This window comes from Chiroxiphia lanceolata, chromosome 5, assembly GCF_009829145.1.
Source record: "Chiroxiphia lanceolata isolate bChiLan1 chromosome 5, bChiLan1.pri, whole genome shotgun sequence".
NCBI classification, from domain to species: domain Eukaryota; kingdom Metazoa; phylum Chordata; class Aves; order Passeriformes; family Pipridae; genus Chiroxiphia; species Chiroxiphia lanceolata.
In genome coordinates, this window is record NC_045641.1 from 10,440,936 (window position 1) to 10,585,114 (window position 144,179).

General features: G+C 36.4%; 1 protein-coding gene and 1 long non-coding RNA gene across 3 annotated transcripts in view; one reads left to right on the plus strand and one right to left on the minus strand.

Annotated features, from left to right (window-relative positions):
• Positions 1–7,071, minus strand: part of LOC116787781 — an 11,433-nt gene extending 4,362 nt beyond the window's left edge. Inside the window, exons 1-2 of the long non-coding RNA XR_004357448.1 lie at positions 6,985–7,071; positions 5,806–5,857 (exon numbers count right to left, since the gene is read on the minus strand). This is a non-coding gene — a long non-coding RNA (uncharacterized LOC116787781). The remainder of the gene's footprint in view (positions 1–5,805; positions 5,858–6,984) is intronic.
• Positions 7,072–10,729: 3,658 nt separating this feature from the next.
• Positions 10,730–69,317, plus strand: HGF (hepatocyte growth factor). Of its 2 annotated transcripts, XM_032689426.1 has the most exons (18): positions 10,730–10,978; positions 23,042–23,207; positions 27,885–27,997; positions 28,642–28,756; positions 32,767–32,909; positions 34,577–34,697; positions 39,140–39,258; positions 48,809–48,983; positions 50,414–50,541; positions 51,963–52,065; positions 53,920–54,059; positions 56,197–56,235; positions 56,711–56,807; positions 59,502–59,576; positions 60,175–60,321; positions 60,994–61,100; positions 62,949–63,094; positions 65,296–69,317. In XM_032689426.1, exons 1-18 carry the CDS (start codon positions 10,900–10,902, stop codon positions 65,464–65,466), a joined length of 2,184 nt encoding a protein of 727 aa, XP_032545317.1. In that variant the 5' UTR covers positions 10,730–10,899; the 3' UTR covers positions 65,467–69,317. The 2 variants fall into 2 exon arrangements, with proteins under 2 accessions (XP_032545317.1, XP_032545318.1); XM_032689427.1 differs by lacking the exon at positions 65,296–69,317 and having other exon boundaries at positions 60,994–61,164; positions 62,952–63,040.
• The last annotated feature ends 74,862 nt before the right edge of the window (positions 69,318–144,179 follow it).

The window sequence follows — 144,179 nt, forward strand, 5'->3', positions numbered from 1 at the left end:
CTTTGGTGAGGCTGGAGGTCTACCAGGCAGAAATATGTAGGAAATATGGGGTATAACATGGCAGAAATACAATGTGGCAAGCAGAAATACATGTTTTCCCATCTATTTGTGATAGAATCATAGGTATAACGATTTGCTTCTCTTCTAGTAATATTTTTATAGGCTTCCTAGAATATATCTGGAAGTGTTCTTATGCTCCTTATATTCACTTCTGGTTCCCTGGTGCATACATAAAAACGCCTTTTAAAATGTGGTTGTGGGTAGGCAACCTTCCATTCCAAACACAGATGGTACATCTGCATTTATTATTTAGACATGCTAACTGGAACATTTTTAAAGCCTATTGTGACTATCCTTTTTTTTCCCACCAACTTAATAAATTTGGGTATGACGCAGTGACTCTTTTAGTTAAAACAGAACACTTATACTCTATTTCCTATTTAAAAAAAAATGAATAAACAAACTGCTTTATCCCATCATTACAGCTGCTGTTCCACAACCTGCTTGCCTGCAGGGATTTTTACCTACTGAGTAGGTTGTCTCATTGTCTTGATGTTCATCAAGTCTTGGCTTAAACAGTGTGAGGCACCACTGAAAAATGAATTTCCTTCCTGTTTCAGTTATGGCATATTTGATTGAATACTGATTTCACCATGGTTGCTACTTCACTGGAATTTTTGCTGGCCGGATGACCTATGATTCTCAGTTCAAATGTGTGTTTTTCTGTCCTGACATTCTCCTTTTCAAATTACATCACAAAAGCTAGCTGTTCATTCAGACTGGATTTTACGAGACAGATATTTATATTTTATCAATTTTATTATGTTTTGACTCAGAATAAAGCTTAATGAGTTTTTTATCAATAGTTTTAAAGTTATTTTTGAGTCAACATACTTTGAAGAATCCTCTCCCTTTCCATAAAAATAGTCCCGTACGCCTAGAGCCAAATAAAGTTCTTTTGAACATATCTAAAAACATGAGTAGTCCCATAGATATAAATGGGAGATAAGTAAATTTGTGAGCATGCTTTATTATCTCTTTAAATGTCACACAGAAAAACAACTAGTTTATGCTATTCAGATGTGATCTTTGTGATCAGTATAAAAGCTGATCTCTGCTCTTAATCTCCATCTTCAGACAGGCTGCTGTTTATAGTGCTGGCACTTTATCTGTGTTAGATGGATACATTGATGTGATAGAACCATTTCAAGCTGTTACTGTTCTTCTACCTCCTTAAAAAGTTTCTTTGAAAATCTATTGCAGAGAGGTATCTTTGGTTTTATTGTAACATTGTATTTCAGCAGGCATTCTGGTATCAGCAGTCAGGAAAGAAGACCATGGGAAGTATGGCACTTAGAATACCTTAGTTCGCCACCTAAAATGCACTCTATCTGGAATTGTAGCAGCTAAATTTTGCCCTCAGAGTCATGATACTTTGTTAACTTTTCTTCTAGTGTTTGTTTCAAAGGCCAAAATTGAATTAATAAATCTTAGCCCACATAACTGTATTTTTTAATTGACAATACACAGGAAGACTGTTGGAGCTTTAATACAACTTTTAAAAGAGAGGAAAAGACGGAAAGAAAAACAGAAAAGCAGAGAGAAAGTTAAAGGAAGAAGCTGATGGAGAGAAAAGGATAAAAAGAGAGGAAGAAAGAGATAGAGAAATATAGATGAAGTGAGAGAGAGAGAAAAGGAGAGTGAGGGACAGAGAGAGAAGAGAAAGATAAAAAAAAAAAAAAAAGAAAGAAAAGGATATGACTCATTGCTGCTGCCAATGAGACATATAAGTTGTTTACAAGACTAATTAGCATTTGAAGTTTTTTAAAAATGTGATACAGTATTCAACACTTTGGTTAAATATACCTCCTTAAAAACTGGAAGATTATTTCCAGATACAGAGCCAGGTTTCTACACCAGTCTTTTCAATGGGACCATATCAAACATCCTTGTCATAAAACACAGATTAATTTTCAGTAGTGTACTTGCCATTTTAATCTTGGGAAACAAATATCAGATTTATTTTTTTCTTTCCTTTCCCCAAAGAACCTATAAGAAAAATAGTTTGAATGTTGTTCATCTCAAGCTGAGTGATATAGCCCTGTATTTCCTGTGGGTGCTCAATGCGCATTATCAGTGGGTTATCTGAAGTATTTCCATAGCTGAAGGACATGTGCATAAAATAATCTCAGGCAAAAATAAAGACTGTTGCCTTTACTCCTTAATATATGAATTGAAACCACATTGGTTTATCTACTGGGAATAAATGATGAAATACACTGAAATGGTAAAAAAATAGCTGATATGTGGCATGTAAATCTACATATTTTCTGTATTGATGATTTTACTCCCTTATCAAAAATTGTTTATTCAAGGGTTTATATGAAAATTAAGTAAAGGACAATGGAGTTGTTGAGGTTCAGTTTGGGTTTGGGGTTTTTTCTCCTTAAGGGAAAGTAATTAAATTTTAACACGGAATATTTATTGTTCCATAGTATATGAAAAAAGCTATTACTTTTCAGTGTTTTATATGTGAAACATTTTGTACCAGAAGTAAAAAGCAACTCACAAAATTGTAAATCTGATAATTCCTTGCCCAGATGATTCATCCCATGTTTGGGTGTTTACACAGGAACTTCAGTAGGTTGCATAGAGAGGGAAAAAAGTTATGAATCACTAGGAAGTTAATTAATTTTATAGCACCAAAAGTTGGATGACCATAAAACACTGGCAGGTTGCAAAACATTCTAAGGAAATATCCCTGCAAACTTACTCTGTTTTTATACTTTTCCCTAGACAATACTCATTGATTACTGTCAGATAGAATTTCTTGTCTATGTGGACTTGTCCTTGAACCTAATCTGCAGATTTTTTGATTAAAATCCAGGGTTACTGATCTGGGGAGTTAGATATACAGTGAGTATTAATCTGTATACCACTATTATAAGAAAGACTTAAAAAAAAAAGCATTCTAGTAATAGTACAAAGTCAGAAATTATGTGTTTCAGGTTGGGGTAGACCACACCTGCTATTCAGCAGGAAAAAAAAAAAAAAACCACAAAACTTTTCCATAGTTTTTTTCTATGCCACTACTGTAGTGCATTTTTGGCTAAATGTTTATTTATATCAGTATGATTTTATTAATAAGAAAATCTTATTTAATAATTTGATAAAAAAAATGAAATAGGCTTAGCAGTAGTGTTCCAAATTAAAAAACTTATTCTTTAATTGGTAAGTTTAATTTTTGGTGTCAAGAATGGGATCAAAACTCCATGAAAGTTGAGCAAAGCTGCAGACAGTTTTAGAACAGCCCCTAGATATCTAAATTATGCTTCAATCTCATCTTTGCTGCAGAAGTTGGTAGTAAAATCCTCAGCAGTAGAGTATGCTGAGGCAAGAATATACTCTATCCCTGTTTGATGTGCAATGAAGTCTAATTATCCATGCTCATATTTCACCTATAACAAAAAAGATTGGTAACAATTAATCTCTATGAAAAGTGGGGATTAGGTACTTTTTAAAAACAGATACCATAGTGTTGAGGTATAGAATACTAAAAATAGCGCAGAAAAGTGCATATGCTTTATTGGCACAGCAAATGTAGAGCAATCACACTGTTACCAGCATAATTTCAGTGCCAACATCACCTGTGGTCAGAACTTAAGGGAGAAAGCTATGCTGAAAAAAAAGGTTTTTCCTTAGGATATAAAGAAATGACACAGCAAAGAAATGTAAGTTTGCCCTACTCTTCCTTTGACAGTTCCTGTCTTGATTCTGCAGCCACACGCCCCTTTTCCCTGCCTGACTATTTTCCAGTAGCTGCATTACAAAGCTCATATCCCAAACAAGGAGACTTTGATTCAAATAAAGTACCCAAAGCTTCTTCTTGAAAAGAATTCAAGCTGAGATTCCTCCTCTGATAACATCTTTTCTGATAACTTGGCAAGCTTTCTGTCTCTGGAGTTACAAACCTTAAAGCAGGAAAGATCAGTACTTTATGGCCATGAATTGTGAGCTCTTTTTTGTTGTTTGTGTTTTCTCTGAGCTGCTGTTAATATGTCCTTGTGTCTGAGAGATTGCTAGGAAACCGATGAATTCCCATTTAGGTTTCTTCTTAAAATCTTTAACAGCACCCTAGATAGAAATTCTCCTCTTTGATATGAAATCCTAGAGAATTTACTCTTGACAGCAAGTTCTGGAAGTCTTCAGTCTCTGGAATTCAAAGAGCTAATGCTTTTGTCTCTGGGTTTTTGAAATGCTGAAGTTATTCCACAACATATAGTCCACAGTCAAAGATCAGTTTAATTTTATTCTTTGGTACTCTAAATATATTGAAAATATTTTTTAAAAATTATATTAATCTGTGATATATGAATAGTATCTTTATATCTCATTTTTATTAAACCACTGTATGTTGCCTTTTCTTTTTTTTGGTAAATGATCTCACCATCAATTTTGGTCGTGTTTTCTCAGCTTACCTTACAATAACATTTCCAATAACATTGGAAGATAAAGACTCTTTGTTGTTTGCCAACCATTTTACCTCTTCTATATACTATGTGTATCCTATAGAGAACCTGTTTTAAACTTTTCCAATTTAGAAGCAAACTTTTCCAATTTAAGAGCATTTAAGTTGAACAAACTAATACATAGGCTTGCATCTCTACATTGCTTTTGTCAAATTTTTTCTAGAAATCCTTTTTGTTAGTTTGGATTTTTTTTCTTGTAAATGATATATTTTTTAATTTCAAAGTCAAAACCTATGTCATGATTTAAAATCCATCAAAAGTTTATTATATTTTTTAAATAAGAGCAATTATTGAAAATAAAAAATGCTCTAGGAAATCCAAAAATTATTCTCCAGTTTGGAATTTAACATATAAAGATATCTTAGAAAAACTACCCTCAATTTTATGATTTAACCAGTTAAATGGAAAAAAATATTCAACTAGAGATGTTCAGTGGTTTCGCTTAAGTACACTCTTGGTTTTCTCTGATTTAAAAAATACAGATGGAAGGGTGAATTATCTGTACATATAAAAGTTTCACAGTAAACATTACTGTATGGTCCAAATGACATATATACACACCTTACCTCAGAAACTGCTTTAAAAGATGGATAATTCTAAAGATAATATGATCTGGAGATTTTCTTAGAGGCTTAATATTTTGGGTTGATATTTTCAAGCTTTTCAACAATAAAGAAGTTTAAGTGTATTTAAAAGTACTTATATAAATGTAGATTTCCTTGATCATGGCTAAACTTTGTATTTTACCTAAATATTCGAAGGAATGAAGACCTTCTGAACCAAAAAAAAAACTCAGTAGCTGGAAAAAGGGAGATCTGAAGACTGAGTGATTACCACAGACTAATTTGGTCAAAGCTTTGATTTTCAGACTATTTTGTCCTAGAGGATATATCTTTTAATAAGCATGAAAAAAAATGCTTCTTTATTTGCTAAAAATGATACACTTATGGAGAAGCACAAGTGGATACATATTTGAATGGTTAAATAGTATAGAGACCAACTATCCTCAGAGAAGTAACTCTTAACTATGGTATGTAAATTAAGGGTTTCTGGGGCCATTGCTTCATATCAAATGTATTCAGCTTCTGGTTTTTTTCCAAAGGCCAGTACCACTTCTTAATTCTAGTAGACCAAGGTCAAAGAGAAGTTCATTTTTTCTTACATTGTTGCACACACACACACAAAAAAATAAATAAGCTTAAAGCTTATTTGCTGTAAAGCTTTTGCAGATCAAGTGAGGCCTTGAGTAATACAAAGTACATTAGAATCTACTTACCAGTACTACCAATGAAGTTTATTCTTTGCAGACTTTCTTCACACTGCAGAGACTAATAGCAGAGGAAAGAAACAAATATATTCACAAAGTTTAACATGCTCAGTCAATATACCTAAACTCAGAGCACATACAAGGAATAAAATTCTTCTGAGGGATTTTTTGCTTTTCCAAAAGCACATAAACATAATGCAGCACATTCCCCAAAACTTCAAATGGATATTGCTGCAAATTTTTGTGAAAATAATAATTTTGCATGCACATTTGTTTGCAAAATTGATTTTGTAGATGAAGAATTTAGGTGTGGAAATATATAAATTTTGATCAGATAAAATTTGGACAGATATTTCCTACTAATAACAATGTGCTGTATATAGATATTGCCTTGTGTATGGGAGGTTTTATTGTTGTTGTTGTTGTTTGGGTTTTTTTGGTGTCGTTTTGTGGGGTTTTTTTTGTTCCAGACTATTGGAAATAGTAATTTCTGAACTGGTCTTGAAGAACTGTATCTGCTGCCATTGGGTACCATTCCATAAATTACTTCAATGACTTTCATACTAGAAGTTAAAAATTGTTTTGTTATTCATCCTAATTCTTCTTAGTTAGCATAAAACATATATGTGAAAACCAGTTACAATATGTCTCATATAGGAAATCCATAAGGATTTATGCTATTAACTGTCTGTATGAATGAATGCTGGATTACCTGGCTAGGGTTTAGGAATCAAACCTGAACACCTGGGAGTCTGGCTGCAGGAAGAGTTGTGAGTTATGTGTGTTTGAATATTATGAAATATAATGGGGGAAACCAAGTACATCCAAGTCATTTTGGAGCTCGTGTTCCTTTTTAACCTCAGCAACTTCAAATCCATATTTTCCATTCCCCAGGAGCATGCATCTGTGTATAACATGATAACCAAGGATGTTTCATATTTTGCATATGCACTGCGTTATTTTGCATGTTTGTGCCATGAGCATGTTTCATCAAGGTGTGACGCTGCTTGCACCAGTTTGTTTTGGGGTAGAGGAAATTGCAGCTGTATAGTTTCAAGCCAAGTTGTATCAAAGGTGGGTAATAGCCCCTGAATAATTTTATTATTTTGTAAGCTCTGACATGGGCCGAAGGACTACGAGGTGTTTTAAAGCTAGACAGTTGTTTAGTAAATACACTTGGAATGTTACCTGTAAATGCCACATTTGGTGTCTGCTTCATGTCTGCAGGTTAGAGCCCACAGTGCAGAGTGAGGCATGGCTTGTCTTCATTCTTGGGTTTCCCTGGTGGGTGATCAACAAGGAGCCTCACCTGAGGAGTCACTTTCCTGCTTCCCTGCACTTGACTGGTGTGGTGAATCTGCCCTTTGGGATTGCAGTTCAGATCTGCAACATTTAGTATGATGACACGCTAAGTCCTTTTGACTGAATCTAAAATAGTAGCCTATGAAGTTTCTGAGCCTTCCCTTTCAACTGGACATTAATCCCTGTGCATGGATCTTGTTATCCCCTTCTTCCTGTTCTTCCTCTCAGCTTTTACACCCTATTCCCCTTTTTCTTTCCACATGAAGAAGGTGTGGGGATTAGTTTGGAAAGTACCACACGTCTCCAGAGCTGGGGCTCTGGCTGAGGTACCTCAGCAAGTATTGATACCTGGCATGTGCTGTAGTTCTGCTTAAACTCTGCCTTTCCCAGCAGACTCAAATCTTGCAGTATATACCTCAGTCTTTTCTCTTCCTAGTCTAAAGACCAGTTTGTAAAAAAAGACAATAAAATTTTATCCTGCTTGAAATGGGAAGCACAACTGCTTGGCTTAAACTACTCAGGCAGCCTGAGACTTTTTCATCAACCAACTCTATGTTAAACAATAATTACCGCAAGCACTTGCTCATTTTATTAGTCTTATTATCCAGTAGGACTTTAACAGATTGATACCTATACCAGATAAATCAAAAATTAAAAAGGGTTATTATCACCTCAAAAGAGGTGATTTATATGACAGATACTTTTTCATTTAGAAAATCTTTCTTTAAAGCTGATTGTGACTTAGTATTACTCACTATACATGTAAAGACTCCTGCCCAAACTGTGAATATCTAGCATTTCTGAGTAGATCTGAAAAACAGACCTAACTGTGGTTATGGTCAGAAAAGAGAATATAAAAATAGCAGTTTGTACATATTTGGTCATGTCTGCTTACTTTTCCAACCAAAATAAAGGTTTTCAATCTTTTTTGCCATGTAGGCAGTCCAGAGAAAACACATCTTTGGTAAAGTGTGCAGTAACTGTTTTCTCTTTAGATAACTCCTACAGAAATGTTATGCTGCTTTTCTAATACAGAGCTACACTGATTTGAAAGTCAGGTTATCAGGGCAAGTTTGCAAAGCTGCCAAAAAAAAAATAGAAATTCCCCCCTACCCCCAAAAAAACCAAATCAACCAAACAAAAAAACCCAACAACCCCAAAATCCCCACTCTCGGCTAAGCCCCAAAACCAGAAAAAGAGTAAGAGATTTATAGGCCAGAAAACATGCCCTCAAAAGGTCAGGAAACAGAATATTCTTGCATAAAACCTATTACGTTTGATTATCGTATTTAGGTCTTCAGTTACTCTGAAACTTAACACAGAATTCTTTATGAAAACTTAAGCATGAAATGTAATTTTTGCAGCCTTCCTTCATACTGAAATTCATTTCAAGGTAAAATTTCATTGAACTGAACTAAAATAGTAGGCTTCAGTTGTAAAATACATGGGGCAAGAAGACACAGAAAAAGGATCATACTACATTTCGCAGTATACGATGCAGGGCCAAAGAGCATTTTCATTTCACAGGTCCAGATGCAAATCTTTGTCTTGACTCCCTACAAATAGAACATCTGAACACAGGCTCTATATGATCTTTCCCTTTCTAATGTGCCGTCTGTCCCTGGCACTCAGTGTGACCTGGTTTCCACTGAGGGGTGATATATAGGGCTTATGTAAAAGGCAGAGGTGTCCTCCAGCAGTGCCCCAAAATTGGACAAATGGAGAACCAGGATTACGAAGTTGCACCTGCCCAGCATAATATATGCAGCCAAAGAAGCTTATGACCATGACTTGAAGTCTCATGTAGAACTGAGAAGCATGAATAATCCACAGGACTATGTATTAATAATAGAAATCCACATAGCAAAATATTTTCTGCATTAAGGAGCACCCTATCCCTCAAGAGACACAGCAACAAATCTTCCTAAAATTCAGGAAAAATCTGACTACAGGCTGAATATTCCCCTCAGGGAAGTCAGTGGCAAAAAGAAAATCTACTTGACTTTAATGGCGCATGATTCTGTGCTCTACAAAAAAGGTCACTCAACACATGCACGGACAACAAGTCAAATACATCTGGTTAACAGAATGTGGCTATTTCAGGCTCAGCATGGTGCTATGATTATTTTTTGTTGCTTTTTGTTTGTACTTATGTCTATCTTTGACAGGGAGAAAAACAGAAAACAAAACCCGAGATATCCATGTTCTATCAGTTGCAGTGGACAAATATTGTACACAAGACTGTTGGCCTGTGGAATACACGTTCTCTGTTTCTCAGGTTGTAGATCTCTAAAAAACCCCTGTAAATTAACTTTTATGCTTGTGAGAAAAACAAGGACGACAACAAAACAAAAAAAAATCAACTAAAAATCCTAGAAATAGTGCTCATTCTGCAACGGAAACTATTTTTTCTCACATAAATATGTTTTTCCCGTAATGCCAAATGTTCAAAATATTTTCTTCACAGATTATCTCTCAACTCCCTTTTGTGCCCTTACTTTCACTTAGCAAGGCAGTAATTCCTAAGGAAGTTTTAGGTTTTGCCACTGAGCACATATATATACATGTATTTGGGAATACTTGATTAAAAGTTATTTGTGGTTGGGGAAACAGCCTGTTTTTTAAGAAAAGCTGTTTCACTCCAAGGTATTTATCAACATTATGGGCAAAGGAGTCTGGGCTGGACAAGGAGACACATTTTTCTGACTCACATGGCATGAGGCCACATGCAGGTCTCTGGTTTATTTGAGGAAAATAGAGGGAAACAGTTTCCTCTGTTGTCACACACTTGTGCAGTAGACAGTAGGTGGGTGCATGGGAGAAAGGAACAGTTTAAATTAAGGCAAAACTTCTCCTCAAGTGTTTATTTTCGAACACTTGCATGTCATGAAGGCCGGTCTCATGACTTTAAACAGAAACCAATGTCATTGCTTCCATGAGGTTAAAATGAAGTGCAAGAGAAGAATTACAACGACTTTGCCTGCAACAGAAGGAAGGTCAGGCATTGCTTTGGACTGAAGCTTGTCTCCATGGAGCGATGCCAGCAGCTGATACTTGACCTTTAAGTTCCCCAGAGTTGCCACGATTTTGGGGAAGTGGCATTTGTCAGATGGCCAAAGAGGGTGATGGAAAGGCCAGGCTGGTGGCCAAGGACAGGCACGGGCAGGTCGGAGGAAAGGTATTGGCCATGGGGTGGGAGAGTGCCACTGAAACAGCTATGGATGAGGATGCTGCCTGGGGATGAGGCCAAGGGGCAGGTGGAGAAAGTGGGATGTAGTTAAGGAAAATGTCTGCGGGGAAGGAGATGTTTGTTCTGGCTGCAGGAGAGATGGTAGTGGGGGCTGTGAGGCCAGGAAGGACTACGGGGTGCTCTGGGCAACTGTGCAGCAGAAGACACCAGCCCCGGGGCAAGAGCTGAGGGGCCCGACCTGGTTGCCCCTCCCGAGCCTTTGAGGGATGAAGGGAGGGGGGTGGGGAGGAAGAGGGAGGGAAAGATGAAGGGACGGATGAGCCGGTGGAAGCCCTCTCCCTGGGCTGGTTGAGGGGCGGGAGGGAGGGGAGGCAGCTCCTGAGGAGGGGAGGAGGAGAAGAGGCAGAGAGGGGATGTTGTTAAACAGTTTCTTACCGTAAGAGGGAGTTGGGACCCAGATCTTTCCAGTTAATCACACAACAAACTTAGATCATCGCAATAAAAAGCTCGGCTCACTCTGCCTCCTCTAGTGACCGGCGGTGCACGGGGTCCCTCCGAGGAGCCATCTCCCTTTCTCCTCCCCGCCAGCCGCAGGTGGGGCCGCCAGCACCATGCGGGCCACCCACCTCCTGCCAGCCTTGCTGCTCCACCAGCTGCTGCTGCTGCTGCCCACCGCCATCCCCGCGGCAGGTCAGTGCTTCTATCACTTCGATAGCGAACCCCCCTGCGCCTCGCAACCGCATCACGTCCCCTCTCCCCCGCTCCGCCGGGGCAGGGAGGGTGCTCGGGGTGCACCCCGCAGGTGGGGCGGGAGAGCGGGCGAGGAGACCCCGCCGCCTCCAGCGGCCGGTAGCTCCCGGCGGCTCCACCTGCGCGGCCGGGCGGGGACGGGTGCGCCGTGCCCGCCCCGCTCATCCCGGTCCCGCGGAGCGCAGCAGTGCGGGACGATGCGGGGGAGAGAGGAGTAGAGCGGAGCGTGCGGGGGTCGGAACAAGCCACGCTCCGGCCGCGAAGGGCGTCCTCGGCAGCTCTGCGGGAGGCACCTCTCGTCCCGTCCCGTCCCGTCCCGTCTCGGGGTCTGCGAAGGAGCCGGTGCTCCCATCACAGCCTTCCCGCGTGAGCGGGGCGAGGGGCTCGCTCACAACGGGCAGACCTGGAATCTGGGAGAGAGGAGAAGGGAATCTCATCGTTGCCCAAAAGGTTCTCCCCGGCCGTTTTCAGGACACCACCATGTATCCTCAACTTCCAGGGGTAGAATGAGTGTTAAGTAACAGTAGTTGACAAGGAATGCCCCAAACGCAGGACAGTGCGTTGCTGAAAGGGCATGTCCTTGCTGAAGTTCAGCAGCATGAACATGCTATTTCCAGACTGAAATACTTGTAATTTCATTAGATGTTCCCGATGAAATCCGGGAGGTGAAGGGGGGCAAGGAACAAACAATAAGTAATCAAGTGCTGGATGCTCTTTAGCTGAATTTCTTTCCTGAATTGTCCCCCTTGGACTGGATATCGGAAGAGCCAACTCTGTCCTTCTATTGGCCCTCTGGGAAGACGTTTAAGGAAAAAAAGTTTGTAAAGGTTTCTGCAAACCTTTCCTTCCTTCCGGCAACATTGTTAGGGTCAGACCTTTACACAGACAGAAACAAAGGACAGGCACAAGAGGGAAAGAATTCTTTCAGGGAAAGAATCTGCCAGGATTGGGCAGAGGAAGAACAGGGACATGTGGCGGCTGGGTCCTGGGGCAAGGTCTGAGGGCATCAGGCAGTGTGTATGGCAAGGAACATTGATGGCCTCCAAGATATAACTACATTTTCTAGTAAAAAAAAAGTAAATATTTTGAAATAGGATTTCAAAGTGGAATATTTTGTGATGTGAGTAGGCAAGTCAAAAAAAGATTGGCAGCATCACATGCTGTAAAACCTGTTGTTTTCTCCCTACAAGTATGAGTGTGGCTCTGTGGGATGCTGAGCAATCTCACCATAGTCTCTGTGCTCAGTCTGCTCATTGAGGATATTGTTCTCACAGGCATTCTTAGCAGGTGACACAGAGATACAGACACTATGATACCACATTTCTCAACTCCTTTTCCAAGTACATTTCAATTTCCATTTTTTGGACATGCAACTTCTCTGAAAAGTGATGACTAGAGCTGGTTAGGAATTTTCTGAGATTTTTTTTTTTCATGGAAAATACTGACACAAAAATTTTCACGAAAATAATTCCTGCTTAAGAGAAACTTTCTTTGGTTTGTTTCTCTCAAATCATATGAGAGAGAAATATGCAGTAGGAGACATTCCCAATAGATTGTGGTACCTGCTGTTGAGAAACCCTTACCTGTGATAGAAACTCAACAACTGATGGGCTAGTTAGAAGGAAAAAAACAAAATAAACACTGCTGACACATCCACACCCACAGTTTATTCCAGGAGCCAAAGATACAAAACTGGTTTATAGCCAAGCTCATAAGAAGCTTGGTCATGCTTTGCTCTCTTGATAGTCAGGATGATTTTCTTGAACAAGAGAAAGTCCTTGTTCTCCCTGACTGTAGGCTCTTGGCACTGGTCTGTAGTTTACCAAGCTCAATGAATATTTGATCTATCTAGTATTCCAGCAGGAGAGATTGAGAGACAGCTTCTGTACTGCTTGTATCAGTGGGTTGTGCATTTCCAATGGTCTCTCCAGATTAGGAGTGGATGGTCCATCCTGACGAAGAGAAAAATTAGATTTCCAAATCAGCAGCATTTTTCAGAGTAGAACTTGTTTTCTGGCCAATTTTCATAGCGACAGTTTCTTGGCAACTCCCCCTTTCTTAATTTTCCTCCCTCACCTGCCTAAATATTAATCAATCCTATTGTTTGCCTTATTGGCAAGAAAGATGACTTTTATCATGTGCTGCCATTGTGCTTACTTTGTTTTTAAAAATATGTGGTCTTCAACAAAAGTGTCTGGGTATTAACAACCTAAGCAAAGGGAAGTCGTGCCATTTCTTTCTGAAAATATAGTGATTGCTTTCTAAGCAAACATATTATCTTTGTATGGGATGCTGATTTCTTTTTACTGGGATGTTTTTAACAAAGATTAAGATCTGCCCACCTATGATGATTTTTATTTATGAAAGACAAAGCTAAATGATGAAAACAGAATTTAAAAATAGGAAGAAAAGTCTTTTGTTAATGTATGTCCATACTTCTTCTAGTGCTATTCTATCAAACCTGATTTCAAATGTACATAATTATGAATATAGTTTCTTCTATGAATGGGTATTCTGGGTTTGGAATCCCATGCCCTAAGTTCTGTGGAAAGACAATGTCCTGTGTAACAGAAGTTGCTGACTGATACAGTTGAGTTATATTAATGGGTAAAGAAAAAAGAGGGTGAAGAAAATGCAAGAAATTTAAATGTCATCAAGCTGTCTACATTATCAGTTTCTGATTTTCTTTTTAATATGTAAAAGATAAGACAGTGATTGAAGAAAGATAAATGTGCATGGTTCCTATAGAGTCCTTGCCTAGTCATTATCCATATTGTGTAAGTCTCTGTCACTTGCACAAAGAAATTAATATGTAGCTAATAACTTTATCAGGGAGTTTTCTTTCTTGTTCAGATATTTTTATAATCCAGTAGTCTTAGACAGTATCTCTTTAATAATGTTCATCTGGTGAAACTAAAAATTATTTTTTAATCAAAGCAACAAGTAGACTGGCATACTGCAGAGGAGTGAATTAAAAAGTTTTATTTAAATCAAAGATATATTTTTTTCTGTGAAAGGACTGTCAGCCAAGTGTGTTTATTCTTATTTCTCAGCACTTTCTGTAGTTTGGATGATCTGAAGCAGTTGCTAATGAAGATGTGGGAGTTTCATTTAGTTCCGATATATAATTGTTGCTTAAAAAAAAATAAAATCAAATCCCATAGCCATAATCTATGTATGAATGTTGTATATTCCTGTGGTTTGCATAGCTAAGTATGTTTTAAAAAATTAATGTGATTTATACTTTCCCATCCCAGCTGTAGATAATCATTATACTATATACTGTCAACAAAGTGAAATGACACTCTGCCAGTTGGAAGAGTGTATTCCTTCTGTTTAATGGAATCCTTTTGGTGCTCAGTGCCAGGGGCTGCTTGTTTTGCTCTCACATGTAATGCAGCACTTACCCTGCTTAACAGATTTTCTGTTTCTATTAATGCCATTTTCATAAGCAACATAGCAGGAGAATAGAGTTGAAAGACATGAGATTAAAAGGTTGCATAAAACTCTGGAAAATCGACCACTGAAGTCAAGGAAAGGAAAGCCTCTTATTGGAGGAGCTCATCTGTCATTATTGTAATACTTCAGCTGAGGCCAGGGTTGGAAGGGAAATGTGCAGTCTCCCTCAGAGAACAAAATATCTCCCCTTTGGATCTTTATGCTGAACATTAGTTTGCCACTTAACCATTTCAAACTTTTCCAAGGAGATTTGAAAACAGGATAACCGGGCCTCTTGTTGGGTAAAAGCTTGATGTGGAGAAAAAACCATTGCCCTGAATGTTTTGCAATTTTTTGTACTGGATGAGTGCTGGAATTTCACTTTATCCCCATCAGCATTGAGTTGAAGTGGAAGGGCAGAGGCTGGAAGGCAGCACAGTGGTGAGAATGGGTTGATCATAAAGGTGAGAAAGGATGGATCTCCATACTTACTTGGGAAGCATGAATAGTAGGAGAACTGGCATAATGCAAGCAATGTTTGAACCTTACAGTGGGGAAGTATGGCAGCTACAAAGAACTGGGAAGGTGTGAGGACATCCTCATTGTTTCCCCATCTTTTTCTGTAGGTTTTTGTGGCAGTACCCTCAGAGGATGTAGAGCTGTTCCCAAACACAGTTAGTACCTACACATAAAGCAGCGTTGCAGCGAAGCGGAGTTGGGAGCATGCTCCAGATTAGTCAAATGTGTTGGCAAAATCTAGCTGTAGGAGTTTTCAGTGGCTTGTGGGCCTCCACCCATGTTCTGTCTGATGAGCCCAGCCGTGCCTGGCAAGTCCTCATTGCTGCTGGCCCAGCTGGGGACTGGCTGCTCCCTCTGTCCCTACTCAGCTCCAGCTCTTCCTATGACTACCGGCCTTGGCCAGCAGCACCATTTTTATATATACAACATGCAGCAAGGTCCTCATCACTCAGCACAGGGGCTGTTTTGCTGCTCTCAGTCATCTGTCATTCTTTGTTTTGCCCAAACCCCTGCCCTGCCTACTTGTTGTTTTCTCCTTCCCCCTCGCTCCATGCCCGGACATCCAGTGGCTGGGATACCATCACAAAGGAAGTGCAAAAAATTCTGGGTGCCTTGTAGGAGACACCAAATCTTGTGAAGATTGAGGAATGAAATGGGAAATGGTGGGGATTTAATTCTTGTGCACAGTGCATAAGAAGACAAATATTAGAAGGGAAAATCCTCTCAGTAATTTAACCAGAGGTTAGATACAGCAAGTCGGAGTACAAACTGCAGCACATTTGTTTCTGCCAGTAGGTCCCAGCATCCTGCAGAGCAGATAACCTTTTCTTGGAAGAGAAAGAGCTGTCCTTTTGCAGCTACCATCCAATTTTAGAATATACTATCAGTTGTTAGCATTATCCTTAGCTCCTTGAGCTTTTGTGTTGACTATAGGAGTGGGTTTCAAAGGCAGAACTTAGCAAAAACATGAAGTTGAGTTCCCAGTAACATGGCAATCTTTGCAATTGCTAACAAGGGTGTGTGCGTGTGTGTGTGTGTGAGTGGTAATATGCAATGCAAAGCCAAAAAGAAATATCTTTTTCATGAATTTCCTGAAGCTGCCTAACAACTACGCCGAGAGCCAATGTAAAAATAAGGAAATCATTATCTCAATATATATAGATATTATATGGATAGTCATATATATTTCAAAATCTTTCTAAGAAAACTGTAGATTTTTTTTCCCCATGAGGCTCTTTTGCCAAGAAAATTTCAGGAGTTAAAATATTCACATCATTCTCCAGGTACCTTTCTGATAAACTTTAGTTGTGACAAGCTAGAAATGGCTCCTTGGGCAGCTGGTTTTATTTTGGTGACTTTCCATCTACACAGATGACTGCAGATTTTGTGGGTATGGTTGCTAAACTTCTTTCATGCCAAATTATTGTCTTACATAAATAACCGCATTAAACTTAATCTGGCATCTAAGTCTATCCAATCTACAAAGTTCTTTTCTTGAGCACAATTCAGATTGTTTTAGTTTCTCATTATGTTGGTCTACTTTTCTTCCTTTTTTTTTTTTTTATCCCAAATGAGAAGTCATTTGGAAAAGGTGTTCACTTTGCATTCCAGCCAGGAATCTGGACATTTCTGATACTGAAACAGACATAAGGAAAAGTCAAAGTAAATGAAAGCAAGTTAAAAGTGTTGAGCATTAAGCCTTTTTTCCAGAGTAAGCCTGTTAGGGCTTCATTTATGAGGCAAAACTACCTTGAATGTATTTGTTCAAAGAGTTCTAACTGTTCACATAGATAGCAATACTTCGTTGACTTTATTAATGATCTTAGTATCAACATTCACCTTTAACATGTTTTCTTTTATTACTGTGGTCATTCTGTTAAACTTAAGTGTGTGGTATCTGAAAGTATTTAGTAAGAACTACTTTCACCATCTGGTCAAGTTTGGGTTTGCTTGTTGATTTTTAATTTTTTTTCTTAATGGAACCAGTATTTATGCTATCATACTGAGGTGTGCACCAGTATTCAATTTACCTTTGATCTTTTGTATCCTTTGAAAAGCATTGCCTTGGAAATACATTATTGAATTTAGTTAAAAGCATCCCTTGTATTGTATTTTGTAGACAAATTAAACACCTCACTGTATTTACATACTGTTCAACCTATACATAACAGCAATGGTTGCTTTATTTCAAACCCTACTCATTGATTTTTCTCCTCATGTAAATTTTACCAAGTGCTGTTTTGTGCATATAAACATACTTTAATTTTAATTTCCATAATAAATTTACCCTGTTTGTACCCAGGTATGCATTCAGCTTTGCTATTTATGTCACTGTGATAATGCATGGTTTTGCAGATTTTTTTTGTTTTCACATTTTATTTGCTTGTTTGTTTTTTTTTTCCCATTCAGATACATACTTATTAATATAAATTGCCATGCAATTTTTGTCAAGTATGGTGTTCTCTGATAAAATGTTTGATATGTTTATTGTGTTGGACTGGGCTTTCCTACATTCGTTTCACATGTGTTTAGGGTTGGGTAATTTTTATTTTCTTGTTTTTTCCTTGAAGGTCTTTCATACAATGGTAGATTTCTAATTTCCCACCCTTCTCCTCCCAAGTTTTAAATCACATGAAATTCATCTCTCATAATTTATTTTTTTTTCTAACCCATTGGGGAAATCCAGTTTACTTTGGCTTGAAGAGATGATTGTTTGCAAAATTAATTTAATAGCTAATCTCATTTTAACATTCTGACCTGTTTATCAATTATAACACAAATAATTCAATCTCTAATTAGTCCATCTGTTAACTGCTCAAGGTCAAGTGACTTTATTTCATTATAAACATAACACAAAATATTAAACAGAGATCTAAAATGCCAGTTGATACTAAAGAAAGAGGCTATGTCTGTTTTATATTTTTGAAATAATTGTGTCAATTCATATGACCATTTTTCTTCAGTGGAATATATTTTGAATCTTTAGCTTCTTCCTGCACAGAGCATGGACAATTTCCCTCTTTTGAATTTTTCTCCCCATGCCATCTTATTTTGTATTTCATTCTCCATTTGGAAGGACTGCAGCTGATTGCTGAAGTTCTTTGATAGCATCTGCTAACCTAAGAAGTTCAAGTATCTTAATTTTCTTGATTTGTTTTATTTTCCCATAGATTTAGTTTGTCTCTGACAAACATGAAAAACAATGGTGCTGTTGTGTGTGTCCATACTCTTTTCAAAACTGGAAGTTATAAAAGGTCTTTATCCATGGTATGAAGACCTATATCCAGCTTATTTGTATCAAAAAATGTGATCATAAGAAATAAAATAATTCATTATCCCACACAGCTGAAAATTTATCACAACAAAGCAAAAAACTACTTAGTAAATGCTCAAGTTCTGCAAGTCTAAACAAATGGAATAGGGAAATAAAACTCAATCCCAAACCATCAAGTTTTCATTAAGAATCTCAATTTAAATATAAAAATTTAATTTAAGTGTATTTATCTTCTCATTTGGAAAATCTACTGTCTGTGTTTGTTCTATATAATCAAGTGGGATGCAAAATTTGAAAGAAACTAAAGGAATAAACTTTCTCACACTATCAGGAGACTTCACAATATGTTTCTTTAAGAAAGTACTAACTTTTGCACATACTGGAGTGAAACTTGGAAAACCAGGAAGCTGACATGCTAAATACATCATATCTGTTATTTAATAAAAGCTTTGTAGAATCTGTGACAAGTCCATAGAAGCAGAGATTTTTCTAGGGGATGCAGCCAGTATACTCCAGTTGTACTCTGTAAGATCATACCTTCAAAGCCTAAAATACACATCTACATTAGAAAAAGCTGGACTGATGGAGGAAGGAGAAAGGGATTACCAATTAAGTAGATAAAGTCAGACAGTCTCCTTGTAAAACTTGTTGTGCAGAAAAAACAAGTAGTGTTTTAATCACATTATAATGCACAAAGGTGATCCTTGGGCCTGTTGACATCCTGTATGTTATTTTGATTACCACAACAATGGTATTGTATTTGCTATATTAGGTTTTTTACTACTAAGTAGGTAATGAAAAACAAAAAATCCTTTTTTGTGGCAGACTGAGACCTGAGGGTCTGAAACTTGACTTGTTCAAGTTTCAGACTTGTATTTGTTCAACTTCAAACTTGTATTTGAACTCTAAATGACCTGAAACTAGATTTATACTGAATTTCTTGACTCTCATATAGCTCAGTATCAGATCTGTCGTATTTTGTGAAGTGTGAGTTTTAATTTGAGATACAGAACATAATCAGGCAATTTCAGGGCTGAGTGATGTGGTGGTGCGGGAGCTCAAAGCCCTTTTTGGGGTGGGACACAAGGCAAGAAGAGAAAAAAGAAGCTACTTTGCTGCCATTTTCCCATTAGCTCAATGATTAGAGAATATCTGGAGAGCAGAAGAGATCAAAATGCAAACACCTTTGCAGATTCAAACCTACTTCTCTTGCTAATCAAGAAAGGGTCTTAATTTCTAAGACACTGCATATTATTGTGTCAGTTACTTTCAGTTCTCTGTGTTACTGGTTCTGTTTTGTATAAATATACTTAACCTCGTAGTTAAGTAGCTTCTAGTATACAGGCACTGCAAACTCCTGGTGAGTTTTCTTACAAAAATGTTGCAGAATGACAGTTTTCTTTATCTCTGATTATTGATTTGGTACGGTCTGGAATTGCCCCAAGAAAAGCTATTGTTGGAAATCTTTTCCCCCCAGGTGCATTATAGTTTGAGCAGTCTCAGTCAGTGATTCTTATCTGAGAAGACTGTACAGAAACCTCACTTGAAAATGTAGAAAGGGAGCCCAAAGGTGAGTTCTGGCATCTCCCAGGCAAATGTCTTTACCTGTGAGGAACCTTTTTTCTTAAGTAAATATTTGAAGCCTTTTATGAAAATGGGAGAGCTCCAGCAGGGAGACTGTGGAAATCCCAAATGAGATTGTGGAGGACTTGTCCAATGCTGCATCCTACTAGAGCAAATGTGGCAGTTTCCATCTCCTTGGGCACTGACTGAGCTCTTGTCTTTTCTGTTCAACTTCATGTTTAGAAATAGAAAAGGGTACCACCCTCACCTTTTTGAGGGTTTTTATAAGTTGACTGAAGAAATATTTTGAGTTAGTGGTTGTTTCTGTTGAAGAAAAAAATGTTGGTTTCATATTTGACTGGATTCCTTTGTGTCTGAATCAGCTGCTATTATTTTCAAATTTAAGTGGAATGTCAGACTTTCTCGGTAATATGATATTCAACTACAAGAAACATCAGAGGACATGGCCCACAAAATAGGTGAAAGTCTCAATTAATCAAAGTTTAGGAAACTGAAATGAATGACAATCACAAATCAGGAACATTAGTTATAACATATTGTATGCTAATCTTTAATGTAGAGCATGTCTAAGACACTATTTGATTTAACATTTTAATAATAAAAGCACCTAATTTGACACAAAAAGGCTATTATTTTTATATATTTTGTTGTGAGAGTTGTAAAAGTCGTGCTTTGCATTATTCTGATGTTTCTAACAGTCACACCACAGATGCACTTGGCCCTTTGCCTTTTGGATTATAGGCAAGACATAGAATGTTGTTGTTTGAAAGCTAAAGTAAATCAGGCTGTTATGAATTGCTAAATGCAAGATCAAACCCATAATCCTCTTTGGACAACTGCTAAGAAAAGATGGAAAAAAAAAGCAGAACTATGAACTGTGTTTTTCAGGCAGAACGGAATTTCTTGATTTTTAAAATAATTTTCTTGCATGCTAGCTGGTGAGTTTAAGAAGCTGCTATCATTGGGAATTAAGATAATGATGCTTATCAGTAGATGGGAAATGTTAACATCAGCAACTGGAAGAAAATACTTTGATATTTCTATACAGATTCTTACCACCATTTGACATAAAAATCTTGACTGAGAGAACATAGAACTAACAAGTATGTCTTGGAAGATAATAGATTGAGAAATATACCACAAAAGCTTTATAGAAGATTTGTTTTTCTGTGACTGACTTAAAGGGCAAATGTAATCTTTTTTGCAGCACTTTGGCTCTATCATAGGTACAGTAAAAAATAAAGCAGCTTCAGTGTGGACCCAACAGTTTCTAGTAACAGGAGGCTGATCCTTATGGTGAGAATTTCCCTAAGCATGGTGATTCATTTTTGGTGCATGTGTACTGCACAAATAGAAGGCTGAAAATGCTTAAGAGAGCTGATATGAGTCCCTAACACAATGCCAAAATTATTAGCATTTGATCTTTTCATCAAAAGCTTCTTCATATAATAATAACAACATGGATTTGAAGAAAAATTCTTTTTTTCTCAATTTTTTTGTGATTGGAATTAAAAATATGAGCATTAGATGCTGGGGAATAGCATAGCTTGCCTTCATCAGTTCAAAAAGAAAGAGACTAGGATGGAGTGAAGATTATTTTATAAGGGCAGTGTAGCATAGATGTTCTAATCATTTTTTTTTTTTTTTTTAAAAAAAGCTGAAGCTTGATGAGATCTCATTTCAATGTCTTTAGTGTATTTCTAGGTGTCTTAGGCATAACTCACCACTGAGAGGTGTGATTTAGCTGCATCAAGTGAAAATGTGAACTCAATGATGAGGATGGAAGTTTTGCAAAGGGAACACCCTCAAACCCTCTTTGGCTTTACAGTATGTGGAGCTGTCAGTAACTCCTCCAGAGCCTCAGTTATTGCACTTTACAGTTATTCTGAGCTTCTGCAAAGTGCACCAAACAAAAAATGCACTGGCCTAAGTGCACTCTGCACTTGCATGAGGAACTCAGTATTCAGGATAACAGAACACTAGGCTGAGGTTTTATATATTTGGAAAACTCTGGCAAAACGTAATGAATTGCACCTGAGTATTTGTGTTCCATTATTGTTGCAGATTCTGTAGAGAAAAATGAAAGGACATCTGTGAATACAGTTACATGGAAATAAGTTATGGAAAATACTATTATCTCCTTTGTAAACTAAGGAGGAATTTGTTCACCTAACCTTACCTGAATTAGCCATCTAGTCCAAAAAGATCATCTGGGATCATTGAGTGAAATAGGAAAATCAGATCCAAGGCAATTTATCCTCCCTACATTACTCATCCGACAGAATAGGGACAATTACTCTCCAGATGTACTTATCTGCCTTCACAGATGATGGAGCAGCCTACACTGGCAGGTTGAATTTTATGGAATGTAAAGTAAAAGCATAAATAAATATTGGGAAAATTCTGGGGTTTTCTTGCAAATATCAAAGATCATTCCTCTTGCACTTTAGCCAAGCATCTCCAGCCAATCTTCCTCGCTCCATTTTATACCTCTTCCTCTGGGCCTTTCAACATGGAAACCAGATCAGTGCATTCACTTTTGCAGGAATGTTTGCAACACTGCAGACTTTCCATGCTACGGCCTCTGTTTGACCTCCTATTCTTTTCTGTAAGCTAACAACTGAAGTTCAGTCGCACTTAAACTGGACACAACACTCACACTGAGACTTCACTGGAGCAGAGAGAGGACAAATGATTATTTTGTGTCACTTCCAAAATCCACTTCTTTTCACTATTTGTGATAAGATTACTCTTCTAATAACAGTTTATCACATTCAGCTAGTGATAATGTTTTTCACTTGAGTTTTTCATGGAAATATTTACAAGATTTCTGATTATTATCAGACATATTTTGGGAGGTCTGAAAAAAATTTGAAAAAAGTGAAAAACTTTCCTCTTACCCTTTTACAGTGTTATGCAAATCTTTACTTAAAATTAGTTTTGTTAAAATTCCTACAATTTCTGGTTTTAAGGATGGAGATCACCATCTAAAGTAATCAATTCTTCTTCAGTAATTCCTTTTACCTTATTTTTGTGAAATTCTCCATGCTTTAGGTACTGAACAAAGATCCTATAATTCCTTTTAAATGTTGTCCATATCCAATGCCAACTTAAATGTCAGCACCCTCTTTATAGTGCTTTTTTTGTTTGTATCTTTTGTTAATTTTTTTTCTTTGCTTCTTTTTTAGAGGGTAAAGGAAAAAGGAGAAATCCTCTTCATGACTTCAAAAAGACAGGAGAGTTGATGCTCATTAAAGTAAACAAAACACTGGAAGTAAAAACTAAGCTGTTAAATACCACTGAACAATGTGCCAAGAGATGCAGCAGGAACAAGGGCCTCTCGTTCACTTGCAAGTAAGTTATGTATCTCTTTTATTTCTTTCTTTCCCTAATGAAACATATATAACAACCTTTGATCAAAGGTGTTTCTGTAATTGTCATCAGTGGTAGCTTGTACCTGGAACAATGTAAAGATTGTGATTTTTGATTTCAGTGATGTTCTACCTGTCCAGAGAATGTCAGTCTTTTCTGAAGCTTTATATGAGTTATCTGTCTTCTTAGCTTGTCCAGTCTCTGATCTTTTCCATAACATAGCTTAAATAATGTACTCATGTTAAGATGTGGATGACTTGGGCTGCACTGTAGAGGTCGGTGAACATTTCTGAGATTTTTATGTCTCTTATAAAATGGTTATTGTCACACATCACAGCTGCAGTATTTCAGCACCACTTCAGACCATATTCTGCTTTCATTCTTTGCACATTACTCCTGCTGCAATCAATGAGAACCTCACACATGGAGCACAGATACATGCACTGCTGAAGTTGACTGGCAAGTACTACAAAACTGATACAATGGAATCAAACCTTCTGGGCTGTGGATAGCTATCCTTCAGCATCTGTCATCTCTTAGAAACACATCATGCAGCTGATTGCTTGTCTACCTTGTACATATCCTCTACCATTTTTTGGAACAAATCACTATTATTTTTCTGACGTGTTAGATTTAAATGATCCCCTTGACCTCACTTAGTCTGGACCATTAGCAATAAATGAAAGACCATGAAAGTAGGAGAATCTTGGAGAGACTGGATGACTTCTATACTAGTCAATACCGGCCTAAACGTAAGCCTGAATTTGAGACATAAAAAAGTTTTAACAATTGCTACAAATGAAAGCTAGAACAAATACGACAACAAAAACTCCTCCTTGGCAGAAAAGGTTCTCCACTGTGATTTAATTCTTCTGTAAGCCTTTAATCCCAGTGTTGCAAGATCTAGTTAGTATTGTTCTGTACTCTGACTATTTATATATGTAAACAATGAACAGAGTTTACTTTTTTCTGATAGAAAATATTTTCCAGGCAGTAATATTTTTCACATGGTGCAAACCACTCCTTTTCTTATTGGCAGAGCTTCCACTGCTGTTATTGCCAAGGGAATCAGGTTGTATTCAATAGAGCGAGACATCCTTGAGTTCTGATGGTTAGCAGTGAGGAGTATTATAAAATTAGGTTTCACAGTATAAAATAAATTCTGAATAATGCTGAGCAAAAAACAATTCTATATTCCAACATCAGTCTAGAAAAATTACCTCAAGCTAGTTGTGGCTGCTCAGGGTGGTATCTTTGGTGTTCTGAACAAAAAAGGTAAGTTAATGTATTTGTCTGTTCTATTTTCCATTAATATTAATCTATAATCTCTCTGAATTGTTAAAATGTTCTCAGTTATTGTAGATTTTTTTTTTCTATTGGGACAGTGTCTGATGGATTCCTTAAGGGGCAAATTCTCCCTGGCTTAATCAGTCAATACAGTGACATAGAGGAGCCATGAGGGACTTTGAGAACACAATTGGAAAATTCATGCTCACAGATATCAGAATCACAGTCTGTCATGCAATTACTTCATACTGAATATGGAAAAGAACTACAAATCTGATGACTCATTCTCTGAATGCTCCATTTTCTCTTCCATATTTTTAGGAAGGAAGTGGTGTAGGTGATCAGATCTTGTCTTACTACTGTTATGCTGCAGAGCAAGTGGGATTTTCTTTTCCGGGATCTTGGAACATCCTTGTGGTTTTCCCTTTGGCCCCAGAGGAGTCCTGCTGTAGTGTGCACAGTTCTTTGATGCTACTGTAAACACCCATTTGACATGTGTTCCCTTTTAAAGGACAAGTTATTACTAATGTTTTCCTTTTATTCCTAGGATCATAGTCTTTAATTTCATACCAGCACATGATTACTACAAGGTGAAATTTGTTGCCTACTTAAATGAAAACCAACTAGTTTACTGCTAGCTGAGGGAGCATTCTAAAATAAGAAGAGAAGTAACACAAAATAACATTTTAAATATTTAAAATATTAGACTTGGATTTTCCTTTGTTTGTTGATGTTTTCATGGTTTGATTCTCATACTCCATACCCATGTAGCAGTTCTCCATCGTCTGGGCCACAGCACTGATATTTTATTTTCCGGATGCAAACTCAATTTATTTAAGCATTATTATCCAATAAAAAGGAATTATTTTTTAATATAGTTGTGACAAGAGCACTGGGAGCAGCAACATCTGAGTCTGTGCACTGTGAGGTACACAAGCAGGAAGACGATTAAGTTTCTTTTCTGCCAGAAAGTGGTAAAGAAGATTTCAGGCACTACAGACTTATAAAGGATCAGCCACTCTCTATTTTCTGGGAAAAAGAAAAAAAAGACAATTTTTGATTCCTTTGTTATAAGTTTCTGTATCACTTGCAAGTAAATTTTGAGTATTATATCAGTTAATAATTAATCTTTGCTGTTTTTATCTCTGGCACGTTTTTGTTGGAACTAATATATGTCACTTTTCAGAACAGATGTTTCCTCTGTTCCCTTGCTCTCATGCTTGCACAGATCTTGTTCTTTCCAACTGAGCTACAAGATTCTTATCTAGACCTGTTTCTTTTTTATAACATTATTCCTAAAACCCTCCATCAAAGAACTCCTTAGATTCATTTACGTTGTCATTTTAACTTCATAAATCTCTGTGCGTCTTTTTCTGCCATCTCAATCAGTTTTATCAACTTGCTGCTGCTAAGCTCTTCTATTCCTGAGTTTCATCACCCTTTGCAGTCCATATTCCCATTGTTTTCTTTCAGTCATCTTTGCAGGTTTTCCCACTACATTTACTATGGAGGAGAAAAAGATAATGTAGTTACTATTTTATTGTCTATGCAGGTGACTTTTGCAGGTATGTCCCTTTCTTAGCGACAAAGTTGTCCCTGTCTCGTTCTTTGTTATCTGCTTGGAGTTTCTGCATTTACACAGGAAGTGATTCCAGTATAGATCACAGAATTTCAGTACCTGATGAGAAAATCTACCGACTATCTCAGTACAAAGAGCAACAAGAAAAAATGGTTATGGTCGTCAGTATCAGTAGAAGAAAGTCCAAGAATTTTCTCAAATATGTTGACTTTGGAAGCATAAAAAATCTCCAGATTTGGGTCCAAGAAAAGATTGTTAGAAACTTTTATGTGCAGAAGTGATTGAAGCCAAACTGGAAAGAAACCAAAAGGCAACTGAAAGGCAAAAACTGAAAGAACTGTTTGTAAACAGTGCATTCTGCATTCCCACTTTAGGAGGGAGGAGTGGAAAGGAGAATGTAATCTGAAAGGAAGGAAAGGTCAAGGATATTTTTGTGAAGATGGAGTTAGAAGCACTTGGATATGCTCATATTTGAGAATCAGCCAGAAGAGAACAGAAGGTTTCACAAGGGCAGAAGGATGAAGGTTAGCAGGTTGGAAACATTTGGAGTCAACAGAGTAGAGAGAGCAGTTGGAGGAAAAATCTGTTTGGTGATGGAAACGATAATGAAGAAGATGTTTGAAAGAGAGAAGACGGGGGAGATTGGATTGGATTGTGCAATATTTTTAAGCGAAACCAGCAAGATCACACAAGAAAGCTTGTATGATGAATTAAATGGAGATCAAAGAGATTTTTGTTGAGGGGTGCAGTGCTCAGGAATATGGCACAGCCAAAGTATGGGGGAAGCGTAAGAAATCTGTGTATCTTTTCAGTATTACCAAGTAGTGATAAAATATCTCAGAAGGTACAAGATGACTGACAGAAATGTAGACTTTGGGGTAGGCTAAAGGCAATAGTATGATGTCCATGATTTGTTATTTTGTTCTAATGAAAAAAGTTAAGGAAAAAACACCTGTGAGGTTTTTTTCTGTCTTATTTTTCTATCCTTATTGGAATAATTGTTGCCCCCTCCAAGGGAGTCAATTATGTTCTTAAAATCTTTCAAAAAAATTTTACCTACACTTAAAGTCTATCCTTTCAAAATGATGTAAAGAGAAAAGGTCTGCATTTTTCATTTCAAATATTGAAAGAAGCTGTTTTTACTCTTCTGATTTCTGTTTGTCTTTCTTGTCCTCCCCTCAATCCAGTCAATTCAGCATACATTGTGCTCTATCCTTGAAAGCAGTTAAAATAAGAGAAAAGAAGAAAACAAAAGCAAGGCAAGGACAAACTGTAGGTGCACTATCACAGTTTAGTTTATCCATAAAAATAAAAAGAATCTTGTTTTTAAGCAGCTCTGTTGATCTAGTTAAGAAACAGATTTCTTGCTCTTGAATTTTCCTCAAACCACTAGTGTGAGATACTGAACTATTTCAGATCCATATTGTAAGCATAGCAAAAAAGGATATTTTAGAGTCTTCTTTTTTTTTTCCCAGAAAGCAGCATAGCTGGGGACACATATGCTGTCTCAGTCACATTTATCTCACTTTTAAAATAAAGATCTTTAATGACAAGGGAACTCTTAGATTAGTGTGAACAACTAAGCTGGTATTTAATGTAATGGCCACATCAATTTAATTTCTTTGTTTCTTTGCTCTTGTCAGCAGAGTTGTGGGTTTAAATAGTAATTTGGACTGTTTCTCTGATTTTCCCAGTAAAAATAATTCTTATGTCATTGCATGCTCTTTGGCAGGCCATGTGTCATTATTATAAACCACACAGAGATTTTTTTCTCATCCAGATTTTCTTTTCAGGGCCTTTGCTTATGACAGAGTTACAAAACGGTGCCATTGGTTATCCTTCAACAGCTTGACAAATGGTGTGAGAAAGAAGCAAGACCATGCGTTTGATCTGTATGAAAAGAAGGGTAACTGATTTATTTACTGATTTTGTTTTTCCAGCACTGAAGAGAGAAAAGAACCCCTGAGGTCAGTCAGTGATTTTTGACTGTAGGAACATCCTGGGCATGGGACAGTTCTATGAATTTTGAAAGTTGCATTTTACAGTTTTATTTACACATATCCTGAATTTGTTGTCATGCTAGTTCCTCTAGCATGATTGGTCAGTTTTCCCATGTACATATTTGCCTACCATCATACATACTAGCCTGAATTGTTACTTCATCTTACTACTTAAAAGCTCAAATGTATGTTAACATTTTTGACTTAATATTGTTCTTATTCACCTCATTAATGAGTGGGAGACTTAAGTCATCAGACTTAAAGAGTTTTGTTCAATCAGACATGTGGGAAACATTTTCAGGGGAGTTTTTTAAGTCAGTGATCGATATTTTGGAAAAAAAAAGGGACATGAATGTATGCCAACAACTAAACAGTATTTTGAATAATTAGGAATTTAAAATCTATTAAATTATATTATTTTGATAATATTATTTATTATAATATTTATTATAATATAATTTATTAGAAAATAGATTATGAACTTTAGTTTATATTGCATTAATCAAAACCCTAAAATTGCAATAATCAAACCCCTCTTTTATTTCAATAGACTATGTCAGGAATTGTATCATCGGGAAAGGAGCAGACTATAAAGGAACAATATCTGTTACCAAAAGTGGTATCCAGTGTCAGGCCTGGAATTCAATGATCCCCCATGAGCACAGGTAAGAGTTCAGGAGCAGAGACAACGGGAATAGTGTCGAGACAGCTTCCATAAAGCATAAGAATTTATGGGACAACTAACCTTAGACAACAAAATCTCTTAGATATTTTTCTTGCCTTTCTCCAAGAGATACCATTCTCCAGATCCCAGAAAATCCTTACTTTCATGGGCTTTCTCCAAAGAGGTCTCTTTTAATGCCAACCTGTGTGTCTGTATCCCTTCCTTTCCTGTGTCAGTGTTTTTAGCTGTTTATATCCTTTTGATCTCTTAGTTACTGGCAGGAACAAAACATCTGCATAACTTCAGCCTGGGGTCTGGAAGTTTATCACAATTTTCTAATCGACTCCCAGGGAATGAGCAATTTTAAAAATCCCATTATTAAGAAGTGGGGGATAGCCCACCTATTTGGTTAGTATATAGTTATTGTTACTATCATTTGCATAGTTGTTGTTAATTCTCTTTTATATGTTGAATACATTAAACTCTGTAGAGCACTTAGGCCAGGTAACAAATACATGGAAAGGACTAAAGAGACTATTGAAATCCTTTCCTTCACATCATACTGGCAATAACTAAAGACTGATGCAGCAGGTACAGAACTTAACTTTTCAGGTTAAGACCTGATACAGTGAAAAACTGAGGCCAAATCTACATCTTGAGAGTAAAGCTCATTAGACTCCATTATCTAAGGAAAGGAGAAGAAAGCCAAAATGTGAAGCCAGTAAGAATATTGGTAGAAGCAGAGTCACCAACAACAAACATTGCTGGAGACTAGGTAAAGGACTATGAAGTACTAGTCTACTCTTTGACCATTTCTCTTTGAACCTTTTTGTATTGGCTTTAGCCATTTAGACAATGAAACTTGAAGAGACAAAACTAAAATGTCCTCTCACCCATAAGCTTCCTGTCTATGTTGCTGCCTTTTGCTCCAGACTCCCAGCATCAGCACTCTTTTTAGGAGTAGCCAAACTGGATATTGCTGATGAGGAACTGGGCTGAGGAACTGCTCAGTCCTGTCCTGACCAAATCAATCCAGTGTACAAGATGATATCTTGGAACTACATGAAAAGGCAAAGGATACTTGGTTCTCTCCTCTTATGATGTGTTACAAAGCTGAGCCTCAGGCTTGGACTTACTGGACTTGGCTGCTTACAGTATCAATGGTAGTGTGTCTGATTTTCAGAGTGGGGCCAGACCTGTTCTTGTCTGGGAGCATATCATAAATATCACCAGGTGCCACAGCAGTGACCTTTTGAGACTTAACACTTTGAAGTATACAATCTTCATCTTTCAGAAGGGAAAGAATTCTAAATAATTACAAACTAAGCAAGAATGAGCATTTATTCTATGTAATATACATATGACTTTATATAATTAGAGAAAGGAAAGCGTCTTTATAGTGCACATTGTCACTGAATTGCATTTTAATACACAACATGCACAGTTTTATCACACTTGGACAGCCACTCTTCTACGATGAATTTTATGAGAATGACTTTTCTCTTGCCTTGTGCAATAAGTTTAATTTTTTAAAGGTCACCGGATAAATGAGGTGGCTGCATGCTAATTTTGTTTTTCAACATCAGAAAATATGATTTCATCATCAGAGACATGAGGGAGATGGGAAGAAGCAGACAGTAGTGGTGTGTTTGGAACTTATTAGTACAAAAGGCTTAGATTTTTAGTTCAGTTTTTCTCAACATCTGATAGCACATCACAATGTACTATTGTAAAATAAATCCCCATTTCATATTTAAAGGAGAATGTACTTTAATGATTTTTAATTATCTTTCTAGACAGAATAGAAATAACTACAGACTAAAGTTGTGCTTGAATTCAATGAGTCATATTTTTATGGGTTTGTATTCCAGTAGAACACAGAGACTCCCAACAAAACCCAGGGTTCTATTATTTTCATCTCCATTGTAGTACAGATTGCAGAACTCTTAGAGAGTATTAAATAGATAAACCCAATGTAAAAAGGGCTCAAAGAAAAATGGTCAAAGAGTAGACCAGTGCTTCACAGACTTTTGGCTAATTTCCATGACTTTTTTGTGGTTGAATCTGTTTTTACCATTACTCTTACTGACTTCAGTTTTTTGGCTTTTTTTCTTTTTTCCTTACCTAATGTGGTTGAACTAAATCATCAAACAATTTTAGGAGTGGCCCTTTCTTCCATTTCTGGACTGGCCTTCACTGCAACTCATCTTTTCCTCTCTCAAGAACATTGTTTCAGTACCTGCTGAAGCCATTTGTTTATCTGACTCATGTTGTGTTTTTAAGGCTATTCATTTAGACTTTTTTTTTTAATGTTCTTATAGCATATCTGATACAATTTGAGATACCTTTTCCCTATATTTTCTTATGTCCATAATTTCTGAACAGAAGAGTTAAATAAAATGATCTTGTATGCACTGACATACTACTTTAACACATTTGCAAGTTAGAATATCCTATCAGAAACGTTTCCCCAGGGCTGTCTTTAACTAAAAGACATTTAAGATATTTATATTACAAGACCACAGAGGAAAAACAGAAGCAATAATTTTATAGGCAGCAGTAATGACACAAAATTATTCTCTTAAAGCACCAAACATAAAAAAAAAATAGAAAAACCTCTTTTAGGTAATGCTTCCACATTATATTGGCTAGAACCACAATGTGATTAACAGAGGTATTTTTCATCTCAGTTAGTTCAAATATTTCATTAATGGGAATAAAACATGATTAAAATGCCACGTCCAATTTTTCTTAAATTTAATAACTTAAATATACTGACAGAAAAAACATGAAACAAATCTTAGAAAGCTCAAAAACTAAATTCAGTTACAACCTTTGTGTTATCTCCTATGCTGCTTGTCCAGTGTTTCAATTAACAAAAAAATCTTCATGGAACAGATCACAACTCTGAATTTAGGGTGTTTTCTAGCTACAGAGATTTAGCTGCAGTTTAAACACCACTGCAGTGAAACTGGTAGTGAAATGCCACTGGATTTGTCTGCAATGTGCAGCCTGAGTGTGGTCGTGACCTGTTGCAGTGGCATTGAACAGACCAGTCTGGGGTTTGGTTCCTTGCTATGGAGTTAGCAGTTCCTTTGTTTGAGGAGAAAATTGACTAACAATCTTTTATATGTAAATATATATATAATCTATATATGTATGCCTATGTATATTTCTGTATGTCAGTGTGCATGTAAGGGTTTCTCTAGAGGTAAACAAATACTTTTACAGATAGTTGGGACGACAACACCTTGCACCTGGTCAGTTTAAGTCAGCTGGGCTACTGTGAAATGTCCTAATTTATACAATAGCAATGATGAATAGGTCTATAAGTAGCAGACCCTAAGGTGACAACAGTCAGGCTTGTGGTAGAACATGAAGCAAGACAGCTTAAGTGACACCTGGGGAAATTTCTGATGCTGAAATGCAAAGCAGTCCGTGGTTTCACGCAGTGAAAGCCTCTCAGCGAGGTGTATCACAACACTCAGTCACGCTCACATGCTCCTGAGGATCAGTTCTAGCTGCTGCCCGAGCAGGGATGCAAAGAGGTTTCTCTGCTTGTGGACTTTTAGTCTAAGCCCAAATGGACCTGTTGTTTGTGCCAACATGCAGAGGAAAGACAGGTCTGGCTACAGACCCAATGAATTTTTCCCCTATGCACCCACAGTTCATGAAGGAGAACACAGGGATGGCTGGCAGGGAGTGTGTGGCTGCCTCTGGTTCTGTGGCAGATAGTTGGCTCTGGACAGCTGAGGGATGGGAATAAAACTCATTACAGCATGCTACAGGCTAGACAAATTGTCCCAGATTTGGGCCATTTAGGTTGAGTAATCCCTACTGAAGATGTGTATTTGTGCATGGACAGATGTTTGGGGGGTACATTTCTTTAGGTGGGATGGAGGGAGAAGGAAGCAGAAATGTGATTTTTTTTCTAACTATTTGTAAAAATAGTATGATTAACCCCAAAGTTTGCATGCTCTTATACTGTAATGATTGTCATTTTAAAACTAGCTTTTTGCCTTCGAGCTATCGGGGAAAAGACCTGAGGGAAAACTACTGCCGAAACCCCCGAGGGGAAGAGGGAGGCCCGTGGTGTTTCACCACCAGTCCAGAGATGCGCCACGAAGTCTGTGACATCCCCCTCTGCTCAGAAGGTAACCTGGCACGACTTCTGCAGAAGGTTGCTTTTGCTCTGCTGACAGCAGCTGCACAGAACTTCCAGTAGTCACTTGCTTGTGCCCTTTGGATAAAGAATAGGTGATTTCTCAGCAAGAATAATTCACATAGCAAGAAAAGGAGGTATTAAGAGGAAGAGAAGTTCTTGTATGTTCCCGTACGCTGGAATATTTGAACAAGGTTTCAGGCTCAGCAGCTTTTTTCAGGTCATGGAGGAGCTTGAACAATGTAATTGTGCTGATCACACAAATGTGATTTGCTTGTCTAGTCCATAGTGAATCCATTACGGTTTCAGTATTACTATGTGATAAAATCATCTAGTTCCATTCCATGGTAAAATCAGCTTTTCCTCTTCTTTTTGATGAAAATTTAGATACTGAATTACAGGATGAAAGCTCAAGATAAGTATGCCCTTTGTTTTTCAAATAAATACTGTAAATAAGTGTAACTATAAATCCAATCCCATTTGACTTTCAAGTCACAGAATTTGAAAGACACTTCATGTGCACCATTGCATTTGTTGACTTTTAAGTTGTGTTAACCTCCAAACTAAGCTCTTATATCTTGCTAATCAGCCAATTCAGTTCCAGTCAATCAACTCATTTAAATCCTCAAGATATGATGCCTTTAATTTTCCTGCTAATGTGTCACATGCAATAGCTGTGGTGTTGTGGAGGAACTAAAAGGAGAGGGAGGGAGAGGGGGAGAGAAGGGGGAAGCAAATAATTTACAAGGAGCTTGAAAATCTATTAAAACCTAACATTTAAATATAAATTTAAATGAGCTTCAAATGGGAAAATACTTGGAGCTCACTGCAGGATGAAGACTTTGATAGCAGATGTTTTGACTGAAGAGTGAGATCTGTAAATGCATAAAATAGTATTTTCTAAGTGATCCTTCTTTAAAATTACTCTAATTAGGGAGTAATTGAGAAATTTGTCTACAGTTAGTTATGATGAATTTATTTTATGTTTTCAGACTTCTAAATCTAAATTTTGTTTAACAGCGGTTTCAAATCCCTTTGATAGTTTTTGCCCATTCTCTCTCAACCCCCCTCTACTTTCCCAAACCAGGGCTGAAAATGTATCTTAGTGTAAGCTGCCAAAAAGAATTATCACCAAAAAGAAACAGTATCATGTGTAGCTGAAAGCGCTGGGAATTTAAAAAATATACTGTACTGCACTGAAATTGGGATTCAGCCATTTTTCTGCACTTAAACTTGTGCTGTAATTATAGTAGACTTAGAGTGATTTGAAATAATGGATGACACTTAATTGGAAAATACCACCTTTAAAAAATACTTCTTCCTTAGATATGTGTCTCTTTCTGCTACTAACCATAAGTAAGATTAAAAATCTTTTAGGAACATGAATGTGTCTAGCAGCTGACCCCTACCTGCCTCAAAACTGTAAGTGTCCTATAAAGTGATATCACATTTAAGCTCATGGATTAGATCTAAGAAAGAGATGTTATTCTATTCCAAAGGGCATTACCCACACCAACTCACAAAAAGGTACCAAACTCTTCAGTTTGGTTTCAATACATAAGAGCAGGGATGTGATTTATTTCTTTTTAACTTTCTTTTTTTGTGGTGCTAGTCAACAGTGTAATAAATGACTAGTGTCTACTTTTTTTTTTTTCCTAGTTGAATGCATGACCTGCAATGGAGAGAATTACAGAGGGCCAATGGATCACACCGAGACGGGCAAGGAGTGTCAGCGCTGGGATCTTCAGAGACCACACAAGCACAAATTTCGACCAGAGAGGTAACCTCTTCCCCCCACCCCCCCAAGCCAAGACCATGTGGTCATAATTTGAAAATTGCACACATTCCGGAAACAGCTGAGCAAAACTAGCATGAGCTCAACTGAAATTTATGGATGTCACCAGTTTTAGATGTTTGGGCTTCTGGTCCATAGTGTAGGCTGGCTACTGTCACAACGGAAATGCAGGATGGGGACTAGAGGCTGTTTTGTGCAGTTGTGACTACATCCCATGCCAGTTTAGTGTAGTGATGTGCATGTGCTGCATTAATTGATCAAAATTAACTTCATTGACACTAAAAAATTAACCCCTGAATGTTTCTGCATATATTGATTTGCAGCTTCAGTGAGCTTAAAATACCTTAAAGTCACCACAAAGTAAATAATGATTAAAAGTCATATATTTTTGTTAGACTTCTTGACACAATTGTGAATATAAACTTGCAATATCGTCAAGTAACATTATCCTCCTTTTTGAGATATTGAATAGTCTTAAAGCCGTGGATGATCTTCTGTTATAATCACATTTAAGTACCCAATTTGTTTGACCAAAATATTTGCTCACTGCATATGTTTTTGCAGCCTGGGAAAGGAGTTCATTGCTCTGTTTAGTATTTTATGACTGTGAATTTTTATCTTAGACTTTTTTCTTCTTTTTTTTTTTTTTTAATTTAGGCATGAATGCATGATGCCAAAAGTTGAGTCAGAAATACAAAGACAAATTTCATCCCTGTTAGGTTTTGTCCTAGAGGGCAAAATTCACCCAACCACAAATGGTCATCTATAATACACCCTTCTGGAAGGATTTTGGGGCATAGGCGTGGGTGGGGGTTAGGCCACATAGGAAGGCCTCTGTGATCATCTAAACTGTACTACAGTTTCATTTTAGTTTTATTCTGGATTTTGGATTGACTCCATTTATAAATTGGATTAAATAAATTTAAACTGCCAGAGGAAGACTGCAAGAATCAAAAAACCCAGAATGATTAAGATCTTTCACTGAAAGGATCTCTATATATGTTGAAGTGTTTTACTAAATAAAACATTATTTTTATACTCAGAAATGTGAACACTACTAGATTTTAGAAAGCCTGATCATTCAGCAAAACATTAAGGATCTGAAGTTTTGGAGTTTATGTGATATAACCTCTTTTCTACCCTGGGTCGGATGATCTGCTTCATGAATAATAGCAGGCATCCCACAACTCTGCTGCAATAAATATTTTGTATTAACAGACTGAGACTGAAGATAATCTGAGTTTTGCCATGCACTTACTGTGCCTTCTAGAACAAGTCACTGAAAGAGTTTTGTTCCTTGGGAGTGAAACAGTTGTAGAACTTCTGGGTACAAATAATAACAATTTTACTGTCAGGAGGAAATTTCTTTTTTTCCATTAATTTCTACTTGTTTGCAAAATGACTTTTCAGACTAACAGCAGTCTTACGAACAACTGCCTTCCTCCTTGAACTATTTCCTTCAGAAAACATCATCTTGAGAGTTTTCAGACTGTAATAAAAGTGGGGTTTTTTATCAAAAAGACACCCATCCAGATTGAATTGATTCATATGAGCTTTCAGAAGAGTAATGGGGCCCAATGCATTTCTAATACACTGGTGTTAATCACCTTCATGGAACAGTCACTAAAGGTAGTAACAATTATACTTTGATTATACTAGATTTTAAAAAGGTTGTGGGATTTACTTTGTGTTTTTTTTTTTTAATGGTCACGTAAGTTAAAAATAAGAGAAGAGGTTTGGAACAAATGATTCATTAAACACAGCAATCTCTAGAAACATTTATAATATATCATCCAGGTGTAATGTGAATAACTTGGAAACCGGGAAGGACAATCTGGGCAGATTTAAACCTATTTTCATTCATGGCTTCACCAGTTGCAACTATGAAGAAAAGGAAATAAAGCTAGTAGTCATTTAAATGCTCCAGTCTACCTGCTGTTGGACAATGCTTTCAGCTCAGGGTGAATAAATCTCACTTTTGCTTTTTATCACCTCAGTGAGTTGTTCCACATTCATTCCCCTCAGAGGTCAGCTACTGACCAGAATTGATAACCAACCCTTGCTTACTCAGATTTGATTGAAGTTAGCAGGAGGAACTCCTCAAACAACTCCTGCATGGCCCATTTTTAGCTATTAGTGGATGCAGAATTGTATTCTAAAGCTCCAGTTCTTTTGTGTACTCCTCACAGGCACCATGGAAGGAAGACTGTTGAAGGTAATGACTTAGGCATAGAGCAGTGTAGAGGGGAAAAGTTTTTCTCCTTTTCTGCTTGTATTTTCTGCTTAAAGTCAAATATGCTGTGAAAATATTTATTATAAGGAGGAAAGTAGGGTCGAAGTGTAGCATAAGAGATGAACGACTGCAGGAATCCTTTTACTAATACCCTGGTTTATCTCTCTTGTATGAAAATTTATTTTATACAAAATTAAGTTTCCAAGTTTCTTTAAAAAAAAAAAAAGAAAGGGAAAATAAATATTGGTGAAGAGCTTTAGATACCAAATTTAAATTCCAGGATAGCTAGAGATCAGCATCTGTCTCTTTAAAAAGAATAAATGTTATCTCTTTGACTAATACTCTCCTCTCTCTCTAGAAACTGAGAAAAAGTCTTGATTTTGACACCAGATGTGTATCTTGATCCTTCATTTCGGTTTAATAAATGAAGTACAGCTACTGCGGTTCAAGGGGAAAAAAAGTAATATATGTAGAGTTCTGAAAGATCTCTGAAACCTCAGGCTCTTTGTTAGGTTTAAGCAAGGAGTCTGTGTCCAATGTACTTGGGAAGGAGGAGTGTACAGAGCAAAGGGACTAGCTGTCAGGGAATCCTCCATAGCCTCACTATGGAATTGTGTGGAACAATTTGAAGTCCTGTTGTTGTTTATCTAACATTTATGTCTTAAAGGTGTTAGTTTGCCTTTTTTTGTAGGAATTGTCGCTTGCTGGATATAAAGGAAGTCAGAAGCATGTCTGAATATTGTGGAAAGACACTTGTATTCTAGAAAGTGGATCCTTTACATCCCCATTTGTTTCCTGGACTCATCTTGGTTCTTAGATAGTGACATGAACTCTCCATGCTACTTGACACGGAACATGTTCTACCAACATCAAAGCTCATCACTGCACCTACTGGGTGGTCAAAGTCATCTTGTTTTCTACTGTATTCTTAGCCCATTAACTGCTTCCTAATGAAATTCTTGGACACAATTTGTTCCTTTACAGTTCGTCTTTTACCTAGCAGAAGACAGGGTACTGTTGCTAGATCTGAAACTACCGCATTCTTGACTGCCATTGAATTCTCAGTTTGGTGAGGTTTCTCCTTGCTGGTTTTTTTGTAATTTTTTTTTTTAATTCTACTTAAATCCTGTCCCTGTCCCTTGTATAGTTGAAGGAACCCAACTTTCCTAAGGAATGGCAGATCAAGTTGCAAATACTTGAGTCAAAATTAGCACGAACATTTGACATAAAAAGCATCCTAGCAAAGACATGCACTTGTAAATCATATTTTCCTCTGCTTCTGTGAAACACATCTGCTTGCAGTTGTAAATGGATTCAAGTTCCCAGGTAGTTAACTTTACTGTTCTCTTACATACTTTGCATGATTCCCTCAGGGGCAAATCTACTTTTTGTTTCTTTGACTAACACATTTCAATAAAATTGGAAAGGCAAGACAATTTTTATTCACTAGAGAAGAAAAAAAAAGGATTCATTTATCTCCTTCTCTTTAAGTTTACAGATGTTAACATTGCACATTTATGCAAAAAGCCCCTTCTCATCTTGACTATCTCTTTGACCGTTCAATGATGGCAGTAGGAATGTGGAAACATTTAAATAGCACAGTAGTATCAAATCTTAATGAGATAAAGTGAGACAGAAGTTAATTCCTTATTTTTCTTCTTCTTTCCCCCAGTGCTTGAAATGAGGGCATGACCAAGAATGAGCTCTGTTACAAAAATGGATCACTAGTAACTTTGCTGCTCAAAACAGCTTCCAGTTTGAACCCAGGGCTGTTGCACTGAAGAACCTGTTTTGTTAATGAGTCCAGCATGGCAGAGAGTGTTTATATAATCCACACTTAATTGGGCTGTTTAAAAAAATGAGAGGCTTCAGTGTCTGGTCATCAGTTGACAGACACAAGAGCAAGAATTTAGCAATTAGCGGAGTTACCCCATCCGGTACCCTGTGCATTAGCACAGCAGGGAATCCCCTCAGTGGAGATCTGATTCTGCTGTATATTTGGAAAGTGTTTATAAGTTATTAGCTTTCTAACAGTATTAAAAGACTTGCATCCATCTTACATAATCAGACCCCAGGTTAATAGGAATTGGTTCTTGTTTGCCTCTGCTGAAGTCTGTCCTTTAAGTACCTTGTAGAAGCCTGAGCAGTGGTGCCAGGAAGACTTCCTTGACACGTTTCTCATTGTGGTTTACAGATATCCTGACAAGGGCTTTGATGATAATTACTGCCGCAATCCCGATGGCAAGCAGAGACCATGGTGCTACACTCTTGACCCTAACACCCCCTGGGAGTTCTGTGCAATTAAAATGTGTGGTGAGTTCAAGTAAAATTTATTACTTCCTTTTCCTTTCCAAAATCTGGACACAGATATTTCAAGCAGTATAGGACCACCACTAGTTCGTTCATTGCCCTTCACTGGCTTTTAAAATATAGCTTTCCAAGAGGGTCTCCTATAAACGTTTTCTGTTTAATCTGGACAGGAAAGAAGAGTTGTGCATTACTTACCACTGGGACATATGAAAATCTTACATACTGGAAATTGCAATAAAATGTAGGAAAATCAAGAAACAAAAAAAGAGTGGCAATAAAATCATGGAGACCTCATGTACCTTCTTACTTTGACCATACTGGACATTTGCATTATCATGTGGGAGTAGCTGCATATACACACCATCCCTACTCAGAGTTCTCTGCCAACAACTCTTCACTGCTTTGCAGTTCTAGGCCTTGGGTCCTGCACACTATCCACCCTTGTGCTGAACACAGAATTATTAATTTCCCCATGGGTTTTTCTCTGATATTTAACACTCCATATCAAAGCACTCCTCAGGCAATTAATTTCTTTTCATCCATCAGCTACAAGATGGTGGCATTTGTTATCCTTACTTTACAGACAGAGAATTGAATCAAAATGACATTAAGGTATACAAATATTAGATGTCCTCTTTGAGATGCTTTTGTTCAACATTTTCAGAGCATCCTGCAGCATGCTCTGTCTTCAAAGCCCAGATCATCTTAACTTTCCTGATAGCTCTGACAGCTCTGTTCACTGATAATTAGATGTTAAATAGATAATTAGAGATGTGCAGGAAAAATAAGAAAGTTAACACTATTGGACCTCTCTTGAAAACTTTTCTAGACTTTCATGGTAATGCTGTTGCTAAGGCAGATGGTAGAATTCAGTTTTGTTGAGACATGCTTTAATCAGGAAACCAGGATTCACATCCCTGAAATTCCTTTCCTCATTCACAGCTTATGGATCCTACAGGTGATAGTATCCTATCTCACATAATTCTCATTGCCGTATTTAGGGGCCATTATTTTGCCTCTAGTGAATGGATAACATTTGAAATAATGTGCAAACATCACATTAATGGCAGTTTCTTAATACCTAAACTGTTTTTTTTTTTTAATTCCCTTTACTCAAAATTCTTTATTTATAACATCATGGGAACAAAGACAATTTCTTTAAACAAGGCATAGCTTTAACTGAACCCATACTGTGGAAACCTTTCAACTTCATGTGCCCCAACCCTGTGGCAGAGCCCCCGAGGAAAACAAGCAGAAAAGGGAAAACAGTATTTTTGGATTTTCCATGAAGTGGAGGCAAAACGAAGCTCCTAAAACTTCTCAGTCAAACTCAGTGTCATATTAGCTCATGAGAAAGTCAGTTTTTCTTAGATCTGCAGTGTTTGAAACTACAATTTATATTGTTGTCTTGCTTGAACTTTGACCAAAATGAAGTGTTAAAAAATTGTCCTCGAAACCAGACCCTCTCCTTTTCATCTAGCTCTAAGTGTCACTTCAGTAGGCTCATTGTAAAATTAATTTGTCTCTCTTAGGAGGAGGATAGAAGAAGAGAATAGAATCAATTGAAAAGAACAATAAAGCTCACCTGAAAGTGGCTTAATGTGAGAATTCAAAAAGTGGAAAAAAAATCTCAAGCACAAAAGGAGTGATTTTTAATAACTGTTTAATTTTAGAAGTTCTCTATTTTTGTTGCTGATGATATCAAGATAACCCATTTCTGGGGTCTCTAAAATCCAGGTAAAATAGAGATAGCGTGAGTCTGACAAAAATCTGTTTCCATAATGTAATCTGTATTTTCCCTATGATGTTAGTATATATATAAATACTGAGGCAGGCAGGAGGGGAAGAGGTAATGGCTACAGCATGAAGCTGTGTATGTGAGCAGTTGTAATCTAAAGGAGGAAATATGGTATTCTTCATCTTCACTTAGGATTCCTGCAAAAAAAAATTATGCTCTGTTTTCCGCTTCCACCACCAATAGTTCAGAATTTTCTCTCCTTGGTTGTTCTTAGCTTAGGCCTGTCTAATTTTCTGGAGATTCAGTCACTTCCAACGAATTCATCAATTTTTGAAATCCAAGGGTTGAGTAAGAATACTCTTAATGTACTTCCAGATGCAGAGTAATTGAGCTTATTCTACTCTATCATAAGGCATTGTAAATCCAGTATAAGGTAGTTACATTATCAAAATTATTCCACTGTAAAAAAAGGTGAGGCTAATTTGCTACTTTGGGAAATATCTGTAATCAGGTTTTCTAGACACAGAGGGAACTTAATGGGACCACTGCTTGTTTTGGGTCAGGCATCCATCGAGTCACACCCATATTGAAATTCTTACCTATGAACTACAGTACTAGTTCATGTCATATATTGAGACTTACCGATAATCTTTAATAATAGGGGAAGCTAAGTCTTTCCCCTTTGTGAACACAGGCTTGCTTAGCTATACAATTGAATCATCTTTCAATTTTTTAGTTAATCCATTAATTTAGGAGCTGTTGCTCTGGATTTTTGGCTTGTGTTGGTCTGGGTTTTGTTTTGTTTTGTGGCTTTTTAAAAAATAAACTGTGCTTCCTACACTTCTCCAGTTATTAGATAACGTATGAATCATGTGTAGCATACTAGATCTGTTCTTTTCCCGTGCTGGATATGTTTTTATTATGAAAGAAAAATATTCCTACGTTACAGCTGACTGTTTCACAAATGCAGCTTTTATAAACCTTTATCCTTTGGCATTTCCTGAGCTGATGTGTCAGTGTTCTGAGGATTCACATCTGGCTTTGTTGGTCACGTAAACTTACAGTCCATGCAACTTTCAGTATCTCCAGTCTGACCAAAGGTTTATAAAATAGTTGGGTGGGAGATCTCCTGCAAATTACTGGATTATTATCACCTCTGTCTACCAAATCACAGTTAAAGTCCTTAATAGAGGGTAAAGATCATAATGCAATTTAAAAACAAAACCCACAATGAAATTATTTTAATGTTGTGACGAAAGTCTTTGGTCTTGTTTCTGGGCAAAAGTTGACTGAAGTAACTAGAAATTCTTTCTTTTATCTTCAGTTAGAAAATATATTAAAATCAGTGGAAATTTCCCATATGAAACTGTATTTTCACTGCAGAAAATTGTGGATTTTTGTAAATTAATAAGGCTATCTATTTGAGAAGTTTACAAAAGTAGTAGTCTTGATAGTGCTTAATCCAGCAGGTATTTTCAATGAATGTTTCGGACAGGTATATGGCACTGCCCTCTACATAAGATGCAATGCTGCTCAGTGCTTTCTTTTATAACCCAGAGAGGGAATTTACTGCTGATACTATTGTTGTATCAACAGCTTGATGACCAGAACATCAACACAAAATATCGAAACCCTGTTTTCAGTTTTCTGTCTTTTTTGAAGCACATAGAAAAACTCTTTTCCCACCTCCTAGCAGGGAGCCCAAAACACTTGGTTATTCTTAGTTTCAGTGGCTGCTCTGTGTTTCTGAAGCTGTGGCTGTTTGCAATCTCAGTACACTAAAAACATCATGAGTTATAGGTCTTTATAGCTTTGTGGTTTGGATTCTCACACAGGTTTTTAATTCCTATGCTGAGGACTGTTTATTTAATTTACAAGAAACTCTAATTAGGAAAAATGCTTTGCAAATCCAAGTTCTTGGACCGTATACAAAAATGTAGGTGTCCTCTCTTTGGGGGAGTGACCACAAGGCAGCATGCTGCTTGTGGCTTTTGCTACATGTCATGAGGGCTAGTATGCTCTATAGCCAAAATGCTGACAACAGCTCATATACAAAATTTTCAGCAAAAAAGTCGGTGGAAGGAAGCATTTAGAAAATAAATATGGTTTTAAAACTGAAGAGAGAGAGGGCATTGTAATTTTACTTCCAAGCACAGAATGCAGCATAAAACATTGTGGCTTACAGCCAGGGCTGTGAGAAAGAGATGACAGGAACAATTAGGAATTAGAGATGGCTCAAGCTGCAAAAACTGGATTTGGATTAAGACTTCAGGGACCTCAGGACTGGTTTGAAGTTGCTCACATATGTGTCTGTGGTTTTGGCTCGAGACAATTTTTAGTTAGAAGAGAGGATAAAAGGACAACTAACAGTAATGAAGAAGTGTAGGATGAAATGAAGAAATGGAAGCAGTGACAGTAAACATGAAAAAAGAAAATGACTGTTATTATGGCATGAATGAGGACATGAACTACAGGGAAGACAGGAGCAGGGAACTAATGCTGCTTTAAAATAAAAAAAAAATAAATAAATGGGTAACAGCTCTTCTATGGATGCATTATAAGGCTATAAGGGAGATGCTGAGGCCCAGAAATGAAACTGCTTATGTCAGTCATTTAAGAGCTTCAGAGTTACATGGAATTATTAAGGACAGTGTACTGTTGATGCCTACCTGATTTCCAACCAACCCAGATGCCTTGACTATGGATTTAGCCTTTGCTGTCAGTATTCATAGACAATAGGCAGGAGTGACCGAGGCTTGAAAAGCCTTGAGAGAATTCAATAAAGGTCTAAGTTTGATGGGAAAGAACAAGTAATGAAACAGCAAAACTGAGGCTCTAGGTTGTAAAATGAACCATTGCAGCGTGCCTACAACTTTTGGGAAGGCAAAATACTCACCAGTATTAAATTACTCATTCTTTAGAAAGAGATTTCAACTGCCCATTTGAATGCAAAGTTCTGAATAAAAAGTTATTTGTTGAATGTATGTATGTAAACAAGTAAAAGTTACACTCAGTTTAAGCTTAATATTTGTATAAGATAAAGATGTTTATAGAAAGGGGGCAGTGAAAAGAGACTGATATTAGTAGATAATAAAGTGTTACCTTCCATTTCGCTTCACACAGAAACATAGAATAGGTCCAGCATTCACTGTTTATGCATCAGCTTAATCTACATTCCCTCAAAAAGGATCCGTCTCAAATCCTTTTCATAATTTCTATGATAGTTTTTAAAGTGAGATTTAAGAACTCTAAACCCAAGGGGATCCATTTTTACCATTTTTTTTTTTAAATGTATTTAAAATAAAAATTGTTTGGACTTAAAGTCTTCTTGTAGACATTGAAACTACCTCGAAAGATCTCTGCTCAAGGACAAATGAACTGTATATGTGAAGGTTTTAGGTGCAGGGTTTAGGTGACAATGAGTTCTTCAGTATTGTGATTCTTGAGCTTGGCTTTAATTGATTTCTTCACTTTCTCATTTGTTTTTACTGAAGAAAAGCAAAACACTAGAAATCAGTGGATGGGTCTTCCACATATTTTTTGATTGTGAGATAGTACACTGAAGAAAATATGGAAAGGAAGGAACTGCCAGTAACCTAATGTCCAGAATTGTAGATGTCATTGCTGCAGGCAATACAACTGAGCATGACCAGCTTCATAACATCCCTCAGCTTACTTAGTGACATTTGTAGAATTGCATGGATCATGTTTAAAATCTACTTTTTAAAATATTTTTTTGCTAATCAGGGCACATTTTCTTTCTGCTGACTGACACTGTAGAAAAGATACTGCATGAATATAAGCAAAAGCAGGTATTTTCCTCATGATGTGATTTAGGGTCCTACTTCTTTTCCAGCGATGTCTTTTCCCAAAAATACATAGATTGTATTGCAATGAAAAAACATGAATTCTCCAGTAATATCTCTATCTTCTTTTAAGTCAGTAGAAACTTCATCATTGACCTAAAATTTGTGCAGGATTTTCTTCTGGGTCACTGGGATTAAAGATAGAAATAGTACTCTAACTGGTTACTTCAGCTGTCGAATGACTCAAGGCCCCTGCTGATCCCTCATGCTGGTGTTACTGTGAGAACCAGAACTGAGAAGACTATCTGTGGCTTTACACATGAAACTCTGGATAATGTTTCATTTTTTTTACTTAAGCTTCTATGAATGCACGAGCTGGCCCTTATTAATAAAGCTATGTATTTTGAAGTATCAAAATAGGGAGGGTTTTATGGAAAAAGGATACCTTTGCATAATTGCACTTTGATTGAGGACTTCAGAGTAAACATGTGGAGGTGGAAATACTACTAATGGGAAATCCCCTCATGTAGCTGACTGAATTACATGGTTAATCTTAGTCATCCAGAATTAGAAAAAAAAAACAAACCACAAAGTTCAAAAGTAGCAAAATGCTGCTGACAATTACCAAATTCTTCTGTTCATAATGAGCTTTTATACAGGAGTAAGAAGTGACATTTAATCAATAAATCATAAATAGTAGTCTTTCATAAGATGATACATTGTGTGTTCTTCCTTTAACAGTACTTTTAATCTTGGTTCAGAACTATAAAAGTTGAACTGAAGCAAAAAAATCCTGGGAACTTATATTATGAAATATTAGTAAGCCATGCAAAGTAAGGATTGCTAATTGATTTTAAATTAATCTAGCTTAATTCATAATGTCTTTCTCATTGGAACAAGCCCTTGGTTTGCAGATCTTGATTTATATTTTAGAGGAATTGCTGGGATAAGGATGGGAATTCAGCTTTATGGATTTTTATCTTGATCTCGATTTTGCCTTGTAAGAGAACTGGTGATTGTGGTCTCAGGGCTCTTTCACCATTGCTCTGCACATCTGATGGTCATGCTCAGAATTTTTAAACTTTACATAATTGGCTGTGTGGATGATGAGTAATTAGCCTCAAGGACAAGACCAATAGTGAATGGAGATGACTATATAAGTTGTAGGCTTGGACAATCTGGGCACTGCCTTATAGTCTGCAGAGCCCCTCTGTAATGCCTGGTGAGGCAGGCACTGCTCCTCAAGCTCTTGCATGTTCCTGTGCACATCCAGCCCAACTTTCATTAACAGGAACAGGGAGACTGTTCCCATCATGACTGTTTGAGGAAACCACCAGCTGAATGAAGGATTTCTCGAGCCTTTATTGGTAAGTTTTGAGTTTTCTGGGAGACTCAATAACCAGAAAGGGAATTGCTTCAGAAATACATTTCACAAATATTTTGGAGTCTCATTTTTCATGTTTTAAAATGAGACACTTGTAGGAAATGCAGGTGGTACAGCAAGAAGAGTTTGGGGAGGGGTTTGTGGACCTTTTGGAATGAAGGAACTGCTGTATTAATTAAAATGAGAATATTCTAGCAATCCTTTTCATTACTGGAATTCTTATTGAGAGCTGCCACAAAGTAGCAGCAGATAATCACGTTGTAGATTTTGAAATAACTTCTCTCTTAGTCATTATAATGTAAGTCTTTCCTGAGGTGGCTTGACTGTACAAGTATTCATGATAATGTGAAAATTAAGTTTGTCTGGTGCCTTTACGTAGGACATATTGACATGGACAAACTGTAAAATCTGATCGACAGATAGAGGTCACTGTCCAGACATGCAGTGTAAGGTTTGACAATAAGCTGTGCATCTGTCAATGTACAAGCAGGAATGCTCTACAAAATGACTATGGCCTTACTTAAATCAATTGGTTCATTACTTACTTCATTTCACGCATGTGATTTAAAAAAACCCAGACCCACACAATGATATATAAACACCAATCCAATTATTTTTTCACCAATATGACTGACTAAACAGCAGATGTACTATACAGTTCATTACAGTTGAAATAGTAACTTCTGGTGCATACAACACTTCTGGTATTTGCAACAGCTTTTATTAGGTTGATTTTTTTTTTTTTTGCCTTATTAGTAGTATTATTTAAGAAGACTTTTTGCTAGAGTTATGTAGTTATAGTTTATTAATTTACTTACAAAATAATATGAAAACAGGATTTATGCTGAAATTTCTCATATTAGGAAACTCTTCCCCCCCCCCAGGTTATTCACTACATCTCTTACATTTGCATGTATTTTTTGAAAAGACTAATATATATTTGAACGTGGCATAGCAATGCCCACTCCAATCAGTTTAGGAGCTATTTTAGAATATAATTCCAATATGTTTTATATATTATTTATGATGGAAAACTGAAATATGCATCTATTTATTTCTATTAGTTGTATGAATTCATCTTTTTGTAGTTTAATTATTTAAAAAGTAATCTATAAAGACTAAAAATATAGTTACTAGCTGCAAATCTATTTGATGAATCCACTAGAAAGAGCACATTTGTCAGCCTGCAGAAATCTACTTGTGATACTTGCAGTGCCATATCCTTTTGACTTTGGAATGAGCTTGGAACTCACAATTGCACTGAAAGAGGACAACATTTGGAGAAAAAGTGTCTTGGGAAGGAAGGACAGGAAATGAATTTGACCATGAAATACTGGTTTGAAAACATCAACCAGATGAAGAGAAAAAGGGATGCGTGGATAAATGTATAATTCAACTGCACAACTTGATGTTATCATTTGACAGGGAAGTGATCTTTAACATCAAAGATCAGTCAGCAAATCAGCCAAAACCATCTGTTATGACATTTGGTTTCCTTAAGATCCATATTCTCTCTGAGTTCATAGAATTGGCTCACGTTACCAGGAGTGAAGTATATTATGAGTAACACACAAATATTTTCTATTCACTGGACCATTTGAAGAAAACTAGTTAAAAACTTTATTAACATACTTATTGTGAGCAACTAATACTTTTAAAGTAATTTATAAAATTAGTCTTGTGAACAATATAAATTACCAACAAATGGGCAGTTCCTTACAGAAATATTGTATTGGGAACCTTTGGGGACATTGTAGAAGTGTTGCTCTTACTGCAGGGTATTTTGTTTTGTACTGCTTCGTATATATCTGATGCAATATCTGTGCCATTAATTTGCAATTATGAAAATTGCATAAGAAATAAAAAGAGACTTTCAAGTTATGTGAATGAGTCATTTGAAAACCACTGTTTTTCTGAATTTAGTTCAAGACAGCCCACACCAGGGTGAGTACAGAGTATATCAACATCTGTAAAAGATCTTGATTCTGTTGAATTTGTTAGTCTTTAAAGCATTTGTCTCTCTGTAGAGCATACTGATCTTTGATTTTAAAAGCTGGACTTTTTCCCCTCTTTTAACCATATGAGGCACAAACCCCCCATCACTTCAAGGAGAAGTTAGTACTTTTCTCTATAATAGGATTTGGGTTTGCTTTAATTTTTTATCTGCACCTTTTTTCCTTGTGATTTGATATTCTGTGAATTCATTAGAGAAAACCAATTGTATTTTATTACTACAAATATGTATTAACATGTGTAACAGTGCACACGTGGGTGGTCACTCAGTTTTGTAAAGCTAAGCAAATGAGAAGATATTTGCTGAACAGGAAAAAGTAATCAGGAATATCTTCTGACCTTCCATGACACAACATAGGCCAGGTGTCTCACAGAAAAACTATTAAATGTTGCAGATTCTCTGCATGCAAGTAGATAAAGTAGCATAAGGTCTAGCACTTTGATTTTGTGGATGTCGTAAACGTGAAGAGGAGAAAATTATTCTGTAATCACCTTGGCAATTTCACCAAAGAACTCCAATTATCATGATTTGAACTGCAAAGTAGAGTTCAAACCTGACATCCTCAGCCAGCCTTAAGTGTGTGAAACAGCATTTATTCTCTGGGTCTGCAGATGAAAGCATCACGAACAGCACAGAGGCAGCGGCTGAGACTTCAACGTGCATCCAGGGCCAAGGTGAGGGTTACCGTGGCACAGTCAGCACCATATGGAGTGGAATCCAGTGCCAGAGATGGGACTCTCAGTTTCCTCACCAGCACAACATCACTCCTGAGAACTTCAAATGCAAGTGAGTAGAGATGTGTGGGTACTATCACTGCAGTGGGAAAAGAGTTCAGTTTTAAAATGTTTAAAAAGTCATACCACTGAAGTAAGCCATAGGGTCCCTGTCCCTGCTCTGCATCCTGATGCATTCACTCGAGTTGCTGATGCTGAAAACCATTTGAACATGGGAAAATCAGTTCTTCAGATCTCAAAATAGTAGTTCTAGACAAACTTGTATGAAACCCTATGGGTTTCTATGAACTTTTTCTTCAAGCTTGATTTTAAGTGTCTGGATGTTTTCCAGACTGAGACCTGAATCCCAATAGTGCTGGTACATTATCACCGTTTTTCTTTCATGGAACTAAATACTTGTTCACACTTTGATTGCTGACTTTAACTCAATATGTCCTAAATATTACCTAAATGTAAATTTCTTTTCAGTACTTAACATTTATAATATTTGACAACATTTCTTTTATTTTCCATATTTTAAGTCCTTTTTCTGTCTCATTACTAACTGTACTTGCATCAATAGGACTGCTTTTACTTGAGGGGTCACTGATCATCAAACATTTCTGTGCAGTTCAAAAACTGCCAGCATGTGAATAATCTACTAATTTTAAACAGCTACCTTAGTAATGCATAGAGGAAACCTTGCTGACCAGCATGGAGCCACAGCTCAGTTTTTACTAAATGTCTTTATTGATGGGTAGATCTCAGTAAGAATTACAGTATTAGGCCCATTCTTTCCATAGTCTGTTATCAGTAAGTGTTGCAAATGGAAAAATACAGTGAAATATGGAGATGCACAGAACATGGCAAAAACTGTCAGGAGATGGGAAAATAAAACTTACATTTAAGAGGTTTGACTATTTCATGCAAGCTGTGAAAGACATTTAAAGATGTTCCCTTGTGACTAACTTTTATTTTAAAGGTAACAGCTGTATAGAATTTCAACATACATTTTTTTTTATTTTCCAAGATTCAATTTCTTAAATGAGTCACTGATAGTCTACAGGACTCTTCTTTCTCTAAACTCAGTAGAACCATTCAAAATACAGGGAATTTTAAGCACTTTGGTAATGTTTGTATTTAAAAGCACTTGTAATGGATTGCAGGTGTATCCAATGTCAGTTGCATGCAAATTTTGATGGAGAATCCTGAATAAAAATAAGCTATATTGAAGATATTGTTACTCTTCAAGTGAAATCTTGTATCCAGTCAAAACATATGTCAGCTGAAAATAAATTCCCTTGAACATATTCTTATTACAATTACTGTATTTTTCTGGACACTGTGTTCTTACTGGCTCCTCATCTCCTTGCACTTGACACTGATCAGTAACATAGAGACCTGAAGGAGTTTATATAATTGTTAACTCATAATAAAAAACAATGGAATGCATCAGTGGGTTTAAGTTATGCCTGCTGTGAGCTAACATATTTATTTTTATAGGGATTTGAGGGAGAACTACTGCCGAAATCCAGATGGATCTGAGTCACCCTGGTGTTTTACCACTGACCCAAACATCCGTATTGGTTATTGCTCCCAGATTCCTAAGTGCGATGTATCAAATGAACAAGGTAACAGAGGAAAGGGTGATAACGTGATTTTAAGTGAATGCTGTACTGTTCCAAACAGCAGATAGACAGGCTTGAAAGCTGGAGAAGTTGATCTGTATTACACCTGTGTGGTTCTGCTTTGGCTTTCTTTGCATACTTGGGATTCATCGTGGTGTAAATGAGATTCATTTCTCAGTTCAATTTTCGATTCCAGCAGGGAAAGCTGCAGCAAAGATTTGCTATTGGATCTGACTTTTAGACAAGGTGAATCTGTGTATCTGCTCTACTGTTTTTACCGTTCTTAGTTTGAAAGGCCTTTTTCCAGAGCTGAGATGATTTCCTTGGTTCACAGTCCTTCTATAATTGCACATGAGGCCACCAAAAGTCGTGGATTTTTTTGTTTGTTTGGTTGGTTTGTTTGTTTTGGTTTTGGTTTTATTTGTTTGTTTGTTTGATTTGTTTTTTGCATACCCCTCCTTGTCTAAAAGGAATTGATCCTCTTAGATATCTTTGCTTGTGAGGTCCACTCTTGAGTCTTCATGCAAATGTTTTTCTCATGAGGTCTTGGTATTACTCGAAGCAGTATTATTGCATCCTGAACTGATGTCAATCATTGCATTAACTGAGGCTAAGACTTCAGACCTATAACCCTACAGCAGGCTGCATTAACATCTCCATCTTTAAATTTTAGACAATTTTTCTTGTAAATTTGAAAAAGTTGCAGTTGCAAGGGTTATATCAGAGAAAGGATTAAACTTTTACTTTCATTCTGTGTTTCTTGTAAAGTATCAATTATCAAAAAGTAAAATTACTGATGAATATGAAATTAAATGCTTTATTCAAAAAAGTCTTTATAGTAGTGATAATTTTAAACAATTATCTTGAAAAGTCTCAAAAAGGCTTGTGATAAAAGCTTATGAATTAAACATGACTTCTGCTGGAGTGAACAGGCAAGTTTTTGAATTACATTAAAATGAAAGTCATGTTGATTTTTTTGATTTTGCTGAAGTATTACTTAAGTCTAGGATTATACACAGTTGCCAGTATCCGGAACCTACACAGAGCTAGGCTGTTTCAAGTAGGCTGAGTGCCTATTTCTTGAGGAGGGAGGAATAGGGGAGCATTTTTGCTTTGTTTTGTATAACCCAGCTTCTAACAACTTTTAGGATATTCTATGTGACCCCTCTAAATTAATCGTAAACAAACTATTTAAAAAAGAAATTTTCCCAGTTTATCTAAGTAAGACAGAATTTAAAATTTGAAAACTTTTTCCCATTTTCTTTCTGAATTGATTTATACAATTTTCTGCTTTATATTTTATAACGTTTGCTGAATGGAACACTTGTCTTTAAGAATTTGGATTACTGATGGAAAGGAAGAGTTTTCTTCTCACTGTTGCACAATCACCCGCTACTTTTTTGACTCAACATTCTTTTTTTCAGATTGTTATCATGGCAATGGCAAGAGTTACATGGGGAATCTATCCAAGACAAGATTTGGGCTAACTTGCTCCACATGGGACAAAAATATTGAAGACTTACGTAGGTGTGTACATATGAAACAGGAAGAGATGGTTCAGTGAGTCCTGAATAAATACTGCCTCCAAATGGCAACTCTTTCTCATCTGCAGTGATTCTAAAGCAGGCCCTTATGCCCTGGAGTTTTTAGTATTTTATTTTTTTTTAATCTTTATCTTTTTCTTTTTATTTCATGTTTAAACACATTACACAACATGACTTTGTTCCAGCTAACCACTAATTGCAGGCTTTGGGATGTTTCGTAGTGTTTAGTTTACTGGTCTGTTTTACCCCATCTTTGTCCTTAAAAGTTTTGTGCAATGAGACGACAGCAGGAACAAGGCAGAAAATTATTATCTCATCAACCTAATGTCATAGCTCACACTGCTTCAAAGAGGAGGTTGGACTTGAAACCACCTAATGTCCCTTGCTGCCTGAAATTGAATCTTGAATCTACAGTCTAATGACACTGACATCAAATGCCATTAAAAAGACTTGAAATTTCTGTTGTTTATCATTACTTTGGCTTCATATTCAAGTAGTGGAAATGGCAAGTTACTTTAATTTATTTGTTGAAGTAAAATGAATCAGCAAGAAGTACAAAATAAGGGATTTATCTAAAATTTTACTATATATGAGATATCACACACACTAGTGGCCCTGATGGAAACAGTTTCTCCTTCACTTTCCTTTGGTTTCTGAGGCTCATGCAAATATGCCAATATTGGTTTTGGTACTTTGTTATTGAGTCATAGTGACCAACATATTGGGCACTATTGTCCTTTGTAATCTGGCTGTCCCTGATTCCTTCTGCTGATGTTATTGTCAGTCAGGACAGCGTGTAAGTCAGCAAGTCAGCCTTTGGGGAAGCTGTATTGCAAAAGGCAGAATTCAGTGGCCCTGTCTGGAATCATCACTCGAACTGCATGTGTTTTTCCCCACAGAGGTTAAGAGAGAGGGTGCATATTCCAGTGTGCTGTCCAGGTAAGGGAAGCAGAGGTTTAAGATCATGACTTCTGAGAAGCCTGATAAGTCTTCAGTTAGCTGTGAATGAGATAGCATAAACCTACTGGATGCTTGATGCAATTGCATGCATTTAATTGAGCACAGATTAGCCTTGATTTTCTTACTCCCACACATTTTCCATCTGGGAATTTCTTTGGGGAGTTTTCTGTCTCACTGCAACAGTTTCTCTGGTTATGGGTGTACTAGAGGCAGCATACGTGGCTGGTAATGAACTAAAAAAGCAGTACAGCTGTAACCAGGGAAGCCCATATCCTTGTGTCTGGCAAGCCAGAAATAAACAGATTTCTCTGTCTCAGATTGTGACCCCAAAATTTCCCCTTTAAAGTGCCCCATGTAGAAGCAGTTTAGGTGACCTATCACTGCAGTTTGTTTGAGCCATTCATCCTTCTACTTGCCTGCTGTTCAGCCTTGCTAACTTTCTTAGTTTGCCCTTCCTTTGCCCATGATTCATCTTTGCAGATTCTACACTCCCTTGTGCTGTTAACCTGCAAGGAGAAGATACCTGCGCTCCCCAGAGAGGACTGCAGGTGTGCTGAGGACATCACAGGCATCCTTCTAATTAGTGTAACAGTCCCTCCTGAGGGTATCTAGAGATTTTAGCTTGACTGGGAGATCTAGAAACCTCCCAGCTGTCCAGTGCACACTGTGCTTAAAATACCAACCAGAGGAAACTTGGACCCAGATCCAGCAAATATTTGGGTCTCGTCTTCCCTTTGATTTTAACCAGCCCTAAACCCTGACCTGTAGGCTTCTCAATCAGCTAATAGTACAATGTGGAGCAAAGCAACATTTAACCTTCGAAAATTTGGGCTATAGTATAAAGCTTTTCAGCACTTTGAATTTTTTTTCCCTGTAGGCATATACAAATATTCAGAGAACCAGATGTTAGTAAACTGAAGAAAAACTATTGCCGCAATCCAGATGATGATTTTCATGGTCCCTGGTGTTACACAGATGATCCTCTCGTTCCCTGGGATTACTGCCCTATTTCTCGATGTGAGTACTTGCTATGCCTCTGGCATTGTCAGCTGTGCTGTCCCAGTAAAGCCATGGTTTCATAGGCATATGCACACCTTTCCATTGTCACTTGTGGCAGTGGAAAATGTGTGATTCTATCAAGAATCAGTTGTGCGTGACTGAGAAGGAGCAGACAGAAGCTGCTTGTGCAATATATGAACAAGGGGTTCTTTTCCTTGACCAGCTTGGAGATTTCAAGGCTTATTTATGCAGCAGGAGCACAAAAGGGCTATTACAGATGGTCAAACATTTTCCAGCAGATCTAGCTATTGAATGAGGGTTGGACGGAGACAAAGAATTGTCTGGTGGTCAGAATGCTGGCTGTGGCCTCAAGAAACCCAGGGAGAGTTATCTTCTAAACTACAAGCTTCAGAGTCTCTTTGTGTGATCTGTATTTGTAAAGTTAGGATAACTCACTATGTATATGCCGAAGTGTATATGTGCTATACAGATCAGATTCTGCTTTCAGATGTTTCTGGGATGATTTAACTCCTGGCAAGAATCAGGAAAATAATGCCCCCAAAGTTGAATGTTTAAATCTAAATAGCTTAAAAAAACAGAATTAAAAATCCTAGGGAACTCAGTAACAAACAGACAATAAGTGGGAAAAGATAGTTTTATGCTGAAAAATGTACAATTCATACTTATGTTCAAAATCATTTCCTTATTTCTAAATTACTCTGCTGTGTATCCTGGGAGAACACTTAAATGGTAAATCAGGCTTTTGAATACATCTCTGATCTCTAGAGGTTAAGGATAATGTTACACTCATTCCTAGTGGCAATCTGCTGCATTTCCTCAATAGTCTGAACTCCTGCATCTCTAAAAAGTGATATTTGAAGTCTCTCAGGCGATGCTTTGGCATCTACGAGAGGAGTAAACAAACTGTGCAAAAGGTTATTTGTGCCAATGTAAATTAAAAAAACAGATGAAGAAATATACTTTTTGTTCACTTATTCTGTGTTCACTACCTGAATCTATGAATTCCTAAGGAAATATTCACAGCAAACATTTCTAGGGTAATGCAACATTGGTGACTATTACAATTTCTGCAATCAAACTCCAGAGTGGGAATATGTCTGTTTTACAACTGCAACTCATATGGACTACTACTAGTAGCTCATTTACTTATAACCAGCTTAACAAGTACAGAAAAAATTCTGACAGTTCCCCAATTAACTTACTTGGTGCCTTTAGCTGGTCTATTCAGACCACATTACATATATATATGTGTATATATATTTATATACACATATATATATATATATATACAAAGGTATATGTGTATATATATATGCACATACATATGTATGCGTATGCATGTACATAGAAATTTAAATATGTATATAACTCCATACCTTTATATTTTATACATACATATACGTGTGTCTCTATACATATATATACATATATATGTGTGTCTATATATATATATATTTGCTTAATGGTGGAAATCTAGTTGGATAAGACTGTTTAAATTTTGCTTGTGCAAATTTTCAGTAGCTACACCTGTACCTCCACTGTGCTTCCAGCTCAATATGCTGAGTCACTCTGTAGACTTTACTGAAGGCAAAAATTTTGAGTGAAGGTTAAGAAATCTTGTTGTAACTGCTTTTTTTTCACTTGGACTTAATGGAAGAACTGAACCAGATTTTGGGGAACACATTTTGATAAGGAAAGTTTTTTGTTGATAGGAACATAGAAGGAATTTTGAAGTTTCAAAAGTTATTAAGGAAACTAGAATTTATTTTGGTCTGATTTGGATTTAATCACATGAATTCCATAGTTCCTCGAAGCTTGTAGAAAAGTCACAACTTCATTTTTCAACATTTGCTTGTTTGAATAAAACATGTAAATTGAACATGATAGGCAGCCTGATGTGTTCAGAATTCAGCCAAGCAGAAAAATGCTTACAAGTCCTATTGCAAAATGTTTATTTCTTATTTCATTCTGTTGGGATAAAATTCTGCCTTCTTGTTAGTTCTTACTTAATTGAAGTTTAAAACCTGGTGTATCATTAAAGTTAACAATATGCCATTTGCTGTTGATTTTTACTCTATTAAATTTTTAAATGTGTTTTAATTTTGTATTATGGTTATCATATGTGTCTGCCTAGGTGAAGGTGATACAACTCCTACTACAACCAGCTTGGATGGTAAGTAAGTTTGTGCGTATAGTGTGCAATGCATGACTGTATCCCCTAAGACTAACCATTTCTTTCCAATTGGGAAACAAGTAAAGATTAGTTAAAGTTATAAAAAAAACATATAGCCTGAGCAAAATTGCTTTTACCAGAGGAAAATGGGGAAAAGCTCTATTGTACTTCTTTATCTATTCTCACTCTTATGTCTTACCAGTGGTAAGATTTGGTAGTGATTTACAATGTTTGCTTTTTAACTACATAAATCTCAAAAAAACTATTTAAATGCATGTATTTTATATTCCCTATGGATATTTATATAGACATACTCAGCTTCATTGAAGTAGTTTTGGTGGTTTAGAAATATATTTCATTAGCGTAGGGAAGTTAATCCGTAATAAATATTGATCTTCTTGTGGCCCTTATGTGCAACTGCGCAGGTTTCCTACCACTGTTTTTAGTAAAATGTGATCTCTGGACCTGCTTTCAGATACTACCATTCCTTGTGCCTCAACAAAACATTTGAGAGTTGTAAATGGAATCCCAACACAAACTAACGAAGGATGGGTGGTTAGTTTGACCTACAGGTAACTATTACTTTGCTTAGAGGGATAATACATCTAATAGGACATTTGTTTCAGAATTGTAGAAAATGTTGAATATATTAAGAATAATTCTACATTGCAGTTAAATTCTGTAACAGCAGAGAAACAGGATTCCTGTGGTGTCAGACGATGCCATAGTATGAACCCTGCTAGTGAAATATTTTATATGTTCATTATTACTAACTTAGCCACATAAACTTGTAAAGCATTCATAGTGTTCTGCTCTTTCAATTACTGCAGATGTTTTCATAATATTGGCTTAGCATTCAGCACTAAATTATTTATTTTAAAGACTGCTAGGAAAAAGTTGAATTTCATATCAACATTTTCACTGTGGCAGTAGAGCATTTGGTTGTGGAGTATAGGATTAAGGACTTATACCCAGGTCAAATTTAGCTTTCTCCTTATATCATTGCATGCAATTAAAATTTGTTTAGTATTAAAAAAAAATAAGTAGGAGCTATAAGGAAACCCTTTTCATTCTGTAAAACAAGACCCTAACACGTACAGTTTATGTTTAACACATGTATTACATTGTGGCAGATCTTACTTTGCTACTGTGTAAAAGCCAGAACACAGAATTACTGCTTCCTATGTTCATTACTCTGGTTCATAACTCATCAGCTGGAAGTGTGAATCATTAATTTATAACAGGATATATCTCATGCATCAGCCTGCATCTTCTATCATGGAAAAAAAAAGTAAAAAGCCTCTTAACCTCTGTGGGGAAAAACACATGCAGTTCAAGTGATGATTCCAGACAGGGCCACTGAATTCTGCCTTAAATGAAACATGAGAGCAAAGGAAAAGATAAAAAAAAATATTTTCTACATTGCTTCATTGCTAGAGAAATTCCAGGGTTTCTTCTCATCCATAGTAATCTTTGCATCTTGTGAGATCCCATCAGAACTATTCCTTTCTGGAAGTGTAGCGAATGGTCCAGAAAGACATTTCTAAAGGAACATCACTATATTCCTAGACTGAGTAACCAAATAGGTGGGCTAAATCACTCTGAAAAAGTTCAACTTTGTTCTGTTTTAAAAGAAGCCTTGATATTTGAGGAACTTTTAGACAGGTAAGGTGAATTATGTCTAGGTACCCAAAATTTAAATAGCTAACGTTAGGGCAGTTGAACCTGGATTTTTTGCTATGTGACAAAATTCTGTGAAATAGATGAGTGCTTAAATGATTGCAGATCCTTTTATGAATAAGGGATTCCTGGAATACTCCAGCAGCAAAATATATTTTGAACAATTACATGTGGGCATAAAAATGTAGCTTTATTTTGTGTTGTTACCAAGGAAGCAAGTAGAATATTTTCTGAAACAAAATCCTAATGACTTCAGAACTTTCTGCAAGAAAACTTACACTTCAAGATGGAATTGTCGTGTCTGAATGGTGAAAGCTTAGTGATACTTAGAAACGATTCTTATTTGGCAACCAAAGCACACCTCTAAATGTTAGATTAATCAATGAAATTTTGTTATATATCAAATCCAGATTCTGGTATCAAGTATATTTAAGTAGATTTTGATGGATTTCATCTGTGTCATGGAACCAGCTCTAAATTTGTCCCATATTTAAATAAGAAGTTAACCTTTCTAAGTGTACTAATTAATCTTCTAAAGCAGATGATGAAATCTTGTATAGTAAAATAATAATAAGTGATGCAAATATAACATTAAAGAACTCATTTATACTCCTGATTGTGACATTTTTATAATAAAACTGGGGAGAATCTATATTTTAGAAAGACTACAGCCTTTTGGACCAGATATTTTGCTGCTCAACCAAATTCAATTAAAAAAAAAAAAATCAAACATTTGTGTTATTCTACTGTCTTTGAGCTCCATATAGAATCTGGTATCCATCCAGCAGTTCTTTGCAAAGCTTTGAACATTTGTGTGATTTGAATTTATAAATTGTGAGATTTTAAGCTTTTCTGAAATTGCTGACAATTCTGATTCCCTTTCCAAAATGCTGCAGAAAATAAATGTAATTTTGGAGGCACAACGAAGGAAACTAATTAATCTACATTCCACAGTAATCTTTTTTTTTTTTTTTGAAAGAACTGTCATGCCTAATTGCTTTAATTTTACTTGATATATTATGCTTCAGGTTTTCTATAATCACACGTAGGATGTCATACACTGCAGATTGTTTCCAACTGAAGTATGTGGGGACACAAATCTCCTAGGGCTTGTAATCAAGTAGGAACTCTCCACCTTGAGGTCAATGCTTTGAATGATACTTACATGAGTAATGACCAAATGTTGTTTACATCTGGTGGCAGTTTGGGGACTTGCTTGAATGTTTGAGTCCAGCTCCTGTTAAAAGAATTTGCTCGATTGGTTTGTTGGGTTTTTTTAATTTAATTTTAATTTTAAATTAGGTCTCTTATTACAAATTCAGTTTTGAGACCACTAAATGAACAGAGTAACTGAATTGGTCTTTCTTTCTGGTTTTTACACATTAGAGTAAATCTTTGCTAAGTCATGTTACTGTAAGTGTTAAAACTGTACAACAAAGGGACAGAGATATGTTTCTGTGTATTGTCAGTCTGCCACTTTTCACCAGCAAAAATATGTAGGGAGCAAAGTACTCTTTAACATTTTGACTATGTAGAAATTAATACTCTTCCTTTTTTTTTAACCTTTTTTCTTTTTTTCCCCTCAGGAATAAGCATATTTGTGGTGGTACTTTGATAAAGGAGGAGTGGGTTCTTACAGCAAGACAGTGTTTCCCTTCTCGGTACAGTAGTCTGTAACTTTACAATACTAAAATCCATCTATTTTCAGGAACTTATCAGCACAACACGTCTTCAACTTAAATGCAGCAGTTTTCCCTCCTGTTTGGCTTTAATACTGCTTTTCTAATATAAAAGGCCCACGGGACCTTGGTATTTTCTGTTATTATTGTTGTAAATCTAAAAGAGCTCTGGCTATTTTACATAGAAGTATAAATAGGTTTTCCAAGTGTCATGGTTAGACAATTGCCTTTTTATGAGAATAACCTCATGCCTCTGCTTAACTTCACAGAATAAAATAGAAAACTTGGGCAAATCTCAAAAAGTTCAAAGGTTCATACTGTCCGAGGATCTAAATGTTTGGATACTATTATGAAATAAAAAATTAGATTTTAGTAACAGTTAAAGATAAAATTATGCAATGGCTTCAGGCCAAAAACTTACATTCAAGCATGTTGATTTTGGAATAGCAGTTGGCAGCATAAAGCCATTTCTTCTGAAGAGCATTAGTTAAGATCTTCTAGCCTAATCATATTAAGCAGAGTTTTTTGAGTTATTTTATCTTATACTCAGCAAAATCATAATCAACTTTGTCTCATTCAGGTACAAAGATTTGAAAGACTACAAAGCCTGGCTTGGAGTCCATAATATCAAAGGAAAAGGAGAGGAGAAGCATAGACAAGTCCGGAATATCTCCCAGTTGGTATATGGCCCTGCAGGGTCAGATTTGGTCCTACTGAAACTTAGCAGGTTAGTAGTTGCTATTATGAACTCCAGGATTTTCATCTGATGGATGAGATTCTTCCTAAAAGAGATTTGCAAGTTCATTGCTCTACTATCTCCAATACTACAGATGCTGTCTCCATGGGCTAAACTTCCAATTCAAAGAAATTTTATTTGGTATACGCAAAAATACAGGTCTGCCTACAGAACTCAGATTCAGAAATATCAGTCCTACAGTTGTTTTTTTTTTCTGATAACCATGTTTAGGTTTGTTGGGAGATTTAAAAAAAAAAAAACCACAAACCCACAAAGTACCCACATGGACTAGTATATGGTTTTAATTTATAGAATAAGCACCAGATTGTAACTTAAATACTAAATCCAAGCTTTCAAACTTTCTCCAGATTAACAAAACTATATATTCAAATGAAATGCCTTTATTATTTACTTTTAAGATTAAAACCCAAGTTAAATAGCATAAAAGTGGTGACAGTATTTCAAGAAATCTTTTGACAGTTAACAGCTGTAGCACAAAAATTGGGTAGAAGAATCCATCACGTTCTTTAAAGACAAAAAATGAAGTAAAAGAATTGGCACAGTTTTTGATTGCTGTGGTATATAATAGACTTAATGCCATTTTTAAGATACATTTTAGAAGATCAAAATCCATTGTATCTATTATTTTGTCTCTCATTTCAGACCTGCTATATTGACAAATTTTGTAGAAATAATCCGATTGCCAATTTCTGGATGTACCATTCCAGAGAAGACCAGTTGCAGTGTTTATGGATGGGGATACACTGGATGTAAGAAACTATTTTTAAAAACTAAATGAATACGTTGACAGCTTACTTCCTCTTGTCATTATAGGTGAGGCTGCTGGTATTGCCTGATGCCACAGTTGTCCAACACTTCTTGTTATAAAATACAGTTTCTTTTTTTTTCTAAATTTATAAATCTTTGACCATTTTATCTAAGTTCATTTAATATGGAATATTTTCTACTAGTCTATCCTTTTTTGTTGTTGTTTCAGTGACAGGAAAAATGATTCAAACATTTCAAGGAATGAGCTAGAGAAAAACATTTCTCTACATGTTAAAAAATTAGAAGATCTTTTGCAGAATGAAAGCTGATTTTTGAAAAAATCTGTTTCATATGGTTCATCTGTATCTCAAAGTAGGCCACCCTGTGGAAAAACTCATACAGAAACATGTAACCAAAGACTTTATTAATATACACAATGACACAATGACACTGAACTAGGCAACCCTAGGTCTGGTATTTCCTAACTTTTGAATACTTGACTTTGCAACCTTCCTAATGTTTATTAAACACAGTTTTTGTGTGAAGAAAATACAAATATGTGGGAGAACAGACATTTATTTAGTCTGGTAAATGCTATATCTGGCTAATTATGTGTTGATAATAAAGTTAATAGCTGCCAGTTGACAATAATTATTCCAGTATTTACTGTGCTCAAATGTTGTTTTGCCACAGACCCTGAGTAAGCAGCAGCAACATACTCACGCTGTCCTGGAAGCAGGGCAGAAACTAGACTGGAATTCTGAGTCTCTCTTCCATGTAGCCATTACTCTGCACTTCTTTGTGGGTGGCAATTAATCTGTACCAGCCCTCTCCCAAATGACTGCCTTTGATGTTCCCAGCATGTCCACATTAGCCGTCCTCTGGGGCCATTGGCTGTCTGGGGGACAGGGACATAGGGCTGGAGCACAGCATCACAGGAAAGCTCAGCTTAACAGACCTGATAAGGAATTTGCAATGCTGTGGAGTTATGTAATACAGTAAACACATAACATCTGTCATCCAAGGACTTTGTATTATATTTTATGCACTACTTATTATAATCCTCACAGAATCCTGGTCAGGGAAGGAAGAAGTGTTCCATCTATTTTTTCAAGAAAACAGGATAATAAGTCAGTGGAGAGCAGGCTTGGCGTTTTCTTTTGATGGCTGTGCAGAGAATGGGCAGGTCCAGACCCTTTATTTATCTTTGCAGCTTGTACGGGCTTGTCTTTCAACATGTAGAACAAGAGTAAGCTCCACAGGGCTCCTGCTTCCTGACCTTCACACTGATGAATGGAGATTACACAAGGCTGTGGCTCTGCCCTTGCGGGCACAAAGTCATTCAGTGTAGCTGAGCCAGCACAGAATGAGAAAAACTCTACTCTGCTACAGAATTTCTCAAGTCACACGTCCTTCCCTGGGCCGTGGCAGGCACTGTTACACATTAACTCATGTTTAAGGCAGGGAGCAAGAATCCTTGCTCCACTGATGGGAGAGAGAACATTTTCAGGCTCTCCTTTTCTGATTTCTTTGATATGACAGGGCAAGCTGGTGGTGAGCTGTAGAGTAAGCCCAGTTACCTAGCCCTCTATTCTAATACTAAAAATTTGTCCACATATTCTCAGAGAACTGAACAGACAGGCAAACCAAACAAATGCCTTGAAAATCTCATTTGTAGAAAATAGAAGAAATCCAAAATACAAAAACATGGTGGGGACGGACAAAAATGTGAATACTGCAGTGAAAGGACAATAACTCAAATTACATGAGTAAGTTTATCCAGACTGCAGCTTGAATTATCTTTTCCCCTCTAAAATAGAATAAATTTTTTATTCTCTTTTCAATCCTAGTAGTTAACTATGATGGCCTGCTCCGAGTAGCAAACCTGTTTATTTTGGGAAACGAGAAATGCAACCAATATCTAAAAGGGAAGATCACTGTGAATGAGTCAGAAATCTGTGCTGTGGCTGAAACCATCGGTGCTGGGCCTTGTGAGGTAAATATTGCATTTCCTGATACATTCTTAGGAGCTATCAGCCTGGGTTTTTCTTTCCAAAAAGTAATTTACTGGAGTTTTTTATAATTATTCTCTCTGCATTACACTCATGCACAAAGAATTATTTTCATCTTTTGCATTGGAAAACAATTTGTGTTACAAGTGTTTTATTTTCTACCAGAGTGTAGGAAGAGGTTATTTTGCTTCAACTTCACCGTGCCACCACACCAGTGAAAGATGTACATGAATGTTAAACATGCTCATATGATTGAACACTATGCTTGTCTGAGACAAATTTGTGTTCTGTATAGAAAGGGCTGAAGTGGTCTGAGTGCTAGTAATAGCAATATATTTTTATTGAGTAGAAAGAAAAGACTGGAGCAAATTTAGCTTCTTAGTTAGATGGGGAACTTCATGCAAAATATATGAGTTAATACCCAACACAGTTGATAAAGTTATGAAGGAAGGAGAAAGATACAAAAACATTTTGAGGTTCATATCACTCAGAAGACTGGAGCATTTGGTCTCCCTAATCAAGGCTGAGCAACATGTCAGCGAGGACAGGAACACTACTTCAGTGATCATATAGCTTAATAGAGTTGTTTTGCTTGGGACTAGTTTTGATGATGGAGAAAAGACATCTGAGAAGAAATGTTATAAATAATGTATTACAGGAAAAGATAACTTTTTTTTGCAGAAAATCTGGCTGATGAAATGATATCTAGATGGAGGGCAGTCATGAACGGTACTAAGTATTTAATATCTGGAGTAGAATAGTTGATTTACTAATACTGATGTTAACCATGTAGTGAAACTTTCCCTACCCAAGAGTACTACCAAACCATGGGGAACAGAGATCATGTTCATCAAGCTGAGACCTCTTCTATTTATTGTTAATATTCCACAGGATCCCTTTTTTGTTGCAAAATATTTTCTTCAAAATAAGAATTTTATACCTAATTGTAAATGAGGTCTTAGGCTTGTCAAGGCTTATAAATGAAACATCTGCATGGAAGTCTGCTGGGGATCCTGCACTTTGTTTTCCCCTGCAAGGGGAATGGACTGAATTAATATTAGCAATCAGTCTTAATCACTGTGTCGTTTCCTGCTTCCCAAGTTCCCCTTTGAAGCTACTTTCCTCAGCAGAGAACAGGCAGAGGAACAAAATCAGATTGACAGGTGAAACTCCACTCCTGAAACTGTTTTATGAGCTACTCTGATGGCACTGACATAGTTCATTGTTCATGTGGGAACTATTCTGCCATCAGTCAAAAAAAACCCCAAACCAAATAAAGGTCAAGCATTGTTGTTTCTCTGGCGATCCAGAGAGAATACAATGCTAATTGTCTGCTTTTATTTTCTGAAACAATGTCTTACTATCTGATATGAACATTTGCTGTCTAGTTTTGCAGCTAGTTTTCTGGGTTCAGTGTACCTTTAACCCAAGTAAAAACTGCAGTATCTATGTTCAAGTCTGAAGTCTATATGAATGTATCTAAACTATTGTTTCAATCTAATTTAGACTGGATGTATTTTAGTGTTAAATAAGATCCTGATCTCTGTGGGTCATACTCCAAATTTTCACAGAATGCATAAACTGGTGCATAAGTGTCTCATTCATTCAGAGTAATAAAAAACAGCACTTTAACAAGTTATGTCTCAAAACTATGTCTAAAAAATACTACCTTTTGTTATGTTTGAGATCCTCCCACCTGCCTAGTACACAGAGATTCTCATCCTAGGGCCTTGAAAGATGATTGACTGAAAGATATTAACCTGACTCTGTCAGTAGTCTTGGATGCAGAGCCTGTTATCATAACAAAGATGTTTATCAGTCACCTCACACTCTGCTCATCTGGTTTATATTTACATAAACAAATATTATGCTTGCAGGTAACTGAAAGAGGTGAATAAGATCTGATAGTCTGAAGTCTCTAGAACTACATGTAAAGATGGATCACAGGATTTAATTTCCATGGAAAAGAACCAAAGGGTCAGAGGGCAGCTTTGTCATTGGTTCTTATAATTTCTGGCTATGAAAAAGATGTTGGAAGTTGATTTATATCCTATGGTGGAATAACACTGTCGCCTGTTCATTGAGCAAGGTCATCCCCAAAAGAAACCACTCAGTAGGATACAGGTGGGAGCGATGTCTTGAAGCATTTTGAGAAGTGACATTCTTTATGCTTATCTTTTCCTAGCGAGATTATGGTGGTCCCTTGGTTTGTGAACAAAACAGGCTGAAGATAGTTGTTGGTGTCATTGTTCCTGGCCGTGGATGTGCCATTCGAAATCGTCCTGGGATTTTTGTTCGAGTCTCATATTATTCCCGGTGGATACACAAGATTATGATGACCTACAGAAAACCCTGAAAAACTCAACAACTTTCATTGAAAGATTTTGGACAGCATGGAATTAATGTCTAATGTAAAGATCAACAATTTTTTAATTACTTGATAGTCAAGTTTGTTGAGCTTCATTTAATATTTATGGGTGTTTTTGTTTGTCTATCAGTGTTGTTTTATAAATGTTGGAGTGACTTACAGTATATGCAAGTATGGTGACATATCTCCTGAAGATACTTGAATGGGTAAACAATTTCACAATGACACTATTACTGGATGATAAATGATTCTGTAGAAATAGATCATATGACCTGTTTTATGCTGCTCTTCAGATTATCTTAGAAGGAGAAAAAATTATAGTTTTATTTAACACATTCTTTCCATGAGCCATATATTTCTCTTCATACATGACAAAAGACCTACTGAGAGATATATGCAACTGTCAAGGACAGCATATATGATCATATTTCTCTTCCCCCCTTATGAGAGTTCAAATATTGCAATATTTTATTAAAAATAATCCTTTAATAATTAATCTTTTAATTATTGAAGGACTTTGACAAGCCTGCCATAAGCAGAGTTCTTATAGAAGTCACTACCAGTTCGGTTTTTTTAACAGTGCTTATAGGCTTTAGTTCTGCACTTGGTTCCTTCACTGTATATGTGATCCTCTATTAGATGTTTCAAAACACTTTTTGGTTAGCAAACCATTGATCATTTCTTTAAAGTTTGACCCAGAAATAACTGAATTTCCAATGCTAAAGACAGCATTTTGTACAGTTTGAAAAGTAATTCTGGAAGACTTTGGACATTAAAATAAATGTCAATCAAATATACCCAAGTCTTTCTCAACAGACAAGTATTAAAAATTCACTTGGTTCTAGTTATTTCATGAAAGTAACTCTGTATTTACAACAGGAAAAAGAACAGTTAAATTTGGCACCTGGCTGGGAAACTTAAGACTGAGAAAAGTAAATTAGACATTAATAGTTTTTCAGAGGCTTGAGTTCTTTGCTAAAACCTTACCAAGATTTGGACAAAATTCTATCCTCTGTATAATTCCTTTCAGGATAATAAAATTATTGCAGAGATTGATATGATCTTGTATATAGTATGGACAACATCATCAACAGTTTAGTAGCTTGTGTTTCCTGCCTGCGTGTAGAATCATTATTTCCTTTTATGTTGATGGGGAAAGGGAACAAAAAATCAGACTCTATGAAAAGGGTTTGTTCTCCTTTAGGCATTTAGTTGTATGGCTGGAAGTATTGTACCAATACATTGTTATAGATGGCACTGATTACCCTGCAATTTCTGGAAAATCGATGTAACATACATACAATTGTTAGTTTTACTACTGTACATGTAATTGCATAAGTAACACTGAAGTAACACTGTTGCTTCACTTGTGGCCACATAAATTGTAAATGCTTCCAGTAGCATTTCCAGTAGGGTGTGTGTATCATGTCTAACTGCATAGCCACCAAGCTGACACCGTGGTATAGACATACAAAAGGACATTTCATGCAGAAGACGCAGAGTTGAATTCTTCCCTGGCAGAAAGTAACCACTTCAGGGGAGTTCTCTTGGGAGACCAGCCCTCGTGTTGACTTACCAAATTTTCTTCAGCAGTGCACTTTGACTTCACATCTCCTGGTGAACTGGGATGAGTTTCAGCCTGTGCTTAAGTAGCTTGGCTTGCTGAGATTTGTGACAAACATCCAGTGGATTCTACTGGCACATAGGAAGAAGTCTTTCAGCAAGCAGAGCTTCTAAAATTCCTCCCAATGTAAATAGTCTCATTGGACAAGATGTGACTTCTCTGTACAGCAGGTTCGAGGTTGCGGATGCTACACAGACAGTCTGTCTAGGTCTGTGTTGGCCACCTCCAAAGACTTTATGATCCCTTTGGCCTCTCTTACTTACTAGGCCTAATGAGGGCAGGATTTAGCCAGTTGTATTTACAGTTAATTATTGCCATGTATGTGAAGAGTGTATTCTTACTAAGTATATACTGACCATATCTTATAGAAAGGATTAACTTTTGAAGAGAGACTTTTAAAAAACTCCAAGTGAGTTTTGTTTTCTCCCACAAGTAGAATGTGGATAAAATATACAATTTCATGTTCACTCTTTGTATTCTAAGAATTGTTATGTGCTCATTGTATTATATTTGCAGGCATTTTGTTATGTCTATCTAAAAAAATTGAATTCTAAAATATTTTAGTTATAAGCTTCTGCTGTGCAGAAGACTGTGATTTTTATATATATATATCACACACACACACATATATATATATATGATAAAAATACTGTTTTTTGTTAGACAATGTGTAAGGATTTTTACCTGTTTGTTCTGGGCAGTGTCTCAGTAAAATAAATTGTGCAGAGTTGATGCTCCAGAACTTAACAAGTTTGTATGCACTTGCTTACCAGGTACTTTTGCTCTCCCTATCTCAGTGTGGAGGGCACCTGAGACCCTGAAGAGCAAGGGAAGAGAAGAATAATGATATGTGGTAATGTTGTACTTCATTTATTCCTGTGAATATTTCTTGTTGGTACCAATGGTACTGTACCAGGCAACTGTTATAACTACAGGATTCTCTTAAGAAAGGACACGCTATAGATATGTTTTTCACCGTTGTAGTATTTTTCTCTCTAACAAGGGAACCTGATCTTGTGCCCATCTAAATTCCTGGAAAGCCTCTTACTAACTTCAGTGGGATCTGGACTTCGCTTCATAAATGTGATTTTATTCATATTAGGATAAAGTGTACAGAACTTAAATTCTTATCTAAGGACATTCTTAAACTCCATTGAATTTCATCTTCATTCTCCTTGCTGTAATGCTGTAATTAATCCTTGGTCTCTGAAAAATGTAATATCTGGTTATAAAATTTTGGAATTAAGATATAAGAGCTGATTTTTTGCTACTGAAGTTAGTTTAACTTAATTATTGTTCTTCTTTGGGCATTGGAACTGACTGACATTTCTTCCTTTAATTAATGAAAATATTTTTCCCTTTAAAAAGCTTTTTTCCCTGTCTCTTTTTCTCTCATAAACCTCATGACCCTCAGAGAAACTTAGTTGTTCATTGGGAATGTACTGGTCTAGATTTTTTGCTGCTACTGCTGAAATCTTCGTGTCTAGTTTAAGATTAAAATTCTCTGAGGCATTCTGCAATCCTTTGCTGCAGGTAATGCCAACGTACTTGACAGAGCTACTCACTTGAGCTGATCTTTTCAGATGAGGGTCCAAATATATCTCCAAGGATCAAAATCTACTCAGGCAAAAAGTCCCTTAAATTCAGTGAGTGGGATTGTCAAAAGGGCGGGGCCTGAGAGTTGCTCAGTGCTTTTCCCAACGACTGTGCACTGAACCACATGGACCCTCGGACACTGAAAAACACACAGATTCTCTACTCCAAGGCAACTGCAGCAGGAGTCAAGGCTTTATCATCATCCTTCTGGAAGGCTGCTTGTAAACCAGTCAACCCCCAAGGAGACTGTATGAAGCCTATTGGATTGATTGTTTAGCCTTGTTTTCTTATCAATTATTTTCTTCCTCCCTCATGTGCACTGGCATATTACTGGTTTTGAATGTTGGGGCTGCTGGCGGGAACTAACATGGGTTTTCACCCTAAAATTTTGCAGTGTTCCTTTTTAAACATACTCTTGGGCATTTATGTGTGGTGTTACTTTGCATGGGATCTAACTTCAGGGAGCTGCCTGTGGAATTTAGTGTAAGATAAGAGTATTTTTTCATATTTAAGAGGGAAAAATAATCTCCCATTAAATGCAACTTGCTGAATGCCTAATGAAAAGGGAACACTGTGGTTATAACTTGTATTATAAATCTTCTGTAATTAACAGCATCTTCATTAGTTAATAAAGTTGGTATTTTTGTAACCTTGTTTACTCTTATTATTCTTAATAAAGTATTTTATAAAAAAACAACAACTTAATTAGCATTAAATTTCTTATTTAAAGAGGACGGTTGGACCCCCGCTGCTAGGCTCCCAGTTCTAATTTTAGTGAGGGATTTTAGTGTGCATAGTAAGGAGGACTGGTGATTTAAAGATATTCATGTGTCCAATAACAGAATTGCAAATAAAATGAAAGATAGAGCTAAATCCATGGTGATCCTGCTGAGTTTCCCCAAGACCTTTTTGATTGAATTCTGCACTGAGAATGGCCTAAGCATAGGGCAGTGAGAGTATATTTGCAGTCAAAGGATGTGCTTAACATAAACATGAATATTTTCCAAGAATTTTGTAGTTCCTTACAATTTCATTATGAGAGGCTTGGAATTTTAATTTTTTAGATAAATATACTTTACATTAGTGGAAAGGGCTCCCCTCACAGTATCACTTAATACTACTGATGTGCAAACGAAGATGTAAAGGAGACCACTAACTTACAACAAACATAGGTGCTGCTGCTGCACTTAATATCACAACCAGCCAGCAGCTACCAAAAAAGGAAGCAAGTAAGACCCTTACTAACCCCACTAGACTAATGTCTGCATTCAGCCAAGTATTGTCAAGCCACTACAGCATCAGAGCATTCTGGTAAGTTCAAATAAAGGACAGTAAGTTCATTACTTCTTTGTCATTATCCAGCTGAAATTTCAAAGTTCTAAGTATTTCTGGTTACACTGTGGTTTTGGTGATTTAAACATATATTTGCACCAGCTATACCAACAGTGAATCATTCTTCAAATGAACTTATGTGCAGAGCGTTTGAAATCTGATTTTGAATTTTCCATGGCAAACATTGTTTTCTTTTTGTTTTTAGTCCAAGAAAGGGATTTTGCAATTGATTCATAAAATCATTGGATTTTATCAGGAGCTCGTGAAATCAGGGGGAAGCTTGACAATAACTTCACCCATGCAGGAATGCTTCTAAAGTTATAAAAATCTAGAAATTTTCCGTATGTCAAAACCATATTTTGCTACAGTTTTACATTCTAAGTATTTAGTATGTTCAGGTGACCTGTCTGTCTTCTGGGAGCCATGTAAATTGCTTGTACAGCAATTTACACCACAAAAGCCTATAAAGAGATATTGCCTTCATATTGCACTCTGTCATGGCTTTATCTTTTGTAGCTGCAGGAACACTATAATCTGCAGATGATAAATGATGGAAACCCACAGTGATGCTCAGTGCTTGGGTTCTGGTCTTTGTTTTTTACCAAGCCTCATGTAAACAGAGCAGGCTATTTAGGAGAGTTTAGTTGTGTATCTATTCTGCCTTCAAAAACACCGATTTGGACAGCTATGTTCCAATAAAAACCATGTGTAATAAATAGGAAAGAAAACAGCTGGGAGGAAAAAGGCAAACCATAGAAAGATTAATACCAAAGTAAGCCCTAAAATAAAATAATTTCTTTTTTTTTCATGTTGTCTCAGTTTTTATAACGTAGGATATATGGTATGAAAAGCTGCAATAGAATAGTTTAACAACTAAATCTACTTCACTGTAGTTCACAACTCTTGGGAAGATGAAATGCCTTCTCCATACGGTCACCGAAGATGTAGGACAAGTTGTGCTTCTGAGGCTGAAGACCTGATACTGCTTGCATTCAAATCACTATCAAAACACTCTTCTAAAGAACTACTTATCCCCATGTAGGGCTAATGGATATGTCCTAAATCTTCTTTCTGAGTCCCTTAGACCTTTTCATGGGATTTTTTCACATCTTAACTTAGGGAAGTGATCAGGGTACGTTCCAGACTGTTAATGAGTGGCAGAGGAAAAAAGCATATGTTTCATTTCAAAGCTGAGCATCAAAATTCCACTTCAGACTATCAACTTTTCTCAGTCAGAGTCTAATTGAATAATTGATGTTTACTATTTAAATATTTTTCATTAAAATACTACTAATAGTAGTAGTAGTAATAACAATAATATGAAGAATAATTTTAAACCCCACAATGGATGCAGTTTCTATTTAATGTAGCTTTTATATACATAATAATAAGTTATTTAGGGAAAAACTCCCCACTAGAGCAAAAAAATGTACCACTTCGTAGTCCAACGGTTGGTATTTGTTCAAGATATCTCAAGTTGTGTCTGTTTAAGTTAGGATTGTCCTCAGTTGGGTTATTTGATATATTCTAATGGGAGAAAAAATATATACAGGACAGTACAATTCATAGCAATTTATCAGAAATAAGTCAAAAAATACAGCATTAGACATATACATTGGATTAGATCAGACTAGTGTAAAACACAAATAAGAATATAGTCCTTCTTTTCAGTTGGGAGAAGTTTTGCCTTCCATGAGTTTATAGTATTTATTCAGTTCATATTATGCTAACTGAAAATTTTCCAGATGGTTTTCTTTTCTTGAGGATTAATGTCAGCATGATACACAGACTGAGCAAGTATGCATTTACATCAACATTGCTATTACAAACCATGTCAACAATAGTCTTATGTCTTGGGTGTAAATATGCCATCTGCTGTTCAGCTTTGTATTTAACAGGGTTCTAACTTCACAGAGCAGTTACAAAACTGCCATCACGGATCTCCTTTTCTCCTTTTTCCTTTTTAATTTTTTCACTTTTATTAAATGAAAGCTCAGAAAATTTGCTGTTCACAGTAGTGAGAGTTGTCATCATCATCATCATGGCTGGGCTTCGCGAACGAAGATTTGGGAAGGCTTTATCCACATTTGTTACAGGCACGTTGGTGACTTATGAGGCCAATACGTGACAGACATATCCGGTTGCAAAAAGCACAACAGAAAGACTCCTTAGATGAAGTATTCAGCAAGACACGGTTCTTCCTGCGTTGCCTTTTCTCCTCGAGAGAGATCCTGCGTGTGTTCTCAAAGGCTTCCGCAGCGTTATAGATGCTGTGTCTCCAAGCCTCCCGATTTGAGGCCAGAGTGGACCAATTATAGTGATCAATATGGCCAAGGCTGAGATGTTGTTTCAGGGAGTCCTTGTATCTTTTCTTCGGGGCTCCTCTCTTGCGGCAGCCAGTGGCAAGTTCACCATAGAGCAAGATCTTAGGGAGGCGGTGGTCCTTCATCCTTGAGACGTGCCCTGCCCAACGCAGCTGGGTTCTCATCAGCATGGCCTCTACACTTGTGACTGCTGCTTGCTCAAGAACAGATGTATTGGTCACATAATCTGACCAGTGGATGTTTAAGATTGTACGGAGGCAGCGCTGATGGAAGCGTTCTAGGAGACGCAGGTGGTGGCGGTAGATGACCCATGATTCGGAACCATACAAGAGAGTAGACAGCACTATGGCTTTGTAAACACTGATCTTGGTGCTTTTCTTCAAGTGTTTATTACGCCATACTCTTTTGTGGAGTTTTCCGAAAGCACTGTATGCCTTTGCCAACCTGTTGTCTATCTCCCTGTCAATCTTGCCATCCGAGGAGATGAGGCTACCTAGGTAATTAAACTGCTGGACTGATTTGAGCTCTGATTCGCCAGTGGTGATATGGGGATGATGGAAGACTTCCTGAGGTGCAGGTTGATGGAGAACTTCTGTCTTCTTTAGGCTGACTTCCAGCCCAAAGAGCTCAGCAGCATCTGCAAAGCAGGATGTTAAACGTTGCAGAGCTGCTTCTGTGTGGGCAACAAGGGCGGCATCATCAGCATAAAGCAGCTCCCGGACAAGATGGTTTAGGGTCTTGGTGTGGGCCTTCAGACGCCTTAGATTGAACAGGCTTCCATCAGTACGATATCGAATGTAGATACCGTCCTGATCGTCGAGTGAGAGTTGTGGAAGCTTTATATTAAACAATCACTTGAAAGCCTCTGTTTTCCATTTCTGTGCATCTTCACAAGACAGTTGAGTCCCAATTATTGCCTGATCCTGTAATTATTTGAAGTTTATGTTTCTGTTGGCAAAGTTCACACATACCCTCGATTTTTTCTGTTTTACATATTCCAAACAAGTCCTAAGAGGACCTTTAGCAGGTGAAAACTCATTGCAGCCTTGACAAAGTCAGATATCAGCCTTCAGCTAACCACCCTGATGCTCCAGTTTGCCATCAAGTACATTAACTCATGGAAAGGAGAACTTTTTGATGGGCTAGATGGATTCTACACATCCCACATTAGCAAGGCTTAGCTATGCCTGGAGAGGTTCCCCACAGCCCTCTATACCAAACCATTTATACATAACCAGAGGCTTGATGTGGCTGAACACTAAAAGCCCACAAATCACACATGGACACAGAAAGAAGTGCACATTACACCCACACAAGTTCACATAGATGCCTTCACAGTGGTAGTCGCATCTTCAGACTAATTCAGAGCTACTTGGTCTACACACATACTTCAGGAAAACGATTATAACCTGGGGTTTTTCCTGTCCCAGTGCTGTGCTAACACAAGCGCCTTAGTATAGGAACAGGACAACATGAGAAGGGAGGTCTTTCCACCAGGAGTATTTGTCTCACTTCCAAACTAACCAAGAATAACAAAGGGAAGCTTAGTGATGACAGCTAGGATTATGAATTTTTTCCATCCTGAATTTGCACATTTGTGATGATAAACTTTTGTAGGGTAAGCCTGAGCTGGGATAAAAAGTCTTACACCCCTCATATCCTCTGCCCATCCTTTGGATTAGCTGCATCCAGATTCAGTTCTGCAGTGATTGCATGTTTACATATGTTTTGTGTGTGTGTGTGTTCATGTGTGCGGATACACAGGTATCTATTCTCCCTGGATCAATATAGAAGCTGTTTATAGTCCTGGAAGAAGACAAGTAGACCTGATTGGTGTTCAGGTATCTGTGTTCTAGCTTCTACACATCAGTGTAACTAAAACCTGCATGTGAAAGACCCAAAAGTTAGAAATTAAAAAGCTCAGCCTTGGTCCTTTAAGATGCTCAGACTTTTTAGGAAACCAGTGATAACCACTTTCATCCACACTGAAATAAGGTATGGGCCTTTGGAGACCCTTCTAGATGCTTTTTTTTTTCTGTTATTCCACTTTAATTTTAGGTAGGTATCACCAGAGGCTGGCCTTAATACTAAAGCTGTCTTAAAAGACAATATTCTTCTTGTAGAAACCTACTTCCTTACTGGAGCTTTTTCTGGGCTGTTATCTTAATTAATTTGGTTAGAAGTCTCTTCTGAAGTTCTAGATGGGTTTCACAGGCTGACTTCTTGCTTTATTTGTAAGCATTTTGTTTTCTAATCCCCTATGATGCCACTTAGTGTTAGTAACTTTTTAGTTCATATAAATCCCTAACAGTAATCTCTGAACTAATTCCTGACACTAATTCTATCAGTTGAGGGGTTTTTTTAAGCCCTACCTTTCTGCCTGATTTATACACATGCTTGGAAAATAAAGAAAACATTAGTTTTCTTTAACTGATGTTAGAATTAATGCTGCTAAATTTTCTTATCGGTACTTTTTTCCCATCAAGACATGCAGATCTTACAAACTCAGTCTGCAGGAACATGTCAGTTTTATTGGTAATTTTGACAGAGACCAGGCTGGTTTCCAAGTGAAATCCATTTGTTTTCCCTCCAGCATGCTTGCTTACCTCCCCAGACTCCCGCTCTGTGTGGCTTCCTTCAAAGAGGTATTTCCCTGCCTATTTGGGTATGCATTGCACATTCCCTTTCAAAATTGGCAGCAGAGTTTCCTATATTCCCCACTCTCCCTGGGGAGGATGGATTTTTCTTCCCATTTCCCTGTCGTGTTCTTCAGGAGAGTAAAATACTCCTTACCTTTAAAGCAATTTCCAACTAAATGCAGGAAGGAAACTGTGAAGCCAATGCAATCTTGGGCAGCCAAAAGTTACAGGAAAACATCTCACTTTAGCATAAAACAAAAGCTTTGGATATGCTTCCCTGTTAAATACTTGAATATAGTCTTGGCATTCCTGTATTCCTTTGAATGGTTGTTTCAGACAGTTCAGAAGAGTTTGAATTCCTCTCTCGGATCAGACGTGGTGAGGTAGGGGTGCTTGCAGAGGCTGCAGTACAGTATGATCCAAGGGACTCCTCAACACTGCTGATTGACAAGGTCTCCAATTCTTTTTCTTCTCTACTGAGTTTTCTTGCTCATTTTCTTTTTTGTCTTGTTTGTTTGTCTGGTACTTTATTATTCTATTTTAATGCTGACAGGAAGAAAATAAACAGGGAAGAGTAGGGCTGGTGCAAGTGATGTGTTTGAACTGTCTGCTGGGTGAGATTTATGGTCTGCTAAGGACAGCTTTTTGGAAAGTTCTTCTCTTCACTCCTCTCTTGCCAGTTTTCTTGGCCTCCTTTGCTGTCTGAAGACACTTCACTTTCTCTATTTGGAAAGTGCTTTCCTCATTATCTTCTCTCTACGGGTGGAAGTGATGAAGTCACTTTGTATCTCTCCCCCCATTCCCCCCCGCCCCCGCCCCCTCCATCCCTGCTATCTGTGTCCCTCAGCACACATTCAGCAACAGAACTGAGCACTCACTGCAGGACATTTTCCTTTTGCAAAATGCAGAGAAAGGGAGCAAGGGGATACTTGGGTACACATGTATCAAAGAACAAAATATAGCAAAGGAACTGAGGGGAGTGGCATTTCTACAACACTTGCCTCAGTCTCTTGAGAGACCATGCCCATAAAGACAGAGTCCTGTGGTGTATGAGAGAGCAGACAAAGAAAACTCACACTGGAAAAGAGAAGAATTGTTAAAAAAGACTGTTGCTCATACTATAGGCTTTTGATTGCCCTTCAAGATGGGCTACTGCCTGCACATGAGTAATGAATGGATGTCTGGTTTGAAGTGGAGACATTCTGCAGAGACAAATGAAAGGGTTAGGGGCTACCCTTGGGGAATTTTTAGATGTGAGAAAGTAGGGCAATAATTTTAGGTCCTAATCCACAGGAGTGGCCACTGAGGAGCTTACGAACCACATAGCTTCTGACCACAGCTCATGAGCCATGTTGTTGTCAGGTCTCTCTCTTTGAAAGATCAATCTATGAGAAGAAATTCAACTTTGAGGGAGAAATTTCAGCAAGCTCTGCTGAAAACACTCAGCAGCACGCCACTGACTTCCCTGACATCAGTCCTTTGCACATGGAGCTGGCTTGGTTTGGTTTGGTTTGCTTATTTCTGTCTGCTATGGGCAAACTGGAAAAGTGGCTTGAACCAGTTTGTGTCTGTATCTGAATTTAGTCAGTCTTTTCACTCCAGCTTAGAAGATGAAGATCAAGGGAAGAGAAGTTTTTTTAAAAAATGTTTTCTTTCAGACCACATCCTTCCTATCATTTCCCCAATTTCACACATTCATTAAAAGGAGAAATGTACTCATGCAGAAAACAAACCAAGCCCTCCAAGTGAGAACATATAGCAATTTCATTCAAAAATGCTTCTTTTAAGGCACAGAGTCTATAAAAACCAAACCAAGAGAATACTGTACTCTGCGGTCATTTGTTAGTAAAGCTGACAGGAAATCAAAACTGAAAGGATTCTTCTGTAACTGCCAACTTGCTGTAATGGAAGCCAGGGGAAATATATTTATCTGTTTACTTGACTAAGAAGAAAGAAACCAAAACATATTTTCCTCCAATAGTAAAAGGAGATTAGGCTGTTAATAGTCACTTGTGTGCTAGACTTCCCTCCAGGCCTTTCCTAATGTTTTGTCTTACATTCAAAACAAATAAAACATGAGCTCTGAGGAAAGGAAAATATTTCATAGAATATAGACTCTAAAAAGATCTTTATGTACCTAAAATTTTACCTTATAGCCTACAGGATATTACCCAGTACTACACATCATTGAGAATTATAATTTTGTAGACTTTTTTTTGCGCAACAGAGATTTCAGGCCTGTCATCTGGCACAAAACTGCATCTGCAAAGGAGCACAGACCATTTAGAGTACGACACACTAGGCTTGGTTTTCCCTCCAAAATTAGTTTTTCTTCAATTGAAATAAATCACATGAAATAGAATGGACCTGATTCTACCACCTTGGTTAAGACTTGATGATATTAAAGGTCTTTTCCAAACTAAACAATTCTATGATTCTATGATTCTATGATTCTTGTGATAGATGATAGGTCAGTTGAATCATACAGGATGGACACTACTACCAATCTGAAACTTAATGTGATCTCTGTAGTTAGGATCTCTGTAAGAAACAGTTTCATGATGATGTGAAGGATAAAAATAGTCTGAAATATTGCAAGGTCCTGCTCAGCACTGGATTTTGTTATTGCTACATAGCTCTGATGATACAGAGCTGCCATAAATGTCTTCAATTAATGTATTTACAGAGCTTTTCCACTGCCACGTAGCAGTCAAAACCAGATGGCAAATTTTGTCAAAGATATTTCATTTGATTAATTCTTCTGTCTGGGCAGATGCAGTGCAGTCTGTTAAACCATGAAGATAACTAAAAAATTAAGATGTCTTTCCTAGAGACTGATAGTTGGGTAAAACTTCGGTAGCTGGAAGAATGCAAGAATAAAATGGATTTTTTTCCTAAAGATGGATATTTATCCTAACAGGATAAATACCTTTGATGTAAATGAGAGGAAGCAGTCAGTTTATAGTGTCCAAGATAGTTGAACCAGATTAACAACACAATAGGTTTTACCCAGTTTTAAAAATCCACAGCAGGAACCATCATATTTGTAGCAAGAGATGAATCTGTACATGTTACCACCACATATCACATCATGTTTTGCTGTGGTTTTGTATACTTTCCAAACTCTGTCATAATGTTCAAAATGGTGAGAAAGGATCTCTTGCATAGACATTATTCCTAAACACTGAATGTACTCTATAGAAATTCAGCAAGAATAGCTAAACTGTCACTTATGACTTATTTAGCACCCTAATAGGAACATGAATAGATTATGCTGTAACAAAGCACTTAGGTCCTCATTTGGGACCATAATTAAACATATGTTTAACTTCAAGTATAAACTTAAGACCCATTGACAAGTGCCTGCCTTTGAAGATGCAAATAATCCAGTGAATTTATAAAGCTTTGTGACTTTGGCTGAATGCGGGCAAGGATTCCAGTTAGGGATGGGACTTGTTTATACAGTGCCTAAGACAGGAACACTATAAACATAAAAAAGACTTCTAAAACTGACATTAAAAATGTTAGTGGCTCCCTTTAATTCCTCTTTTCTTTTCAAAATAACAGCTTAAAATGACACTTAAAGACTCAACAATGGAAACTATATTGGAGAAACACATTGAAATTTACTTCTACTTTAACCAGAGTTTGTGTGACTCCTGTGAAAATAGATGTGGTGGTGTGGTTTAGTCTTTAGGGTCTTATTAGATGCCTTGTTACATGTCTTCGTGTAGTTGAAAGGTAATGCAGAGAACATTTTAACATGGTTGAATTTTAATGGCATTCATTCCAATTACTTCAGAGTCTGTGGGGAGCACCTATAACTGACCTGTGCTCTGGAGCTGAATTTAGATTTTATATCTCTGCAGCATCTATATTACTTGTCTAGACACATCTCTTAGGATTCAGAATTACAAATGACAGATTGTATACCAGGCCTGACATTTATGTGATTGAATTAGAGATATATTTATAACATGATGATAACTCTATCTGATACGTGCTTCATCTAAGATCAGAATGAAGACCAAAACATTCACATGTGGCAGGGTCAACACCCCTTTATGATTACATTAGAGAATAAAAGTATAGCTGTACATGTGTAAAAGCATCAGATCTTGTCTTTCCAAACTTGTTTTCTATACATTAGACTCATGTCCACCCTCAGAAGGAATTCTGAAGATTTAAAAAGACTTGAAAAGTACTCTTGAAAAAATGTACTACAAATAGCTAAGTCATGTGAATTATTTGATCAAGCCAATTGAATTATATTCAAGAAGTTATGCTAAGGCATTTAGTGAAGCTCAATTCCATATTTCTACAAACAAGGTAATTGCTTTGAGATTAGCGTGAAAGATTTGTGGATTAAAACCAAATGTTGATGACACGTGAGGATTCACATGGAAGAACTTGAGGATATGCTCCCCTCTAGAGAAAGATCAATATATGTATCAATTTTATCACTATTAAGAATTTATTTCTTTTAATCACTAAACTAGAATGTGATTTGCATTCTGTTCTTGTCTCTGCCTCTCGCTTGTCAAGAGTCACTTTATCTTTGACTGTCTGTTGAGATCCTGAGTGCACTCAGGGGCCTTAATGTCCCTGCCTGTCCCTGGGGCTCCCCCTGTCCTGCCCATAGCCCAGGATACCACTCCAGTCCCTAGAACCGTCAGTCCTTGCCCCAGGGAGGCTGTAGGACACTATCACCACCTGTCTTGGCCCATCCCAATATCAGGCTCATTCCCAAGGAGGTACCTGATGCCCAGGGCTAGGGTTGCCCTATCTGCCCTACTACTCCAGGGAGACCCTGACACACCTGAACCCTGGCCCAGGGAACCACCAGCCCTCCCAGCACCATGATAACATGGATTCTTTATTTTCTAATGATTGTAATAGCTTTTTTTCATTATTATTATTGCCATTTCTTGTTACAAAATCAAGAAGAAAACTCCTGATGCTCCTTTCTGCTGTAGTCAAGGTCTTGTACCTGTGAAGGGGAGCGTGAACCTGGATAATTCTGTTTGATATGAAACAACCTCCATATTCATCCCCTGTTCAGTAATTTAACTTTTCAAATTCATTTTTTTTTCAACTAAAAATTACTAGCTTCTGAGGCACAGACTTTGTTTCAAAATGGAAATCAAAGACTGCTCATTAGAAAGTGTGGGGGGAAAACAAGTTGCTTATACCTTGCCACAGCTCGTGGGTTGTAAGGGAAAGGATAGGGCACTGCAATAAGGACTAGGACACAGTAGAGGGTGAGGGAAGCAATGCCAATTTTATTAGGGAGAACACAGATTTATATAGGGTAGTTTAGGGGGTTGGGCTCAAGCAAGGGGAGGAGGGAAGGATTGACAGGTCTGAAGGGATTAGGATTGGGTATCATAATAAGGAGGGGTGGAGACTTTGGGTATCCAAGGGAAAGGACCAATGGGAGCTACCTCTGCACTGCGGCAAACTGCAACCAATCACAGGCAGAGGAGCGGGAAAGCAGGGGAGAACAACAGGTTCTGGCGGGAAAACTGTGAGGGGAGGAAGAAGACAACATGGGGGATATGATTTTAAAACAACAACCAGGGGTGCAAACATACTGATAACTTCATAACAATAAACTGGGGCAAACTGGAAGTAACTGGGGATAACAGAGGGTAACAGTCCAGTCCGGTCACAGCCTTTTCAGGCTGTAGATGTCCATTCCAGTATAATAAGGTCCTTTTATGAGTTATAAACTCTCCTCCATGCTTGGAATCTTTCCCATTCCTCTCGCTGGTGGTTATTGTCGTCCCCAACAATACCTTACTAAATAGAGAGCTTCATTATAGAAATGTTCCCCTTTATTCTTAACTCAGGCATCATTTAAACTAATTCTAGTAAAAACACTTCCTTTGTTGGTGTCACAACCTACTGGTAGGGGGTGTGATGTTCATTATAAGTTCTCATCAGGCTGAACAAAGACATCGGACACGTGCCAGAGAACCCTTATGCTTTATTACTTAGTCTCCATGACCCCAGCAATCAACCCACTCTTTAGACTGGAAAGGTGTTGGTTAACCAGCCCTTAAATTCTTACAACACACTTCCACAAGAGTGGGGGCAACAGGCCCTTAATTAAATACACTTCAGTAAGTTCTCAGCTGCCACAATAAAACCTTCAAAAGTTGCTGGCTCACAAGCCACAACACACCAGTATTCCAGAGTGCTGGCTAAGAAGCCACAACACCCAGCCACAATCTCCCCACTCCCACAATGAAGTCCACTATGAGGTATGGGGCAGAGTGTACTAGCTGTGCTTTGCCCAGGTAAGGCAAGGGAAGAAAACAAAGAATATCACCAGTCCTTAGATCCCATATTGGTCCTGCTGCATGGACGGTCTGGAGTTGGAGTTGTGAAAACAAAGAAAGCCAAAGAAAGGAAAATGAGAAAGAGAGCGAGAGAAAAAGAGAGGAAGGGGGCCCAATCTGCTCCCTTTTATAGCTAACCTGGTGCATACCTCTCATGTAAATTAGACTTTTCACATGTTTTGTTCACACATACACAGCCAGCCCTTCCCCAGGAAGTGAGTTGGGGGTGGGAGGGGACCAAGCATGAGTCTCAAGGAGGAGGAGGAAGTTGACTCAGAACAGCACTGTCCCACCTCCACGGGCTCCTGTCCTCCAATCACACCTTTCCCGTAGCAATACTCAATGTTTGAGACAAATCGTGCTTAGGTTTGGTGTGCTACAGTTGGATATCAGTGTTGAGTTCAACGACACAACTTTGCTGCAGGTCTATTATGAGTAATGCTTCAAAGTGCTCTACAAGATGCTGTTGGTTTCTCCTGAGTCTGCATGAGACCATAGAAAGGTAATTAGCAGATATTTGCCTTCCATTTACAAAAGAAGACATAGGTGAATCCATGCTTCTAAGATTTGTAAGGTTTTAGTTATTCCTAGCTACTTGCATCAAAAATTTTGACTAGAGCATGAGAAACATGAGAAAACTGGCACAGTTTTCAGTGGCAGCAGACCTGAACATAAGGACCCCAAAATCCCTTATGTGTGTAAAAACACAATAAGCTTTGCCTTTGTGTTTGTCTATATTTCCTGAAGAAAATTTTACAAATTTGATATTTATTGACTAGATGTGATTGTTTTGCATTTAACTGGAATGAACTGCATATTACAGTTGCTGGTATAAATATATGGGGGGGAAAAAAAAGAAATCTACCCTTTCTCCAGCTTAGAGATTGCCAGGCATGAAGGTAATGATTTTAAAGCATCTTTAAAAGAGAAGGAAATGTACTATGACTACTTTATTTTATTTTTTTTATTCTTTCTCTTTGAAAGTGAATACAGATCCATCTATTTGGTATTAATGTTAAAAATTATGATAGATATGTCAGGATCCTGTAGGTTTTTAATTTCACATCAGGTTATTTTCGCACAGAGATTTTCAGAATAATTTCCGTATTGTTGAATTAACTAAACATGATGGCAGCTGTATCCACCCGAAGATGAAATGCACACATTTTTTACAGCCATTATGTACAAAAGTTTGGTACTTGAAGGAATATATCCAAGCTGAATTGAAAGCGTAAGGGAAATTTTAAAGAGGTAGAATGCAACTAACATTGAAAGTTGGCAAAGATGTTATACAGTTTAACACAAGCTGTTCCTCTCTAATATCATAGTGACAGTTTCATATAAATGACATTTCGTGAGTAATAAAATGACAAATACATCATTAAAATTAGAGACAGATTGCTAAATGGATTAGACTGCAAGTATCTTAGTTTTTTTCTTTATTCTTCCACATGCATATTTCATCTTGCTGAAAAACTATATGCCAATGTTGTTCATATTGCCAGATCTTAAAACGAGTTTTAAAATTCATTCAGTTCTACCATGCAACAGCTCTTTGAAGAGAGGAAATTCAGCACTATTTTTTTTAGTATCATTGAACAAACCACTCCCAAGATTTTAGATGTATGAAGTACCAGGCACATGTAGGGCCTTGTACATGTATAAAGTAATTGCAGAACAATGAAAGGGCCTCTCTTTTTACATGATTTTTCAAATATAAAATCTACTTGAAGGCTTGGATTAGAGTATCAAAGACTGTTATAAAGTTTGGTCTCCGATTATGTAACATTTGGGATCTAGAAAAGGAAAAAGTCAAACCACATTCATGCAGGCAAATAGTATAAAAGATAAAAGCAAAAACGCAAACAAAATAGATTCCCATCATAAAGAGGTTAAGAGACTGGCAAAACACATTTTTAAAAAAAACTGATTACAAAGCTATCTGGAAGGACATCTAATATAAGGAGAGGTACACAGAGTTTTATAACAGGCTGTCAGAATCCTAGAGAAAAAACCACAGTTTTCTTTTGAGCTCATTAGGATTATCTGGTGTAAGCAATAATATTGAATTCAGAATAACTTAGGAGCAGTTTCCTAGTCTTATTTAAACTTTCCAGGAGTCTACTGATTTTAGAGTCTATTTTCGTATATTGTTGAATTGTAGACTTGAGTGGCTTGGTGAGCGTGGCTACAGTATACCTGTAACCCATGTAATTGCAATAAACAAGATGATGTTCTGCTAACAGAGGAAATAAAGAAGTTTGATTTCCTATGGACGTGTCTCCCTCAAGTATCTTTCTATGTGGTTACACCAAGTCTGTCTCACTGTACAACAGGGAGCAGTTATGAGAATGGTCCAGAGACCTGTGTGTGCTGAAACTGAATTGTTTTGGAGACTCCTGCTCTTCCTTAAGTCAATTTGATCAGAAGATTCAAAAGTTGTTAGAGAAAGACAGACCAGCAGATACCTGAACTGTGGGGTGTTGACAACAAGCCAGCAATGCACCATCACAGCAAAGCAGATCAACAGCCTCTAGTACTGTAGGAACACAAACACGTCAGGTCTTGGAGCATCTCACATATGAGAAGCTGAGGGAGCTGGGACTGTGCAGCCTGGGGTAGAAATGGGCCACAGGGAATCTTATCAGTGAGTATGGGAGAATGTAAAGAAGATGGAAGCAGAGACTTTTGAGTGGTGGGACAAGAGGCAATGGGCACAAACTGAAATAAAAGGAATTATATTTGAAGATAAGAAAAAACCCCACACATTTGTTGCCCAGAGGTGTTGTGGAGTTTGCACCCTTGAAGATACTTCAGTCACCTGGGCAGGATTTTGAGCAACCAGCTGTAGGTGACACTGCTTTGAGAGGAGGAGCTGACAAGATGAACTCCCAAAGTCCCTTACAATCTCAACCATTATGTGATCCTGTGATCCTGTTTCCTTGGGAAGCTCATCTAAGCATGCATATATGAAATCATCAAAATATCTGTGCAGCTGGTTCTTGTTTATTCATTCTCATGGAAAAAGTAATTTTGCTTACTGTGCTTACTCCTCACATATCGTATAAACCCCACTATTTGTAGAATACACAGAGAGAACATTTGAATGGAAAAAGCTTGTCAGAAAACCCTAGGTTTGTCAGAAGTGCCATGCGTTTATCTGTCAATGATTTGTTAACAAAAATCTTCTTTTGAGAACACTAAAATATCTTTTGCTGGCAAAACCAATGGGCATCTTATCAGACAAGCTTCTTAACAGTGTTCCAGTGGAAAAAAGCAGTGAGTCATTTTAGTACTATTGAGTACAAGAGAAAGGAAGTAATTTTTTTCTTTACTCATTCTTCAACAAAACCTGCAGAATTTATAAGTTCTGATGGTAATGGCAGCCTGTAGGAGTGTTCTTAACTCACTTTAAAACTGTTTCCCTCTTCTACGAATTTGCAAACTATTAAAAAGGAAGTGAAGATTTCACCAAATTGACCATTAGGAAGTATGTACACCTGGTAAAAACCAGGGCTATTAGTCAGTTGGTAGTTTCCACTTTTTGTTAATGGACTGTGGAAATGAAAAATTGGTAGACTTGGCCAAGATATAGTGTTTATAATAATCTTCAGAACTTTGTAGGTCTTGGATCTAGCTGTACAAAACTCTCTTTATGCCAAGGCACAAGTGAGAGAAACTGCAGGGCCTAATCATGGAAGGTACTGAATGACTGGTGAGGGACTAAGGGGCCTTGGCTTTAGCTAAAGCAAAAAGCAAATCAGGAGGACCCCACTCTGTGAAATAATCTTCTGATTAAACGTGTGCTATTTTCTCCTCTCCTGAAATGAGTGTCTGCACACTAACATCTGTAAATGTCAGACAAGTGATCTGCTGTATTGAGCAGTCTCATTTTAAATCTGTCTAATGCATGCCCTGTCTTCGTAAAGATACAGATGCTTTCTGTGGTCCTATAAAAATGTGCATTTTAATGATGAATGGGACAGTTTATAGTTCCAATTACTCTTGTCTCCTTTGAAGAAGGAAAACTGGCAAGCTCTTATCTAGACTTTAGCAGGTTAAGATAAACCTTGATAGCAAAAAGTATCTGGATTGTCAGAGCTTTTAGCTATAGTAAACTACTTAAACTGAAAGCAGCTGTTAGTCAGAAAAGAACAATACCTATTCATTTGTAAGATGTTCTGTACTATTAATGAGGGTTTTTTTCAGATGAGACTATTGTAAAAAATCTAAATTACACACGCAGACAGTCATCTGTACAAACATGCACACACAGTGATATAGAACATAGTGTTTGAAGAAGTCTTGTTTGTCTAATATACAGTAGTCATTTGGAAGAAATAATCCATGGAGATCGCTGTGTTCAGAAAACTATGGTTTAGTTCCAACTGTATAGCAATGAAATTTCATTCACAGTTATGAAAATGTTATTGTTGCCTCTACGGATCATTTAATGTCTGGAACAGTAAAATTATCCTCACTGAGAAGTACTATTCTATCTGCTTCTTATTTTATCCTAAATATATTGAAATAACATGGACAGTGCAGTCTTCTATCATGTCTTCTGAATCATGATCAACGTATTTCATTGTATTATATAAGACAATTATTCTGACTCCCTCTGAGTTTTGTACTATTTTTCTGCCAAGCTTCTATAAAGATTTCTGGTGTAAATTTAAGTCTGTGTTTTAGTTAACATGACAAACAGGAAAAGATACTAATTCAATTTGTAGCATATCTTCAGTGTACTCACTTTGTTTATAAAACAGTGTTCACCAGTCTTAAAATTCTGTGTGGACCTGTTTGGTCAAGAATGAAGCCTCCTGTAGCTATGAAATATATCCCCCAGTTCTCTTTAAATGTCTATATTATGTACAGAGTTTCCAAAACCAATCTCCTGGTAGTATGAACAACAAATCTACAAGACCAAACCTATAGCTGACAAACAGTGACAACAGTACATATGATTTCCAAGGCGTAAAAATTTACACCAGTTAAAAAAATCCCTTCTGAGTGCAGAAGTCTGACTTCTGCTTGATTTTTCTGTGGTTTCTCTGCAAAATTAACTTCTGTACAAAATTCAACTCTCAATCAACTTTGAGGGATTACAGCACATTTTCCCTTGAAAATTATTTTGGACACTCATGACACTCAGCCCCTGTTCAGGCTGTACTTCCAACAGCCTACACTAATATTTGACTTTGCAATGACAGGGTAATGTCAGTACTCCTTTCTGGGGTTTTTATATTAGTTCACTATTGGCTATGAGACAGGGGTGAGGATCTAGTGGGAAAGATTAGGCTGGCAAAAGAGAGGGTTTGTGTTATTATAGGTAATCTCCTCACAGTTTATCCACATACATCTGCCAATGGGTCGCCATAACTACGCAGAAGCACAATTTTCTTTCTGGTTCATTTCTGCGATGGCATCAATACCTAGATGAAGTTTGAATCCCTGCACTAAACTCTGAAATTGAATCCTAAAGTGATTTCTTCTAACAGAGAGAGGGGAATTGGCAGCTGATGGGAGGCTGAGGATTAACCTTAACCTTTTCCTCATATTTTTGCATAAAATCTGACTTGCCTAGTTTTTTTCCAGACAGATTTTCCCATTTCCATATGCATGTGCTTATTCTTGACATGACATTGCTTATGCTGAGCCTTGGCAAGTTGATCAGAATTGTGGAACTTTCCTCCCAGACAAGGACCTTGAGCCTCTCCTGTGAACCAAAGACCTGGGTTCCTTCTTCCAGGATTTCCTGTGTAATACTATAATAGGGTGGTGTCTAGATTAGTCAGTTTAGGGCCTGGTTCCTTTCCTGTGTGAAATGACTGGCCCTAGCAAAGGGAAGAAAGATTATCTGATCTTCCCTAATGCAGCTGCATGGATTTGAAAAGAAATAAACACGTCTGAGATCTACAAATGGAGTTCCAGGCTACAGAAATCAAATGTCTGCTGTGTGACCTGTAACTTAGGTACCACCAGAGAATAGTTCAGTCTAAGGTACCTGCCTACATTTTTCCATTGAGAATACAGTAAGGTAATAGGAAATATTCATCTTGGAATGCACCCTACTGATTTCCTCTCAGCAGAAATTGAAATATCCAAATCTAAAAAACAAGTAAGACTTCATATATGCAGGACTTCAGGTTCTGCTCAGGATATAATCTAATACCCAACAGAGTGTTTCCCTCACTGAGACCATGGTCTGCTGACCTGAATCACTCTTCAGGCACTGAGCTAGACCAGTCAATGAGGATAATTACCTAATCTAAATGCAGGTATCTGTCCACCATCAAAATTGGCTTCAATTATGACACCATAAAACTTTCCAGGTTTCTCCAGAACATTTAGACAGATTTGTAGTGTGGTTGCTCATAAACTGGGCTGCAACAGAGCTTTAGCTGGTATTTAAAAGACTGTCATGTCATCAGAAGTACTTGTGATCAACCTGAGATTAATTTAAAAAACAGATTATGCTGCTCTGGAAGATAGTTCTACTCTTTTGGATGTGGTATACTCTAGAGACCTAAGTCTCAACTGATACGGGATTAACAGTACTAGGATTTCATCTGCTTTTGGTTTGTCCTGTATTTCAAGCACCAGATAGAATTATGGTGTTTATGTGGAAGAGGGAATATAACTGCTTCTTCTTTCCTTCCCCACCAGAATATTATTGATGGCTGATACAACAACTCTGGTTAGTTAGGTGCAGATGATGAGTACAGGTGCATCAAACCATACTATTGAACAAAACTGAGATTTCTGGGTTTTATACTTTCCCTAAGTGAATTAAATTATTTATTTCACTCTGTGCCACACTTCTCCACTTGCCAATGAAGTAAGGCATCCTTGTGTATTAACACTGCTGAGGGAATGAAATCAAATCTTTAAAATATGGGTAAAAAGTACAAGCAGTAGAAAAAGACAGTAAAGTCAGATAAACTTTTTACTTTTAACATGAATATGGATTACAATACTGTGTTGTAAAACTTTATTTTCAAGGTTTGTATTGCTATAATACCAGATATTTTGATCCTGCCAGAGCCAATCAGATTTCATAAGAACATTAACTTGGTTTGGAGCCAGGAGATAGGTGTAAACATCAGACCTCATTAGATTTTTTTGAACTCTACTGAAATTGAGGTTTATTTCGTGCCATGTATAATTAGACAGTTATTGTAATTATTCCAATTTATTTCACATCGAGACTTTTGCATTGCATCCTTTCAAGACAAGAACTGAAATCTCCTGTGCCCCAAGGCAGATCAAAACAAAATTTGTCATGTCCTATCCATCTAGAGGACAATCAACATTTGTATCTGTCCTCCAATAACAGCCTGATGCCTCAAAGGATGGCAGAATTTCAGCAGAACAGAGAATGCCTGTAGATGACATGTGTATATGAGAAAGAAAGAATCTGCATTTTTAAAGGGCCATTTAAACCTACAATAATTCATTTCTAAACTACTTTGTAGGCTGAGTCCATCTTGAAGTGTCTCATGAAAAATGATGCTGCAGAACTGACTGACTGGAATGAATGATTTGGGCGTAAATTATTTCATTACAGTTGAAAGCTTTTTCCATCTGCTGTCCTTGCATGCACAGCCTGTTTCTAGAAGCATTTTTGACAGATTTAAGCTGACTAGGTTTATGTATTTAATTCAGTTGTACACAGCAGGGTAGAGCATCTACAGGCAGCTTCAGAACTCTTAGATCAGTGGATCAAACAGTAATGAAAATATTTTTTCCCAATAAAATCAAATAAGCTGAGGGAAGGTATATATGTTGAGAATGGAGTTGTAAGTTTTGTTTGTTTTTTTTTTTTTTCATGTATGCTGCTTTCTAGTGTAAATTCTTGTATTTGTAGTCCATTTAGTGTTCTTCAGGGAATTCTAGACCAAAAACTAGTTCTTCCCAGGTTTTGACTATTGTGGTCTGTCTTCATCAAACTTTTTACCTTAGTCTCATAAGACCCTTTTCTCCTTCAGTCATTCAAAACAATTAACCCTGCAATTATTGGAGAAACCTTTCATCTTTTGGGGTTTTCAGATGTTTTATTTCTGGTTGTGTTTGTCTGAATTACCTTGAAGAATTTTTTTTCAACAGCCCATGTGGTTCTGACCTTTGAAATCACATTCAATTTGGGTAGGTGGTTTCTTAAAAAAAAAACAACAAACATAGATCCACACTACATTTTTGTCTTATTGTCATAGTCCACTTTATATTCTCTGGAAATTCGTGGAGTAGTGAAAGGCAAGTAGTGTCTCTGTAACTGCAAGGTAATACATTCTTTCTGGAAATCATAAAATGGGATATACATGATCACTTCCTCTCAATTAATAATGAAAACACCATATTTTCTTCTTTGAGCCTGTATATTTAATACTTTTTACTTAATTTAGTAATAAAACTGATCGTACAACAAATATGCTATGTGTCCTGCTGACACACATTTTTCTATTTGGGGAGAGGATACTGGTCTTCTCATAATCAGTATATCAAGATTATCCATAAAATACTGTAGAATAATTTCAGACTGGGAAGGAGCAATAGAGGATTTTTGAGAATTTAGGGATTAGACAAAAGAAGTATAAATGCTTGACCAGATTTAAATGGTTACTTCTTATGGGCATTCACTATGACAATGTGATATATAATTGTCATTAGAGAAACTGATCAGCAGTCTTCAGGTTTTAAAAGTTGCACAAAAGGAAGTGTACTTTCTGAGATTAACATATGCAATGAGATGCAATGATCACGTTTTAACTCTTATGGAGCTTTTAAGCTCATAAGCAAAGTCAGGGTTGGCTTCATGCTCTATTGTTAATAAAACTACTGAAGTATTTCATTCAAATACTCTAAAAGGTTGCTTTGGCAGGGAGTTATATCTCCTTATTTAATATCCTTCTGAAATCACACTAGTACTAGAATGATTGGAAGGGGTAGAAGATGAGATTCCAGAACTATTTTTGTACTGCTCTTATTCTGAAAACACAGCTCTGTAGACACTTGGACACCGTGAAAAGGAAAGGTTTTCTGGTGCAGAAGTAACAGTGTACGCAACTGCAGCTAAACATTGTTTCATGCTTGGTATTGTCTTAGAAAACTGTATAAAAGCAGGACTATATTAAAAGTGGGTGTACTACAAGTAGAAAGAGAAATGCACATATCACCTAGTGGTACAAGAATTTTTGATTGTAGTACAAACTACACTAATCACCCAAAGCATTTTCTCTCTTTCCAGTAGAGTAGGACACCTGTTAACATGCTGACAGGCACAGTGGGGCCACGTGTGCTCTCTAGAATGTTGTTTCCCCTGTCGTGCTGACGCTGGTCCACCAACAAAGGAAAAGCTCATTCCTGTCTTATCTCTGGGTCCTTTTCTTAACTTTCTCTTCTGGCAGTTTGATAATGGAGTGCAACCTACCTTCAGATCACCTGTTGCTCATGGAAACTTTATTGACAATACATTTCACAGTCTTCATCACCAGTACTGATATCCGAACAACATCTTATCAAACGAGGAATGAGGCAGAGAAAAGAAATTTGAGTAATAGATAAGAAAACAAAGGAGTGGGTCACAATTATTCACAAATTTCATAAGCACAAGATCTGAAGGAGTGTGAAGCAGCAGCCTACGGGGAATCATGGAAGCTCCACCTTCAAGGGACGATATATCATTCAAATGGTATTACACTGTGAGAAGAGGGGAGTATACAAATAAATAGGTTTTGTTCTGATAATTCATGATGTTTTCAGTCCATAACAAGAGTTGAGGACAATAACAGCAGTAATCTTTCATTATAGCCCTGTTAATTATATCAAACAATAAGCCAAAAGCATTAACCTCTTCATGATATGCTTGTCAGGCCCTTTTGCTTTTGATTAAGTATAGTTGGAAGGACAGTTGTGCTGGATCAGGTGGCTAACACATCTTCAGAAATTAGAAACAAAGTCATGCAAACCAAGACTGACAAAGTTATCACAGCAGTTTATCTCTTGTACAAACCAACTATTACTGCTTTTTCGCAGTGTTCCTCCCTGAGTATCAGAACACGATATGAAGTTTCTTCAATGAAGATCCACCATGACTGCATGAGAAAAATGAATTACCTGCTGAGCCATTTGTCACAGAAGGGCTGATTTGGAAGGAAAATTCTGATTCCATGGTCTTTATTTTAAATCCATTCTCTGTTTTTCTTTTGGTTTTCTTTCCTTTTTTTGTGCAGTGTCTTATAATGTGGATTTTAAAAAATTACAGGCAAAGAAACTTTTGTCTATTGTCGTTTCTCCTCTTTTCTAACCCTAAATCTTCCTACAAAGCTGCTACAAAGTAAAATTGCACTCAATGGCAACTGAAGTAAAAATCGCATCTGCCCCAAAACATGTACTTTCCATCTACAACTCTATCCATTTTTTTTTAATCAGTACTAATTTTACATTGTCAATTCCATTACAGTGGCTTGCTTTTGTCATGCAAATTATGATTAGTAGACTTATATTACATTTAAGACATGTTTTCACACATGTTTCCACAGCCCTCAGGGCAAAACACCCTCACCTACTTCTTGGCTAACTTTTATTTCATTTTGTGAAAATTAGACTGGCTAAAGTAAAAGCTGAGAGAAAGACTGCCTTCTCTCTCTCTGTTTTTGCCCTCTCTTCAAAGAGCTTATTACTTAAAACATTTACTAGTTCTTAGTCACAGTAATGTGATGGAAGTGAACTCAAGCTGTATCATGTGACAGTGAAATAAATTGCTGAATGCTCCACCATCCAAGTGATCAAATAGCAAAAAGTTTGTGTAGAAGAAGATCAACACTTTGTCTCCCAGTACTTCCATGAGGATTTGTGTATACTATGAATCTGATGGTCAACAGATGTCATTTGTGAGTCCAAAAGGAGTAAAACATGATAATATTTTACTCAAATTGGGTACATATCTTAGAGCAGAATTCTAAGGACTTCCAAAAGAAAATTGAGTAACTGAGAGATTTTTAGGAGCTTATGTGGGCATCTTGGAAAGGCTAGGCTCCTCCATTTAAGCTGGTTAAAACTAAGTGAGATGAACTCAAACCACTAGCAATTATAAGTGGGAGTTGAACTTACACGCTAGTTTGTTCTGTGAGTCAGGCCAAAGTGCCTGTTATGACTAAGGAAGTTATTTGAGACTTTCTAGGGGCTAGGTCACTGGAGACTTACTCAAAAGTAAGTCACATTCTCATCTAGCTGATGTCAAAGACACTCCTGAGAAAGGTCAAAATCTTGACTGACTCTTTTCAGTTTATCAGTTCCACACCACTCTCATCTTATCTTTGTAGTACAAGAAGGCGATTCCTCATTAGTTAAACTGGCTGTCTTGGATTAAAGCTTAGTTGTGGAAGGGAGGTCCATCATCAGCTAATTTGTTTGTCTGCCTGGCAGGCTATTATTTTGCTGTGGAAAAACCTTAAGCCCACAGTATAATGGCATTACTGTCTGGTATTCGTAATTCTAGCCACACAGTCCTCTTTCTTCAAAATTCATCTGCTCATTATTTGCTGAAGCCAACTTTATTTTTTCTGCAAGATGCAACAATAAGTAAACAACATATGTTGTTGATTCAAAGAATTAACAAAAGAGTGGTTTTTTCCTGCCCTAAAATCCTGTCTGCTGAGTGTGTGTGATATACTTGCTGCCTTCACTAATTTATCCTGCTTCTAGATGTTTGCATTCAGAAGCTGAAAAGGGCTTAGATGATAATTGCACGTGTACTTTGAGTCATGAATTTATCCTTCTAAATATATCTTATATACACTTATAGAAATTCCTTTTTTTTTTCTTATTCTATCAGTCATTATAAAAACAGCACAAGTACAAACATTTGTCTTGATCTTTAGGAAACTATTGTATATAGCTCTGTAAGTCAAAGTTCCTATTTTTCTGCACTGGAGTATGATTTCATCCCTGGATTAGTGACACTGTGTTTAGTATACGTGACTTATGTGTGCTGTAGCAGCAGCCAGCATCTAAAGCCTGCTCTTACTGATGTTGTTTTCAGTTGAGAAGAATTGTTAACTCAAATGTCATTGCTCCTACCTGCAAGAAAGAATCCAGGTATATTATAAATGTGATAGTGGAAACCAGCTTTTGTGTTATGCCCAAACCCATATTGAAGATCCTACTGTCAAAGTCTATGAAGAACATTTTGCTGAAAGACATTGGTGGATTTGATAGCCCTTTTCAGTCAGTGAAAGTAAATGTGTAACTTTATTGTAAGCTCAGTCCTTCCCATTAACCTTACCCACTCAGTTTGCAGGAAAGCCTCTGACTCACATTTTTACTAATATCCTCCAGCTCTTATTTTGTCTAAATTGTTCTTTGGCTTAGAAGACCATTTATGTCAGCGTAGTGTTTGTGCATGTGTTTGTCTAAACCTCTATTCACAGTAGTATTTACATAGACAACTACAATTAAATATCAGCAAATATAATTTGTAAATAGTCATCAAGACAGGAGATGGAGCCATGTGAGACTTAGCTGGCCAATCAAAAAGTGGGATGAGCGATGAGTCAAATGAATATTCAGACTGAGAAGCTGGCAAACGTCAGAGTCTGAGAAATCACCTAATCAAAAACAGTAAAAAACTAAAAACTGAAGAATCATACAAATATCTCATTTAGTAAAATTAACCTATACCCTGGCTTTTCACTGTCATTTTTCTAAAATCTCTTTCTAAAAACTTACTTTCTCAGTGCTCACTGTTGTGCTTATTAACCTGGTAAAATATTGTCATGACTTTATAGATAGTGTATATTTGTCTTCTTCTAGCACTAGAAATACCTTTATTGCAAAACATCTCCTTCCAGATACAGTTGAGAACAACGTTTATGCAAGATGCACTTCATAAATTCAAACCTGTGTAATACAACATACAATTCATTATATTTTGTTCTCTGTGCCTGTGTGAATAAGGCAGTAGTAATAGGAGGTGTTATATGTTTAGCATTTATTCTTCACTGTACAGATGGAGACACATATCTATATCTAGTACTCCTAAACTATGACTATGAATTGTTAAAATTATTAAAATAGAGAAAAATTATACTATCTCTTTATTTAGCTCCCGTTTTCTTTATCAAGTACTGATACACATTCTACATAGTACTGTGAAGTAAAAACAAAGATATGTGTCAATAATTATAGAAAAATTTTACTGTAAAATTTCCAGAAGAAAGAAAAATAATGAGATAATAAATATAATAAAAATTGTTTTGCAGTTATTCTATGATTTTTAATGGATGTTCACTGGTAGGAACATTTTAAAATGCAACTTATATTAGGATAAATATAAGCATGCAATACTCAAAAGCATATAAAAAGTCTGCAAATTAATAAAAAATGCTTAAATCTAAAGGTGCTAATGCAAAGAAAAACAGAGAAAGACAATACTATCTCATATGTCCAATTTAATAAACTATTCCACATCTTCAAAGTGTGTTTACAGATGATGTACACACTAAATAGTATTCATTTAAATTATACTGTCTTCAGGTAGGAAATAATTATTTTAAATATGTATTCTCTGTGGACACTGTGCATTTAAGCTATGCATACCTATTTGCAAAGAATTCTGTCAATTGTTTGCACCATAATGTAGTCTGCATTTCATTGTCTCCATCTACTCAATTATTTCTAATCTTTTCTGACATCTTGTCTGTGAAGACCTGTCTGAAATCAGGCATCTGCTTCTGATTAGAATCAGTTGTGATTTACACATATCAACTTCTAATCTTGCTTTAGTCACTGGACCTTCGTGTGGTCACTAGTCCCTACTGGCTGAATGATTTCTAATTTGATTATCCTGCATTAGTCACCATCTACCAGATGCAGACATGAAAAATTTCCCAGTAGGTTTATAAAGTCATTTATGACAGGAAGTAATTTTTCAATGCATTCATCACTTCTGTCTCCATCATGCCATTTCTTTCAACAAAGGGTTTTTGAAATATAATACCAAAAAAGGTGAAATCATACAGCTCCATCTACAATTGTGATGGTGATGCCTCCCACTTTTCGATATAGCCTAAGCTCAGCTGGGTTGTTCATTGAAAAGCTAGTCTTTTCTAAATCATTTATATACTTCTGTATATTTCTGGTTTTGCTTGTAATTACCACTAGTCATTAGATTTGTGAATATATTAAAATTCAGTGGTTGTTCTCCGTCATGAATTATTTATTCTTAGTGGTATGTGATTACTTGCTAACCACACTGTGCTAACCACATTGTATTAGCACTGTATCAGTTGCTAATCGCATTACATCTCTTCCTTATTACTGAGCTAAAAAAAACAAGATAGACTAATGAATAACAAAACTCAGATTTTTTTATTAGTAAATTCATGTCACTGAGACAGACAGCTTCCTGTAAGGGAACGCCTTTACTAGAGCAGCTGAGATAGTTTGAATAAACAGGATTTTCAACATAGAAGCCTTTCTTCTGGTATGAAATGGTACAATCCTCAAAGCCAGAAAGAGATTGCTCCAGGGTTTACTAAACATGTGAATTAGACATGTGGGGAGAAAATGTAGTTAGTAACTGTGAAACAAAGAAAAGGGAGGAGGTGTCTGCATAACTACTAAGTTTGCTAAGTTATATGAGAGAGAATAAAGAGATAAAGAGAGGCAGGTGACTTACTGTCTCACAGACACTGGTAGGATATTCATGTGAAATATTCATTTTCCAAATAGCTATGAGAGGTAAAACCAAACATAACATAAAATCTGAAAAATATAGGCAATCACGGGATGCAATTAAAGCTGAAAAAATTGGAAGAAAAGATATCTTTATGTTCATTCTTCATCAGGTTTTAGTCAGCACATCATTTACAGCCTTTATGATCATTAGATTAAGAGCAATTTTTAAATTTTTACTTTTTAACATGGGTTAGAACCACAGATTATAAGAATTTTAAAAAAATGTATTTTTTTGGTGAGTCATCTTAATGTTTTTTTTCGAGGGAGCAGTAATGTTCAAGAGGAAAGTCCCTCTGGACAGAGGAACCATCACATGATCTACCCACTCATGGTTCGACAAGATCTACAATGTATTTTGAAACAGATCTCTGTGTGGAAATAAATTATAATCTGGGAATAATGATAATCTGTGTTTTATTATTGCTCATGACTTTAACATTTTGATTTTCAATTTTATATTTAAATCTATCCTGGCTCTTATATTCAAGTCATGGTCCAAAAAGGATCAGTGATTGCATGTGTGTGCTCTTAAAATGTAATAAACGTAATGTTTCAAAAATTAAGTAAACATTTAACATTTAAATTTAAACCCAAGATGTCTAGATAGAGGCGTTAGCAAATGTATGTTTGTGACAAAAATATAAAATAGTATAGATCTTTTAAAGAAATGGAAAGTCAATATCATAATAGAAAAGGTCACTTTTATCGTCATCAAACTATTCACAGTCATAGCCTTACATTTAGGACAGTGAGCATTGAAGCACCACTGTATACCCATTAAATATACAATAGCCATTTTGCTTTATCTAACTTTTGTTTAAACTCAGTTTTACCAGAAATTATTTTAATTATTTAGTTTTACAGTGAAATGTAACTATGTATGGGATGATTTTTTTTTTCTGCTTCTTTTGGTTTTCTTTCTAAAGAAGACCACAAATAGAGTTGGTGTTACTTCTGTTACTATATTCTGCTACTTCTAACTGGAATGAAAGGTTTACCTATGGATTAAAATCCCTCCAGCATTCCATTCCTACTTCTTTGCAATGAGTATGTGGGTGATGATGGTACCAATCATAGAAGAACTCCTTATAATCTGTTTGACTGCTTCAGCTGAGAAAAGAACATTTGATGACCTGCTAAAGTCTTTATAATTTACTCATGACTGGGTCTTGAGCTCAATGAAATGAATATTTTAAAAAAATATTAATCTTGACTTTTCATCCAAGAAGGACAAGATGTACCTTAGGACCAGGATATTTCAAATATCAGGCCTGAAACCCTATCAGCTATTCAAGACTTCTTTTTCTCACGTCAGGAAAGTTAGTTCACCTGTTTTTTCTGGAATACTTTATTCCCCAGTGTGTATCTAAGGAATTACACCAAAGCAGGCTGACCTGAAAGCAATCATTGTGTAGATTTCGTTGAATGTCTGAGTCAAGACAAAATCAGGTTTTATGAAATTGAGAATGGAGGATGATTAAGGGGGAGCAAAGGAAAGGCAAGAAAGAAGCAATAATAGCATTCAGGCTCTCAGCTGTCTTACTGGTAGACATGAAATTTTGCCCAAAGAAAATCTGTTAATGTGTACATTTTGAAAAATCTTTTCCTTTTGTTGAAACAATGAAGTACTAGAGAAAAAAATCCATCAAAAAATTCCTAAGCACTTCAATATTTCTTTTTGTGAGGATAGAGTCAGTCAAGGGGGCTAAACTGAATACTGAACATGTAGTTTCTCTCCCCGTTCTGCTTAATTAAAGAATGGAGAAAGATAATAACTTGTAACAGGGGTGTTTGTATTATTTTTCTTCTCTATCTCCAGTTTTTCTTTTATTTCCTAAACCTATTTTCTATTATTTTTTAATGGTTAAATAGATGTCTTCAGAAATCTGTTTAGCTATGGTGAAGGAAATATATTGTATTTTGCTGGACCTTGTGGTAAGCATCAGTTCTTCAGGTTTTTATATCCAGTGACAGGGAATACCCTAAACACCATGAGATCCAACATTCACTGGATATGTTTGACCTTGGATTCCACAGGTTTTCTTGATATAAGGTAATTAAGCATTACCTAAGGCAAGGAGATGTGTGCATCTCTTTCGTTTAGGGGTACACCGGTAAAAGCACGAGCTGGCCTGCTCTTGGAAGGCTTTTCTGCTCATTCTCATAGTCAGCGCTAGCTCATGTTTCTGTTTGTTTCTCTATGGGCCACTTTGAGTAAAGCAGATATGTATTTTCTCCATGATCTACAGCTAAGGCATATTTCCTTAGCTGAGTTCCAGCTGAAGCTGAGCTGAAATCTGACATGTGGTTTATTTTAATGGGAAATTTCTTCTGTTTCACCATGATATTTGTCATCTCGAAGTAACTGCAAGTTGTAGTCATATATATCTTCTCCCTTGAGTGGGATTTCCCATATGATGGGAAAAAAAAAACAAACAGCAGAGTGTCGTGAAATTTGAGTACTGAAAGGGAACACCTTTTCTCAATCTCCAACTGTATGAAACTCAAAGTAATAGCATCCCAGCAACAAGACAGGCAGGCTATTATCAAAGCATACCTTTTTTTCGCTTTGACATGGTAGAGGCAGAATATCTGTCACAGAAGCTCCCACACCAAAAAAAAAAAAAAAAAAAAAAAGGCATGCTAACATTTAACATTTTCAAACATAGGCCATTTTAATCTGTTTAGAAACCCCTAAAGAATCTTCTGCAATTTGGGCTTCAGTTTTTAACTAGACTTATTGTACAGGTCCTATGATTGTCAGGACACTTTTTGTAAATAAGTATTTTTCACCATAGTTTGAAATTATAGCCATACATGAAGTTAATCAAGATATTACCTGGCTTATGGGTGATAGATTTTGGGAAATGGCTTCAGAGGCCTAAAAGAGACTCCTACAGGCCCACAAAGACACATGTAAACTGATCAGTAGGTGTGAAGACCCAGAGTCTGTGAGATTGAGTTGATAACTTGGTGAGTTATTTTGGATGAGGCTGGACTTGCCTATGAAGTATGAAAACACATTCTACAAAAGTTTTTACCTCTCTTACATTCTTTGACAGCAATAGCATGACATAATTATAGGTCTATTTGTGAAGAAAAATAACATTTTCTAAAGTACTGATCAGTCATTTACCAGTTCTCTAATGGAGTTGGAATCAGAAGAGTCCTTCTGAAAATGCTACCAGTAAGCTAAAAGGTATTATAAAGCAGAAGATATCTCTTTTTTACTGATAAATCTGTTGATGGCCAAAAGCATATGCTTTCCTGAGCTCTTGTACAAGAGGAGGTCGCTGGTATGCCTGGACCAAAAAGGAAAAGATGGAGATGATGGCATACCAAACTGCTTAGATTGTTGGGTCTTCTCTACAAAATATATTTAAAACAAAACAAAACAAAACAAAACAAAAAAACACAACCAACCAACCAAACAAACAAACAAAAAAACCCAAACAAACAAAAAAATCTTTATAGTACTTTCAGTTAAATTCTTTATAAATGGTGACATTTTCCCCCATTCAGTAGCATTCCTCTGCAGTCCAATGACAAGGGTAAATGGATAAATAATTTTCGGTGTTTTATTGAAACATAGGAGACAGGAAAAGGTGAGTTAAATATAAAATTAAGGACTGCAAGTTTCATGTGTGGAAATGTGCTACACATTTAAAAATTGCTACATCTTTATATTTTTGACCAGTTCCAATTTTAACAATAAGTAATTATTCCAGCTTCTTTTATAACTTAGTGTTCATAGCTTCCTTTCTCTTTCTAGATACCTTCTCATCTTTCTTCTCACACCTTTTTTTCTTTCTTTTTTCCCCTTTTTTTTAATTTTAATTTAATTTAAGGGAATCTAAAACCAATCTACAATCCAGATCTATCTGTCTGTTATGATGGAACTAAGATGCCTAATTTAAAAATTTAGGTGGTCAAGGGAAAGGGACATGTTCTTCTGGAGGGAGAAATGTGGTCCTGGTTGGACTGATTTGACATCAAATGAGTGTTGGTTTCCCTTCACCAGTATAATCCAAGCATTAAAGAGGAAGAGGGGCATGCATATGCAAAACACAGGCCCAAATAAATTGTCAGATGGAGATAGGCACTAAAGACAGAACACAGGGGTATTATACTTCAGCAATTTTGCTCAGGGTGAAAGGAACTCACTAGAAACTGTTACAAAAGTTAAGAATATAAAAACATCTGGGATTTAGCCAGATTTAAAACTCATCTGTGTATCTCATGTTGTTGATAGTGGTCAGCAAATGCTTTGGTAACTGCACAGCTGTGCAGCTTGCAGCCATCTCTTGTTAGGGTTTTCTCAGACTGAAGATTACACCACATCATCAGGTTTATTAGTTTTTGATGGATCTTCCAGCCCTTAATTTGTTTAATGTGTTTTTGAACACATTTACACTTTTGGCATGGGAAGTTATCTATGGCAGTGAGTTCCACAGTATAATGAGGTGGTGTGTGAAAAAGTGCTCCAGTTACTTCCTTCAGACCTACTGCATGATAATTCTACTTGGCTCTTTCTCATCCTCGTGTTATAAAATATAGAGAATGATTATTCCCCAGTCACTTTCTCCAGCCTATTCGTGATTTTACAGCCTGTCAGGTCACTCTTGGTCCCATCTTTTTCTGAGAAGAGTTCTAGACTATTTAAAATTTTCTCATGTGGAAAGCATTTCTTTCCCCTCATCATCCTTGTCACAGCTCTCTATACCTTTACAAGGTTTACTACATTTATTTGGAGAGTAGATTGATGACGAGTACTTTCCACAGCATAGAAGGTGTTTTTTATTTCTACACTGTTACAAGGTTTCCTATTCTGTCTTTAACAGTATTCTATTTTCCTCTTACTGCTGATGATCACTGAACTGGTGACTGTAGAGAAACAACAGTGATTCAAGGATCCCTTTCCTCCATGAGAACAATTTGTTTAATATCTGTGTGTAACCAGACTTAGACTATTGTGTATTTATCAACATTTAATTTTCATTTGACCTCTTAATCATCCAATTTCTTCTAACATATTCAACTCTCCAAAGTCAATTTCTGACATTGCTCTCTTGAAAAGTTGTATATCAACAAAATTTTTGTGTTCCTTTTCATCCCAGGCCATTTATGTTTAGCCACATGCCTTGAAGTGCAGATCTTCCTGGATTAACAGGAGCAATATTTCAGACTGGAAATTTCTTTCTCAGCTTTTAACTGACCATTAATCCGTGAGGAAACCTTCCCTATTAGGGTAAAAACTTTAATGAGGAACCTTGAAAATTCTTTGAAAGTCCAGGTGTAGTATATGAAGGAGTTCACCTGTAATTCTTTTTTTCTTTAAATCTGTAGCAAAACACAATTTCTCTCAGCAAAACTCATAATGAGTATTTATGCATGTAGTTCATGATACAGTTCAGCTGCTTGGTCCAAGAAAAAAAAAAAGGCTTACTAGCATGTATTTTTCTGAATATCTCCTGTCAGATTCTTTGAAAACATATCATTTCATCCAGCACCTTCAGTCTTCCAGCATCCAAGCTGATTCGAGCAATTCTGATAATCTCAAATATAATCTGATTTTGAATTTTCAATGGAAAAACTATTTTGCTTTCTTCATATTATCAATGATAAAAAAAACTCATTAGAACTCTGAAGTTCTTCTAAGCAAACTTCGGTTTGAGTTATTTCCTTGGATTTTTCTGCCATAAGGAAAGGCTAAATCAGAGCTTACCTGCATTACTCTGTAGTGAACACCAATGCAAATAATTCACTCATTATTTCTGCTATGACTGCATCTTGTTGTAGAAATTCTTCTTTTACCTTTTATATGAACTATCAACCCTGAAGACAAATTGGCATGCTTCCCGCTTTTGATATGTTTAAAGAAGTTTTATTCATAGTTTTTATCCCTCATGCAATTATTTAAGAAAGTGATTTTTGGCCTCTCTTATTCTTGACTTGCCAGAGTTTATGCTTAATTCCACGTCTCTTGCTTGAAAGCATTTTCCACTTCTTGAAGAATGACCTTCTGGTTCTAATACCCTGTGTTACTCTTCTGTGATGACTTTCTGGGGATCTGTTAAGGTCTCTTTGGGTAGGTGGTACAAGCTTACTCTAAGTCTTTGTTATAGTGTTTTAAAACAATTTCCTTGCCACCTGTAAGCAGTTTGCAGAATGTGCGGGAGGCAGACATCTGTTCATAACATGTTTGAGGGAAAAAGAGATTTTGTGTTACAGATGCTCATACGTTTTACCGTATTTGAGATTAGGACTCACAGCTTGAAAAACTTTAAGCTATGCTTTTCAAAATGAATCAAGACAAGCACTTATGGACGGACTTTATGATCCTAAGGTTCTTTTCCAACCTAAATGATTCTATGATTAAATAGTCATTAACAAAACAATATTTGAGGCATATTTCAGATAGTATGAAATGTTAGCTTGATGTTTTTTCTACTACTGAAAATGTTAACATTCTGTTTTTCAGAGAAATCTTCAATAATTTATTGAATGTGAAGAAAGGAATATGATTTTCCTTCCACTCTGAACATCAGCAAAGGTTTACGAGTTTTATTTCCTTCCTGGGGTTGTTTATGCTTGTTATATAAAGAGGAATAATGTAAAACACAGAAATAATACTGGATGTAGAGACTCTTCTCTGGTGAATAGTGTAGGAAAAAAGGAACAAACTTACAAAAGTAAGTTTCTTTGCTCCAGCTGCAGACAGAGGCTATTTCAAAATGTCCATGAGGAGGAGCAGGCAAGAGTTTGGTAGCTGAGGACCTCTTCTTGGAAAAAGGAAATGTCTAGTAGAGTTTTGTTTTAAGAAGCTTTGAAACCAAGTTTTTTGCCTCTGAATACATGCTCTGGCACCAAGACAGACATCAAGAAAAGAACATAACTCCTTCTTCTCTGACAGCTGTCCTTCTGAATGAATGCCCATGGCATTTGTGAAGTCAGGCAATAGAGAAGTCAGCACTTCTAAGCAGAATTGCATATTTTCTGAGCCCAGAAAATGGCTCTTTCAGGATACAAGCTTTCACAACTCTTATGAGAAACATTTGACATAATGTCTTTTATATCAGCTGACACTTAAAGGTGTGAATAGAGAACATGTAATGAATGCTTGACATGTCAGATGTGGGACAGTTCTTCAGTTTGTAGTACATTTCCACTGTAATGAGGAACATAACCTGGTTTTGAATAGCTCATCTTAGTTTTGTTAGTTAAAATAAAATGAAATGTACTTTTATCGTAAAGATGTCTGTTCCAAGCCACTTTTCTTCCCCTGTGACTACAGACTAACTTTTCTTAGCATATTACTCATTTTATCTAAATATTTTCTTCAGAAGGAACCTAAATAAGGTCAAATCCTTCTTTGTGCAAAGCTGTTTTTGACTCAGTGGTATTGTTGAACTAGAAAAGTGAGCAGTATTTAGACACATGGTAGACAGGAAATATATTTCTTCTTTGTCAAGAAATGACATAAGTTTTTCTAGTAATAATAGTTTGCATTTTACTAGGGGAAAAACATTAACCATAAGAAACATACTTGAGGGGGAGTTGCTTCGTAATTAAAACAGGATGATTTCACCTACTTAACTGTCATGATCCAAAAACATAAGCATGTTTCAATTGCTATTTTGTGTGACACATCATCATTTCAGTAAGAATTGGCTGAAAAGTCTGAAGCAGTAAAGTTCTGAAACTAGTATGGATAGATGGAATGGAAAAATATTAACTTTAATGATATCTTGTTCTCTATGTGGGTCTATGCCTCCAGGAAGAACAAGGAGTTATACAAATTTCAGCTCAAGTTCATGGTTTATCCTTCTTTTTAAGATCTTTTCTACTCTATTGTACAACCATGTATCTACGTCTTCCTGTAAAAAAGTGTTAAAAAGAGAACCAACATAAAAATTTTATTTATTAAAATATTTAGAGTTTCTGAAGTCCAATGCTCAATGAGTCAAAAAAAGAATTATTTCTTTGGTTAGCTTGAGTTTCAGGTAAGAGTTAGGGGCTGGTTCAATTTAGCACTACACTACTTAAAACTTGGGTGCCATAAATATGGGAGTTAGATCTCTGCTCTGCATCCTGTGTACACAGACAGAGAGAGGCTCTGAAAAGTGGCTTAACAGCACTAAGACAGTTGATGGAGGTGCCAAAGCAGCAGTTTTCTTTGAGATTCTTTCACAAGAGTGTTTTGGTATACACCTCAAGGCTGCAGTTAAGAAAGTCTACAAAACTGTAGTTTAGTCCTTGAAACTCTTTTCCAGACTTAGGTGTCAAAATTTTTGTTTCTTTCCTTAAACATTATTGCTGGTGTAGTGATTTTCCCCATTTTACATAATGCTTTCTGGACATTTACATCTGTCTTTCTTTGCCTGACCTGTTTTCAGTAAAAAACAGTGCTGTAATGGAGGTCTAGAGGGGATTCCATATTCTGGTAACCTCCTCTTCGGCAGGAGAAATTTTACTCTGTTCTTATGGAGAGGAAGGACTGCAGTCTTACTGGTAGAGACTGTTTTAGAGGGAACTGCCCTATCTCTTCCTAGGATATCTTTAGAAAGTTGCTGACCACCTGGCTCTAGAGAGAGACCTAGGATGTGGATCTTTTGCAGTGGAATGTCAAACTCCACCGACTAGAGGATCTTTGCTCAGTACACAAGGATTCTGAATTATTTTTCAGAAGCATCTGTCCCCACCCATTTTGTCAGGTCTGAGTCAACCTGCTGAGTGGACAACGCAGCTGGTTAGACCTTCTCTGAAGCTCGTGATCTAATTCTCCTATCTCACTTAGGACTGTTACTGGAGCACAGCCCCTGATCCAGAGGACTTCTGAACAAGTCTTTCTTGAGCAGAAGGGTGAAAAAGAAGATAGAAGAAAGAACGAGTTTTGCACAGGTTGCCAGGGACTTTACCATCCACCACTTCTACATCTGGAGAGGCATCTAGAGAGGTCTCTCAAGATCAGCTTGGCAAAAATGAGGCACTGATGTGCAGGACTCAGTTTTCTTCATTGTCTGGTGTCATTTCCAGCGCTGTGGGGATCCTACTCAATCCACAGCTTCTTTTCCGGGGGAATGTCAGTCCCATAGGTCCTGTGGCATTGCATTTTCTATGGTGTTATGAGGAGCTAGCAATGAATTCCACTGATTAGTTCTTCATGTTGATTGTTGATTTCCTTCCAATAATACCACATGGCATATCTGGAAGTAGAACTTGTCCCACATTTGAAAGATATGGATGTTACTTTACTGAAAAATTGTCTCTGTGTTCAGATCCCCGAGTTTTTATTTCCCTGACTATGAAAGAAAGACACATTTTAAACCCTTGGTATTATACTCCCTCACAATCAAACTCATTTTAGAAAATCAGCAATGGCACAACTTTAAAAATGATAATTCAGGTCATGAACCAGCAAAAAGCATTTGCCACTGTTATGATGTATGGAAGCATTTAATAAATTAATCTGGATTCACACTTTAAGAGGTATCCACTGATCTTTTTGCATTTGAGCTCCTGTCACATGTCTCATGTCACATGTCAGGCAGAACTGCCAACTTTCTGTTGTTGTACACTGCTTATCTACATCAGAGGAGGAGATTGCTGAAGAAATAGTTAAAAGGGTAAATGTCTTTCTTATGGCAAATAGTTAACACATTGAGCTGTTGACTTTGAATGCTGTATGTTTATATTTCGATATACATTTTTAAGTTACTTTGCTCTTTTTTTTTTCTTTTACTTTTAATCTTCTGTTCTTTGAGCCTGTTACATAATCGTAGATTTAATTTACCAGTTGTACTGCCTGGCCTTAAAGATTTACCACACAAGAAAACAAATATTGTGAAGAGTCAGAGTACAGATATAAAACGTTTTTCCTTGAAATCCCCTGTACATAGAGCATGATTAATTTCACAGCTGTGAATGAGACCTGGCCTTGCTTAATATACACAGTCTATAAACAATGCCTGTACATATTTAGACATAATGAAACAAAGAAAGGAGCAGAGAGTTTACTTGGCCAAGAACAAATATTGCATCAGTCTAATATCTGAAAATCCCCAGAGACAGGATGAATCTCACAGCTTTGTAAGAAGATAATTTGATGGTCTAATAGTTTTTTTATATTGATGTTATAATAAATACCAGGCAGATGTTTAATTCTCATGTAGTCCATAGTACTGAAAGCATGTGTCTTTGTAATATAACTATCACCGGAATACAACAGATACACTGGCTTTTAATTAGGAAGCCTTGGTTTCAGACAGTGTGCTATTTCCCAAAAAAATGCCTAGAATAAGAACACAAGTTATTAAAGTTATTTCAATCCATTCTATTTTTTTTGCTGAGAGAGTTGATAAGAATAGGAGGACTCTTGTGACATACATTTTTATAAAAATTAAAAAAATGGAAAAAAAAGGGCTCCGGGAAATTATATTTCAGAAGTTTTCATGAAATAAAAAGAAATAAAAAGAATAAAAAAAATATTAGCTGTATAAAATGATTGAAAATGTCTATGAACTACAGTATGAAAACTGAAATTTTGACACCTGTTCCCACCTTATTTACTTTAAATTATAATTAAATTATAATTAAATTGATAACAGGACCTAACAAGAGAATAATTTTCTTTAGTTGATGAGTGAATTAGGTTCAGACTCGAAAAATTAGTTTGATGCCAAGTTGAGGTTTTAGGTAAAATTTTCAGACATTATTTTAATTCTATAAAATACAATTCTATTGCTTTTTAACTGATGATTGCCACAAGCTGGGAATTTTGATTTTCAACCCCCTAGTGCTGTAGGTGCCTCATGTTTCACTACTGTGCTTTCACAGGTCTGCCTCAGTGCCCCTGCAGAGAAACTTGACACCAGTCCTAAGTTTAAATTCTACTGGATTTGGGAAAGTAAGACCCAACTCATAGCCTGGGGCATCTAAGTGTAAAGTCTTCATCTGAGATCAGTGTCTCAAACACCCATTTTTTGCCATCACTGACATTTATTAGTGTAACACAAGCCTCTAATGCCATTTGGAATGGCTGCCCTGACTCCCAAATTCATGCATGGATGAGACAGGTAAGACACAGCACCCATGGAAACACTACGCTCTTCTGGAACATGAGCTGTAGTCCAGGTAGGACATCTGAAGGCATCTTAAATGGCACTGAACACCCCAATAAGGACAACTGAACTGTAGTCAGTGACAGCTAGAGGCTATTCAATTCATCTTTCAAAGTAAACTCTCATTTGGGGCAAGATTCAGTTGACTAAACATGAACATCTAACATTGTCACTCGATCAGTTGCATGGAGCTGGCAGATATGATGCAGCACATCCAGGAAATCTATATCCTTCTGCCAGCTGGAGGCAAGGTGGGCTACCCCAGAATACATCCAGCGGCACTACTTCCCTGTTCCTATGCATGTCGCATCCCAAATAGCTCTTCAGATTCCATTTACTAGATCTTTATTTACCTCACTCATGTTAGCATTCAAATCTAGGTGTTTTTGTGAGCTGAATTTCAGCCTCTGTTTTCCTCTGCTTGTCTGCTCCAGTGACTGCTGTGTACCTCATGTCCATCAATACAGCTCATTTACAATAAAACAACATCCATTTAATCTTCTAGTTTTTAGGCAATGGATATGTTAAAACTTTCAGGGAAACATATCTCATATAATGTTTCTCTGCCATCAATCCTAAAGTGTATTAATAAAGTGACACAAGTAGAAGTGCTACTCCATATTAATCCAGCAAGCAAGAGCCAGGAAGCCAGGAAGAGGACCTAAGTGTCCAGAATACCCAGCAAGTCCTGATGGATGCACCAAGTCACTTTGTAAGCTCTTCATTTCCTTCAAGTGTCTTCAGTTTCTGTGTTTGCTAAGGTAATTCTGTAAATTGCATTTATTGTGTTCAACATGAAATTTCATCTTTTTGTTTGCAAAAAAATATTTAAGGTTTGTTTTGTTTTTTTTCCTGTTTCAAGTTAATTTATGTACTATCTTAATAGGTTAATATCTGGTTAACATAGAAATTTGTGGATTTAATGAATCCCATAACTATTATTTGTTTGGATTTTCACAGAAAAAAAAAAAAAGATGGAACTGAAAATTACTGTTTTTCTCCTTGGGATACTTAGGTTATCAGTTCAGAAGATCTTCAGTTGTTCATGATAAGCCTGAACTTTTGTTCAGAGGGAAAAAAAAAAGTGATTCACTGACTGAGTCAGAGCTCCCTTGCCTTTCTCCCTTTTCCTCTCTCCCTCCCCATCACTCTCCTCCTCTCATGCACCCCTGGCCCTCTTAAATTATTTCTTTTCTTTTGAAAGTTTAAAATAAATGATAGCAGCAAGCTACTTGGCTGCTTTGCCTCAATCCTCTTTTCTTGGTAACTGGATTAATCCGGTTTTCAGCTGTTCTGAGGAAGTTTGAGACATGCATGTGTTGGTGAGTGCTGTCTGGACCAATCACTCTGCACATGTGAGTTATAGTCTGGAAAAGCACAGCCAGCCTGAGGCTAGGTTGTTTCTCTCTGGTGAAGAAAGTACAACGCCAATTCTGGCACACTCTAGCCATGGAGTACCTGACTGCGCTTTTTAATATGATAATAATAAAATAGAGTTTTTTGATGACAATGCTTTACGTAAAAACGTGTAGTAATCTGCTGACCTCATTTGAGAGTGTGCCTGACAGCTTTTCAACGAGGCCTGAGGGGAAAATTCCACCTCTAGGAAGGGTTTAAAGCATTATTCACATTATATTACACCTTGCTCTTTGAATGGCTTCAGAGGCTTTACGGTTATCTAACATGAACAAAGGAGAGAGAATTTGATGCTAAGCAAATGTGTGCATGTGCAAGAGAGGCAGAAAGACAGAGGCTGGAATAATTCTTCAGAAACTGGAGCTTAAATGATTATGTTTCTAGCATTCCTATCTACAGTGGAAATCCTTTCCCCACAGTCAGTCCAAAGCCTACTCAAGTCAATGCCTTTTGGATCTTTGTCATCTGCAGCTATGGCAGACAAACAAAACAAACTGCTATCAACTGTAATGTGACCTAAGTGTTTGCAGGCCCTTAGCAAAAAAAAAAAAAAAAAGTCTGACTGTGGGTCATTTCAAGGAGCTTACTGAAGTGTTTGTTCCAAGTGTGTTCTGTTTCTAAGCAATTTCATATAAAGGAAACAGGAGAAAATGTAAATTCTCATTCAGTTGTTCTGAGCATGTCATGCAGGAAAAGGTTTGAACACAGTTTTTAAAGATTTTTTTTTTCCTTCTCTTCTGATAATAATAGGCTTGTTTAGCTACACTTTGAAGGCAGAAAATCACTACCTAGCCAAACAAAAATGTAAATTATGCTTAAAAACATCCAAAGGAAATAGTACATGTTGAGCTGGCCCAACCTGTTGTTGTTTCCTTGAAACACTGGTTAGGACCTGGCTCAATGTATTTAATTTTGTCCAAGTGCTTTAGATCTGCGGCAACAAGGCCCTGAATATATAATTGATCTTGTTTATGAAAGTGTAGATATTCCGAGAATTAATAAAAAAACTTAAGTCTTGGAGATGACAGCACACCAGCTTCAGTTTGTTCTCTTTCTGCTGCAAATTCCTGATGTATGTCTTAACTTTTAACTGAGAGGAGTTAGGTAGTCATTCACTTTTGGAAGTTAACTTCTTTGTATCTGAACAAAACGAAAAAATGAAGGATACAAACATCACAACTTTGTCTCTTGTTCTCATAAAGTGCCTAATGAGTTTGCCAGGTTATATAAACTGAGTCTTTGTTGATTTCCTTATTTTAATATCAGAGAGAACAGCTCTGCATAAATTAAATTGGAAATTTCCTTTCTTGTGTGTTGTCCTGTCATTGGAACCTTGTAGTGAAAATTGCAATTACGACTGATGTCTTATGTACCCAGAAAAAAACCATGAAAGTGAAACATTAAAAATGGATTAAAAATAAGGGGACTTAAAAGAGTCACTAAAAAGAATAGAAGCAAAACCTTTGATAAATCTAACTGTGATTGACTGAAGGTAGTTTTTACCTCACCACTTTGCTCGACAGTCTGAAAAAGGATGACAAAGTAAAGTGTGTTTGCACCTCTAGGGCTAGAAGTGGCAGAATTGCACCAATTAGTCTGTACTGAGGGATAAGAATATTTGCTTCTATTACCCCATTCCCATTGCATAACTTCTGTAAGAAAAACCAAGAGGAAAGATGAGGGGTTTTAGACCTTAAACTGATGCAGCTGGTGCATGGGAATCCATGCCTAAATAAGATGTTCAGCTAAGAGACTCAGGTAATGCTACAAGGAAGAAGTTCTAACAGTGAAGATCAGTTTACTTGTTATGTTGCAAAGATGTCATTAACTTCCTCTGTCTTCAAAAGGGTGCTCATTTGCTCCAGTCTGTTTATTTTGTCTTCTAAGGTTACAGCTGAACTTGTATTTATCACTAACTCAGTGAATCTCAGAAGGATCAAACCTGTTGCCACAGAACTAAGCCAAACTTATGATCCTATTGCTGTTGGCAGTGGAAATCTTACCAAGTTGTTGGAAACCTGCAAGAATTTAGCACTGACTTGAGTGAGTTCCCAATTTTCTTTCTACTCAATCATTTAAGCACATTTCTGATTAGCATTTCACTGGACAGAGACAGATTTGGAATCTGTGTTCATTCCATTAATGTAGCTTCCAAAATAGTTTCTTTTACAAAAAAACATTCCACAAGCATGACCAAGTAGAACATGTTCCTATTCCACCAAATGTACTTCAATAAAGGAAGGTTTTTATATGTTTACACATAATTGACAGCAGAAACAGACAAAAGTTGCTTTAATGAGCCATAGTTCTGTAAGGCCTTGCTCACTTTTACTTTCTTAAAAAATGGGGTTGCAAGATAGGTTAAAAATTACAGTTTGTCATTGATCCAGAAAACCTGTGCTAGACTGTTTCATTGATGCTCAATTGAAAGCAATGACATGTTACCCTGAAACTGGCATAAAAAGGTGTGAATTAACAACTTGAAATAACGATTTCTTTGTGGTGAAAGAAAGGAATTCACAATAACTATTTTCTCATATTCTGAAAACACCACATATAACTGATCCTAAATTTATTGAAGGAACATGTGTTTGATGCTTTTTTCTCCCAGATCCTTTTCTCTGAATTAAAAATATAAATGACAACGGCTTTCTGAGAAGAAAAAAACCCTGCCTGCCTTTTGTCAGAGATATATATCAAGTCCTTTTATCAAATCATCAAGGGACTCTCTTAGGACAGGGCCCTGAGAATACTGCTATGCAAGCATCTTGTCTGACATGCTATAAGTCAGTCATAGGACAATATTGTATTAACATTTAGGAGCAAGTGCAGCTGGGTTTTCCCGGGCATACAAACACCGGCCAGGAGAGTACTGCTGAAGGTAAGTCAGGTATAGAAGTGAAAATATGGTCTTTAGTTTTGTCTCAGGGGCAGTTCTGCAATGTCTATTGCGCTTATCAAATAGTAACACACAAAGTAATAAAATATCCCACTCATTTTCTGCTAGCACATTTCAAATATAACCCACGTAACCTATTCCGTGCACAGGAGGAACTTCAAACTCTATGAGCATCCATATTTTGACCTGTCTTTGAGAATGCTCAGAAAAGGCTGTCAGTAAGTTAGTGCTCATTTTAATGAAGTACCTCTTCCTCCACTGACAGCGGAATTAGAAGAAATTACTTAGAAACAGAGATAAACTAATTATTTTTTTGGATTACTGATGATTTTAAAGTTTGGATTGTTTATGTTATTGTATAGATTGAGTTCATTGCTATAATATTTCATGTGTAAGTGGAAAGCCATATCAATAACTCCCTGCTCTCATTATTGTCATATAAACAGTTCAGGAGAGAATCTGATAAATGAACAGCAGTTACAGCTAAATTAAATGGAAATGAGGCCTTTTGTCCATTCTTGTTAAAGTTTTGGATAAGGGTATATGTGCATTGGTTTAAAATAAAAATCTCTTTTTTTAAAAATTAAAAATATATTGATTGATTAGCACTAATCAAAATTAATCGACTATTAAGGTTGAAAACAGATAGGAAAAGCTTAGAGTCAGATCTTGGCCAATTTTCCGAGTCTGTCCCGATCAACTTTCAAAGGATTTTCACTGCAAAAGGTTAAAATAAGTACCAGAATTTTGAAAAATACTTTCCTCTTGGACTGAACTTCTGAAACATTTTTCAAAACAGAGCTTTAGAGGAACTAGAAACAAGAGACAGATACAACTGTGTCTGCTCTACTCACATTTTACTGTAGTACCTATGAACGATATTTGAAAAACAAACCAAACTAAAACAGGATTTATTTTTGATTTACAGCCAAAATAAATACTAATGGGAATTATCCAGTTTTTGCTCAATTTTAAAGGCTTTTCAGTGCAGCTGCTGATATTGAAAATGGTGGCAGATAAATGATACAGGTAGTAATTTATGTCTTCATTTTGTATTCTTTCTGAAAAAGAATTGCCATAAGCAATTATTAGTTACCCACTCTCTTTAAAGCACTATGGAAACAGAGAGCAAATAGAAGTTTGCAGCAAGGGTGGAAAAACAAAAGCAAAAGCACATGATAGACACAGAAGTGCATGGAGTCACAGAGTGGCTGAGTTTGGAAGAGACCTCTGAAGGTCATCATGTCCAACCTCCCTGTTCAAGCAGGACCACCTAACGCTGCTTGCTCAGGGTCAAGTCCAGGAGGCTTTTGAACGTCCCTAAAAAGGGAGACTCCACAACTGCTCTGGGTAACCTCTGCCATTGTTCAGGCACCCTCCCAGTAAAAAAGGGTTTGCTGGATTTCAGGCCACATGTCCTTTGTTTCTGCTTGTACCTCTTGTGCCCAGTCATGTTACTCAAAAACATGCTCACATGGACATTTTCAGTCACTGTCAAGAGGGTGAATAGAGCTTTAATACTTAGAGTTATTTTTTCAAAGAACTAATTCTTCCTTCCTCATTGTCTTGAATTTTGAAATGCAGTTTTTGATAACAAAGACTAAGAAATGCAAAGTATGCAGAATAGGGCATTATTTAATATCCAAAGCCACCTTGTCTTACCTGGTAAAGTTCACACTTTTCTAGTTACAACACTCCGTAGTGCTTTCTCTAAAGTAAAGAAAGCTCTGGGTAAACTGTTCCTTTGCATTATATTAATGTAACTGAAAATAAATCTGCTGGGCTGAATCTAACAAGATTAAAAAGAAAAGAGAGAGAGATGTAAATAGTGTTATCACCTGTTCATTTTCTGTTCCACACTGTTTTATTTGGATACCAGTAAGTCCAATATTTTCCATTCCTATGTATAAATGATCAGATTTTTATTTCTACAGAAAAAATTTTAGTTTCATAAGGTTAAAGTTCATTTAGCATTTGAGAGACAAATGAGGTCAGTATTAGTACTGCAAACGTTTTTCATTAAAGAAATTTAGTCACAGGCTGGTTCAGAAGTTGAAAATACCATAAGGAGAGCACAAGGCACTAATCTCTTTCGTGACAGAGACAATTCCCAGAGCTTTTTAATACCAGTAAATGCTCTCACATATTTGAAAAAGACCAGCATTTCATATGGATAGAATCCAAAATATCATGGTTCTTGAAATTTTAAAAGCATTTTTTGGGATTTGTCCTTTTAACTCCATGGGGAATCTTATATTTTTATCCAAAATAAATTTCAGGTTGATTTTGGCAGGTGTCTATTGTTGTTGAAAATCAGCAGAAATAGAACAATTGAGGAGCTGTGGCTGAGGAACTACCCTAGAAAGTTGCTGAAATGTCATCTCTTCTGAACAAATTTTAAGTTTGTCTCCTTTCTTCGTCATGATTCTTTGAAGCCCAGATGTCTTTTCCTGTTTCTAAAACAGTGTTATAAGCTGCTGTTCATCCTATATGTTTTCAATCCAGCTATTTGTGCTTCTTACGTCACTCCTCACATGTTCATTTTAGTCTGGAAATCTTCTGCCAGCTCAAATCTTACTTTACTGCTGTGTCTTTCTATCTTCAAAATAAATGAGATTTTTATTCCAAATTCTGGAGCATTTTAGTTTTTAGATCTACAGTTTTAGAGTTTTGACTCAATATTTTCTTGATTTTGCTTCAAGCATAAAATTGCTATTTTTCAGCTCATTCTTGGTTTTAAGTGTGGGGTTTCTTCAGTTCTGAGGATTATTTGCTGCTTTGGTAAAATAAATTTTAGTTAAAGACTTCAGTAACAAAAAAAACTTGGTGATGATGTGAGAATTGATACTACTGTTTTCTTCTGCTCACCGGTTTCTGTACTTGACTGCTATTGAGGCTCACATAGATTTCATCACAAAGACCATTAGCAGTAATAATGTGAAGATGCCTGGTTTTCATGCTCACAAATATTTCAAAAAATACCTTACTGGAAGATAGCCTCTGGCTATGCCCACCACAAAACACTCCCTAACTAGAACCTTTAACAAACATTCGGCTGTGAGCCTGGAAATGATATAAAACAGCTACACTGACTATAGACTCACTGGAAATCTCTCCACCATGAAAGAGCCTTAGTTGTCATGCTGAGTTGTGCAACAGAAGGACCTGTTGTATTCATTATCGATGCTTGAAATGTCACTTCCAATATAAACATTATTGATAAATTTTATTTTCATTCTCAGCAGTTCTGGTGGATTTTAACTAGACTACTGCTAAAAAAAAATTTCTTTGATTTCTGTGTTTAGTATGTTCCCTTTACAAGCCACATTCTGAAATCAATTTTTTTCAATAAGTTATTTTAAGCCAATATTACTATTTTTTTAAGATAAGTAAATAAATAAATAGTGATAGGATGCTATTTACAAATATCTGGGAAAGTTAAAATTGCTTCCATCATAGTAGCAATCAGTGATGTGCTTCACTGAGATCTTGCTTATTTTCCTTTCTAAAAAAATGACCAAAACACAAAACAAACAGGCAAACAAAAACACATGCCAAAATACCCAGAGAAGTAGAATCATGCTTCTTCAGCTTGTTTGGCAGTCTGGAGAAGCCCAAAGTCAATTGAAACATCTACATTGTCCTCTACAAACTAATGATATTTCTGAATAATGTGAATGTAAACCAGGTTTTTCTACGCAAGCAGGCAAGTTAACATTGAACTTCAAAGTTTGTTCGGTAGAACAAAAATAATAAAATTAGAAGCCTATGTACAAGGAGGATAAAATTTATAAAATATAACCTTTCGTAAACCTTGTGTTGTCTATGTCATAGACAGTAAAGCTGAAATGACACAATCAATAGTGGATGGTGTGTTAATATGCAAATCAAAGACCAGATCCTATAGCATGCTATGTGACAGGTAAAGAAACAATGCAAACTAGTGTTACTATGCCTGCTCTTATGTTTCATCATGCCTGTTCAGCTAGTATCTTGAGAAAAATTAGGTCTAGTCACAAATTTCAAGTAGCTTGAATCCATTTAGGTGGAGTTCAGAGGAACTGAGGATCTGGAAATCCCCCTTGCCAAGAGGAGAGTCAGAACACATGCCTTTTGCATAACCCTTCACTTCACAGCTGCTTTGCAAAACATGGCCTGGCTATATCTCCTGTAGCTGTGCTAAGAGCCAGGGGTACTGGATATGTTTGAACAAGTGCCCTGGCCTTTCTTTTGCAGTATTAAGCCAACATTCTGTAGCAGCCAATGTAGATTTGGCTTGGAGAATTTTTCTAGGGTGCAAAAAACAAGTATGTTCTGCAAACCCTTACTATAGGCACTTTCTGTTTTATTTGCACAATTCACATTGTCTTTGGCATTTGGTAAATGTGATATTTTTATGCACACAGCTAACTCTTTCACTGCCATGAGTGTAGGGTATTTATCTGGGCAGTCAGAGTGTTTATTTATTAATATGAAATGAATTAACATCTTGCATTAGGTAGCGCCTGACCCAGTGGACCAGAATAGCAGTGTGCCAGGTGTCCAAGGGCAAAAAGTAGTCTGAGCTATAGAGTACAGACTAGGACAAGAAAAAAGGCTACTAACAAATGGGAAATCACGGGAAAAAACTATTGTTATTCATCATGGTAGTCAGTAGGAAAAGTTTCTCTAGGAATTATTATCTAAAGGAGAAGTATGAAAAAAATAGGAATAGGGTGAACCTTCAGAATGAATACACTTTCATCTACCCTGAAGGCGACAAAGGACCATTTCTTAATTTACAGTAGACATCTGAACAGTCCATTCCAGCTCCTCATTCCTGTTCTGTTCTTGACTTTGAGTTCTGGGAGATATTAAGGTGAAATAGTTCTAGTGAAAGTCTGCACTTCAGGAATACAAATCAGCCACAACACCAACGTTTACCTTCAGTCCCTTAAGTGTCTCTTCCTTGATGCAGTCACACCTTTAAATCACACATGGCCTTTGTTAGACAACGATACGTAACTAAACTTGGGTGTTTATTCATTTTTCCTCTTGGAGTTAGTTGAATTCAATGGGTTTTTTAAAAATTAATTTCATTCAAATCAACTAGTGTTTTGTTATATTTTGCCTAAGAACTGCAGATAGTCAGTGCAGACAACTTTAATGTAATGCATGTTTATATGTAATGCATGTTTATACAATCAGACCTTTTGAAAAATTAAGCATACTTGGTTCAGTCCAAGTGGTTTGTCTTATTTTTATTTTATGGCCTACATGTATCATTATTAATTCCTGAAATGTATAACATTTCAGTAGCTGTCTGTACAGTTCTTGCAAGAGATCCATATCCTGAAGAAACTCTTAAAAATCGATTATGAAAACTGCTGAAAAAATGTCCTATGTAATCAGCAGAGCTGCACATTTTGCTGTGATTTCTCATCGAAAATATCTTGAAGGAGAATCCCTGGGAAAATTGCTAAACTGTTGTGATATGAGCCTTGTCTATAAGAGACTTCTGGACTTCAAAATTTCTGTACAGTGCACATTATATAGTCTAGGCATGGCCTTTCCCCTCCAATTTCCTGAGAAAAGCCAAAGATAAACAGAAGTCCATCTAAATCCTTGTCGAAATCAATGAGGGGGATATCCCTGTAAAGATGATGTAGCCATTTAGGTTTGTCAAACTGAACTTGAGAGCCATTTGAACACTGAGAGCCTCATTTGAGCAGATGGATAATTGAAGAGCAGTGCCATTTAAATGTTAGTATTAGGGCATTCACTCAACATGGAGCACAATAACACGCATATGTTGCAAGAGATAAAGTTTACTCTGAGAGTGGATTTTTGGCTAATTGTATATGTGGATGAATGAAAATGTCAATTATTTTAACTACTCTCCTGAAAAATAATCATTTTTTCATTTACGTTTTCTTTTCTGTTAAGATACTGCATTGTAATGCAGTGACAATTGAAGAGACCTTCGAATGCAACCCTTGGACTTCAGTAAGACTTCTCTACGCACATGAAACTGTCCTACGAAAGTCATTGTACAATCAAGATCTTGAAAATCCTGCTAACATTCCTAGCTGGTATTAGTTTTCTCATAACATTAAAAGAGGAAAATGCCCCTGACCAGGAGACTTTTCTTTTTGGTGTCATATGTTCCTATCTTTCTTCCCTTGACCTGCTCTGGGCTGAGCTGCAAAGCTCACAGTGTTCTTGTGAAACTGCTTTGGCTCACAGCAAGAGGATGGCTGATATGTCTAAGTCTAAGATATGTTCTCGAAATGTTATTGAAAGAAATCTCAAGTAACCACATTGGATTTTTTTTCTAAGAAATCCCATAGGAAAAGAGACTGTAAAATGAAGAGACTTACATCCTCTTGTGTGTGTCACTGCCTTCGGAGATTAATTTGTCTTTACTTCACTCGCTTGAACAGATACAAAATAGACTTTCGGTGTTATTTGGCATCTTCCTTGATCACGGTCCTAAATTTTCAGCATATAAAAGATCACATATCTTTATAAAGGAGTTCAGTGGTTGCAGAAGCATCTTGATTGTGTATAACACTATAAAACTTCAGTTCTGTCAAACTCTGCATAAACTGCACAAATTTTCTTCCAAATTATATTTTTTTAAATTTTATTAGGATAGAAATAAATTTTTTTAATAATTTATGTCTCTTGCCATTTGAAAGTTTTTTTGTACTAATGCAAAAAGAGCAACACATTTACTATGTGTTTCTGTGCTGTATTTAAAAAGCAGCAGGCTTCTTTGTATTCTGTTATAGGATGCTAAGAATTTTTTGATTAATATTCTTATTTTTTAAGATGAGAAATCCTTGATGAATGCATAGCCATTTCCATTGGAAAGCAGTATCTTAGATACACAATAGAATTTTGGTCTGAACCAAAGAAAGGAATTTACACCCTAAGACAAATTGTGCCCAGACTGGGAACTCGTTGGGAATAAAGATGGTATAAATTTATGTTAAATTTTGAACCCTGGATCCTCTTACAATGAATTACAGGCACAAATCAGAAACAGAATGAAGTATATGGCCCATGTATATTGTAATAACATTCCTCTTCTTGTAAGCCAAGAACTTTATTTATCATTATATAGTTCAAATAACATAATACACCAGATCTGTCCAATTGAGCCTGACTAGTCATACCTAAGCAAGGGCACTTTCATATATTTTTGTGTTATCACGTTTGTATAAGGACAGATTTTCTTCTGCTAGTATGTAATTCCAAACGGTAGAGCATACAAATAGGAAACAGATTTTCTGCTGTATTCATAAATCCTAAGACTCAAGGGTTATAAAGTAAAATGATTTATAGTTCTGAGAATTATCAAAAATAAATGTTAAATTATAAAAATGGTTTGGATGTATAAAAACGAAAATTTAACGGGATTCACAGTCCTTCTGAAGTTTGGAACTAGATCACTAGATAGTCTTTGTTTACGTGATCTGTCCTCATATGATTAATATTAGCTCAGAGTATGTTTTTTTCAAAAGTACTTTTTTAAAAGGCATAAGGAAAAAAATCATGTTGTTCATTTAACTATTTTGTTTTTAATTTTTCTCTACTACATTCTTTAGCTAAAACAACTATGTTCTTTTTAGTGGATCCAGATAGTGAATGATTTATAAAACCTCTGAACCAGCTTTGAGTTATGAAACTGACCCTAAAGTAAGACTACGAAATGATCTGTGGACAATGTTTATTCCAAAAAGATGGTTTCTTTGTTAAACTCTTCCTATTTCTTTCTATTGATTTTAAAGATTATTTTTGCTTTAAAGTATATTGTGCAATAAAAGCCCTGTGGAGAGGGGAAGAGGATTAGACAATGGAAGTGGCAAGTCTTCAGAAAGAATTTACTCCTGCAATTTCCACAGCTTCTTCCTATATATGAAATTTACTTTGCAACTAAGCTGTTAACAAGTAACAGAATTTGGTATTTATAAAAGCATGTTCCCAGTCCACGACTATACACTAACATGAGTTTTCACTACAAAGTCCTTAAAACTGAAATTGAAAAGAGATTCTTTGGGAAAATCACAGCTCAGAATAACAAATTTAAAATACAATTCCAGTGCACATACTTGGGAGACTTTCCGTTGCTTTCATTGGGATTCAAACTGAGCCATAAGACATTTAATGCCACCTCTAATTGAATTCTGTCAAAACACTGAAGTACCAGAATGATTATTTATTGTCTACCAGAAGCTCTTCATTGTGAAAAATATAAAATAACCCAAAGTAGCATGGGGAAGGCAACACTACTTGAGCCTGCAAAAAGGGAGAAGAAGACACATGCCAACAACCATTTAACTGAATTTAAGATTTTGAGCTAAATAAGCATTATTTATATTCAATGTAGTGAAATTGAAAATTGTGAGGTATATAAGCTATTTATTTCATTAATCTCATTTTTGGGGTGCCTAATTCTTTTCATTAGCTGTAAAGGGAGCTTTTATTGACTAGATAATATACACCAATCTTCATGGAGGTATGCCTATTATGCAAGTGTGTCTTGCCATGTGTCCCCTGAGGCAAAGCTGAGGATGCTTTTCCTCCTGCATCTCACCAGGCACAGGAAGGGAATGAAAGAATGCTTTACAACTGCTCAGAGGAGAGAGGGGAAATGTAAATATTTTCAGAAAAGCTGTATGGTTTTGCTATTCTGGTTTGTATGGGTTCTTATATCCCATTATTTCCTCTGATAGCTGTGTGCTTTTCAGTCATGGTTTAACTAACACAACTACAATGTTCAGCACTGGGATTTTTTCCAATAATGATCTTCTGGGGAAGCCAGTTATACAGAGAAATTCCTTAGACCGTTAGAAACATACACCTTCCCTGAGTGTTTGTGAAGGAAAATGGGCATCTGATAGGGTTTTAGAGTTTTTCCTGGCTGACACCTGGAGTATTTGCTTTTCCAGTGTATTGCCCTCTTTAAAGCAATTGGTATCTTTCGGGTTATCACAGCAGGACCCATTTATTGACAATTTCAGTGTTGGTCTGTATGTACAGACTCCTGACTGCACAGGTCTCTTAGACGTATCACACTTTGATAATCAAACAGAAGAACTGAGCAGGAATGCCAAGACCTTGGAAAGATCACCCAACATCCTGTTCGACCTGGGAGTCATAGTGAAGGGAAAAAAAATCATTAAACAAACATTCCTGTAGATCTCCAGTTAAAGGTGTTCTCTGTTCTGTCTGCTGTTTCCTGGGAACTCTGCAAATTCATCCATCCATCCATCAACAATGTGTCACTTACACAGTCTGTGCCCTTTTTACCTCCGAACTTCCACTAGTATGAACTGTTTCCTCTGCTCCCCCTACCACTCCTGTAAAGTCTCCATCCCTCAGCTTTCTATGCTGTTGGTTGAGCCAGTCCATCTTTGGGGATTTCCCATGGAACTGACTGTAAATACATATCAATTATTTTCTTTAAGTCCGGTTTCTTTCTCCGCCGTCATTGCCTTTTGTACCTGCGTGACAATCATCAAGGGCATAACCCATCAGGGCGAGAGGAGACTAGTGGTCACCTGATGTTTGTAAAGGCAACAGGGGAAGCCTTTGCCAGTTAATACTTCAAGAACTTTTCTGGAAAGTAGGTTGCAAGAGCTTCGAAACTCTTTCAGCAAAAGAAGGTCTGGTTATTCTAAGAAGAGATTCCAAAGCCTGTGGCTGAGGGAAGTTCTTCCTTGAAGCAGTAAGGTTCTGTACTCAAACATCATATTTTGTAAGCAAGCTTTTGTCAAGTTCATGATTGTTTTCAGTTTTATTACATTGATAAGAAAGTCAAATTCATAGAAAATTGCATAGACCAAGGCATGGGATTTCTTTGTTAATACTGCCTTTTGACTTTTCTTAAATGAAAGTTCTTTGCAATTCCCAATTTTCTTCCAAAAATGAAGGGAAGGATTTCAGTCTTAACTGCATGCATCCCTTGAATTTTCTGTAAAGAGGCTTATTCTTTAATCATTGAGGCATTCATTAATACACAGAAGTGTTCACAGATTTATATACTAGTTTCATGGTGATGATCAATTGCAAAAACAAAAAGCAAATGACAGTTGAGAAGAGCAACTTGTATTGAAAAGCATAGTGCAGATTGATGAAAGTTTGAAGAAGTTATTGTTTCTGCATATAAATCCTGTTTCTTTTATGCGCTTTTAGCATTTCCAGATGGTAAGTTGCTGTGACAGAGACAAAAAAAATAACCAAACCAATACCCATATAAACTTTTTGTATCATGCACTGATAAATTACAGCAGGAATCAAACAATAAATAAGGAGGATCCTTTTTTTTGTTTTGGTGGTTTTTTTGATGCAGGTAAGTTCTTCCTGCATCATCTTTTTGGAATTACTGCACTGAAACATGTTTAACCACATAGTAAATGGCCAATGGAGTAGAGTCACTGCCATGACTACACTGGAAAAGTTCTTTTGCTCTTCTTGTTCTTAATTAGGGTTCTAAGAAGTCAAAGCTTTAGTGCATTTTACTTATTATTATGATTTTTCCAGATACCTTAGTTTCCTTTGTAAATCATTTACAAATAACCATAATATTTTAATCAACATTCCTTTCATAATGAACACAGTATGAAAAGCTAATGTATAGATTATCTATGCTCTGCATTGTGCATAACAGCAACATCATTTTAGACAAATCCAAATGGTGTTAAGCTTTAACTCGTTTTGCCCCTCTCTTCCATACACAGATTTCAAAGGAAGTACACTAAACATGGGAAAGAATAAGAAATAATCAGAGAGATAAAACAGAGGAAAAATATGGGAAGATATTAGAAAAGTGACAAAGAATGAAAAAATGAAGTAAGAAACAGCATGAAAAAAATGAAAGAGAGAAGTTCAGAAAAACAAGAAAGGTAACTATGAGGCTGAGATGGAGCCACAGATTTACTATTTTTAGTAGGGTATTTCCAGAATATTGTCATGTATCTGTAGGAATTTATGTTGATTATTTTCTTTATGGAACATAATTCCATGGTGGCCAGACTTCCATGTTTGTGTTCCAGTCTTCAGATTTTTGGCTCTTTGGGGATCTTCCTTTCTATAATATTAGTCTCCAAGAAGTCATTATGTGTTTTGCTGAGCTAAAGGTTTTTTCATATTTATCCAGCTTCTATTTAGAATCCATTGGGCTTAAAATCATTTGGTGATCTTATAATACAATTTCATTTTATAGGAAAAAATAAAAAAATCAAACTCTTGCATAAATTCTGGCTAGGACAAAAGGATGTAGGAACAGTACCAAAGCATATGGGTTAAATTAGCGCCTGCTGAGTTGCAGTGCCAGCATTTGTCTGGTTTAATGACATGATTTTAAATAATTGGAGGGGGGTCTTGAGCATCCTCCCTGTGATTTTCTGATGGACTAATTTTAAACAGAGGCTCAGGGAACATTTGGGACCACTAGTGTGAATGTTTTCTGTTGGTTTACAGTGAATAATTGGCCTAGTTTCTTGTCCCATTTCTTCATCAGGAAAACATAATTAATTCAAGTGTGCTGGCCGGTGATATGCATAGCAGTGCTGCAAGTAGTGCTAAAAAGGCTAAACCTCAGGAGTGAATAAAAGCAGGTCAGATGGTCAGGAGTGGGACAGGCAGCAAGACCCAATCAATAGGAAACAGATTGGTCAAGTTCAATCTATCACTACAGAGGTCAGGAATATTTAAAAATATGAAGATTTATTTACAATTAAACACTGATACCAAAATAAAAGAATATTAAAGGTGACATTTTAGATCCTGATCATGCTTCTTGGGAGTGAAAATAAAATGAGAAATTCTGGTTTTCCTAGTGCCTAAGGAGTTCTTCCTAGTAGACAGATGAAACATATTCTCAATGTTATTTTCAATGATTACTTCAAAACCACTCTTTTCAACATATTATTATGCCTTTAACAAGTATCTATTTTATTTCATGATGTAAGATGTTGTCTGTTGTAAGATGTTATCTGGTTTTAAAGAGGTTCTTTTCAAACTGCAAACACTAATAAAAAATTGGAATTATTTTCTTTTTTGGTTAACTTAGAGAGCAAGTATGCAAATGTTTGGGCAAATGTAAATCTGCAGTTTCAGTTTTTTAACAGAGATTAAAATTCCACAGAAAAAGTGTTTTATGAAAATTCTGTAAAAGAATGCATGTGTACACATTAAACATGGAGAGTAATTTAGGGTGAACTATCTAATCAGAACTAATATATTGTGTTGCATTTTGGTAAATCATGTCACAACACACAAACAGAACAGTGGATCTGAAGTACATTATGCTATGCTTATACTAATTTACTTTCAGGATATGGAAAACTTGGACTAGGGAAACGAACACATTCACTGCAAATCCAGAACTGAGCATGTGATGTGACCTGCAGTCTAATCACAATGACTACAGCTTTTTCTTCATAGATAGCTCACTTTGAAGACCTTATTTCATATATTTTTCGAGCTAAATGAAATAACCCCAAACTTGGTTAGAGTTAACCAGCCTAGTATTCCTTCAAGTCTTTGAGTAAGTTTTCTAACTTAGCTAAACAAGAAGTATCCAGTCTTTAAAAAAAAGTAGACAGTTTTTAAAAAGAAATTATATAGACCTTTCCTAATATAAATCCACTCTCTTAGTAGTCTTTGAAGATCTGAAACACATCAATGTGTGTCCTGTATTGCTGTGCATCTGCACAATGATGTTGTGTTTTAAATGAAAGAAGAATCTAGAAATCAGAAATAGAGAGCCAGAAGACTGAATGGTAACTCAGTGAAATATTTAGCTCATAAGCTGAGAACAGTTTGAACCTTGAGTAGGGCAGCTGGAATTTATAATTTCTACTTTGCAAAAATTTTGTACTGCCTGAAAAATATTAGGTTTCCTGACTGAAAAGTCTTCATGGTTTGTTCAGCAAAGAATCTCATCTGTTTGCTTTTGGATATATTTACAGATGGTGAGAAGTTTCTCATGTTTATACTTCTAAAATTATTTTCCCTGTACTTGTGTCTGACTAATCAAATTAAATAAAGGAAGAAATAAAAACAAATGCAAATTTCCCATTTTCGAAGTGAAATCACTTTATTTCAGAAATATTTTTCCCCAAAAAAACTGTCAGGAAAGTGTAAAGTTTTCTGTACAAAGGAAACAATCTTCTCTTGCTCAAAAGTGTTTTGGTAAAATAATTCTGACCAGTTGTATACAGTAATAGTGACCTCAGGATGACCTCTCACATCAATACCATTTACATGAACCTGGAAATTGCAAATCAGTCTATTAAGTCAAAAAGCTGTCTTTATTTACACTTGCTTCAACCTTGAAAAAAATCGAGTCTTTGTGTTTTGAAAAAAAAAACAAAAAACAAAACAACAAAACAACCTGTTAGCAATAGCACTGCACACTTTAAACCACAGGAAACTTCTTCAGTCAGCTAGTCTGAGTTTTTCTTTAACACAGTCCAAACCAGGAAGGTAGAGAACTGATAGCAGTCCAGACTCTGACCTCAGCTGTCTGACCTGATTTTTAGAAGAGCTGAACACTCAGAGTTTAAGCTGAAGCCAGAAGGCCTTGCAGCTGTGTGGTTTTCTTGCCAATCAGTCTGTTGGCCCAAAAATAAGAAAATAGCTTTAAACTGGCTAAGGACTGGGAAAGAAAATCATTGATTATTGACAGTAATAAAAGAGTATTGCTTTTATAGCAGCTTGACCTACCTTTTTAAAGAAAGAATACGCAATACAACTGATTTATTTTGGAATACACCATCATGAAGCTTAAGCCGAAGGTTCATTTTATTTAAGATCATAGTATTTATAATACCATACCTGGGATAAAGTTATAGAGACTTAAAAGGGACATATAATCTAATCACCGTGTCATGGAGTTTGTGACAGAGTCAAATCATGCCTTTTCATTTTACTAAACTGTTTCATATGATAGAGATTTCTAAGACTGTGAAAGCTTATTATCTATAAACTGTGTTATAAAATTAATTATTTAAGTACTGCTTAACATTCTTAAAATAGTAAGATGGGTGAAGGAATAAAAAAATATATTCCCAAAGATATGATTCTCAACAATTTGTTTGAGAATTAAAATCTACACATTTTAAAGTATCTGCCTTCACAGTACAGTGGCAATGCACATATGACCCTCTAAATTACCTTGGATGATGCCTAAGAGCCCATCATAAATTCATGAAACTGTTAGACTCATACTAAACTTAATGGAGAAATAAATGATTCCTTAGTCGGTAAGCTTAACTCTACTGGTTTTAATACATGCTGGCTGAGATTCTGTTCTACAACCCTCACCACTTTTAACTTTGAAATGATGGAGTTGAAGAGCAATAAGTTTTCTCTAAAAAACTTATTCAATTAATTAAAAATTGAATTAAGATTATGATGCTTTTCATGCACTTTTTGTCTTGTTCTCTTTTTCTCCTTTAGTCTTCAATGATGTGAGCTCAAAATAGCTGCATGTGCAGAACAGCCCTTTGCTAACTCCTTGTTAGAGTAAAGGAAGAAATGAAATTGTTTCCAGCAACATCAGCCATCTCTCTGTTCTTCACTTTGTCTCTTCTGTCAGTTGGGAATATTTCTGGAAGTGTTGGGCCATTGGAAGGTAAAGCTCTGCTATGCCTAAGCTTTCTCCAATATCAGTTTTCTTCCAAAGTCTAATAGCAATGGATCCTTTGAATTTCTGATTAGTCCCAGAACCAGATCTCAGACATACGTAGTAATTTTTTTTCTAATTCCAGAAATTCATATTAAGGAATTCAATAATGGAAAATAGGCCTTTTTCCATTTCAATCGTTCCTTGAATCTAGTGCTTTGTTTTGGTTTGGTTTGGTTTTTGTCTCTGTACAGCATAACTCAAACCAACTTTCAATATTATCACTTCTGGTTTATCTATTCATTTATTTATTTATTTGTAATACCTTTCATTAGGTGCTATTAGACCACATTCTCTCTGAACTGTGACAGCCTTGCTGCTCCTCACCAAAGGGCTTCAGCAGTCTGAGGCAAGGACAGCAACAGAATGTATCTTCCAGCTGCAAAAGTACCTGTTATTTCAAAGGATGTAGACAATAATCTTCCTTTTCAGAAATTTCTTATGTTGTGTCACCCCACAATGAACACGTGACATCAAAATTTCAGGCATTATGCATAAAGTATTTTTGTGAAAATTGGAAAAGTAGCAAGAAAAACACATGGCTTACCTGAGTAAGATAGAGACACTTTATTTACTTCCAAGTCACTGAGAGTCAATCACAGCAGATGGAACCCATAATTCCCTAGATCTGGTTTTTTAGTAACTTGAAGTGACAGTCAAATCTTCGTATTTCTTTGATTGTTTAGCTAGCTTCACTAGCAAACAATCCACAATGGAGATTTGCCCTCTGAGCCCTGCTGTTTGCTCCTCCAGGTCATCATCGCTCCTCCAGGTCATCACCACTACTCAGTAAGAACAGATCCAGCATGATGTGATCTTTCTGAAGGCAAAACATACCTTGTCATCCATCTAGTTCTTACTCAATCCTCCTCAGTCCTCATACCTGTTATAAGCCTTGGGTGTAAAGCATCTCTGGAAAGGGCTACATTTCCAGGTACCCTTAGAAATGTGTTTTGTTCTTTCTTTACTTGCATTTTTGTTCATTTGGCATTTAATTGTTGGGTTATTTTTTTTCTTATGTTGCTTCCAATTTTATAAACAAGTGCCCATCCTTATTTTTGCAGAAGGAGCATGCTTTATTATTTGTTATTACTTTTTTTTTTCCGATAGCAGCAAAGATATATCTATGTCTGGGCTCTACATTCTTCAGAAACTGAATTTATGTATAGAAAGAAATTCATTCTTAGTGTGAGCAGATAATTTCCTTCTATCTTAGATGAACTGGTAACACTGTATTAATTTCAATTATTGTTTTCTGGGTAGAAAGTGTGAAGTATGTAGAATGCTTGAAGTAGTAGAAATATGTTTACTAGACAGACTAATCTTGTGCTCTGGATAGCTTTTGGAATACCTCATTTAAGCACATGTTGTTAACCTTCCCAACACAGCTTCTCTCTGAGAGCATTTAGTTACCTTCTTATGCAGCTGTAGACATGGAATAGGCTACAGTAATCTTCTCACCAAGGATTTAATTATTTGTGAGTTTTATGATTTAAAAATTGTTCTGACTACTAATGCAATTAAAATGCTTCAGTCATAACTTCCTGATTTGTGATGACACTTGCTCATAAATAAATTAAACCTGTACTCCTTATCTTTCAGTGGTGAGAAAAACTTGTGACTCCACTTGGGATGCTATTCAAGGTGATGAGAGAAGTGATGGAAATACTCCATACACTGAAAAACGTTTGTCTGGATGGAAAATGGGCATGCTGAGCTCTTTTAACCTCTTGAACAATCTCATGATTTCTCTTGGGAATGAGCAAGCATTTTCCTTTCAGTGGATTCCTTGGCAGTGACTGTGTATACATTCATCTTGACTCTGGCCTCTGAAGCTCACAGCAGTCAAATAAGCTGCATATCTGTGAACTGACCTACTTTAAATAATTCTGTCATAATGTCACACTTTGATTTTCTTGAAACTCTGTCTAGCTAATAATGTGTTTTGGATATAGCATGGTATTAATAGCTGAGCAGTTTTTTCTGCGTTTGGAATCTCCTGTGGAAATTGATTTCTTATCTGTAATTAAGCTCAAACCAAACTGGTATCTTAAAATAGTCCTAGAACCCCATGTACCAGCCAGCATGGTGAGCACAAAACATTGATCACTGTGTCTCTGCAAAGTATATTAAGAGCATGTTCATACTCATTCCCCCAAATCTCCAAAACTGCATGGCTACATCCAAACCATCCTTAACTTGTGGCATTCCCCAAAAGTGCTTCTGAACATTGGAAAAACTCTATCTGAGGTGGAAAAAACCCACTCCAGGGCTGTCACTAAACAGTAGACATGTCTGTGAGTCAGAGATCTAGCCTGTACCCTGCATGAGTTTTACCTGCCTATATGGAACTTAATTATCTACAAGGTGCTGAATTGAAGTACAGAGCTGGTTTTTATGTGTAGGAGGAATGTGAAAACCAGACAAAGTTTTTTAACCCCTTTTGTAATGGGTAGAAAACACAGGAAAATAAGCTGATTCAAATTACACTCATAAGAAACAAAAATTCACTCCCAGGCAGGAAACTCACAGCCCATTTCCAACTTTAAGCAAAATGTCATGGCCAACTTATAAACTGCTTAAAAATGGCTTTATGTAATGAAAGTGCTGACAGACCTTTAATTATATCCGTGAGTGTGACTATATAGCTGAATAATTTTCAATTCTTCTTTGATTCTTGAGGTCTGAAACAATTTTAATTCACTGTGAAGTGACATCTACCAGAGTACCAGTGTGAGGCACTTTATTTTAATATTAAACATATGGAATTACAAACTGATCATTTCCTAAATGTCTATAACTTCTGCACTGACTTCAAATTAATTCATTAAATTAAATGCATTATCATCAATAATGAATGTATTCATGTAACCATGGAAGAGGGCGAATAATAATATAATACTAATATTATTGATTTTTGATAACCTACCTACTAGTTCTTATTATGGCAGCAGCAAAATCCATTTAACATTGCCTAATGCTTGAAAGTATGGGAACTTTTGTCATTCTGTTATAATTTTTCCAGACTTTAACAGTTTGCTGCAACTTGCCCCTGCCAAACAGCTGCCTAAATCTGAAGGATTTTCCCTTCTTTGCTTTCTGTCTGTTTTTATATTTTAAGTGTTACAAATAATTCAGCTAAAGTAAGTGGAACTTTATAAAGCTGTGATGAATTAGAGATGTATGTATATGGTTAAACCACAGCCCAGCAAAGACTTATATGTTTATCTAAAGTTATGCTGTGTAAATAGTCCAGATGATTCTAATGATGCACATTTAAGCTGTGCAAAATAAAGTTTGTCCATAACTGTCTTTGTAGAAGAAAGGATCTTAAGGTGTGTATTAGTGGTGTAAGTTCTTCAATTTAATAGAACAGAAGTTTGAATAGAAGAAATAGGGTCTCTCATGTAGGATCTAGCTAATAAAACTTAGATGCAAGGAGGAGAGTCATCTCTGCATGTTTTTAAAATATATCTTAGTATTTAGCCCACCTCAAAGTCCAGTACAAATCCTGTTCAAAAAAATCTGCAAGTTCTAAATACCTGAATAAAATAGGAATATGATTAAATTATTGCCAAAGATTTAGTCTAAACATTTAAATTACAATTCTGACACTTTTGCAAGGGTGTAGTTTTAGCATACACTGATGATCTGTGTATCTGATGGAAGGATCCTATTACAAAGGAGTAATTTGCCAACCTTGGAGATAATTAGAGGATGTAGATTGTCCAACCTTGCAGCTGAAAAATATACATATGTAAAGTGCAAATGGTCATGCAAAGTGTTCCTGATGTGAAAAATAGCACTTAGTATAAAAAAAAAAAAAATCAACAAAAGCACTCCCCCTCCCCCTCAAAAACCTTTTGGTATTTCATACCAGATCCTTCTGTTTGACTGATCAAACACACTTTTCTCTAAAGTCTGTTAGTAAATTAGAAAATTTAATTCCCTTATATAGACACATTTTTATCTATTCACAGATGAGTTGTACCTGATGATAGCTATACAAGATTTTTAAATAGTAAAGATGTCTTTAATTCCACTTACTTCAAACAGGAAAACTAAGCTTGCATCTTGGCTGAAGTTACAAACACTGCTGAAGACAAGTGGGGCGATTCCAAAAAAGTTAGTAGAAATAGGTTCACTTATTGCAACTTTATGTAAAATTAAACAGAGGCAGACATCGACTTAAAGCTCCAGAAACCCTAAAGGTCTTTTTCGCTTGTGGGAAAGCAAGATGAAAGGGTGACTCACAAATTAAACATAAAATTCTTGTATACCATCTATAAGAACCTGAAATTTCAGCTATCACCTTCTTTAACTGAATCGTCTTTCAGTCAAGCCATTAACTCATTTTCTTTTAGGTTCTTCCCAGAGTTTTTTGTCTAGGAATAATACACTGTGCTCCAATCTTGTTCACAAAAGTACCTTAGGTATAAGGGCATTATTCCCACACATACACACACTCCCTCAGCTGTGGAAGAAAACAGTTCCTGACAACTGAGGCAAGTGGTGTAAATACCAATATAAAAAGCAATCAAGGATCAATAAAATTATTTTTTACAGTACCCCACCTCTAATTGCCTACTACTGAACATGTAATTTGCTAATATATTTTTGAAAAATATTAATACTAGGAATGTACTTGCATGTATAATAAAGTGCAAAATGTCTATTGCTTTAATGCGGCATATTTCGATGTGGGGATTGTTTTTGATTTAAACTAGCTAAATGGATCTGGACACAGGGCAATTGTTAGAGAATTTAGGGCACTTTGGGGTCTTTTTTTGATGAGGAGTGCAGGCTGAGAGGTTACAGTGTTAAGGTCGAGCTGCCAAAACCCTGGTAACATTCGTCTTGCTGGAATGATGTGTCACAGAGAGCTCTACGCTCAGCCCGGGGCTGAGGCTGAGCAGGCTCCGCAGCTGTCACGCAGAATCTCTCCCCGGGGACACCCACAGGCTCACGCTGAGCAGGGAGGTGCTGCTACCACTGTCAGGGCAGGAGACGTGATGTGTTCGGAGAAATGCATAAAAGTACACCTGGGAGCAAACCAGGCAGGAGATAAACAATTTTTCTCCTTTCAGGACTGCTAGGAAGCTGCAAAGGCAATTTTTAAAATTATTATTATTATTATTATTATTATTATTTCTTTATTCACCCATCTATTAATTTTTGTCAGATTTCTTCTGTGTTTTGCATTGTCCTGTCTCCAAATATGTGTAATCATGATGTCAAGTCATAAATGGACTTGATTTTCCACAGGTGCTGACTCAGATATTGTGAAAGATATCTGTGTTAATGAACAGGCTGCCAGTGTTTACACAAACGTGTTTTTGACAATAGCTGCACAGACTCCCTGTTTGGGAGACTTGAAATTTGGATATCAGAATTGGCCAGCTTCAGTAAGCTGAAGTAAACTACTGTTGAAAGCAATTTGGAAAATTAAATTTTATAAAGCGGAAGGTACAGACTCTATCCATTCTTAAAAGTCTGTACAGCTTAATTTGATAGACTCAACTGATTATCTAATTATAACAATAAACAATGGTCTAAAAATCCATGAAATTAAGTTTTTTTCAAAATTGCACATTATAGTTATGTTAAATGTTAGTTAAATTAGACCTTTTTTTAATCCTAGTCAATAATTAATTAAAATCTGTCTCAGTAGAAATATACAGTTGTTTACTTGGGCAGGTACATATAAATAATAATTACACGGAACAACGAAACTGAATCTCAGTATTTTCTCACTGCTAGAGTGGTAGGATCTGAGTATTTATGTTAAATCTGATCCCATCAGACACAAGGCTGCCTTTGCTGTCAACACAGTCAATATTCTAAAGTCAGATAAAAGGGGGGGTAATAATAAAACTAAAACGTTTACAGAAATAAAATTAGTATGATGTAAAATTGCAATTAGACCTGATGAGTATGAATATGATCTCTTCAAGTTCTGTTTTTCCAAGGTTTTATAAAGAACAGAAACAAACTTATAGCTATATAGCAAAGTAATAGGGAGAGACACTGAATATTTTTCTCACATATAAAGATCCATTATATGGCATTGAATACTTCATTTTAGAATTGCAAAATTCTGTGAACCATTATTGTTTTTTTCAAATGAAGAACTATGTGTGTGAAAACCACAACTGCAGTAACATGATATTACACCATAGACTGAAAAATTATTGTGGAGAATATGTGACTATCTTCTTTTCCATTTTCTGAATGTGCAGAGCAGAATATTTCATGTCTGTGCCTATAGACATATGCAGATCTATGTTGCTAAGAAGGAGGCAGCACGTGTACATAGTAAGGATAGATTTTTAAAGGTACACCATGAATGTAAAATAAACTAAACATTATTTTTCAAAGTAAAATAGCAGTAAGTATTCTAATAATTGTACTTGTATTCCACAGCAATAAAATAATGCTCTAACACACACACAAATGCAACCTGGGGAATACACTGCCAAATGTAATTGTGTATCTCAAAGAATCACATACCCTTACCTCAGCGCATCAACTAATGCCAAAGTCCTGTATAAAAGACAATGCAAATACATTTTACATAGTGTGCCATGATCAATACAATTTCATCACTGTGAATCGTAATTGATTAAAACTCTTTGAATGACCCAGATTCGGAGCTGGTGCAAACTGAAGTACCTTCACTGAACTCAGCAGAGTTAAGCAGATTAACTGATGTCAGGATCTGTCCCTGTGACTGAAAGCTGTGAAAAACAGCCTATTGTAATATAAAACTGTTTATTTATGAGAAACTCCCTGTGAAGAACAGCAGGATGCCAGCTTAGCTGAATGGGGAATCCCAGAGGAAAAGCAGAAAGAAAATGCAGAGAGGGCAGAAGCAGGGAGAGTCTGCCCATAAGGAATGTAGAAAGATCACATAGGCACATAGGGCTGGAATTAAGACTAAACCTTGATTTGGTTTGATTTGGAACTGTTGAAGGATGTTAATGGCAAAATAATGGTTCATTAACTGCAAAGAGCAGACCATGTGGGCCCATAGGTAGGTGAGGCAGAAGACTTGCTTTCTAAGGCCACAGAAAAAGAAAATGTACTGCTCATGTTCAGGAAGGACAAGGAGTCCAGGAAACCATTGACTGCTCACTCACATCATAGCCCCTGGGAAAATTGTGGTGCAATTCTTTATGAAGACCAGTTCCTTTCAGTCTAATTTTTTTGTGATTTTATGTTTCTGTGTTGCTTATATAAAAGACTTTTTTTATTTAAATAGTTATAACAAGGGCTATAAATGAAAACATCACCCCATAGGATTTATTTGAAGTTCAAAAAATTAAATTATACTTCGTGCTTAAATAGTTAAGACCCTTACTTTTTATTGCTGTATATGATTTTTGGTTTAATTCTAAAAATCAAAACCTTGTTTACCATTTACTGAGTTTTGAAGTGATACTTCCTGCTGCTGCAATTCACTTATGTTTAATATTTCCACGTAATATAAACTGAGAATACTTTTAAACATAAGATTCTAGCATATGCTGTATCTACTTTTTTCTTATATTTCAGGGGAAACATTTCCATTTAGTGTTTCTGCCTTGGTGCTCACCCGTCTTGTATCTAGCTTAATTCCAACAAGACCTGTGCATAAGATCCATTGATAATCACTTGCTCCACATGGATGCTGTGATGCTTTCATCCTGGAAGTGCTGAGGTGCTGTAGACACAAAGAATTTCTAAGCTCATATAAACATTGAACCTGCTATTTTGTCTCCTTCCATTTCTCTCCCATTTCCCATTTGCCCAAAGGCAGCAATTATACAATAAAGATGAAAAGTTTTAACAATTTTTCTGCCAGAAAAAGAGTCTCATATCTTTTTCCATCTTTTATGCTTCTCCCTGTCTCCTCTCCAGATCCATATTTAATATGTAATCAAGCTATTGCCCTATACAAGCTGGTGTCAACACTGGGAATACTTTGAACCTGCTGTGATCTAAACTTCAAAGGAGAGAGGGTTTGTAGACTGATAGAGACAAATTACTTTAGAGATCTATACTGAAAATCTTGAATTAAAAAATTAAAAAAAAAATCTGTCCATGGAATGAATAACTGGCAAGAAATTACATTTCTAAGGTTTTCCAAAAAGAAGTAAAGTTCTAAGCATGAAACTACCTAGAGATGTTAGATCATTGAAAAAAACTGGAGAAGAAACTGCTCTGTGGATATCTGCATTGGATAAAATATACACTGCAATGGAGAGTCAGCTACAGTCCTACAGAAGTGGAAGAAAATCTGAGCTATATTAAGTTCTCTTTTTATCACTGCTTCTGATCTCTTAAAATTAGCTTGGATATGGTTACTTCCCTTCCCTTCCCAAGCATTCCCTTCCCAAACATTACCTTCTCAAACATTCCCTTCCCAAACATTCCCTTCCCAAACATTCCCTTCCCAAATATTCCCTTCCCTTCACTTCCCAAACATTCCCTTCCCAAGCATTCCCTTCCCTTCCCTTCCCAAACCTTCCCAAAGATTCCCTTCCCAAACCTTCCCTTCCCTTCATCTCGTCCCATTTAAATAATAATATTAATAGATTGTGGTTGCACAAAGGCATTTGCAAATCACTAGCAAAAAACTACTTATTGCTCTGCATGTTTCATATTATAACACCGTTCTCTGATGAGAATCATTCCTTGTTTAAATCATAGAGCCATAGAAATTACGGTGTCACTGTCTCAATCACAGAGCAGATTTGTTTGGAAAATAAATTAAAAAAACCTAAAATCCCCCAAAGCTGCAGTGGAGTGGAACATGTGACTGATAATATGGTTGTATGGCAATGCTGTTGTGTATTTACAGAAATCGTTAAGAATGACATAAGCCTCTGCCAGTGTAGTTCTTAATGGGACTAGTAAGTGCCACTATTCTGAGATGTTTATATATTCCTAACTTGCATCTCTTGTTAGAAATCTCTGATCTTCTTATTTCAAGTAAAAGTTCACTCTTTAAAAATAACAAAGATGGCAGAATGAAGAGTAGAATTTATTTCATACTCTTTTTTGCTTGCTGAGCTATGATTCACCATCATAAATGTTTGCTTTAATTTGGGGCTTCCAGATGTTTACTTCTCTCTGGTGAGCACAGCAAAACAAAGACGTACGGAAGGAAGATATTGTGATCTGTAAGTAGGGTTGGCCACCTGTTGTTTAATTACTGTGGTTATTTGGTCACTGTTTATAATTAAGTTCAGTTTATAAAGGGCTAATAAACTTTAAATTAAATTCTGTCACGTCCTAAATGTCGGTAAAACAATCTATCACACTTTCTACTACCGGGCTTTTGATTATCTACCAGACGTAATAGGCATGTTTGAAGTCTCTACATTTCCTGGTCAGCTCTTTACCCTTTATTGATAACTTCTTGGCATAACTTTAATACGATTTCAAATTGAAATTTTAAACAGAGTATAATTTCAATTCATAAATTCCATTGTTGTTAATAGCTATCTTCACCAAGACATTCAGCATTGGTTTTTTGTTTTTGTTTTTTATTTATTTGGTTGGTTGGTTGGTTTTTTTTATTTTTTTAATATTATTTTATATTGCCTTTTCCATTCTTTTTCTCCTTAAAAAGAGCAATTTTATATGATGGGTTCAGAATTTTATATAATTTTTTAATCCATAATGACCCTCCCAATAAGGTTTATCTCTTCTGTGTCCAATAGTTTTATTTTATTTCTGAGTAGTCACACAATCATACTCCACTGTCTGAGCCTTCTCATTCATAGTGGACATGCATGTTTTTAACAGAGTTTTACAATTTCTGATTTTATTTAATAGACATCATTTAAAAATATGGGTTAAGGTTATTTTATAAAGGACTACAGTATAAAAGCTTATTTACCAGGCTCAAATAATGTCCAGTACTAGAGGTTTACATGTGAATACAGCTGAAAATTAACCAAGTACAGATCTATACTAGGAATAAATATGCTGCTTTTCTTCCATTTGGTCTTATTTTCAGTGAAGTGTTTTACAGTTTCTAAATTTGTTGCATTTGAGTAAATATCATTGACTGGATTATGCTATCCACAACCAGCTGTAGAGGTGGATAAAAAAAATCCAAAAAAATCTTTGTAGCATTATTAACAGTTTCTATATAGCTTATCAAGATTGTAGACATTTTATGACATTGTAGCAGGAAAAAGCCTTTTTATAAGTGCAGTTTGCTTCTATTATTTATTTAATCAAGTTGCCACCCAGAAAACTTGAAAGCTATTGTGATGATGGGAGGACCTTTTAATGCAGACTAAGTAGGATTCGGATATGAAAATATAAGTGCTGTAAAAGAGAATTACACAATATGCCCACCCACTATTGAGAGATCCTTTAACCTCAAAGTGTTTTAAGTCTCATCCCAATCATGCAAACAGAAGTTGTTGCCAAGTCATGTGTTAAACACAAAAATGACATTGAAGGATTCTGCCAGGAGTCCTTTGAGACAAGTGAAAAATTGTAGACTTCCAGGAACGCAAATACATGTATATTTTAAAATAGGGAAAGCCAAATCAAAACTTTCTATTTAGCAGCGAAATGTTCTGTGGAAGGCTGAGCCTGAACAAAAGAGGTGAGCATGTGGAGATCTGCACAGGCTATCCCACAGCATCTTGGAAGGACTAGGCTTCTAACATAAGTGAAGACAAACATTAACAAGGCTCCAGCCAACACAACATGCTGACACCAGTTTAACCTAGAGTGGAGGATTGTTTATGCTTCAGATGACTAATTGTCATAGATAGAAAAGTACTTAAGTTATACAGAGGTAGCCAAGTTTTAAAAACACCACAGTGAAGCAAGAAAGTGACCTACAAGAATTTATAAGTAATAAAGCCAAGAACAGAAGTATCGAGGAGAACTCTGGTGAGAAATAACAAACCACAAAGCCAGTTATAGCTACCTCTGCAGTAAATACCAGGAAGTGATACTGACAGGCTCTCAACCACTTTTACAAGAGAAAACCTGAAAAAAAGTAATTTTTTTTTTGTTCCGTTGCTTTCTATAATACTGTACAGAAAATAAGGATGGAGAAGGCACAAGGGCAAAGAAGAGGAACTGAGAGATGAATTTCAGGAAAGTAAAGTAAAAAGAAAAGACCTCTGTCACACTTCTCACAGGTAATATATAATGTATCATGCTGGCTTTTTATTTGTATGTGTGTACCTAAAATTGCCTCAATGTATTCATCAATGAGACAACACAAAAACCTACCAGGGACAGAATTTTCTGACTAATGTCTCTCAAATTTCTGAAATAGATGATCAAATTTTTCACACAGAGGTGAAACAAAGGTATGATCCATGTTTGTATTGCATGCATGGTATGAAGTGTTGATCTGCTGTGACCTATCCTTTTGATTGTTATTAAATACCTTTTGAATCACTCACGGGTCATCTAATAATGCAACTGGACAGGTGAAGAAAATGCTTCCAGACATTTAACCATGAGTGGGATGGATCAAATATATTTTGTAAAAATAAAAATTAGCAAAACCATCAGCATTTTTGTGGCTGTTAACTGCCCGCATTTGGCTGATAATTGAACTCCAAAACAGAGAAGGGAGGTTTTTTCTATGTCTTTCATCCTCCAGTGGAAAGAACAATGTGAAAAGAGGCCTAAGTAGATCTGCTTGACCTTGGATACAAGAACAATGGCTGGTGGACAAGTATATGATACACAGATAAAAAGTTAATTTAAAGTATGAGACGATCCTGAAAATACTGATTTTAAAATGGGAAGAATCACCAGCTAAATGTACCTTCATACCTGAAAAAAGACTACATTGTGAGACCACATAGATGCCTGAATTTTATAGAAAAAACCCTAGATTTCTTGAAACACCTGAGGATTAACTTTAAATAATGCCACAATTTGGCATCCCATTCTGAAAACAGAGGTATGATGCCCAGTTAGTTCAGTTCAGCACTTCTCAGCCCTGATAAAATTAACTGACACTCATTTTTCTCACATTAAAATATACTTCCATTGCTCATAAAGTCATTGAATAAAATAGCCAAGAACAATCCCATGAGAACTCTGCACCACAGTTTCCAACATGGGTGTAAACAAAACTTGAGTTTTGTTTAAAGCTAAAACAATCAGTTGTTTTAGCTTTATGTACCTCAATATAAAACAACCTTTCAGAAAAGTTGTGTACACATTAAGCTGCCTATCTGCTTTTTAGTCCAAATAGAGATCAGTTGCTATTACAATTATCTTACAAACTAATTTTTTCTGACAAAATACTTACCTGGCTTGCAATGTAAATCATGTGTGGCTTGAAATAGATTTCAAAGTTCTTTCACATCAAAACCTGTGTATTTAAATCAGAGTAGTGCATTGGTATCAGAATATGTTCTTCATTGTTATTGTCAATTCTGAAAGGCATTGCATCATAAAGACTGATTATACTATTTTCAAATCTAGACATAGAAGTGGAAATAAGCCTAAACCAAAACCCCATAAGCAACAACAAAACAACAAAAAGAGAGAGAAGGAAAAAAGATTTGTTTGGTAAAATGCAGTTTTATCTCTGAATTGTCCTTTATTTGTACAGGGGCTCAGAAGAAATAAACTGTGTCTGTAGACCTCTGATACACTAAAGTTAATGATGTGATAGAATGAAAAATGTTGATGAACGTTAATTGAGAAGCCCAGTTCTGTATAGCATTTTAAGATCTGTATTGTGCAATTGATAAAATTAATCTAACTTCTTTTATCTATATTGCTTGAGCTTTTTATGGTAAAGTTCCTTTTACATTTGGCATGGAAAAATTATAACAGACCATGTAGATCTGAGGCTAAAGAGAGCTATTTTCATTCTCCTGTGCTGTGCTGGCAACTACAAAATTCAGGGTAGATTTTGCCATTTTGTTAATAGATTTTATTGCAACCATTCACCATTTCATGGCTCACCCACTGTTCTCTAGTCTACCACATCATTAATTTTAACTATATCAATCTTTATGTAAATATAGACTGACTATATTATATTTTACCTCTAAATGAAAAGATCACTTACCAGGGAAGAGTAGACAGCTTTATTTAACTTACTGAATCATTTAATGGAGTATTTAATAAGATAAACATTTAAAACTACTTTCCTGTTTACACCATTACAAGAGAAGACTAGCTGAGAGGTCATGATTTGATTAGTTTCTTTTAATTTGGAACAGATTATGAAGACATACAGATTCCCAGGCAAATTGACTGGCAGGTCCTTTCTTCAAACCTCATTGCAATGTGTGTAATATTAGTTCTCTGCAAAGCATTAAAACTGTGTCTGGCAGCTCACTTTTTGGAGTTTATCACTGGTGGTTGCCTTTGAAAATTAATCCAGGGTGATACTCAGCAATGGAAAAGTAGTAATTCACATTTTCATCAAAGGCTTATTTTATACAAATGCTATTTTAACCCTGAGCAATTAAAAGCATAGTTCAGCTTTTCTTTGACAGACTTTGACAAATACTCTACGAGGTATATTTTAGAAACTAGGCCATATATATATATATGTAGACCCTACATGAGGTGTGTTTAGCAAAATTAGTGTGTTTTTCTACCTGGTTATAGGAAACTCATTGAGCCATGGTAAAGCATAGCTCTCTCAAGTGTCATTTGGCTTACAGCCCTGGAAAATTATATACAGACCTAGACAATAGGAAAAGCATTGGAGAAGGAAAGAGTAATTAACAGACTGGGGGCAGGTTCAACTTGGCACTGCAAAGATTGAATGTTTTGGGGCATTGCAGCGGAAAACATGGAAAAAAACCAGAATGCAAGATTTCCTTTTTCACGTAACATAGATTTTCATGTTTCTGCAAAACACTTTGGAAGATGTCTGCCAACTACATTCTAGCTATTATGGAACTATGTTAGAAAATATTAATAATCCCATAAATTATTAGGAAAACTTTATTTTATAGTGTCTTTGAAGTTAGCCATCACTATTCACAATGCCTTGAAAAGGAAAGCACACTTAAATCTTAGTCCAGCATTATCCTCAGTGATTGACACGTTTTCCTGAGAACTTTTTTAGCCAAATAAAAGGTATGAGACAAAAGAAAAGCTTCTTAATGTCCTGAATTATCTGTCAAACTTCTTGTCTCAGAGGAAATTTTGTGCCTGGGTTCACTCACAAATTTGCATTAGAAAACTGTTAATATGGATTTTTTTTAACTTAATCCTAATCTAAACCTTCTGCAGTAGACAGAATAGAATATGTCTTTTAACTGGGCTGTGAAGAGTTACTCTGCATTTACTGTAGGATAAATGGGCAAGCCCATATTGATACTCTTCACTGTTAACACTTTGAACATTCACAAGTGTAACTGTGTGTCCCTGTAACACATTATTGCTGGTAACAGGCCACAGGCTTTGTACTGGGCTGGGAAGGCTTGAGGACTGAGGCTTGTGAGATATGCCTTTCCCTACCTGCAGCTTTTTCTTTTTTTCTTGGTTTAGCTGAGATAGATTTTTTTTCATTTGATCAGGTGGCTGTGGCTGGTTTGGTTCACCTTTGCTTATCACTGCCTTCTGGGGTTAAACCATGACAGCAGAGTAATCATGGTTTTATAGAGGTTGTACTGACAAGTAATCTTTTTATGCAGAATGAGATATTTTCAGCTCTAACACAATGATGTCATGTAGAGACATTCAATCCTGGCACAATAGCAGAGACCTTGAGAGGCAGAGAGGCAGGATGCAGCACAGAGGAGTTCAGGGCTGGGGTGAGAAGACATGGGGCATAGGCTAGTACTGGAGATGGCTGTGAACAACTAATCAGTGGTCAGTTGAAGAAATGCAGACCTAGACCTGACCAAAGTTTGTTTTAGGGGTAACAAAGAGGATAAAAAAACTATACAATATCTGCAAAATTCACCACATACTGTAAATTCAGATGCAACATGGAGTTACAGAGCAATGCAGAATGGGAAAAGGTATACAAATGTGTTGGCAAACTTATAAAAATCTGCCCAAGTGGATCACAGTGTGACAAAGAATAGAAGATTGACACAAACATCATCTTCCTGGCAGTGAGAACTCTGGACAACTCACCACAACATCACCCCAACACCGGACTCAGCCACCAACCTGGCATGTAGAAGAGAAAGGCTAGGTGAGTCCACCACTAGGAAAAGGGTTAGAAACTAAGAATTGCCTATATAAAATCCTGTATTTATTGTTGATATTATAATTATTGATAATTTTTCTTTACAGTGTGAATAATTTTTTGGTTATATTTTATTTTTCTCTTCCTGCAATAATTAGATCTGGGCTTAGAGTGATTCTTGAATAGACTCTTGAGATTTCAATTATACTAACAATAAATTCTCTACTTTATATATGAGGCATGTTTCCCATTTTCCCATAAACAAGATTCTGAGAACAACAGTAGAAATAAAATATGGTGGACTAATAAACAATATTTAATAAATTACAGATGTTTACCATTAACAGATTATAACACATAAGGAAAAGAGAAACAGTAATACATCAGAGGACACAGCTAGCAAAGTGTTCTTTTGTGAAAGACTTATAATATCTCCCCGTTTATCAATGTTTACTAAAGGACACTACTCACCAGCCTCTCTGATATCAGAAGTCCAGCTGCAGACAGATACTTTTGTTCATATTGACTTCTTTGTTATGAAATCATTGGGATATGTAATCAATAGTTGCATGTGTGAATTTATCAGTGCTGATTTAAGTTTATATAACCTTAGCCACAGGTTATATAATGGATGTTTCCTAAGTATATACAGTGACAAAAAATATTTATTAATTTTTAATGTCAAGTGATAGTAGCTTGAGAATGATTTGACATGTGTGCTCATGAATGTTTCTGAGTTATGTAGATATGTGTTTGTGCAAGGAATTTAGTGGCTGTTAGATAGGTGGAGGTACTCATACCAGTAATTTTTTGTCTGTTTTTTTAGGATATGATTTATGAACCTCCTGTTTGTATTCTGGCATATAAAATAATATATATTCCACAAGTTGGAGCCATTTTCTTAATTTGAAGTGTTTGAATGAATATTTACTTATTCACTTCAGTTGTTTTAATATGAGAAGTAATAGTGACACACATTTGTTATTGGTAAGATAGGTATCTATTAGTCTGGAAATCGAAAATGAAGTGTTAGGATACTATGTGTACAGTAAACCCTGTCAGCTTAGAAACTAAGAGAACAGCATGACAAAACATTTAACCTTCTGGGTTTTTTGTTCTTACTCTGCAACCTCATTATTTCCAGACAACACAAATAATTGGTTCACATTCTTTCTCTGGCAACTGTTTAGCTTTCCAGTAGGACGCATTTTGATCAAATTATGATATTATAACAATCGCAGCCACTGATTGCAGTGACTGTTGAATGAGGTGGGAACAGAGCTACCCAGAAAGAAGAACTGTATAGTATTTATGAACTAACCTTCAGCCTGCTATTAGCAACAACATGCCTGTGACTGCACTGAGTGACACAATTAGTGTTTAATTTTCCTTTGCAGTGTCATCAGACTTTTTCCATACCAGTCAGTGGGTGTATGAAAACTGATTCAAAATAGATTGGAAACTTTTTTTTTTTGTGAGACCCAGTCCATTCTGGTTTACACTTGTAAAGTAATCAGAAAGGGAAACATCTTAATTTGAATTTAATCTCCAGTGAGCATGTTGCTGGCAGAAGATCATAGCCTGACTGTGACCTCATATAGTTTGACCATGATTTTGAAAAAAAAAAAAAATTTAAAAGGAGATATTCACTTCATTGAATTACAGGCTTAAGGGTGACACTTAGGGCAAAAAAACACTTTCAAAAGAATACAAGATCATGTTTCTGTCATCTGAAATTTTCGTATATATATGTTTATTCTATAACACACAGTATGTAGAAAGTCTATGACAACTATATTCCTAATTTACCTGCTAAGTTTGTTTGCCTAAAATTGAGAAAAATCTAGAGCAAACTCTCTGAATTGCTATAACTGTGCTGGAAGACAATTTAAGAATTATACTTCTATAGCCTGAAACTAATCCAGTAAGAGGAAGGATATGTTATCTTAGAGACTTCTCTGTCTTGGATAAGATAGAAACCAGTAACAGCTTTTACTTTAACGATGATATACCCATTTTTGCAAGAATATGAAACATGATATCAGTATCCTTGCCAAATTTCTGTATGGACATCTATGTTCTACTTTTATATACTTCTCTCCAAGTTCTGCTTGGCATCACACTCACCTTCTTGCTATTACTTACACTGCTATGTCATAGAATACTAATACTGTATTATAAGTAGATTTGAAATTGCTTTTGAATCCTCTCATCAGCAGCCTTTCTACTTAAAAATCAGGAGACAATGGTAGATTCCTTCTCAGGCAATAAAGCTCTTTAATGAAACACTCTAAACAGATTGCTTATCTCACAAGAATGTATCTGCTTGCTGTGTCTGTGTATGGTACATAAATATAGGCAGTCAGTTATAGTATTTTACCTGGCTCTTATATGACAGTCCCTCCTGTCTTTTCGTTGCTTTTGCAGCTCTTCTCTTATTTTATCTTTAAAGATAAGAGATAAACTTTTTGGTAACTACACTAATGGCTCTTTGAAGTTATGAATTTTCCAGTGTACAATAAAATAGGACCTGCCTGATTCAAATACGTGCATCTTACATAAATGAGAAAATTAATAAACTGCCTGGATATTCTGATGCTCGAGATTTACCACATATTCAAAACTTCTTATTTAGCTACAGGATGATGGTAGGAGCAGAAAGGTTTGAGAAGAAATTTTGAAGGAACACTAATATCTTAATAAATTATGGGAAACAATTAGGAAACTCTACCTCCTTCTCTCTGACTCTTGTACCTGGTTGCTCAGGGAACTTTGATAATATTTCCAGCTAGGGCTTGTTCCTTAGCAGTTCAGCCCAAGACAGCCCTGAAGTAGTGAAC

Excerpts from the sequence above, each read along its gene's own strand:
- HGF (XM_032689426.1), top strand. The coding sequence starts at position 10,900 with ATGCGGGCCACCCACCTCCTGCCAGCCTTGCTGCTCCACCAGCTGCTG. Across the intron at positions 28,757-32,766 it reads ATGATCCCCCATGAGCACAG|CTTTTTGCCTTCGAGCTATC; the intron begins GTAAGAGTTCAG and ends TTTTAAAACTAG. Across the intron at positions 54,060-56,196 it reads TTACTGCCCTATTTCTCGAT|GTGAAGGTGATACAACTCCT; the intron begins GTGAGTACTTGC and ends GTGTCTGCCTAG.